The 144,179-nt window shown below is 44.9% G+C and overlaps 1 long non-coding RNA gene across 2 annotated transcripts; it reads right to left on the reverse strand.

The window, feature by feature from the left end:
- Positions 1-32,427: 32,427 nt before the first annotated feature.
- LOC115091264 lies at positions 32,428-107,203 on the reverse strand. 2 transcript variants are annotated; one of them, XR_003856654.1, is made up of 3 exons: positions 107,075-107,203; positions 35,523-35,626; positions 32,428-32,723 (listed from the first exon to the last, which is right to left on the reverse strand). It is a non-coding gene; the product is annotated as an uncharacterized LOC115091264 (long non-coding RNA). The 2 variants fall into 2 exon arrangements; XR_003856653.1 differs by lacking the exon at positions 107,075-107,203 and having other exon boundaries at positions 35,523-36,311.
- Positions 107,204-144,179: the final 36,976 nt, after the last annotated feature.

A 144,179-nucleotide genomic window follows, 5' to 3' on the forward strand; every position in this document is an offset into this window, starting at 1 on the left:
AGGCAGCTCCCCCCTGTCTGCGAAGCCAGCCTCTCACTAGTAATGCAGGGAGGGAGCTGTCTCAGACTTCACCATCCTCCCCCCCCCTCACCCACACACCATTCACTAGCTGGGACATGGGGGAAGTCAGGAGTGAGGGTCAGGCAGCTCCCCCCTGTCTGTGAAGCCAGCCTCTCACTAGTAATGTAGGGAGGGAGCTGTCTCAGACTTCACCATCCTCCCCCCCCCCTCACCCACACACCATTCACTAGCTGGGACATGGGGGAAGTCAGGAGTGAGGGTCAGGCAGCTCCCCCCTGTCTGTGAAGCCAGCCTCTCACTAGTAATGCAGGGAGGGAGCTGTCTCAGACTTCACCATCCTCCACCCCCCCCTCACCCACACACCATTCACTAGCTGGGACATGGGGGAAGTCAGGAGTGAGGGTCAGGCAGCTCCCCCCTGTCTGTGAAGCCAGCCTCTCACTAGTAATGCAGGGAGGGAGCTGTCTCAGACTTCACCATCCTCCCCCCCCCCCCCCTCACCCACACACCATTCACTAGCTGGGACATGGGGGAAGTCAGGAGTGAGGGTCAGGCAGCTCCCCCCTGTCTGCGAAGCCAGCCTCTCACTAGTAATGCAGGGAGGGAGCTGTCTCAGACTTCACCATCCTCCCCCCCCCCCTCACCCACACACCATTCACTAGCTGGGACATGGGGGAAGTCAGGAGTGAGGGTCAGGCAGCTCCCCCCTGTCTGTGAAGCCAGGCTCTCACTAGTAATGCAGGGAGGGAGCTGTCTCAGACTTCACCATCCTCACCCCCCCCCCCTCACCCACACACCATTCACTAGCTGGGACATGGGGGAAGTCAGGAGTGAGGGTCAGGCAGCTCCCCCCTGTCTGTGAAGCCAGCATCTCACTAGTAATGCAGGGAGGGAGCTGTCTCAGACTTCACCATCCTCCACCCCCCCTCACCCACACACCATTCACTAGCTGGGACATGGGGGAAGTCAGGAGTGAGGGTCAGGCAGCTCCCCCCTGTCTGTGAAGCCAGCCTCTCACTAGTAATGCAGGGAGGGAGCTGTCTCAGACTTCACCATCCTCCCCCCCCCCCCCTCACCCACACACCATTCACTAGCTGGGACATGGGGGAAGTCAGGAGTGAGGGTCAGGCAGCTCCCCCCTGTCTGCGAAGCCAGCCTCTCACTAGTAATGCAGGGAGGGAGCTGTCTCAGACTTCACCATCCTCCCCCCCCCCCTCACCCACACACCATTCACTAGCTGGGACATGGGGGAAGTCAGGAGTGAGGGTCAGGCAGCTCCCCCCTGTCTGTGAAGCCAGGCTCTCACTAGTAATGCAGGGAGGGAGCTGTCTCAGACTTCACCATCCTCCCCCCCCCCTCACCCACACACCATTCACTAGCTGGGACATGGGGGAAGTCAGGAGTGAGGGTCAGGCAGCTCCCCCCTGTCTGTGAAGCCAGCCTCTCACTAGTAATGCAGGGAGGGAGCTGTCTCAGACTGGTATCAGGGTTAGGGCACTGTGTGCAGGAAGATCACAACACTCCTGGTATTAATAGGGATAGGGCACTGTAAGAGATGACTGTAGTAGATTGAATAAAGATCTGATGTTTCTGCTCTCCTCACACCAAACAAAAACAACACACAAGCAGAGAAGCCCTTCTTACAAAGCTGAGCTAGTGAGTTAAGTAGGAGGAAAAGTAAACATACTGGTGCCAGTGTGGCTACTTAAAAAATACACTTACCAACAATCAATTACATATATTTGAACTGTGTACAGTTCCAGCCAGGACCACCTTTCTAAAATGCACAGTGATTGGCAAATTCAACATGCACTAGCATTTCAGGTGCCTGCTAACAAAAATAATAAACAAACAAGTTCTAGTCACGTGAGTGCTGATCATTACATTACTTTTTTTGTCAAGCTTCCAACTGTTTCCATTTCACATCCCCCCAACCATATTGGTAACATCAATAGATAAGAGCACAGCCAGCCAATAGGAATACATACATACATATTCATTCCTAAGTGACCTTTACTGACCTGGGAAGTGTGAACACTTTGTTTCATTTTCTGTTGGTGTTCGTTAGTTTCCAGTTCCATTTCCCATCCCCCCAACCATCACCTCAGTGGTAACCTTGGTAATATCAATAGATAAGAGGGCAGCCAGCCAATAGGAACACATATTCATTCCTAACTGACCTTCAGTGACCTGGAAAGTGTTTATTTGTATCATTTTCAGTTAGTGCGCACTAAATCGAGTTAGTGCGCACTAACGGGGAGTTAGTGCGCACTAACTCGAGTTAGTGCGCACTAACACGATTTAACGATTTTTAACGATAAATCGTTAGAATTTCTATTGTATCGTGATCTATAACGATTTAAGACGATATAAACATTATCGGATGATAATTTTAATCGTTGAAAAACGATTCACATCCCTAAGCTTGTAAATGCATGCTTAGCCAGGAATATCCCCTATATCATGTTGCTTCCATATCTGTCTGCACGTAGTACCTACTTGAACCCACTTTCCTGCCACCTCCTGACCCATCACACTGGACAGGTCTTTGGTACAGGTACCACTTCCACCTTGAGCCAGTAAGCAACCTTTTTCAAAAGTGACAGCATTTTTGGTGCTTTACATATAATTCCAGGGAACATACCAGCATTACAGGAATGCTTTGTATACATTTTGTGATGTTTCAGGAGCTGTTCAATGAAGGATCAGGGATCTGCTATGTTAGGTAGAAAGGAAGGTTCACAGAGAATAACCCACATATTATTTCAACTTAAAACATGTACATTTTCCATAGTTGCAGTAACGCAGCATGGTGACCAGTCTGATCAGCCTGGACCAAATGACCCTCAAAGGTCATGGCAGTGCATACAGGTGCTGGCTGATAGTTCTGAGAAGGAACCAGCCCATCATAGAGGAGGAGGAGGTGGACCAGCCAGCCAATCCTCTTTCAGTGACTCCTGTCAAGCAACCACCTCCAGTAATGCCACCGCAACCCATGCAGCCAGCAGCATCAGACATGATGACGTAATACTGCTCCCAGGTCCCATGTCCTCTGAAAGCATTGTTATCAGTAACAGGACTCCACTGCAGAGGGACTCTCAAACTGGGCAAGCCAAGGCATCAGAGCTACCTCCATCCACAAAAACTGGGTAACCAAGGAAGTGTTAGCTTTGTTTTCTTTTATTCACATTGAGCACTATTTGTAAATAAATGCACATTCACCTTTGAAAATGTCTTTGTATCATAGTGTTTCTTTCCTGTATAGCTTGTCATTGACTCATGTGTTGTATCTCCTGCAATTCCTCCTGACTCAACTACTGTTCCTCCTCCTTCTCCTCTTCATCTGGATTTTCTTCCAGTCCCTCTGGAAGAGAAATGCATCTCACAGATTTTAGGTGGTTGTAGAGAAGGCATTCCCCAGATTTGTTCAGATAGCAGAAACATGTTTTTAATAGGCCAAAGATTCTTTTGATGACTGTCCTGGTATGCCGGTGAGCCCTGCTGTAGTAAGCCTCTTCAATTTTCTGTGGGCTAGCCACCAGGTTGAGGAGCCAGGTTTTGAGTGGATATCCTCTGTCACCTGTAAGGAAGAAGGTAGAGAAGAGCAAAATTAGATATGCCTTAGGGTTGGGCAGTGGGACAGTTGACAAAAGAGGGTCAGAGTTGTCCTGCAGGGCAAATGCTGTCACTCCAGCTAGATATAAAGTAGACAATAAGAGTTGGTGTGTGGTAATAGTGATGCTCATTTCTATCTAGAAGCTAGTCCCCAGTGATGTACCCACATCCTGGAAGCAGTCATGAAATCCTGACTGTAAAAGGATGTAGGAATCATGAATAGATCCTGGAAACCTGGGTACAATGTCCAGGATGATGTCTGTGGCTTCACAGACCACCTGCGTATTGAGGAAGTGAAAGCCCTTGCGATTGCGGTAGGTGGACTAGTCTCCCCCTTGTTTGTTTGTTTTTTATTATATTTTAATTGACTTTTCTCAATACTTACAAAGCCATAATACCTTGTACAGAAACAAAAAAACTAACTTAACATTTAATATAATAAATTCCATTCCAGAAACCATTCATTATGTCATAGACCACAAGTGCTTAAAAAGCAGAGGGGTGGAAAAAACAGATAAAGGAGCAATACAACATAAAGCAACATTTTAAGGAAAATGCATAACATGCTATCTACCCACTTTTCTTATTCCTGGGTTATAGGGCTTACTTGTGGAGAAGAGGCTAGGAGCATCCTTTTACGGGAATCTATAAACATTTTAAGTTGTCCAGGAAAAAAATATATATAAACTTCATTGTTTAATTTCAAGATACATTTGCATGGAAGTTTTAATTGAAAAGTAGCTCCTAATGACTGGGCTTCTTGGCGTAAAGATAAGAAGCCTTTCCTCCTCTCCTGAGTGGCCTTAGCTAGGTCTGGAAATATCTGAACAAAATGTCCATGGAAATTGACCTCTGCATTCTGGAAATAACTGCGCATAACTAAGCTGAGGTCTTGCTCGTAGACAAACAAAATTAATAGGGTAGCTCTTTCCACTATCTCAGTTGAAGAAGACTCTAGAAACTCTGTCAAATTTTCTAGGTCCAACTGATGCTATTGTTCCACTCTTCCTCCAGAGTGTCGAAAAGGTATAAAATGAACCCTATTGAAAGATGGAAAATGTTCTAATGGTATCTTTAAAACCTTATTCATATATTTCCTTAGAGTATTCCTAGGCTGTTCACCATTCACTTTGGGAAAATTCAATAGTCTGAGATTCAAACGTCTCAGACGATTTTCCATGACTTCAATTTTCCTGTTCAAAAACAATTGTTCTTGTATTATGGTGGATTAAACTTCCAGCCCTTTTTTAAAACCATCTTCAAGCCCTTGGATCTGGTTTTTGTGATCATCTAATTGGGATTTGCATTCTTGTGTAAAGGTATCCACTTTTTGTGCGGTTGCAGCAATTTGTTGAGAACAATTTTGAACAGCAGACCCTAGGTGTGCCACTAGTTCCCATAACGAGTCCAAAGTCACAACAGTCAGTTTAGGATAAAGATTCTCAGCAGCAATTGGTTGAAACGTACCTACTTGAACTATAGGGACCTTGCTCTTCTGCATCACAGTTGTTTGGCTCACAGGCTCCGTGGTTGTTCCCTCTGCAGCTTTAGCTGAGCACACCGGCTCACAAGTTGCAAACACCGTCTCCGGAGCACACTGTGAGGGAGTCGATGACGCTTTCTGCAGGACGAGGGGGCTGAGAGAAACTTCCCCAGATAAGACGGAGGCTCCTCTTCCGGTCTCACCAGCGGGGATAATCACCACCTCCGATGCTGGGTAGGACGCCGTGTACTGTGGTATGGTGCGCTGCCCCATTGGGATCACAGGTGTTGAGGGATACACCCTGACTTTTCCCTTCCTTTTCAGAGGAATAACGAGAGTCGTAGAGTAGTACAATTTTGAAGAAACTTTCCACGAGCAGAGCAGACACAGCTAGCTTGCCACCATCTTAACTCCTCCCCCTCTCGTCTGCCCCTTGTGCCTTTATTAGGACACAAGTGCAATCAGTAGTCCCCAAAACAGAAGGGAAACATGCTATTTGATAGAAATCATCCATTTTTTGATGTTGTTGCTGTCTTTACTGAGGGAAGAATATATATTGACATGTTTTTCTGAGCAAGGCAACCAGGACCTCTAACTGCTAGCATATGTTCAATATGGTTTCATTAAACTTGAACATGCGCATGACTTGCTCCTCAGACAGATCCAGAAACTGCGTTCTAGTCCTATATACCCTGTGTAAGGGGTACCTCCTCCTCCTCTGCTCTTTCTGCCTTCTCGGCCATATAGATCTGAGTACCCATAGGGCCAAACTCATCTTAAAATGGGTACTCCAGTATGTTTTAGGAAGACACACTGCCACCGCTTTTTATAGCCCTTTACGTCCCTGTATCCCCCAATCTGTTCCTCCAGCCCCCAATATAAACCTGTCCTAGTTATGACCCTGTCTATCCCAGGAATGCTCAGTGCAATATTCCCCCCCCCCAGTCTGTCCCCCTGTATGACCCAGAGTTTCCCAATGTCTCTTAGTGTGTCCTAGTCTGTCCCTCATACACTCCCTCCCACCCTCTGTGTCCACTCACCCAGAAAAGCCAGGCCACCAAACAGCAAATCACTATTCAAAGTCAAAGTTAGCATTTGTATGCATAAATGAGCTGTAGCATATGTGTGTGCATATTTGTGTTTATGTGTACGTCGCTTTTAAAATGCCATTACGTGTTCACAGAAATATGCCCCAGCATGCCTCTTTTTTGCATGTGTAAGAGTGTGAGTACGTGAATATACACGCATATGTAGCCTGCTTTTTAAAATAAAAGCAGCGCAGGGCAGGTAAAGGCCACCTGCGTGTGTATGTGGCTTGTTTTACAAATGCTACCCTTTGAAAATTCACCTGAAAGTATATTTAAATGAGACAGCTTGAAGACTGAAGTGTGGAAAGTGTTTATGACTTCTTTCTCTCAGTGTGAGTTGAAATCACACTTAGAGCTTGCTCAGATTGCTACCTCTATCCATTTCCCGATGCTGGTAAATATCAGGACAGCAACTCTGCACAGCCACAGAGGTAAAGTTGTATATTGTAATCAAACTAATAATTTGTTATGCAATTCAGAACAAAGCCAACCTAAAAAGATATGAAAAAGGAGTTTATGCAACTTTCCTGGGCTCTAGCCCTTGCTTTTATAAATATAGGATTTGAATATGTTTTCATGCAGTAGTAGTGCCACATAAGACTGAGTTTTTAAAAAGATACTGTTCCCAAAATCACAGCCTCATGACTTAAGCGATAACAGTGTTAATTTACAGTAATATTCTTTAAATAAATAAAAGTGTATATAGCCCTTGTACTTCAAGTTTTCATAGTAATTTTCACGAAGCCATCTAGCATCAAAGTGTGTGGATAATTTTGTACCCACATACTATGTCCCTACTTTATCTACAGATGGGGTTGGATGGGGAAACTGCACACATATATTGGAAACTTTGATATATGTGCATAGATTTCTGACTTGATCAATCTTTATCCACAGGAGTGCATACATTTAGAGCAGCTAAATATACAGTAACTGGTTGCTGTACTTTGCTGCTCTGTAGAAGACAATTTTCATCCTCTTTAGTTAGCTGGCTCGATCTCTTTGAAAATTGCCCTCCATCTCTCTACATTGACTACAAGATTTACCTGGAGTTATAATCCCAAGCTCTTAAAATACAACTGAGGGATGATATTGCTGTGGTATTCCGAATACTAATGTCTGTGACACTGCCACATGCATTTTATTTGGATTGGATAGAGTATTCTTTATCCAGTAGGCCTTCCAAATAATACGTATTTAAGTCCCGCACAGAAAATAAACCGAGTTCCTACTGTAGTGCTAAAAGTATCTCTTTCGAATGAGATGCCAGATGGATTTCCTGCACACATTAGCTATTCATGGCCTTCTTTGAAATAGAAGGCATTGCGTTTTTACATTTCCTTGAGTTTTAAAGTGCAGAAGTCTGCACGTCTTCTCTCCGCCCCCAGCAAGAAATTCATTCCATTGTCAAAATAAATCATAGAATAGTCAGTCTGCAATGCTGCAAGGCATGGTTTTTGATAAACAATTGCCAATAAAAGAAACAAATGCTTATTGTTTGTTGCTGTATGTAGTGCTGACCAGTTTACAGACTTCCAGGCACGGTAGGATATAAATGCCAAAAATAAAAACAAGAAAACAAAAATCCCAATGGCACAAATATAACTCCTGTCATCACAGCCAGGTATTTACTGGTATGCAAAGACTGAGCATTCTTACCATTCCCCCCTGTATAGTTTCATTATCTGATCAGCATACTTTGTCTGTTACAACTGCCTAGAGACAGCACTGGAGGCAATACAAGTAAATCCTCTGCTCATATAGCTTGCTGACACCCTACCTGCCTCTGTGTATGCAAACACTTCCAGGATTCCCATGCATTAAGAGTTAGACTCCTTATGGTTAAACACGATAGCTCTAATGCATTTTTTTTTCCAAGCATTTGCAACCTGAGAACTGCATTTCCAGAGATAATTGCCTTCTAGCCTGAAATGGCATGAAGAATCAAGAAGAAATACTCTCTTTGAAGTTTGCAAGCTGCCTTAGCAAAATTATAATTTAAAAACAACATGTCTTCAAAGGAAAAATTAGAAAAGATGGTTTGAATTAAAGATCTCTCTCTTTTTCTTTCCCTCTATTTTCTCTCTCTCTCTCTCGCTCTCTCTTTCCCACACATCTAGGGCTAATTAATCAAAACTTGGGGTCTAGCCTCAAAATCTGCAGATACTCTTAGCTGAGTTGTTTGTACCATAATCAAAGCAAAGTTTATAGGTATAAAACTACCCACAGACTTTATCCTAATGCAGAGAGTTTTAAAATTGCACACTATAGAGGTAAGACAGAAGAGATAATGAGCTCAGTGGCTTCAACCCTCATAAGTCCATCAATATATTACAGATAAAAGAGGCAATCTGCATTATGGATTTTAACACTGAAAATACAAAGGCATTTGCTTTTTGTTTTTTTTCTCACAATCTCTAGTTATGTCATCATTAGCCTGGTTGATTTTTAGTAATGAGTCTTTTACATAAAATGATGATAGCAAATAATTGTTTGATGCTATTGTAACCCCCTTCAGTTTTCAGTGATTGTCCTGAATGCAGGGGTACACAGTTGTCCATGGGACCACTTTCTCCTACTTCTCTGTTTTTCTCATACCAAAAAGTCCACTTGTCTTGAGGTTCTGGTGTTCTTCCTGGTGGGGAGAAGGATTTAACCTCTGGGCTCTAGACCCACAGGGGTTGGCATCAACACAGTCTCTCTGTCTTTTTCCTTCCAAAAAACAGTCTCACAAAAACTCTTTTCCATTTTCAGAAACACTCCTTGCCAAACAGTGAGCTGTATAGCCAGGAACATATCTCTTCCCATAGTATTAGGCTACAGCAGTGGCGTACTGAGGGGGAGAGCAGGGGGAGAGCAGGGGGCAATGTCCCTGGGCGCAGGACCATGGGGGGTGCTGATGGCCAATATAGGGAGACCCAAGCAGCTGTGGTGGATCCCATCCCACTGGTAGCTGAAAAACAAGAAGACAGGCCTTGCGACCACCAGTAGATTTCATCCACCAGCAGTTGAGCAGAGAAGTCTGCCATTCCAATCCTGTGTACCGGCTACTCTTCCCTCTAAGCTGCGCATGTTCATGGCTGCGTACAACTTTTTTCATAGCAGTGCACAGCAGGAAAATCAGCAGAGTGGGTTGGAGCTCATCCCACTACTGCCCAAAGAAAATAAATCACCTCCAAACCACCAGGTGCTCCTTCTTCCTGCATGCACAGCCCCCGGAAGAAAAACATTGCCAGAGTCATGCAGGCAAGAAGGAGGAAGAACATTGGCTCGCATGCATAAGAAGAGCAATATCTGTGGCAAGGCCGCTGTGGATCCTACCTCGCAGCAGCCCAAGAAGATCAGGGCCACCACAGAGCTCATCCCACTGTGATCCATGAAGAGGAGGTTGAGAGGCAAGAGGGAGGCTGAGGCCCTGTACAGTGTGTGTGTATGAGAGTCTGTGTGCGGGAGTGAGAGCCTGTATGTTCAGAGAGACATCATGTGAGAGCCTGTGTGTGTTTGAGAGAGACAGAATGTGAGCGACCCTGCTTTTGTGTGTGAGTGACACAGCATGTGAAAGAGAGCCAATGTGTATGTATGTGAGAGAGAGATGCAGCATTTGAAAGTGAGAGTCGTGTGTGGGTATGAGACAGCATGTGACAGTAAGAGCCTATGTATGTATGTGTAAGAGAGAGAGAGACCGTGTATGAGAGAGAGAGAGAGAGACCACATGTGAGAATGAGAGCCTGAGTATGTGTTTGAGAGAGGAAGGGAAGAAGTGGAGAGAGAAGAAACAGAAAAAAGAGAGACCTTGTAAAAGGAATTGGCAAAAAACCAAGAAAGAAAACATGGAAAAAAAAAGCCTGTGACCAACCGATTAAAAAACTAAGATCAGATAGCAAGGCTAAAAAAAAATGTGAAATTTTAGTGATTCAGTATCAAGTGTGTCCTTGTATTTCCATAATATATGTAATACTTTAAATGAAAAATGGCAGCTCCACTGTGTTCACAAAGGCAAACTTAAATGGCAGGTCCCCCAACATGGATCCCGTGTTTCGCCCGTAGGCTGCATCGGGAGGGACAGAGAAGCAAAGCTTTACAATCTTATTCATTGTTATATAAGATATACAGGGAGATTTGTGACAGACGAGGTTGCGGGAGTCTATAAGAGCATGTATATTTGTGTATGTGACAGTGTATGTGTGAGAGAGAATTGACATGCAAGTATGTGTGAGAGAGAGGATAAAGTTTGTGTGCCCCCTAGCTCCCTAATCCTCATCAATCTCAGCGTGACCCGGAAATCAAGAGTTCCTAGATATGGACAGCAGGAGCTTTTTTTAAATCCACCAATTTGAAGGCTTTAGAATACAGCAAGGCCAGCCCTAGAAGAGCCTCTTTTGCACTTTGCTCAGTACGTCATCATTGAGTCACCTCAGCTTCTTGATCTGGCCAATCTTGTACTTGTTTCTATGTGACTTTAGGAGCCTTCTAGCCTTGTCTTGTTTCTGTGTGGCTTTAGGGGCTTTCTTGTCATGCCTTGTTCCCAGTGTGGCCTGTTTAGGCCTTCTTGTCTTGACCTGTCTTGACCCTGTACATTTGTTTGTTTCCCTAGTTCCTGTCTGGGCTGTCAGGTTGGTCTTATTTGTCTTGCCATCGGTTCCTGTTTGCCTTGAACGGGTAGATGTGAATTGGATATTTACATTTTCAGATAATAGAAGGACTAGGGGGCATTCAATGAAGTTAGCAAGTAGCTCATTTAAGACTAATCGAAGAAAATTCTTTTTCACTCAACGCACAATTAAGCTCTGGAATTTGTTGCCAGAGGATGTGGTTAGTGCAGTTAGTGTAGCTGGGTCCAAAAACGGTATGGATAAGTTCATGGAGGAGAAATCCATTAACAGCTATTAATCAAGTTTACTTAGGGAATAGCCACTGCTATTAATTGCATCAGTAGCATGGGATCTTCTTGGTGTTTGGGTAATTGCCAGGTTCTTGTGGCCTGGTTTGGCCTCTGTTGGAAACAGGATTCTGGGCTTGATGGACCTTTGGTCTGACCCGGCATGGCAATTTCTTAAATTCTTATGTCTGTGTATACCTTGCCCTGTTCATCTGTTCCTGTCCTGTCCTTGTCTGTTTCCCTATGGCCTTCCTGCTTCCTGTGGATCTCTCCATGGCCCTCTTCTCCCTGTCTTTACCCTGTCTTGCACTCCTGTTCCAGTTTAGCCTTTGTTTTACCTTGTTCCTGCCTGTATGTGCATTACCCGTTTTCTGTCTTTCTCTCTGCACTCCTGTTCTGCCTAGTCTTGCATCTGCACCCAGTCTTGTTTTCCCTGTCCTGTTTGGACTTGCCTCCCAGTAACTCCCTCAGACTGAACGACTGTTGCTGACCCAAACTGACTTCTGCCCTTGCTTTGCTGTTCTCCATCTGTCCTGACCTCTGCCCAGACTCTAACCCTGTTTGATCTCTGCCTGCCCTGTCCTGGACAATGATCTTGCTTGAACTCTACATGCCCTGACCATAGCCTGCCATGCATCTGGCCAGAGGAGTTCTGCTGACCACCAGAACCTGTGGGCTCAACTCAAGGGGAAGGTGGCCGGCCAGGCAAAAGACCCTACCCTGCTTTGCCGTAGAGCCTGTGCAACTTCTACTGGGGGAATATCCTCATCCAGCATGCCAGACTATAACCAAACTGGTCTGTCCAGAATGCCCATCCATGTTCATATCTACAGGAGGAAAATAAAAAACGCATCACTACCACAATACCAGTACATTTCTTTTCTCTTCTGGGTAGGATATTATGGAGTACACCCACACACACACACATTGGTTCTTGAAGTTCCCTGGGCTAGGGAACTTGGCCCTCCATAAGAGCTGTGGAAACAAACAGGTTAGACCAATACTTCTCCAATAGCACCTGCACTTCCACAACAAAAACAGGACCTGCAGTGTAGATGACCCTGTGGAGAAATAAAATGGTTAGGAATAGGTAGAATCCTAACCATGGATCACACCTGAAAAAGAATTTAACTATTATACCTTTTGTCAGTTAAAAGAAATACAAGGAATACCATTTTTTGGCCTTTTTTTAAACATTTTATAATTTTTATAGAAGGATTTTTCACTTTATTTTTCCAAACACTTCACTCATCTGCATGGTAGAAACAACAACCCACCGCACATTTTACTTTCAGAAATTAACGCTTACCCAAAGGCTGGTGTTAATTTCGGCTGGCACCAGGAAAGTGTACAGAAAAGCAGTAAAAACTGCTTTTCTGTACAGCCTCCGACTTAATATCATAGCGATGTTAAGTCAGAGGCCCCAAAAGTAAAATAAAAGTAAAAATTTTAAAAAAAATTAAAAATCTGCCCGCGGCCCGCAGGTCACAAGACGGATGCTCAATTTTGCTGGCGTCCGTTTTCCGAACCCGTAGCTGTCAGCGAGTTCGAGAACCGACGCCGGTAAAATTGAGCGTCGGCTGTCAAACCCGCTGACAGCCGCCGCTTCTGTCAAAAAGGAGGTGCTAGGGATGTGCTAGTGTCCCTAGCGCCCCCTTTTACCGCGGGTCCTCATTTGCATGTTATTCCCGCCTGAATCGCGCGCACAGGAGAGTGGCCTCTCAAATTCAAAAAAGCATGAGATGGGCACAGAGGATCCCTAGCAGCAAAAGAGGATTGTAAAGGAACACTGTGGTAACCAGCATGGCATAGCAGTTACACCCCAAAAACAGCAGTCTGCATCAAGCTTTGAAGAGGGCATTGTGGTAACCTGCATGGAGCAGTGGCCACAACCCTAAATAGATTCAGACTTCAGGAAGGTTGGAGTAGCCTGCATGGAGGAATTTAAACCCTAACTCCAAAGAGCATAGGAAGGCCGGTGAGTAGGGACTTTGACAACAGCCTCAATAATTTTGGAGGCTCTGGGGGATTGTTCCAGAGCCTGGTAACAAGACATGGAAAGGTCCCTAGGTATTGAATTAACTATTAGTGTTGTAAGAATGAAAGTTAAAGATGTCAGGGCCTGAACTGGCCTCCCAGCAAATGTAAGAGAGACCAGGCCTGGATTTAAGCATATGCAATGTAGGTAACTGCTCCCGGCACTACGTGTTGCCTCCAATGTCTATTCCTAAATGCAAATCCCTCCTCCTGTGGCACTGGTGCCAGTTGCAGCAAGGATGAAGAAAACTCAGTGCATAGCCTTCAGCAGCCCTCTTACCCTGACAGACCCTGCAGCAGCATCCAACCCTTTGCACAGATTCCCCTGGTAACAGGAAGTCCATGTGGCAGGAGGGGCACGGGGTGCCATGGGGTCCATTAACCCAGAGGATGGCTGAAGACCCCATGCCCGATTTTTCTTCATCTTCTATTGCTGCTGCAGCCCAAGCCATGACTTTGAGGTGAGGAGGGAGGGAGGGAGGAAGAGAAATGCCCTGAGAGGAGGATTTGGGTAGAAGGGATCATACTCTCCCCCCCCCCCCCCCCCCCAGGGAGGAGAGGGAGGAATTCTTCCCTTCCCCCATTACCTGTGGGTTCATGCCCCTTTAATCCACCTTAATAGAGGCCATCACATTTAACAGATTTTGGGCATGCTTGGGGCAGATATGGTGGGCAGTGGAGGGTAATAGGTTGAAAGATCAGGTGAAAGATACATTGGTATACATTTAAGGTATTTAAGGTATTTAAGGGAGGCTGCATGGGAAGGAGACAGTAAGAAGAAGAGACAGTGGGAGCTAGAATTACTTGATCTTCTTGGTGTTTGGGTAATTGCCAGGTTCTTGTGGCCTGGTTTGGCCTCTGTTGGAAACAGGATGCTGGGCTTGATGGACCCTTGGTCTGACCCAGCATGGCATGTTCTTATGTTCTTATGGTGTTGGGTTATATAAGGGAGTTTATCTGAACTAAGTAGACAGGATGGGTCAATTTGGTTTTTACCTACTGTCATCTACTTCATTACAATGCTTCTATGTTTCTATGTTTTCTAATGTAAACAGAAAAATGTAATGTAAAAATGATCATAACTGCAGTGAATTTCTGACCCTCAAAAATAATTCTAGCTCCCACTGTCTCTTCTTCTTACTATCTCCTTCCCATGCAGCCTCCCTTAAATACATCCCTGATAAGATTTCAATCTCCCTTCCTACATACATTGAAATATCCTAGAGATAGACTTCATTAAAGGCTAAAACACAATGTTCAAAGAGATTATGAGTAAATGAGTGTTTACCTGTGGTGAAGGGCCTTTTAACAATTGTCTTTATTTGCTATCATTTATTAGGTTACAATAATTAAAACTATCTCTGTGAGTACTTTTACCCCCAGGGTTTGCACTAATAATCAAAGAAGGGTGTTAGCTTACATTATTGCCACTGGAAAAATCATGCAGAAATGCACCTATTTTCTCTGCAGGTAGATGTCCAATCAGAAACAATGCGCATAAGTTTGAACAATTAAACCTATACACATTGTTCCTCTATCCCCACAGGAAAGCTTCCAGAGTCCACAGGTAAAAGTATGTATTGTTAAACAACAAGCATACATTTACTTGCAGGCAGGTTGAGCAAGATTCAAAATCCCCTACGTCCATAAATACATTTATACCTGTGGAAAGGACTTAGAAAATAGACGGGCAATATTCAAACAAATTCTGAGCCCAATATTGAAACACTATTTAGCTGGATAAGTCACTTACCTAGCTAAGTAGATAGCCGGATATGTTATGGGCAGGCAGTGGGTGGATTGGGACGGCACCACTCATCCGATTCATTTAGCCAGAGAAATAGTGATATTCATACTTATCCAGTTAATTTAATTGGGTAAATTAGACCTGCCATGAAGCAGGTATAACTTAGCCGGGTATAACTTATCTGGCTAAGTAGCACTGAATAGGGGGATATTCAGCAGCATAGCCATGCTTCTTAATATCTCTTAATGTAATGCTTCTTAAGTCTTATCTACCTAACTTACATAAATGGCTACCTTTGAATATTGAGGCCTCTATTTTTCTGGACTATCCAACTATGAAAGAGTGCCTGGGATTTTATTCATGCTTGTAGTCAAAAAGATCTATAATCAAGAACCCAGTGGGCAACAAAGTTACCTGGATAGTTACTGGCACTTATCCAGGTAAAAGTGCAGCTGAATATACTTGGATAAGGTTTCATGGATAAAGATATCCCAGAAACTTTGCTGCTCACCTGCCTTTCAAATATGGATCTGAGCCAGCGTCACCCGATCCCCACTCCCTCCCACCTGTTCAGAACAGGGATTGGTCTGTTCTCCAAAAAACATAATTATTTCTCCCACTGTGCTCAGTTTATCTTTTTATTATCTAAATCACCAATATGAAATTAGAAAAGCTTTTTTCGATGGAGAAAAAGACTTCAGTGACACTGAGTAAAAATTACTCTGCCAGAAATTCTATGACATTTTTAGAAGGCCAAATTTTGGCTCTGTGTCACTGAGGTATTTTCCTCCATTGAAATAAGCTTTTCTAATTTCACACTGGTGATTTACATAAAAAAGATAAATAGAATACAGTGGGAGAAGTAAGTTTTATTCTCCACAGAGTGAAGCGAATAAATGAATATTAAGTACTGGGAGCTGTCAGCTGTACCAGCACTTGATATTGAGCTCGGTGGAGGTCCCCTCCTCTCGCTGGGCTTCAGGGACACTCAGGGTAGGAAGTGAGGATTTGGTGCCCCACTTATTTTAGGTAGGAGACTGGGAGAGAATCAGGACGCTATTGGCCCACTACATTTTTATTACCTTGGGGGTGAGAGGGAGGAAGGGTAAACAGGGTGCTGTTTGGCCTGCCTCTTTTTTCTAATCTTGTGGGTGGGAGGGAAGGGCAATCAGGGTGCTGCTGGCCAGTTAAATTTTTTTTAGCTTCGTTATCTAAGAAACTTTGGGATAGCTATTTGGCCAACAAGAGCTCCCTGGGTAACTTTGTCTCGTGCTGAATATCAGCACAAGCCAAAGTGAAGCCATGCCCCAGGAATACCCTCAGTGCTGCATCTTTTTATTCAGGTAGCACATTGCCTCGATAAAATGCATCCAGGGAATGGGGAGAAATTTTCAAACATCAGGGTTTGTTCAGCTGACTCAAAAAGTTATCTGGAAAAGCCTTTTGATCTCAAAGTGTGGTTTGCCCAGAAGCCCCTATTTTTTATAGTCTGCTTAATGTGCTTAAGGAGAGTTTTTAATTCAGCAGCCTGTGTAGGGCTAAAGTCTGTGGATCTACTGTAAGTGCTTTTCCCTGCTCACCCCCTCCTCGGTTGATTTTCATAAGACAATTTATGCACATAAACTTGGGTTTATTCACATTATTGGGTTTAAAATGTCTCCCATTAAACTTTTAGGAAAAATGTCCAAAATAAAGCATATTTGATATAGGATTCTGCAGCACGTTAGACATGTCACACTCAATACCGGGGCTTAGTCCTCACGAAGTCCAATACCCCTAAAGCATGGATTCTCTGATGGAGGGAGAATAAATCTCCAGGACCCAAAATGTAGGGGCGCCTCTTGCTGTGGGTGCTGTATTGTAACCCCCAAGGGTGGCAAAGTAAAAAGAGAGCTTTAATACTGTCATGATGCCACAGCAAAAAAAATCTCTCTCCCTCACTTTTCCTCCAGTGGCAGTCACACATGAATGAACACTTCTTCTCTGTATTGAGATGTTTGACAATACAATTGGTTTCCCCAGAGATAGGGAAGAGAAGCAAGTGCCATAAGATTTGGTTCCAGAAAACAAAATACAAATCTGAAATACAGTAAATGTTAATTCACAGTCAGGCCGATATAATACAGTGTGCTCCGTTAGCTCCGGTTTGGCGGCACATTTTTGATGCGCTATTTTACCCCTTATACAGTAAGGGGTAATAGCGCATCGAAAGCGCGCAGCCAACCCCCCAAAACTAATAGCGCCCACAACATGCAAATGCATGTTGATGGGCCTATTAGTTATTCCAGTGCGATTCAGAAAGTAAAATGTGCAGCCAAGCCGCACATTTTACTTTCAGAAATTAACGCCTGCCCAAAGGCAGGCACTAATTTCGTCCGGCACCAGGGAAATGTACAGAAAAGCAGAAAAAACTGCTTTTCTGTACACCCTCAGACATAATAAAGCAATATTAAGTCAGAGGCTCCAAAAATAAAAAAAAATTTTAAATTTAAAAAAAATAAATTTTAATTTAAAAAAATGTTTTTAAATGTGCCCACAGCCCGCTGGTCGGAAGACGGACGTTCAATTATGCCGGCGTCTGTTTTCAGAACCCATGGATGTCAGCAGGCTCGAGAACCGACACCAGTAAAATTGAGCGTCGGCTCTCAAACCCGCTGACAGCCGCCGCTCCTGTCAAAAAGGAGGCATTAGGGATGTGCTCATTTGCATGCGGGCCAATACTAAATCCTGTGCACAGGAGAGTGGCCTGTGCGCATGCAGGGAGAGCGGGCGCTCGCCGGCTCTCCCGCACTTTTTTCTGTATTGACCCGAGTGTAATTCCTGGGTGGGACGGATCTTTTAACTGACACCCATGGACACAAAATTTAAAAAGAAGGAGATGGGGAGCCTTTCTGCACACACACTTCTCTCCTTCACTCCATGGACAGCAATGACACTCTGACTTCCAGAGTTCCCTGGGGGTGACACAATAGTTCCAAGGCCCTTTTGCAATAGTCCCAGTACAAGGCCTTGTCCGTCCTTGTAAACAGCTCTAATAACAATCACAATCTTTTATATCCAATGAGCGCACAGAAGTAATGGGGCTTCCAACTACTTTTACTGATAATGGATTAGATGACTGAAAAATATTTACAGCTCAAATTGGAGTTCAAATAAAGTCAATAAATAATAGAACAGCAGAAAGATTCAGAGCTGTAGCCAGGCAATTTGATGCCTATTGTTACGAGCGTGGACCCTTGGATCGATCGGAACCGGATGAAGAGTCGTTGAATGAGATGACAACGAAGGTCCCGATCGGAAGGTGGCAAGGACGGAGTTGAAAGTGGCTGGAGGAAGATCCGGGAAAGCCCTATGCGACCAAGGGCCGTGGCAAGGAAGGATGAAGCGGTGGAGCTGGTACAATGGTGAGGAGATCTTCGCCCTGGAAGCCGAGCCTCCCCCGAGAGGAGCTCGTAGGAGTTCGGCCGCTGGGACTTAGGAGATTCACCCTGGAAGCCGGAGTCCCCCCAGGAGGAGCCCGTAGGGACCCGGCCGCTGGGACTTAGGAGAGCCCGCGGGGGCGGAGTCCGATGGAGTCCGAGGTTGTCGCTCACCAGTCCAGAGTCGTGTACCAGAGTATCGTCGCTTGCCAGTCCGGGATCAGAAGCCAAAGGATCGCTGTAATCCAAGGCTGGGTTCGAGAGCCGGGAGTCGTCGTAAGCCAGTCCGAGGTCCAGAGCCAGAGGGATCACCGTAAGCCGTTCCGGGGTCAGAAGCCAAGAGTCGTCGTAAGCCAGTCCAGAGTCAGAAGCCGAGAATCACCGAAAGCCAGTCCAGGATCAGGAAGCACAGGAAATCAAGAGGATCAGGAACGCAGCAACTGGAGACAGGGTAAACCTGGGAACCTCGTTGCAAGGCAATGTCTTGGCTGAGCTGCAAGGTATAAATACCCTGCAGCATCTGACGTCACCCGGAGGCTTCCCCTGCTTTTTCCTGCGCTGGCCCCTTTAAATTTGGCTCAGAGACGCGCGCGTGCGTCTAGGGGGCGGGGCCAGCCGCCGAGGAACGCCGGCTGCTGCGACGCAGCGAAGAGGGCCTGGCAGGAGCTAGTACAGGCCCGTGTGAGGCGGGGGAACGCCGAGCCTGCTGTGGCTGAGGTCCCCGGAGGTCCGGGGAGCGCGGGCCCAACGCGGGAGCCCGAAGAAGTGAGTAGCGATTCCGGGGCCGACCCGGAATCGCAACACCTATGGCCAAGTGAAAAACTGCGCCCTCACCCATTACACAACACATGACCCCACGAGTTGGGAGACTGTCAAATGTTTGTACAGCAAAGCCCATGGCCAGTGTAAGGGTATTAGGTGCCCTAGGAAAACTTTACAGCCTTGCACCCCCCACCCTATCATACCCTCCTCACACAATTAAAAATTATGCATTTATAATAACAGATTTTACATGAAAAAGAATATTCAAAGCACTATCTTCTGAGGTAAAATATAACTTACAATATGTATATTATTATTTACTTGCACTGCCGAGGTGCCAACCAGAAAACCCTGTAAAAAAGCAAAAAATACTTGCAACCTATACGGTATTAGGTCATCTTGGGCATGGGCATGACCCTCAGAGAGAGCCCCCTACCTATGAAAGTTAATACTATAAAAATTACACCAGGCCTAAAATAGTAATAGTATTAGGAAAACAGAACAATCCAAGCTGCTATAGATCCCTACGTAGAAACTACACACCAATGAAATACTTCACTTCAGTGACACATGCAAAACACAGATAGATCCTCAAATACAGAATAAAGAGACCATAAGGTATAAATAGAAATGTACAGACAAAAACTGAATTGGAAACCACAACAAGCGGTTCTGTATGCACTGCAATAATGTAAAAAACAGAAATATTACCATTCCTAATAAAAAAATATTAGTACAACCATACCAATAAAAAGAATAATTCAAAACCATTAATGAATAGAATAACATTCAATAATTAAAAACTCATCTAAAAATTTTACAAACATCAATAAATTATTTCAAAACAGACACATCAAATAACACCCACAATTAAAATAAGAATTTTTAAAAATTCCCCATTATCCACACCTTGAAACTTTTGATTTACAGATTTTTATGCCCGTCGGTCGCAGACAGCTGCAACCAGTACTGCTCACCTCCTTTGCTTCCCTGACTCCATGGGGTAGATTGGCAGCCTCCGCTAGCTATCGATGACCTGCCTACTGCTCTCAGGCCTCCCTGGTCGGCACAGATGCTGCCGACCGCCATCTTGCCATCGGGTCCCTCTAGGCGCGTGCGCACGCACACGGACCAGTCTTATCCATGTCATGGCGGGAACCTCGGGGGCGTCCCCTCCAGATGATGTCATCCCCCTTGGATATTTAAACCAGCTGGCCCTGCCTAAAGATGATTTGGCAAAGAGTCTCATCCTTACTAATTTTGCCTCGCTTCCTGAGGACCCTGCGTCCCGGTTCCTGTTCTGACGTGGACGTCTCAGGAACCCGCTCCTCGGGGGTCTCTCTCTCGTCCTGGCTATCTGCTCCTCGGAAAGCCTGAAGGCTGGAGCTCTGCCTGCCCATTCCTTGGGGCTTCCCTGGAACCAACACTGCTCTTTCATGAGTACTCCGCCCTGTGGATCACTTTCTGCTCTACCAAGTGCCTCTCTGGTGTACCCCGTGCTACGGACCATTACTATCTCTACAGAGGACTCTTTCAGAGGTACCCACTCTACGGACCCTTACCACTCTATCGAGGACCTCACAGGTGTACCCCAACTTGCGGACCGCTACCAGCCCTACCGAGGACCCTCAGTGGTGTACCCCACTCCGCGGGCCATTGCCATCTCCACCAAGGGCTTCAACTGTGCACTTCACCTTGCGGACCGCTGTCATTTCTACAGAGCACCCCTCCAGCATACTCTGGTCTGCGGGTCATCATCTCTACCAAGGACACTATTTGTGTACTCCGCCCAACGGGCCACTACCATCTCTACCAAGACCTCTTCAGTGTACCCTGCTTCGCAGACCATTACCATCTCTACAGGAGACCTCTTCGGTGTAACTGCTCCATGGATCTCTACCAACACTATGGAGGTATTCCCTCTGGGCACTTCCTATTCCATCGACCCTGTGTCTCTGGGTCTGTGTGACTTCCTCTCTGGCACCCCCTGCTCCATGGGTAGTGCTTCTATCTCTTTAATAAAGACTCTATTTTGCTTCTGTGTCTATCCCCAGCTAAGACCTAGCCTCCCGACAGTGAGGCTCCTGGGGCTCCTCCCTGTGGGTGGTACCACCTCTCAATTTGGCCCAGGTTCCACGTACCAACTGATATTTACAGAATCCTAACAGATTGCCAAATCCATGGACCCAGCACAGGTCTCAGCAATTCAGGCCATCCCTGGCCTGGCCCGGCCCAGCGAATCATGGAGCAACAGAAGATCCTAGAGTCTTTGGCTAATGCCGTCAATCAACTGAATAGCCGGCTGGATTCCATTTCAATGCTTGCCAAGCCTGACCCAGCTACGCAAGCACCGCCCTTCCATCCTCCAGTACCTCTGCTGGCACCTCCTTGTTTTGCAGGTGACCCCTTGTTATGTAGGGGGCCTCTTGAACCAGTGCAACATGCACTTTTCCCTACAACCTGCATATTTCCCGGATGTAGTCTCCAAAACTACATATATCTTATCTCATCTGGACGAAAAAGCATTGGCTTGGGCATCACCCCTTTGGGAATGTACAGATCCCATCCTTAATGATCTACCAGGCTTCCTCACCCTCTTCTGAACTGTGTTTGATGACTCAGGATGAAAGGCCATCTCCAGATCTACACGCTTGCATTTACAGCAAGGTTCCAGATCACTGACTTTATGTCGAGTTTCGGACTCTCTCATCAGAATTACACTGGGATCTGGGCTGTCTGCGAGCCATATTTCTTGAGGGTCTTAGCCCACACATTAAAGACGAGTTGGCAGCACGCAAGGTCCCTGAGGCCTTGGACTCCCTTATTGATCTTGCTAGGTGCATAATTTGTCGTCTATGCAAATGTTACCAGGAGATTAGAGGAACCAAGAGAGTGGCTTCTAGTGCCCCACGGGTTCGCTCAATGTCTTCTACTCAGGGTATCCCTATACCTAACACTGAAGAAGAGGAACCAATGCAAATGGACCGTAGTCATCTATCCGCAAAGGAGAAGCAGCGTCGCCAGAAAGCAGGCCTCTGTATGTATTGTGGCCAATCGAGTCATGCCGTACCCTCCTGCCCTCTCCGTCTGGGAAACTCCCAGGCCTAGGATCTGCTGGAGGACTTCTCCTAGGCCTAACTGCACCTTCTCCTCCACTAACTCTGCCTGTCACCATTAATTTGAATAACCAGGAGTTTCACACCCTGGCATTAGTAGACTCCAGAGCTGGGGGAAACTTTATTCTCCAGCAAATTGTAGAATATTTACGAATTACCACCAATCATATGCCAACCTCATTGTTACTTTCGTGTAATCATGGCGAAACTTTACCTGTGCTGCGACCGTCGCTGCCCAACATCTCCACTATGCACACCTTACCTCTTTGGTGACTCTCTCTTTGCCTGTTGGATGTTTGGCTGCCGCAGCATCATCTTGCCGTTCTCCTCCAGCGTCCCCAGACCGTTTAGACGCTGCACTCCGCCATGTTTCCCAGCAGCTTAAGGGTGCGCACGCAGCCCCAACTCAAGTACCAGCAGTGGCACGAACCTCAGGGGCGTACCTCTGAGGTGACGTCATCCTCACCGGATATTCAAAGTCTCTGAAATCGCTAACGAATCGAGTTAGCAAGGGCTTTCCTCCAGGTATCGGCGGATGGGATTCACTCTCTGCATACCTTGCTACTCTGACTGCTCGGACTTACCAAGGGTATCCACTTCTCGGGGGCCTCGCTTTCTCTTTTGCTTTTCAGATCACAGTCTGGAACCGGTACTCGCTCCTCGAGGGCCCCCGTTCCCGGACTTGCTACTGAATACCACTTCTGCCAGGAAGTCATCGCTGCTTACTACACCAGTGAGTTACCAATTCTTTCTCAGAGCGTTCCCTGGAACCAGGTACTCACTCCTCAAGGGCCTACTTCATACCAGCTCTAAGAGACTATTGTGTGAGTGTTACCATCAAGGTTCTGTTCCTGAACTCTGCATACCCTGCCTACTCACTATTTTCAGTTTCTTTACAGCTCAGTTATCCAGGATCGCTGTTCCAGTATCTGAGGGACTACAGCCCAGCGGGGCACTTCCAGCTCACTACTGTCACCTCTGGTGGTTAAATATACTGTTTAATAAAAGAACTAGTGTGTGTCTGTCTCCATACTCTGAGCCTGACCGGTGGTCCCTCTCGGGATCTTCCCCCAGGGGCGTGGTCATCTGCTACCGGCCCAAGGATCCACCCACAACTACCATGAACACTAACTGATTGCTAACTCCATGGATCCAGCATAACTCAATGCCTTACAAGCCATACCGGGTCTGGCCCAGTGCATTGTGGAGCAGCAAGACACCTTGGAGAAACTTACTTCAGCGTTTCATCAGCTACACACACAGAAGGTTCAAGGCACAGCTTCCAGCCATGAAGGTCCGTTACAGGAGGTAACTCTAAAAACTGATGTACCACTGGTGGCTCCAGTCTGCTTTTCCAGTGAAATCCAGAAGGCCCAGAGTTTCTTAAACCAGTGCTGCATGCATTTTGCCTTACACCCATTTTTATTTCCTACGGCTCTTTCCAAGACTACCTACATCCTTTCATACCTGGATGGTAGGGCCTTGTCTTGGGCATCTACCTTATGGGAGCACAAGGACCCCATTTTCTAGGACATAGAAGGATTTATGGACTTGTTTAAATCCGTATTCAATGACCCTGCTTGAACTGCTGTAGCCGGTTCTGCTTTGGTGGAATTGAAACAAGGCAGCAGATCATTGGCTGAATTTGCCATCGAGTTCAAAACTCTTGCGGCAGAACTCTGCAGGGAACCCAAATGTCTCAAGACTCTCTTTTTCAGAGGCCTGGATATCCGTTTAAAGGACAAGCTGGTTGCTCACGAAACACCTAACTCGCTGGACGAATTAGTAGCCTTGGCAACTCGGATTAATCACCGGCTCCGGGACAAGGTGAAGGAACTCCGGCCTAAGGTGTCACCTGGGTTGAAACAGGCTAGTGCTATATCTACACCTCGGATGGTTCCAGTAATTCTTGCTGTTGATAAAGATGAACCGATGCAACTTGGTCATGGATATTTAACTTCCAAAGAAAGAAGACCGGAAAAAGCACGGCCTTTGCATGTACTGTGGTCAGCCTGGCCATAATGTCTCTACATACTCCATTTGTCTGGAAAACGGACAGGCCTAAGTCCTGCAGGAGGATTGTTTTTAGGGGCCATATGGCGACCTCTCCTCCGTTTTCTCTTCCAGTCTCTTTGACTTACGGACCGGTCTCGGTTCAGACTCCTGCCCCGCTGGACTCAGGGGCAGAAGGCAACTTCATTCTCACACATCTAGTGGAAGACTTGAGGAGTCCCCTCATCAAGCTGAAAGGTCCTCTACTGTGTCATCATTTGAAGTGGGCTATGGACGTTCCCTAACACCGCCACGTCCACTGAAGCTCAGTGACGTCCCAGCAGCTCAATCCACTGCTGCTGATATTCATAACGCTTTTCACGTTTCACTTCTGAAATCACTCATACTCAGCGAATTTTCTTCCAAACCTCAAGATCCACCTGTCATCAATGCAGAAGACGACTTAGAGTTCAAAGTCAAAGAGGTCCTGGATGTTCGTAAAAGAGGCAATACTTTTGAATACCTTCTAAAGTGGGAAGGTTTCAGCCCCGAAGAAAACTCTTGGGAGCCTCAGGCCAATATTCTGGACAAAGAGATGCTTCGTCAGTTCCACCTCGCGCATCCTTCAAAACCCAAGCCTGGTACCCGAAGAGGAAATCGCCCTTTGAAGGGGGGTACTATTGCGATCGTCACTGCCCAACGTCTCCACTACGCCCACCTTACCTCTTTGGCGACTCCCTCTTTGCCTGTTGGAAGTTTGGCTGCCACGGCGTCATCTTGCCATTCACCTCCGGCATCCCAGGACCAGCTAGACGCTGCACTCCGCTATGTTTCCCAGCAGCCTAAGGGCGGGCGCTTGTGCGGCACGGCGCTAACTCAAGTACCAGCAGTGGCACGAACCTCAGGGGTGTCCCCCTGAGGTGACGTTGAGGTACTCGCTCCTCGAGGGCCTACTTCATTCCAGCTCCTGGGCTGCTTCTAAGAGACTATTGTGTGAGTGTTACCATCAAGGTTCTTTTCCTGAACTCTGCATACCCTGCCTACTCACTATATTCAGTTTCTCTACAGCTCAGTTATCCAGGATCGCTGTTCCAGTATCTGAGGGACTACAGCCCGGCGGGGCACTTCCAGCTCACTACTGCCACCTCTGGTGGTTCAATATACTGTTTAATAAAAGAACTAGTGTGTGTCTGTCTCCATACTCTGAGTCTGACCGGTGGTCCCTCTCGGGATCTTCCCCCAGGGGCGTGGTCATCTGCTACCAGCCCAAGGATCCACCCACAACTACCACAAACACTAACAACCTGGTGAAGTTGCCTTTTCCACTATCCCTATTTGACTTCGCACAGGATCTCTACATACAGAATCTCTTTTTTAATTTTGAACAAGGCTATACACCCAGTGGTCCTGGGATTGCCATGGCTGAAAATAATTACCCCACAGTTTGACTGGACTTCCCTCCAACTCTCTCACTGGGGTGACTACTGCCATAAAAAATGTTTGGAGACCATATCCCGATGCCTTGCCTGGCCACACAGCCATCTCTCCCAGGTCTTCCACCACAATATTCCTCCTTCCAGGATGAATTTTCTAAGAAAGCTACAGACGCCTTACCTCCACATTGCTCCTTTGATTGCGCAATTAATGTGTTGCCCAACACTGAGTCTCCTCGAGGAAGAATCTACCCTCTTTCCTTAACCGAAACCAAAGCCATGTCCGAATACGTAAAGGAAAACCTGGCCAAAGGCTTCATTCATCCTTCCAAATCCCCTGCTGGAGCAGGGTTCTTTTTTGCAGGGAAAAAGGATGTTCCCCTCCGGCCATGCATAGATTATTGCGGCTTAAACAAAATTACACAGAAGGATCGCTACCCCCTGCCATTAATATCTGAACTGTTTGAAAGGCTCCAGGAGGTCAAGATATTCACCCAATTGGACCTAAGGGGAGCATATAATTTGATTAGGATACGCCAAGGCGATGAATGGAAAACCGCTTTTAACACCCGTGACAGCCATTTTGAATATCTGGTCATGCCATTTGGTCATACCATTTGGTCATGCCTGTGGTGTTCCAGAATATGATGAATGAAATCAGAGACATGCTCTAAGGTGTGTCATGGTCTATTTGGATGAAATCCTGTTTTTTTCACAAGACCTTCAAAGCCACTGCCGGGATGTCATCAACGTCTTACAATGCTTAAGGGAGAACCAGCTGTATGCCAAGTTGGAAAAATGCTCTTTTCACAAGGAGTTCATCCCCTTTCTGGGCTATGTGGTCTCTAGCCAGGGATTTCAAATGGATCCGCAGAAGACTAAAAGCATCCGAGACTGGCCCCAGCCACTGGGTCTCAAGGCACTCTGAAGATTTCTAGGCTTCACTAATTACTATAGGTCATTCATCAACTACTATTCAACACTAACTGCTCCACTCATGGCCATGACATGAAAGGGAATTGACCCATCCCAATGGTCACCCAAAGCTGTATCTGACTTCCAGAAACTTAAAGCATTCCTGCAGGAGCCATGCCTGCATCATCCGGACCCCCGACCACCCTTCATCATTGAGGTAGAAGCTTCAGACATCGGTATTGGTGCTGTGCTCAACCAGCATTCTATTAACCATATCTTACACCCATGTTCATTCTTTTCCTAACGATTCTCTCCAGCTGAAAGCAGGCCTCTGTATGTATTGTGGCCAATCGAGTCATGCGGTACACTCCTGCCCTCTCCGTCTGGGAAACTCCCAGACTTAGGATCTGCTGGAGGACTTCTCCTAGGCCTAACTGCACCTTCTCCTCCACTAACTCTGCCTGTCACCATTAATTTGAATAACCAGGAGTTTCACACCCTGGCATTAGTAGACTCCAGAGCTGGGGGAAACTTTATTCTCCAGCAACTTGTAGAATATTTACGAATATTTACGAATTACCAAAGAATTGCTGGCAATCAAATTAGCCTTTGAAGTGTGGTGCCCCTGGCTCGAGGGAGCACAGCATCAAATAACAGTGTACAAGGATCACAAGAACCTCGAGTACCTACATCACGCCCAACGCCTAAACCACAGACAGGCCCATTGGTCTCTTTTTTTCACCCAATTTAATTTCCCGTTTCAGTACCAACCAGCTAACAAGAACGTGCAAGCAGTTGCCTTCTCATTTCCTACTGATGATGTCCCAGATGTTCCCTGGCACATCATCGACCCTAGTAAGGTACTTCTCTCCGCTACTCACACAGTGCCATCTGGGAAGACAGTGGTTCCCTGACCTCTTTGTAAGAAGATCCTCTGATGGGTGCATGATTCCCTGCTCTCCGGTCATCCTGGGCAAGCAAGAATGCTCGCTATACTCTAGAGCAGGGGTCAGGAACCTTTTTGGCTGAGAGAGCCATAAACGCCACATATTTTAAAATGTAATTCCATGAGAGCCATACAATATGTTTAAAACTAAATACAAGTAAATGTGTGCATTTTATGTAAGATCACACTTTTAAAGTACAATAGTCTCTGAAAATATTACACCAGGCCTTAAGACACCAATACATCTCCTATTAGGAAAACGGACCAAGTCAAGCTGCTATAGAGTCCTACACAGAAACTACACGCCAGCAGAAAACCTCACCTGAATCACGTGCTGTCCTTCACCTAACACAGAATAAAGAGACCAAAACGCATAACAAGAAGCATGCAGAAAAAACTGAATTGGAAACTGCAACAAGCCAGAGTCTCTGTATGCAGTGTAACAAAGGAAAAAAGAAACATCACCCATCCTTATAAAACAAATCAAGAAATATAAAATCATCAGTAGTAAAACTGTACTAACAAAAAGAACATATTTCGAAACAGCTGATGAGTGGAATATCCAATAATTAAAAACTAGAGATGTGAATCGTGTCCTCGATCGTCTTAACGATTGATTTCGGCTGGGAGGGGGAGGGAATCGTATTGTTGCCGTTTGGGTGTGTAAAGTATCGTGAAAATCGTTAAAATCGTGAGCCGGCACACTAAAACCCCCTAAAACCCACCCCCGACCCTTTAAATTAAATCCCCCACCCTCCCGAACCCCCCCCCCCCAAATGCCTTAAATTACCTGGGGGTCCAGCGGCACACTAAAACACGGCACACTAAAACCCCCTAAAACCCACCCCGACCCTTTAAATTAAATCCCCCCCAATGCCTTAAATTACCTGGGGGGTCCGTAGCGGCGGTCCGTAGCTTAAATTACCTCCGTAGCCTTAAATTACCTCCGTAGTGGCGGTCCGTAGCTAAATCAGGGGAAGGGGGAGAGCAGGAAAACCGGCACACTAAATCGTGTAGTCTTCAGCTGGCGCCATTTTGCAAAATGGCCGCCGCAAAATGGCGGCGGCCATAGACCAAAACGATTCGACGCAGGAGGTCGTTCCGGACCCCCGCTGGACTTTTGGCAAGTCTTGTGGGGGTCAGGAGGCCCCCCCAAGCTGGCCAAAAGTTCCTGGGGGTCCAGCGGGGGTCCGGGTGTGATTTCCTGCCGTGAATCGTTTTCCGTACGGAAAATGGCGCCGGCAGGAGATCGACTGCAGGAGGTCGTTCAGCGGGGGTCCGGAACCCTCGCTGAACGACCTCCTGCAGTCGATCTCCTGCCGGCGCCATTTTCCGTACGGAAAACGATTCGCGGCAGGAGATCGCTCCCGGACCCCCGCTGGACCCCCAGGAACTTTTGGCCAGCTTGGGGGGGCCTCCTGACCCCCACAAGACTTGCCAAAAGTCCAGCGGGGGTCCGGAACGACCTCCTGCATCGAATCGTTTTGGTCTATGGCCGCCGCCATTTTGCGGCGGCCATTTTGCAAAATGGCGCCGGCTGAAGACTACACGATTTAGTGTGCCGGTTTTCCTGCTCTCCCCCTTCCCCCGATTTAGCTACGGACCGCCGCTACGGAGGTAATTTAAGGCTACGGAGGTAATTTAAGCTACGGACCGCCGCTACGGACCCCCAGGTAATTTAAGGCATTTGGGGGGGGGGTTCGGGAGGGTGGGGGATTTAATTTAAAGGGTCGGGGTGGGTTTTAAGGGGTTTTAGTGTGCCGTGTTTTAGTGTGCCGCTGGACCCCCAGGTAATTTAAGGCATTTGGGGGGGGGGGTTCAGGAGGGTGGGGGATTTAATTTAAAGGGTCGGGGATGGGTTTTAGGGTGTTTTAGTGTGCCGGTTTTCCTGCCCTCCCCCTTCCCCCGATTTACGATTTTTTGACGATAAATCGGGGGAATTGGTATTGTATCGTGGCCCTAACGATTTTTGACGATTTAAAATATATCGGACGATATTTTAAATCGTCAAAAAACGATTCACATCCCTATTAAAAACTCATATAAAACATTTCCAGATACCAACAAAATATTTCAAAATAGCAGACACAAAGACCCAGTAATGAAAAATAATAAGGATACAAAAATTTTTTTGCTCTGCATACCTGGGAATGTTTGATATCCAGGTGTCCTCAGATTGTTCTGAATTAGCAGGAGGTGGGGTGGTTTGCTTGGAACTTTCTCCTCTCTCAGTCACATACCAGCGCTCTCTCTCACACTGGCTCTCAATGACACACCTATACACACATGCTCTCAGTACTCACATATACACATGTTTTTTCTCTCTCACTTATATTATATAGGCTCTTAATTACACATTTACACACATGCTGTCTATCTTTTCACACTTACACACACACACAGGCTTTCAATCACATAAATACATGCTGTCTTTTTCTCTCACACACAGACACACATGGTCTCTCTCTCTCATTTAAACACAGGCTCTCAATCACATACTCACATGCTCCATCACCTAAACCAGCTCTCAATCACACACAGACACACATGATCTCTCTCTTACTTATACACACAGGCTCTTAATCATACATACACATGATTTCTCTCACACACAAAGGATCTCAATCATACACACATACTCTTTCACACAAACAGGTTTTCAATCACAAACTTATACATACAGGTTCCCAATGGTAAACTTACATTCATGCTCTCTCTCTCTCACAGGCAGGCTCTCAATCACAGACATACTCTCTTTCACATGTACAGGCTCTCAATCATTCACATACATGCAATCTCTCTCACACACAGACACACAGCCCCCCCCCCCCCCCCGTGGCCCGGAAGAGGAAGTGGAGAGTATCGGGTGCGTGCGCGGCAAGAAGAGGCCACGCTAGTGCGCTCGGCATCGGCCCGAAGAAAAGAAGACTGCAGCGCGGCTCGGAGGAAAATGAAGAGGTTCAACCACGGCCGATGGGACTCCGCCTCTGCGAGGGCTGAAAATGAAGAGGTTAGCGTTGGGAGGAGGCTGCTGCTGCCGCGAGTTCCCGGGGTGGGGGTGGGGGAGAGAGAGAGTGAATGAGCGAGCAAACACACATGCTTGCTCGCTCATTCACTCTCTCTCTCCCTCACCCCGGCAGCAGCAGCCTCCTCCAACGCTAACCTCTTCATTTTCAGCCCTCGCGGAGGCGGAGTCCCATCGGCCGCGGTTGAACCTCTTCATTTTCCTCTGAGCCGCGCTGCAGTCTTCTTTTCTTCGGGCCGATGCCGAGCGCACTAGCGTGGCCTCTTCTTGCCGCGCACGCACCCGATACTCTCTACTTCCTCTTCCGGGCTGCGGGGGCGGGGGGGCAGGAAGAAGAGAGCACACCAGTGCCGCTGACTCCAGCTGTCCTGCCGCGTTCCGCCCGGGCTGACAGCATTTTAAGCTTGGGCGGAGGAGGATCGGGGAGCAGCTGGGTCAGCGGGAAAGTGTGGCGACTGTCTGCGAGCCAGATGCAGCCCTCAAAAGAGCTATATCTGGCTCGCGAGCCATGGTTTCCAGACCCCTGCTCTAGAGGTTCTATTGGTGGCTGACTATGAAACAGGATGCTCAAGCCTATGTGGAATCATGCTCCACTTGCGCTTGTCAAAAGCCGCCGACAGGCCATCCCTGGAGCCTCCTACAACCTCTCCCTGCACCAAGTGAGCTGTGGACACATATATCCATGGACTTTATTGTAGACCTACCTTCTTCCAGTGGCAACAATATCATTTGGGTCACCTTGAACCACTTTTCAAAGATGGCTCACTTCATGGCATTGCCTGGCCTGCCTTCAGCTCCAGAGCTAGCCAAACTATTCATCAGACACATCTTTCATCTTCATGGATGCCAGAGGCACATCCTCTCAGATAGGGGCATCCAATTCACGGCCAAGTTCTGAGATCACTGTGTAAAAAATTTGAAATCGCCCTGGACCATACATCAGCCTATCATCCACAGGCCAATGGACAGACAAAAAGGACAAATCATACCCTGAAGCAGTTCCTTTGAGCATATGTGAATTCCCAGCAGAATGACTGGTCCAATTTATTGCCATGGGCTGAAGTAAGTTTTTGAACAAAAGCCAAAATAAGAAAAAGGTAGGGGGAAAGGGCGGAGGAGGTAGGCGAAGGGAAGAGAAGGTGGGGGTGGGGGTTTGGGAATGGGGAAAGGCAGTGCGGCTTGGCACAGCTCGGTGCATGCAAGGTGCCCAATTGTGCACCCCCTTGCACACGCCGACCCCCGATTTTATACATGTGCATGCCTGCGTGCACATGTTATAAAATCATGTCTCCATGTGTGCGCACCGGATAGCACGCGCACATGGATGCGCTCGTGCTGGTTTGAAAATCTATCCCTAAATATTTAGTTTTGAATATTGACCTCTTTAACTTTAAACTAGATTTCCTGCCTCACAGATTTCTCCTTTTGCTTACCCTCTCTTCAATGGTTCACTTTTACTGGTAAAGCTGTACCACTGGGTTAAAATGCTACTACATTTGACAGGGTTAAGGACTTTCCTTTTCCAAACAATTTCTTTTGCTCTCTGACCAAAAAAAACCAAAAACAACTTTTCTTTCTCACTAGCTGCAGCTACACAGGTATGCTTCTGGTCCTCCCCAAATTTCTCTTCAATCTGGTTCCAAATTTTTCCTTTTCCAAGTGCAGAAGCAATAATGACAAGCACAGCTCAGCTCAACTGCTTGTTTACTTTTCTTTCTGGTCCAAGTGCTTCTTCTGTTTACTTTTCCTTCCTGTAGAAGGTTCTATAGGTCAGCAAGCAATTAATTTAAAAAACACAGGATCTCTTTGTTACAGCTAATCAAGTTCTGCTTCTCTCTCTCCCAGGACCATTCTAAAGAGGCCCAAGGAAATAAATTATTATTTTTTAACAGAAGGTATATTTTATTGGGGTGTAGGTACCAGAATAAACAGACTGGACACTCTGGATGGATGTTCCAACTTAAAATTTTACTGCAGGAAATCTTCAGATGATATTAACTGTCATCATATGCATTCCTTCTTTCACATCCATGTCCAGACTCAGATTTCCAAAACTCCTCTTCACCTATGCAAGTGTTCCTCAGTATATGGGAGTCCCAGGAATATCTCACCCTCGAAGGCATGGGGAAATTCATAGATGTAGCTAGAATTCCTTTCCTGAAAAATACCTGAAGTCCAAATGTTCTCCAGTATTCCAAAGCTCCCAAGTTTCTTGTCTTCCTGGGGCAGAAACTCTGGTGAAAGTCTGCAGATGAAAAAAAAAACAGCTCTTACTCACAGTTCTCCTTTCCAAATGTTCTGGGACCATTAGACTAGCAGGTAAAATCTCTTCTCTTCCCTGCTCTAGGGCAGGAAAGGTGGCAGACAAATCTTCCTCTGAAACCAAAAGGCAAAATTCACAAAAATGGCTTGAAACAGACTCTCAACTCAAAACCAAAAGGAAACACCAGTATCTTATTGAAAATGAAAGAAACTAGCTGGTGCAACAATGAATAGTTGCTAGTATTTAGTTACAAATTATCCTTAACATGAATACATTGTATATAAATGGCTAGCCTTTGTCAGGGTTGCCTCAGTCCGATAGAAGTTTCAGAAGGAATACGTCGTGAGAATACTATGTAAGTAAATGAAAATGTTTGTAATAATGAATCAACACAATGTTACATTGGAATTCACTTAAAGAATTATAATTTCAGGACTATATCACCCTGACGCAGCATTGGCGAAATATTGTCAACGTCGGCGTCTTGAACAGCAGCTGTTATAGCGCTAGCTGCGCATTATATAGAAAAAGCTGACCGTCAAACATTTGTCAGAAGGTTTTCCAAAGCATTGTTGAAAGATTCTACAAAGATATCATCATACAAAGATAAGTGTGAAAATTGGTCTCTATCGGGCAATTATGTTGCTTATATCAAAGAAGCATTTGTGAAATATTAATCTGGTTTTATTTTTGAGCTATGATTAATGTGAGAAATGATATATAGCCATATACAAACAGAAAACACAGAAACCAGTTTTAGAAGTTATTTTTTAATAAAATTTAAAAAATATATTAAAATATTTTTTTTGAATTAACAATAAAAAAAAGAGAGGTTTTTATGACCCATGATTGCAACTACTGGTTTTAAAAAAAATCTGATGGCACAAGTTCAGTCGGTACCAGTGTTGAGGTCTTTTCCTCTCTGATACAAAGTATTCATGTTGAGGATAATTTGTAACTAAATGCTAGCAACTAGTCATTGTTGCACCAGCTGTTGTTTTTTTTTCAATGAAACAGTCTTTCTCCAAAAACACAGCGTCACCACTCCATACGTTGGATGTGAGATGGAACAGCAGATCTTCTCTCTTCCTATCTTGGATAGCCTGTGAGGTAAGACCTAGCTCACTAGGGATAGGGAAACCAAGGGGAACAATAACTTGCTCTTTGACTGTTAAATGTAACACAAAACTCTAATGCAGCCTGCCCTTGAGCAGCCTGGAGCCTACCACTGCAGCACCACAACAGGGGTGCTGGAGCAAGTAGTTTGCTCCACTCATATATTCTCTGTTCCCATCTGTTACTAAGGCCATCTAGAGGGGATCCAAAAGAGTAAATTCTTGTCTTAGCACTTTCAATGCATGTCATGTCTAGTGAGAGTTCACTACCCTTCTGTCATCAGTTCCAATTCTATTTTACTGTTAGGTTATTGCAGTTGTTAGAGCAAGGAATTCAACTAACTGTATACTATACATTCACATTATTTTGAAATAAACTTTGATGTGCTATTCTTGGAACAATCACAGAAGACTTTAGTTTTCAGGGAATACATTTAAAGCACAACAAGTCCTTACTCATTCCCTCTTGTTTTCCAACTGAAGCAATTTGCCTGGGAATACTGCATTGCACTATCCCTGTGTAGCCAAAGTACTGCTCCTTCATCGTCTGATTAGCAAAAAGCATGTAAGAACAGAGTCAAACACTCTTTTTATAGTCATACAGTTATATTGTTCTTCTCTGATGACTTTGAAGGTAAAAGAATGGAACAAATGAATATGCAAGGCCCTACTTTCAAATGACTCTTTGTTTTTGGGCCAGAGATGCAAAAGCTGAGAAATTTGTTTGAAATCCTTGCCTAAAGATTTCAAAGAATTATCTGCAGGTTGTACAAATACAGTACAGTTTCTTTCTTTCAAAATGGATTCTGGAGGAAGCAGCTCATATTGTAAATAAATACAAGTATGAAATCAACATATGATAATCCTATTGTAGGAATTAGGCAATATGTAAATGAATGTAGAGTGCACAAAACCTATACCAGAAAACTTCCACTATTGGGAAGAAAAAGCACTAATGTACAATTTATATTAACAGTCTTGCTTGATTAAAACAATTCTTTATTAATTCATATCAGTCAGTAAAATAAATGAGCAACTCTAAATCTTGAAAAAACATACTTAAAGGAAATATGCAGACCTCAATTGGACTAAAACTGTGAGATAATTTCTGACAAATTTACAACATAATGAGACAGTATGTTAGATCAATGATATCAACAAACAGAACATTTAGGTGTATGATATCTGTGTCATATTACTTTGATCAATGCAGTATATGTACCAGGCAGGAGCGGTAACCCTGACCAATATGACAACATATGAGTAACAAGTCAGTATTTAAGATACATTATAAAACAAAAATGCACCAACTATTACTAATTTATATTTATATAGACAACTACATCTTTGAACAATCTCACTTACGTGTACACATTCATCTCACTCAAACACCTCACACATGCAATACTGAAATCATGGACAAAAGATGTGTAAAATAATTCCTGGATCTGATAAAAGTTCCCTTAACAATTATGGAGTTTCCTGGGTCTGGTATAGAATCCCCAACAAGGCCCTTGTTTCGCTGGAAACGGCTTCCTCAGGGGGAACCCCTGGAACAGGTATAACCATACAGTCTACAAATCAAGTGAAAATTGTAGGGTGAGTAAATTGATAAATGGTTAAAAAACCTATCACAAGAAAATGACTACTAAATGGTGGAACTTACATGAGTGCTGGTTTTTTCTAAATTTGCTTGCAAAACATGAGAGTGATCCATGTTACTGCATGAAATGCATATTTCTCAAATACGAGGTCCATGGAGTTACAAACCTCAAAAAGAAAACAAGAGGTTATTAAATACTGCTATCTTTAACAAATCCCTCTTAAGAATTGTGTTTGCAGATGAGGCTAAAGACAAATCATCGCAAGGGCAAAATCATTGGGAAATGCTCCTAATGTTCAGGTGGGTTCAATAAAAGTAAAAATAACAATAAGAAAAGGGTTCAAGAACAGGGTTCAAAATAAAGTTTAAAATGATAAAGCATGAAAAACCGCCGAGCCAAGCAGACCCTTCTAGCCCAAAGAAAACTCAATGCACTGACCAAGGCAAGCTACTGTCCTAAATAAAAATTCCTGAATTAAATGGAGGGGACAACTTACTTGAATAACGATGTCTCTGGCAGGGTATGAATTACCTGATGGATACTTTTAATTTGTGAGGGTCACTGTGAAACTGTAAACATGGAATTAAACTAGCATTTACTCAAATGCTAGTTTGAACCAAATAATACTGAACCAAATAATATGAACAAATAATATGAACAAAATAATATGAACAAAAAAGTGTTAAGCTGAATGAATGATCAGCCAGATTGCCATGTGTAATAACTGAAGTTAACACACTGAAGTTAACTAACTGACTAACTAAAGTTAGAGGCATTCCAGTGGGAACACTGAGAGGAGAGGATCACCTTGCTGGTGGCTGAAAGGAACCAGTAAGTTTTTGCTTGGGACATTGTCTTTCTTAAAAGTATTGGGGCAGAGTTAACTATTTGGGAATATTATTTAGTGTGTTTGTGTGTTTGTGCTTTTAATAGTCAGTAAGACAGTGAATAAACAAGTTAGATTGTATTTTTAAATAGTCAATAAGGCAGCTAGTAAGCAGTAGGCAGTGTGTTTATTTTTAAAAGTCTGTAAGGCAGCTGAGTAAGCAGAAACTGAGTGTTTGTATTTAAAAAAACAAAAAAAACAAAAAAAAAGTAGTCACAAGCTAGAAATAAGCTAGGAGCAGTGTGTATACCTAAGTAAAAAGGTTGAAAAGTTCAGTCCAGTTACTCACCTTGGAAAGGTGTTGAGGTAGTGTGACTTGGTTTGAATAGTGTACCAACATTTGTTAATCAAGAGAGAGCAGTGAGTCACTCTAGCTGACTAACTGAAGTTAGACTGTATTTCCCAACCCTCCCACCCCCTTGCCCACCCACCCCTAGCTCATCCTTTAATTTATAGGCAGGTGCCACTTTCATAAAACAACAACAACAAAAACTTTATTGAGAATTTGATCAGACCCCTGTAGGCCACTACCAGACACATAGTGAATTCACTAATACATTTAAAGGATGTTAATTAGACACATTCCTACTCCCATAGCAACCTAAAACTTAACTAGGTACTGATTAAAATTGAGATGAAGGCAGCAGTCCAGCAGCAAGAGGGGGGCTTCCCAGTCTTTGTATCGAGTGTCACATGTATGAATTTTTACCCACCGGTGAGAAGTTGTACATGTGCATGCGATGCAAAGAGCTCCTGGCTCTCAGAGAACAAGTCCAATCTCTGGAGGCTAGAGTGGCAGACCTGGAGGAGCTGAGGCAGACAGAGAGGTATATAGATGAGACCTTCAGGGACATAGTAGCCAAGTCCCAACTTCAGGCTGGCAGCCCTGGTGCTGCCTTGGAGGAAGAAGGTCTCATGATTGGAGAGCATTAACCTGGTGTAGCAGGAAAGGATCCTGTAGCAAGGACCAGCTCTCCAGGTGATGCACTATTATCCTTTTGTACTGAGGATATCTCCCCAAGGCCTACTGCCCAGGAGGGAAGGGTTAGGTCGGCCGTCATAGTAGGTGATTCGATTATTAGGAATGTAAACAGCTGGGTGGCTGGTGGGCGTGAGGATCGCCTGGTAACATGCCTACCTGGTGCGAAGGTGGCGGACCTCACGCGTCACCTAGATAGGATTTTAGACAGTGCTGGGTAGGAGCTGGCTGTCGTGGTACATATGGGCACCAACGACATAGGAAAATGTGGGATGGAGGTTCTGGAAGCCAATGTAGACTCTTAGGTAGAAAACTTAAAATCCAGAACTTTCAGGGTAGCATTCTCTGAAATGCTCCCTGTTCCACGCGCAGGTCACCAGAGGCAGGCAGAGCTCCAGAGTCTCAATGTGTGGATGAGACGATGGTGCAAGGAAGAGGGATTCAGTTTTATTAGGAACTGGGGAACCTTTTGGGGAAGGGGGCGTCTCTTCCGAAGGGATGGGCTCCACCTTAACCAGGGTGGAACCAGACTGCTGGCACTAACCTTTAAAAAGGAGATAGAGCAGCTTTTAAACTAGAACAAAGGGGAAAGCCGACAGTTGCTCAGCAGCGCATGGTTCGGAGAGAGGTACCTTCAAAAGATACTAATGATGCATTAGAATTAGGGCATCCTGACAGTGAGGTTCCAATAATAAGAAAAGTAGTCCAAGTGCCTGTAACTAAAAACTCACCTGAGCTAAAAATTCTAACTTATCCCTATCAATTAAAAAGCAGAATGAAAATACAAACAAAAAACAAACTTTGAAATGTTTGTATGCTAATGCCAGAAGTCTAAGAAGTAAGATGGGAGAATTAGAATGTATAGCAGTGAATGATGACATAGACTTAATTGGCATCTCAGAGACATGGTGGAAGGAGGACAAACAATGGGAAAGTGCTATAATGGGGTACAAATTATATCGCAATGACAGAGAGGAGCACCCGGGAGGCGGTGTGGCGCTTTATGTCCGGGATGGCATAGAGTCCAACAGGATAAACATCCTGCATGAGACTAAATGCAAAACTGAATCTTTATGGGTAGAAATCCCTTGTGTGTCGGGGAAGACTATAGTGATAGGGGTATACTACTGTCCACCTGGTCAAGATGGTGAGACTGACAGTGAAATGCTAAAAGAGATTAGGGAAGCTAACCAAATTGGTAGTGCGGTAATAATGGGAGACTTCAATTACCCCAATATTGACTGAGTAAATATTTCATCGGGACACGCTACAGAGATAACGTTCCTGGATGGAATAAATGATAGCTTTATGGAGCAATTGGTTCAGGAACCGACGAGAGAGGGAGCAATTTTAGATCTAAGTCTCAGTGGAGCACAGGACTTGGTGAGAGAGGTAACGGTGGTGGGTCCGCTTGGCAATAGTGATCATAATTTGATCAAATTTGAATTAACGACTGGAAGAGGGACAGTAAGCAAATCAATGGCTCTCGTGCTAAACTTTCAAAAGGGAAACTTTGATAAAATGAGAAAAATAGTTGGAAAAAAACTTAAAGGAGCAGCTACAAAAGTAAAAAGTGTGCAAGAGGCGTGGTCATTGTTAAAAAATACCATCCTAGAAGCACAATCCAGATGTATTCCACACATTAAGAAAGGTGGAAAGCAGGCAAAATGATTACCGGCATGGTTAAAAGGGGAGGTGAAAGAAGCTATTTTAGCCAAAAGATCTTCATTCAAAAATTGGAAGAAGGATCCAACTTGCCAGCATAAACGCTGGCAAGTTAAATGTAAGACATTGATAAGACAAGCTAAGAGAGAATTTGAAAAGAAGTTGGCCACAGAGGCAAAAACTCACAGTAAAAACTTTTTAAATATATCCGAAGCAGAAAGCCTGTGAGGGAGTCAGTTGGACCGTTAGATGATCGAGGGGTTAAAGGGGCACTTAGAGAAGATAAGGCCATCGCGGAAAGATTAAATGATTTCTTTTCTTCGGTCTTTACTGAAGAGGATGTTGGGGAGGTACCCGTACTGGAGAAGATTTTCATGGGTAATGATTCAGATGGACTGAACCAAATCACGGTGAACCTAGAAGACGTGGTAGACTTGATTGATAAACTGAAGAGTAGTAAATATCCTGGACTGGATGGTATACACCACAGAGTTCTGAAGGAACTAAAAAATGAAATTTCAGACCTATTAGCAAAAATTTGTAACCTGTCATTAAAATCATCCATTGTACCTGAAGACTGGAGGATAGCTAATATAACCCCCATATTTAAAAAGGGCTCCAGGGAGATCTGGGAAATTACAGACCAGTTAGCCTGACTTCAGTGCCAGGAAAAATAGTGGAAAGTGTTCTAAACATCAAAATCACAGAATATATACAAAGACATGGTTTAATGGAACAAAGTCAGCATGGCCTTTACCCAAGGCAAGTTTTGCCTCACAAATCTGGTTCACTTTTTTGAAGGAGTTAATAAACATGTGGATAAAGGTGAACCGGTAGATGTAGTGTACTTGGATTTTCAGATGGCATTTGACAAAGTTCCTCATGAGAGGCTTCTAGGAAAAGTAAAAAGTCATGGGATAGGTGGCGATGTCCTTTCGTGGATTACAAACTGGTTAAAAGACAGGAAACAGAGAGTAGGATTAAATGGACAATTTTCTCAGTGGAAGGGAGAGGGCAGTGGAATGCCTCAGGGATCTGTACTGGGACCCTTACTTTTCAATATATTTATAAATGATCTGGAAAGAAATACGACGAGTGAGGTAATCAAATTTGCAGATGATACAAAATTGTTCAGAGTAGTTAAATCACAAGCAGATTGTGATAAATTGCAGGAAGACTTTGTGAGGCTGGAAAATTGGGCATCTAAATGGCAGATGAAATTTAATGTGGACAAGTGCAAGGTGATGCATATAGGGAAAAATAACCCATGCTATAGTTACACAATGTTAGGTTCCATATTAGGTGCTACTACCCAAGAAAGAGATCTAGGCATCATAGTGAATAACACATTGAAATCATCGGTTCAATGTGCTGCGGCAGTCAAAAAAGCAAACAGAATGTTGGGAATTATTAGAAAGGGAATGGTGAATAAAACAGAAAATGTCATAATGCCTCTGATTCGCTCCATGGTGAGACCGCATCTTGAATATTGTGTACAATTCTGGTCGCCGCATCTCAAAAAAGATATAATTGCGATGGAGAAGGTACAGAGAAGGGCTACCAAAATGATAAAGGGAATGGAACAGTTCCCCTATGAGGAAAGACTAAAGAGGTTAGGACTTTTCAGCTTGGAGAAGAGACGGCTGAAGGGGGATATGCTAGAAGTGTGTAAAATCATGAGAGGTCTAGAACGGGTAGATGTGAATCATTTTTTTACTCTTTCGGATAATAGAAAGGCTAGGGGACACTCCATGAAGTTAGCATGTGGCACATTTAAAACTAATCGGAGAAAGTTCTTTTTTACTCAACGCACAATTAAACTCTGGAATTTGTTGCCAGAGGATGTGGTTAGTGCAGTTAGTATAGCTGTGTTTAAAAAAGGATTGGATAAGTTCTTGGAGGAGAAGTCCATTACCTGCTATTAAGTTCACTTAAAGAATAGCCACTGCCATTAGCAATGGTAACATGGAATAGACTTAGTTTTTGGGTACTTGCCAGGTTCTTATGGCCTGGATTGGCCACTGTTGGAAACAGGATGCTGGGCTTGATGGACCCTTGGTCTGACCCGGTATGGCATGTTCTTATGTAAGCTTGAAAAATTGGTAAGATCTATAATAAAACTGCATAGAAATGTGCACATGAGCAAATACAATGTAGCTATGAAGAAATGCAAGAAAAAAATAAAGAAATATACCTGAATGATCAGTACTTGTTTTCTGACTAAAAAATATTTTTTAGGAGAGCTGATGTGGGAGCCAGCTTTGCAAAATGGCACCACCACATCTCTGACTAGCACTGATGTGTCACCTACCAAAAAAACTCATTATGTCTATAAACCAGAGTAGCCTGTGAAAAGACAAATAAATAAATAAAGAAGGGCAAGTAGGAACAGTATGAAATGCATGTTGGAACATCTGAGGAGGACGGATTTGAATTTACTTACCGAGTATATAGCCTTCCTCCTGCTGCTTTTGATCACAGGAACTGCACCAGAGAGCTGCAATAATATATATATGTGCAGAGATAGCTGTACATGCAGCAGTGTGGCCAATCACAAAATGTCATTTTCTGTCCAATAAGGGAGTTAGCTAGCTGTATAGATCAGTGGTTCTCAACCTTTTTTTGTCCGGAATACACCTGACAGATGGTTCTCACATGCGTGACACACTGAACATGTGAATGTCACAGGCTAAATGTAAACATACATTCTGCATCCTCAGGAACTCACTTGACCCCCAACAATAGGTGTAGATCAGAACTAGTGCATTATCCTCATATCCTACAACTCGCCATACAAAAAAATATTCTGGTTCTGATGGCATCTCAGTAAAAGTAAAACAAACTCCCTTTACTACCACGCACAATTATTCTCCTTATGAAAAGACAGTAATTTACCACTAATGCAAGTCCTATTGAGAAAACACAACAAATAAGATTGATGCAAATGCCTATTTGCTAGTAAAATACCTCACCTTGGTCACACAACCAGAACTGACCTTCACCAAGTACAGAAGAACCACAAATTATAAATATAGAGACAGAAACTGGAATGGAAAACCAAAAAAGCCGCTCTGCATACAGTGCAAACCTGGAGAAATGGAAAGAGAAATATAGCACCTAACATAGTCCCAGGATCTGCAATAATGCACACAAACTAACCTGCACAAAGTTACACCTGTATTATGGAACACACTCAAAGAGTAATAACCCCACCTATGAAAAGGCAACACTACAAATATTTAACCAGGCCCTAAACACTAACACACCTCCTATTAGGAAAACAGAATAAGCCAAGCTGCTATAGATCCCCACTCAGAAATAATTGTAAAGCTAAATGTTACAAAACAGCTGCTGAACAGAATAACATCCAACAATTAGACACTCATAAAAATTATTAAAAATTGTCCAAATATCAATAAAATATTTCAAAACAGCAGACACATCTCATAATAATAATTAAAATGGCAGTCAATCAAGAAAAATAAACTTAAAAAGTCACCTTTATTTACCCTCTCCAGCAACTCCCCTACTCCTTTCCCTTGCAAGCCAAAAACACACACCAGAAGCAGCAGTAGCTGCTGAAGCTCTGTCCTCATGGTCCTCTTCATTAGGGCCCACAACCAGTCACTCACACACAGTCTCTGTCTCACACATACCAGTAACCTTCCTAACCAGTCTCTCTTCCTCACACACAGCAGTCAACTCCCTGACCAATCTGTATCTCTCACACAGACACCAGTCACCTCTCTGACCAGTCTCTCACACACACACCAGTCATCTTCCTGACCAGTTTCTCTATCTCACAGAAACACATCACCTCCCTGAATAGTCTCTCTCTCTCTCTCTCTCACAAACACATCACCTCTGACCAGTCTCTCTCTCTCTCTCTCTCTCAATCGCACACATGCTCTCTCACTTACATACAAACTCTCAATCACAGACAAAAGCTCTCTCTCTCCCATTCTAACACACACATAAGCTCTCACTCACGTACTCAGGCACCCATTCTATCACACATACACAAAGCTGCCACACACACACAAAGCTGCCACTCATACACCCAGGCACCCATTCAACCACAAACACACACACAAAGCTGCCACTCACGCACCCAGGCACCCATTCTCTCACACATACACAAAGCTGCTACTCATGCACCCAGACACACATTCTACCACACACACACACACACACAAAACCTGCCACTAACACACGTACACACAAGCTGCTTACTCACACACATACATAAGCTGCCACTCACATACACACACAAGCAACTTTCCTCTCACAGAGCCTCTTCTCATTGTTCAGCCACCACCAGCCTGGCCTCTGATGGTGGCACTCAGCATCACTCTGCTCTTCAGCCACTGCAGGCCTGACCTCCAGCGGTGGCATGCAGCGTTCCTCTGCAACCAACTGCACCGGCCCATGAGGGGTTGACAGATCCCCCCAATAGGCCAATCTGCTCCTGGGGAGAAGAAAAGCACAACCAGAGCACTTGGGACACTGAGAGCTGCGACACACCTGCTGGTGCTTGGCGACACACTGGTTGAGAATCACTGTTCTAAGATATACCTGAGTGGTGCTTAAGCTTCGGAGAGTTAGCTGATTTCTGTTATCTTGACTGTGGTAGTTATTTATGTATTTATTTTATTGCTAGCATTTATTTCACACCTTTTTGAACTATTGTTCACTCAAAGTGGGATACAGTGGTTTAAGACCATTTGGGTGCTACAGATTGGGTAATAAAGTGAGGTGAAGGGTAAAAAGGGGGGGGGGGGGGACTGAGAATACAGCATAGGTAAATATTGAGGAAAAGTGATAAAAACATAGAACATTAGTATGTAGGTGGAGATTCTGTAAAATGCAAACTTAGGGTGAGAGTTGAGGTAGAGTAACATAGGTCAACAGGTACAATTATGAATTAAGAACATAAAAACATAAGAAATTGCCATGTTGGATCAGACCAAGGTTCCATCAAGTCCAGCATCCTGTTTCTAACAGAGGCCAAACCAGGCCACAAGAAACTGGCAAGTACCAAAACACCAAGAAGATCCCATGCTACTGATGCAATTAATAGCAGTGGCTATTCCCTAAGTCAACTTGATTAATAGCAGTTAATGGACTTCTCCTCCAAGAACTTATCCAAGCCTTTTTTTAACCCAGCTACACTAACTGCACTAACCACATCCTCTGGCAACAAATTCCAGAGCTTAATTGTGCATTGAGTGAAAAAGAATTTTCTCCGATTAGTCTTAAATGTGCTACTTGCTAACTTCATGGAGTGCCCCCTAGTCCATCTATTATCCGAAAATGTAAATAACCGATTCGCATCTACTCGTTCAAGACCTCTCATGATCTTAAAGACCTCAATTATATCCACCCTCAGCCGTCTCTTCTCCAAGCTGAGAATAAAGTATGTATAGTAAGATAAGTAAATATTGGGATACACTGATACATATATGCAACATTGGAAATGGGACTGGCACATAAGAGGGTCGGAGTTTTTGTATTCTCCCTGGGATTATTGATCTGACTCTTTAGGCCTGGTAGAAGATCTAAGGCTTTGCAAGCTTCCTGAAATGTATATAATCTTTTACTTGATGAATGTGTCCTAGGAGGGATTTCCAGATGGTGGAAGCTGCTCCCAAGAAAGCATGTTGCCAGGTGTCACTTTTTTTTATTTCTTTCACTGAAAGCATGGTGGAGGTTTATTGATTGCAGTAAAAAAAAGTCTATGTCATCATTTAGACATTGTACCTCCATCTGAGATTTTGTTTCTGTGCAATAAGTGTTATATCTATCTCCTTTATTACCGTCCTAACATTTAACTGCTATTTGCCGGTTATTGAAGCACTATTTAGGGACTATTTATTTATTTAAAGTCTCTTCTATACCGTTGTTAAGCTAGATGCCGTCACAACGGTTCACAATAAGGCACATAAATTAATGTTGCTGAATGTATTAAATTATGACAACTTAAACAGGTGCCATCAAGGTACGGTAACATAGTTTCATAATAAATACTAATTGTTGGGTATGATAAAACTTGTCCATTTTTATCTTTATCAGCTATAAAATAAATTAATTGTTATATCTCATCCTTTGGTGGTGAAAAGGAAATATAAAATAAAATACACACATAGGGCCAGATTTTCAAAGGGGTACGTGCGAAAACCTGGCCCAAACACCCCCTGCACGCGCTGAGCCTATGTTGCATAGGCTTCCGGTGCACGCAAAGCCCCGGGATGCGCTTAAGTCCTGGGGCTTTCCAGGGGGGCGTGTCGGGGGCGTGTCACGATCCACACGTCATCAGGGGGCGTGTCGGAGGTGTGACGCGGCCGGCGTGTCATCCGGGGGCGGTGCCACGGGCGTGGTTTCGGCCCGGGGGCATTCTGGGGGCATGGCCGCAGCCTCCAGACCAGCCCCCGGACCGGAACATGGCGCGCAGCAGCCAGCCCGGCATGCGCAAAGTTACGCCTGCCTTGAGCAGGCGTAATTTTCGCGACACAGGTAGGGGGGGTTTAGATAGGGTCGGGGAGGGGATGGGTTAGGTAGGGCAAAGGAGGGGAAGGTGGGGGGAGGCAGAGGAAAGTTCCCTCTAAGGCAGCTCCGATTTCGGAGCGGCCTCGGACGGAACGGAGGCAGGTTGCACAGCTCGGCGCATGCAGGCTGCCAATTTTGGGCAGCCTTGCACGCGCCGACCCCAGATTTTAATGGATATGCGCGGCTACGCGCGTATCTATTGAAATCCCGCATACTCTTGTTCGCGCCTGGTGCGCGAACAAAAGTACGCGTGTGTGCAAGTTTATGAAATCTACCCCATGAGTAAGATGATATCTGTGGGTGTCCTACTGACCGCGTCCTATACTTCCCTAGATTCAACTCTCCATTCTCTTTGTGTTATGCTTGCTTAAATAGCGAGGTTTTTAAACTTTTTCTGAATGTTTTGATGTCTCTTTGCAATTTGGTTTCTAAGCGCATGGTGTTCTATAGTATGGGTCTTGCTAAGGATAGTGCCCATTCTCTCACCTGGGTTAGTCTTGCTGTTTTGACTGAGGGAATAGTCAGGATTAGAAGGGCAGTGGGTGTGAGCTCTTTGTGCTACAATTTAGTTGACACAACCTTAAGATCGAACCCACAAGGCCTACGGCAGGCAGCTGGTGGACACACCCTGCAGCGGGCAGTTTAGAACTTCACCTTTTCTAGACACCTCCCCCACAGGCTCTGGCAGCTCACTAGGGCAATGTAGATAACTAAAGTCCAAAAGCACACCATAGTTAGGCAGGCAGCAGACTAACAGAGACAGGCCAAGGTTGGCACAGGCAGCTAGCAAGAGTGGTTAGGTTCAGGCAATGGGTCACTTCCAGGCAAGGAGTCAGATCCAGAGAATCAGGCCAAGGATAGAAGAAGACACCCTGAAGATATTGGACAAGATGGATAAGTTAAGGTGAGGCTGGACAAGATGGGCTGGACGAGGAAAGCTGAAGGAGACAAGGCTGGAAGGCAAGGCAGAATGCAGCACAGGAACATAGGAATCAGGAACACTAGGCAACATGCACTGCAAGGCAGAAGACCAGTTGCTGAGGTGAGGAAGAGCAGAGTGGCTGACCCTTAAATAAGGCACCGTTTGAGGTCATCACTAGGCACCATGAAGCGGCTTTCCCGCCGTGGGGCCTTTAAGGTGTGCATGGTTGTGCACACATGTGCCTAAGGCTGGAGTGGAGAGGAGGAGAGCAACGTCCTGGCAGCATTCCTACTGTGCAGCACTCTTTAGCGGTGTGAGGGGTCTCAGCGTGCAAGAAGTAAGTGTTGCTGGTTGCAGAGCCTGCCCGTGGCCAGTCATACGTTACACTGAGCTTAATAATATCATCTTGTTGGATGACTTCCGTCTTCATATGGATGAAAACCCTCTGCCATCAGATAGTGAGGATCTATAACAGCAATGTCCATTCTGGGTTGGGAGCAATGGGTGCATGCTTCATTCCATTGTGGTAGATATAAGTTGGGCCTAATTTTTCTTAATGAGAAGCTAGTTCCATTGCCTCCTAATATTAGAGTGGCTGAAGTTCCATGGAGTGATCACCATCAATTAGATTAGCAATAAGGGGACATTTTGGCCAGCTGAGTAATACCATTTATTCTGTCCATCAACTTAAATGTAACAATATTGATTTGGACAGGTTGCAATTTTGTTGTTTACCCTTAATGGATACTATCACAACTAAAAATGCTCAAGAAGCTGTTAAATGTTGGAATGATTCGTTGCAGCCTGCTCTGGAATAATTTCTTTTAAGAATTAATAAGGTTAAGAGAATCAATAGAACTCCCTGGTTTTCTCATGAAATCAGAATTGCAAAAACCTATTTGTGCTGCTTTGAGAGGCAGTGGTGTAAAAATAATTCAGATAATTCACTGGTACAGTATATTTGTACACTGAAAGCATATAAAGAGAAAATAAATGCAAAAAAGACATCTGTTTATAAATCAATCCAAAAAAACTGGCAATAGTTCCTGCGAATTGTTTCACGTTGTTTCATGTTTAAACACTTTGGCAGAGAAATCTGAAATAACGTGCCAACTACACCCAGAGCAAAATGCAAATTTTTTTCAGAAGAAAACTGGTGATTTATGTTCAATAGTTACTGGTGTCTCCTTCAATTTGTTGAGTGATCTCCATATACCAGAATCCAGATGAGAGCAATTTGAATTGGTGTCTCAGAAGGAAGTGATTATTATTATCAAAGGTATGAATCCTGCATATTTATTTATTTAATTAGTTAGTTACAAGTTCTTATATTTTGCATTTAAGGCATAGCCATGCTAGGCAGTTTACAATAAAATATGCACAATAAAATACAAAATATATATAAACAAAACATAAAACAATCACACAGAAATACAATACAAAAAAACATAAACATTCTTAAAACTAAAAGCTAACAATCTGTAAAAAGTTACAACAGAGCAGTAAGTCAAATAAAAGCCGCTGGAAGTAATATGCTTTTAACTGTTTCTGAAAACATTTGTAGTCAGAAATCCCCTAAAGCTCCATTGACAACTCATTCCACAAGGTGGGGCTCATGTTGGAAAACGCCCTCATATGAACAGATTGAAATCGCAAAACATTAGGATCACATTCTTAGGAGAGGCAACTTCCAACAGGCCTTTATCTACAGACCTTAAGATCCAAGAAGGAGCATATTGAATACTAATTTGTCTAACTAAGGTTGGACATTCTCATAAAGAGCATTGTGTACTAGTGTCACAAACATAAACATAATCCTCGGAGAGACAAGAAGCCAGTGAAGCTGTTGAAGCACCAGGGTAACATGATCTCTTACAGAGCAATAAACTATTAACTGTGCTGCTGCATTTGCATATTGCACTTTGAATTTGTGTGATACAGGAATTATGAAAGTTTTAGCGGTAGGTATATGTGGTTCTTTGTCTCAATTAGTGAATGCTTCTTTAACAGAGAACATAAGAACATAAGTTATGCCATACTGGGTCAGACCAAGGGTCCATCAAGCCCAATATCCTGTTTCCAACAGTGGCCAATCACAAGTACCTGGCAAGTACCCAAATGTTAAATAAGTCTCAAGCTACTATTGCTTATTAATTAATAGAGGTTTATGGATTTTTCCTATAGAAATTTATTCAAACCTTTTTTAAACCCAGTTATACTAACTTCCATAACCACATCCTCTGGCAATGAATTCCAAAGCTTAACTATGCGCTGAGTGAAAAAGAATTTTCTTCAATTTGTTTTAAATGAGCTACTTGCTAACTTCATGGAGTGCCCCTAGTCCTTCTATTATCTGAGAGAGTAAATAACCAATTTACAATAGCTGTTCAAATCCTTTCATGATTTTGTAGACCTGTATTATATTACCCCTCAGTCATCTCTTCTCCAAACTGAACAGCCATAACGTCCTTAGTCTTTCGTCATAGGGTAGCCATTCCATGCCACTTATCATTTGGTTACCCTTCTCTGTACCTTCTCCAGTGCAACTATATATATCTTTTTTTTAGATGCGGCGACCAGAATTGCACACAGTATTCAAGACGCGGTCTCACCATGGAGCGATATGGAGGCATTACATAGAAACATAGAAATGACAGCAGAAAAAGACCAATCAGCCCATCCAGTCTGCCCAGCAAGCTCCCACACTTATTTTCCCATACTTATCTATTTCACAGACCATCAAGTTCAGGGCCCTTGTTGGTAACTGATTCAAATTTCCTGACACCCCCTGCCATTGATGCAGAGAGTAATGTTGAAATTGCATCAAAGGTGAGCATAAGGCTTAATGGTTCAGGGTAGTAACCGCCGCATCAAGCAAGTTACCACAATGCTTGTTTACCCAGACTGCACTTGTTGAATGTTGTCTGAATGTAAATCCTCTTTTCCACATTTTTCCCTGCAGTTGAAGCAGAGATCAATGCTCTATATGCATTCAAGTGAAGTATCAGGCTTAATTGGTTTAGGGTAGTAACTGCTACAATAAGCAAGCTACCTCCACACTTATTTGTTTACCCAGACTGTGTAGTTCAGTCCTTGTTGGTTGTTGTCTGAATACAAATCCTCTTTTCCACATTTCCCCTTGCTGTTGAAGCAGAGAGCAATGTTGGAGTTGCATTAACTGTGTGAAGGCTTATTGAGTAAGGGTAGTAATCACCAGGTAGTAGCCAATATTCCAGCAAGCCACCCCCATGGCTCTTCTCTTTATTCCCATCCTCTAGCCTTTATGGATCCACAGTGTTTATCCCATGCCCCTTTGAAATCCTTCACAGTTTTTGTCTTCACTACCCTCCAGAAGGGCATTCCAGGCATCCACTACCCTCTGTATGAAGAAATACTTCCTGACATTGGTTCTGAGTCTTCCTCCCTGGAGTTTCAAATCGTGACCCCTAGTTCTACTGATTTTTTTCCAGCGGAAAAGGTTTGTTGTTGACCATGGATCATTAAAACCTTTCAAGTATCTGAAAGTCTGTATCATATCACCCCTGCTCCTCCTCTCCTCCAGGGTATACATATTTAGGTTCTTCAATCTCTCCTCATAAGTCATTTTATGAAGACTATCCACCTTTTTTGCTGCCCTTCTCTGGACCATCTCCATCCTGTCTCTGTCTCCTTTGAGATATGGTCTCCAGAACTGAACACAGTATTCCAGGTGAGGCCTCACCAAGGCCCTGTACAAGGGGATAATCACTTCCTTTCTCTTACTAGATATTCCTCTCTCTATGCAGCATTCTTCTGGCTTTTGCTATCACCTTGTCGCATTGTTTCGCAGACTTCATATCATTAGACACTATCACCCCTAGGTCTCTCTCCTGCTCCGTGCACATCAGCCTTTCCCCCACCCCCACCCATCGAATACAGTTCATTCGGATTTCCACTCCCCATATGCATGACTTTGCACTTCTTGGCACTTCTTGGCATTGAATCTCAGCTGCCATATCTTCGACCACTCTTCCAGTTTCCTTAAATCCCATCTCATTCTCTCCACTCCTTCCGGCGTTGCAGATTTTAGTGTCGTCCGCAAAAAGACAAATCTTACCTTCTATCCCTTCCGCAATGTCGCTCACAAAGATATTGAACAGGACCGGTCCCAACACCGATCCTTGCGGTACACCACTTAAAACCACTCTCTCTTCAGAGAAAGTTCCATTTACCATCACACATTGTCTTCTGTCCATCAACCAGTTTGCAATTAGGGATGTGAATCGTTTTTTCAACGATTAAAATTATCGTCCGATAATGTTTATATCGTCTTAAATCGTTATAGAACACGATACAATAGAAATTCTAACGATTTATAGTTAAAAATCGTTAAATCATGTTAGTGCGCACTAAATCGAGTTAGTGCGCACTAACTCCCCGTTAGTGCGCACTAACTCGATTTAGTGCGCACTAACTGAAAATGATACAAATAAACACTTTCCAGGTCACTGAAGGTCAGTTAGGAATGAATATGTGTTCCTATTGGCTGGCTGCCCTCTTATCTATTGATGTTACCAAGGTTACCACTGAGGTGATGGTTGGGGGGATGGGAAATGGAACTGGAAACTAACGAACACCAACAGAAAATGAAACAAAGTGTTCACACTTCCCAGGTCAGTAAAGGTCACTTAGGAATGAATATGTATGTATGTATTCCTATTGGCTGGCTGTGCTCTTATCTATTGATGTTACCAAGGCTAATACTGAGGTAATGGTTGGGGGGATGTGAAATGGAAACAGTTGGAAGCTTGACAAAAAAAGTAATGTAATGATCAGCACTCACGTGACTAGAACTTGTTTGTTTATTATTTTTGTTAGCAGGCACCTGAAATGCTAGTGCATGTTGAATTTGCCAATCACTGTGCATTTTAGAAAGGTGGTCCTGGCTGGAACTGTACACAGTTCAAATATATGTAATTGATTGTTGGTAAGTGTATTTTTTAAGTAGCCACACTGGCACTAGTATGTTTACTTTTCCTCCTACTTAACTCACTAGCTCAGCTTTGTAAGAAGGGCTTCTCTGCTTGTGTGTTGTTTTTGTTTGGTGTGAGGAGAGCAGAAACATCAGATCTTTATTCAATCTACTACAGTCATCTCTTACAGTGCCCTATCCCTATTAATACCAGGAATGTTGTGATCTTCCTGCACACAGTGCCCTAACCCTGATACCAGTCTGAGACAGCTCCCTCCCTGCATTACTAGTGAGAGGCTGGCTTCACAGACAGGGGGGAGCTGCCTGACCCTCACTCCTGACTTCCCCCATGTCCCAGCTAGTGAATGGTGTGTGGGGTGAGGGGGGGGGGAGGATGGTGAAGTCTGAGACAGCTCCCTCCCTGCATTACTAGTGAGAGGCTGGCTTCACAGACAGGGGGGAGCTGCCTGACCCTCACTCCTGACTTCCCCCATGTCCCAGCTAGTGAATGGTGTGTGGGTGAGGGGGGGGGGAGGATGGTGAAGTCTGAGACAGCTCCCTCCCTGCATTACTAGTGAGAGGCTGGCTTCACAGACAGGGGGGAGCTGCCTGACCCTCACTCCTCCGGGGTATTGTGATCTTCCTGCACACAGTGCCCTATCCCTGATACCAGGGGTGTTGTGATCTTCCTGCATGCAGTGCCCTATCCCTATTAATACCAGGAGTGTTGTGATCTTCCTGCATGCAGTGCCCTATCCCTATTAATACCAGGAGTGTTGTGATCTTCCTGCATGCAGTGCCCTATCCCTGATACCGGGATGTGTGCAAGAAGATCACAACACCCCCGGTATCAGGAATAGGGCACTGTGTGCAGGAAGATCACAACACCCCCAGTATCAGGAATAGGGCACTGTGTGCAGGAAGATCACAACACCCCTGGTATTAGGGATAGGGCACTGTGTGCAGGAAGATCACAACACTCCTGGTATTAATAGGGATAGGGCACTGTGTGCAGGAAGATCACAATACCCCTGGTATCAGGGTTAGGGCACAAGTTCTAGTCACATTGACTGATCACATTACTTGTTTTGTCAAGCTACCAACTGTTTCCATTTCCCATCCCCCATATACTGTCAGTAGGAAACTTGGTAACATGAATAAATAAGAGGGCAGCCAATAGGAATACATATTCATTCCTAAACTGACCTTAACTGACCTGAAAAGTGTCAAATTGTATCATTTTCAGTTAGTGCGCACTAACTCCCAGTTAGTGCGCACTAATCGGAAAAAACGATTTTTAACGATTTTTTAACTAAAAAATCGTGCCTAAGACGATTTTCTTGCCCTGCCACACGATTTCTATCGTTAAGACGATATGGAAAACGATTCACATCCCTATTTGCAATCCAGGTCACCAACTCGGCACTCACTCCTAAGCTTCTCGTTTTATTCACCAGTCTCCTGTGCAGAACCGTATCAAAAGCTTTGCTGAAATCTAAGTAGGTGACATCGAGCGCTCTTCCTTGATCCAATTCCTTGGTTACCCAATCAAAAAAGTCAATCAGATTTGTCTGACAGGATCTTCCCCTGGTGAATCCATGCTGCCTCTGGTCCAGCAATTCTCCGGACTGTAGATAGTTCACTATTCTCTCTTTCAACAGTGACTCCATTACTTTTCCCACCACCGAAGTGAGGCTAACCGGTTTGTAATTACCAGCCTCCTCTCTGTTCCCACTCTTGTGAAGCGGGACCACCACCGCTTTTCTCCAATCACTCGGCACCACTCCCGTTTCTAGGGATCTATTGAACAGATCATACAGCGGACCCGCCAGCACATCTCTGAGCTCCTTCAGTATCCTTGGATGAATCCCATCAGGTCCCATGGCTTTGTCCACTTCAGATCCTTTAGCTCTTCCCATACATTTTCTACTGTAAAATGGTTTTCGTCTATTCTACTTCCTTCCAGTTTCTTGTTGTGTAAAGATGGTCCTTCTCCAGGGTCCTCTTTAGTGAACACAGAACTGAAGTATTTGTTTAATATTTCTGCCATTTCTTCGTCTCTCTCCACCATTATATATTATCCACCATTATATATTATCTACCAGTATAATTAGCAAAAATATAGTATATCTCCTAAGCTTATTATTATTGATATGTTGCTGGATTTTTGCTAATAATGGCTTCCCGTAATGTGGACTGAATTGTTGATATTATATCTGTTTTTTTTCCTTTTATATCTTACGGATGTAAGGATGCCAGTGGCCAGTGGTAGGTGTCCACCTTCACGGAGCGGAAGGATGAAGGGCAGCCATCTCCCAATTAAAAAAAAAAAAAGAAAAAAACAGGGATGGGTTCATGGGCTATAGGTATTACCAATTATTAGGCTTTTCAATATTTGATGATAGTTAATGTGACTTTCAAGGCATACTTCACTTTCAATGCATATCCAGCATAGCTCCCTGCTTCAACGACAGGGGAGAAGAAAAACTAATACTTCACACATATCCAGCATTGCCCTCTGCTTCATGGCAGAGAGCTATGCTGCCGCTTACCCAACTAATCAAACTTAATATTTCACTTGGAAGCAGCTCCATCACTGCTCTCTACATTAATAGTGGGGGTGAAAGGGAATTAGAACATAAGGTTACTAAGAGCCAAGAGAAACAGATAAGTATGAGAAAAAATAAGTGTGAAGCTTGCTGGGCAGACTGGATGGACCGACTGGTCTTCTTCTGCCGTCATTTCTATGTTTCTATGCCTAATGTATTATTGCAATGTAATTCACAATATTCTTATTTTCTTATTTCATTGGAAAAATGTGTTAAGAAATTTAATAAACTATAAATTTTAAAAAAATACTCAAGGTTTTTATGGTCTGTATACACCGTGATCTGATGCTGGGCTCCCTCTAGCCAGGGACGCCACACCTCGAAAGCCAGCTTGATAGCCAGTAACTCTTTATCTCCAATGGCGTAGTTATGCTCCGCAGGAGAGAAGCATATGGAGAAAAAGGAGCAAGGATGCAGAGTATGAGTAGTTGAGTACTAGCTAAGGACCGCCCCTACTCCTATGTCTGAGGCATTGACCTCGACTATGAATGGGCATCTTGGATCCGGATGGTGGAGACACGGCTCACGGAGAAAGGTGGTCTTGAGGAACTGGAAGGCGGTCATGGCTTCGGGTGACCAATGAGAAGGATTAGCCCCCTTGCGGGTCATAGCCATAAGGGGTGCGGTCAGAGTGGAGTAATGGTGGATGAAAGAGTGGTAGTAATTGGCAAAGCCAAGGAATCTCTGTAAGGAGTGAAGGCCCTTAGGCTGCCACCAATCTCTGATGCTTTTCAACTTTTGAGGATCCATTCTGAATCCTTGACGAGAGACTATATATTCAAGGAAGGGAATGGGCTCATGCTCAAAAGAACACTTCTTGAGTTTGGCATAGAGTTGGTTGTCTTGAAGGCACTGAAGGACACGAGAGATATCGTGACAGTGGCTCTAAAGGTCCTTGGAGAACACCAGAATGTCGTCAAGATATACCACAACACATTGATATAACATATCCCTGAAGACCTCATTCATTAAATTTTGGAACACAGCTGGGGCATTGCAAAGGCCAAATGGCATCACAAGGTATTCGAAGTGGCCATCTCGAGTATTAAAAGCTGTCTTCCATTCATCTCCCTTGCGAATATTAACCAAATTGTAGGCTCTCCTGAGGTCCAATTTGGAGAAAATTTTCGCCTCCTGGAGCCGGTCAAAAAGTTCAGAGATTAAAGGTAGAGGATCGCGATCTTTCAGGGTAATCTCATTCAAACCCCAGTAATTGATGCAAGGGCGGAGTGCTCCATCTTTTTTCCCCACAAAGAAAAAACCCGCAACAGAGGGAGATTTGGAGGGTTGAATGAACCCCTTGGCCAGGTTCTCGCAGATATATTCAGACATGGCCTGAGTTTTGGTGAGTGAAAATGGGTAAATCCTTCACCGAGAAGGCTCCGTGTTGGGCAGCAAGTTAATAGCGCAATCATAAGTTCGGTGCGGAAGCAGAGTGTTCGCAGCATTTTTGGAGAACACATCTGCGTAGGCAGAGTATTGAGAGGGAAGGCCAGGAGGCAATATCGAAGTACTCAGGCAGGGTAGAGGCGAGACGGGCTCTAGGCAATTGGCATGGCAAAAGGATCCCCAACAAGAAAGTTGTAAGGTAGCCCAATTGAACTGGGGAGTATGTTGTTGTAGCCATGGCAGGCCTAGAACCACCAGATTTATGGCCTTGTCCAATATGTGGAAGAAGATGGAATTCACGTGCAGGGAACTAGTGCGGAGAAGAATAGGAGCTGTGGCGTGAGTAACTTGACCAGACAATGGCTCTCCAAGAATGGATGAGAGAAGAGGAACTGGGGAGCAGATGGTGGGAATCTGGAGGTGCTCTGTCAATTGTTTTAGGATAAAATTTCCACCAGCATCAGAGCCCACAAGAGCCAGGGTGTGAAACTCTTGGTTATCCAACTTGATGGATACAGGCAAGGTCAATGGAGGAGAAAGCGAAGACAAGCCTAGGAGCAGTCCTCCTGCTGAACCTAGGCCTGGGAGTTTCCCGGACAGATGGGGCATGTGGCTAAGGCATGTCCGGACTTGCCACAGTATAAGCAGAGACCAGATTGTTTGTGGCGACATCGCTCGTTGGGCGAAAGCTTGCTTTGGCCCATTTGCATGGGTTCTTCCTCAGGTTTGTTTTGTGCTGAGCCAACTTGGGGGAGGAAGAGTGTCAACAATGGGACAAGCTGGGTGTAGATCCTCTGGAGGACCGGGTTTCTCGTGAATGTTCCTGGAAGCGTCGGTTGATTAACCCTGCTAGGTCGATTAAGGAGTCCAAAGATGCAGGTAATTCTCAAGCCGCCAGCTCATCTTTGGTTTGAGAGCTCAATCCTTCAAGAAAAATGGAGTGAAGACAATCAAGGTCCCAATGGAGTTCATACGCCAGTGTCCGGAATTCTATAATGTAATCTGCCAAGCACCTGGTGCCCTGATGGAGATGAAGAAGCGTGGATTCGGATGCAGATTTTCTGCCAGGGTCATCAAAGATGGAGCAAAATAGGGCAAGAAACCTGGGCAAATCTCATAGGACTGGATCGGCACGCTTCCATAGGGGAGAGGCCCAGGCCAAGGCCTTACCATCCAGAAGAGAGAGGATGTAAGTGGTCTTGGTAATTACGTCTGGAAAATAAGCTGGTTGCAGGCAAAAATGCATGTTACATTGGTTCAGAAAACCTCTGCACATTTAGGGGTTCCCAGAGAATCGTGGAAGTGCTGGCAGTGAAACAGTCGGTCGAGGAACCGGCATGGAAGTAGAAGCATTGAGCTTTGGAGATGTTGTGGTCACTGTGGCATCCAAGCGGAGACTCAGATTATCTATAGCTGCTGCTAGTGCTTCCAAGGTTTTTTGTTGCTCGATGATGTTTTGTGCTAGGCCAGGAATGGCCTGTAAAGCTGAGAGCTCTGCCGGGTCCATGGACTTGGAAAATCTGTTAAGATTTGTGTGTTTCGTGGACCCTTGGCCCCACAGGTCCTCACTGTTGGGAGGTGAGGTCAGCTGCAGCAGGGACATGACTATAGTACAGTGGAGAGAGAACACCCTGCTTCACTACCACATGATCACAGTACTGGGCTGGACTGAAGATACGAAGTATCAGAGAAGGAACCTTCAATGCAGAGATGTGCTGGGCAGGTCTCGAGAAGTGGGGAGTGTGGAGACAGGAACACTGAAGGAATAATGCAGAAACTGTCCCGAGGGGTGGGATAGCGTAGCAACAGAGTCACTGGTGTGATGACGTAGGGCTGCCCCGAAGAGCAGGGAAGCACAGAGTCAAGACTCTGATGTAGTGGCGTAAGCTGCCATGAGGAGCGGGGAAGCATAGAGTAATACCACAGGTGTAAAGACGTAGAGACTACCCCAAGGAGCGAGGAAGCGTCTAGCCAAAGTCTCAGATGATGTGGCATAGAAGCTGCCCCGAGGAGCGGGGAAGCATAGAAATGAAGCCTCTGATAGGCAATGCCGAGGCTACCCCGAGGAGCAGGGAAGTGAGCCGGTATGATCTCTGGGGAGGAGCGCAGGGGCTACCCAGAGAAGCAGGGAAGCCTGGAGACCAAGTTTCCCGAAAGAAACATAGAAACATAGAAATGATGGATGAAGAAGACCTAATGGCCCATCCAGTCTGCCAGCAAGCTTTCATACTTATTTTTCTCATACTTATCTGTTACTCTCACCGCTGAGGTCAGGACCCTTATTGGTAATTTTTTGGTTCTAATTTCCTTCCACCCCCACCAATTGATGTAAGGAGCAGTGCTGGAGCTGCATCAATGTGAAGTATCAAACCTAACTGGTTAGGGGTAGTAGCCGCCACAATAAGCAAGCTACTGCCAGGCTTGTTTGCCCAGACTGTGCAATTTAGTCCTTGTTGGCTGAATATAAATCCTCTTTTCTTCATACCCCCTTGCTGTTGAAGCAGTGAGCTGCAATGTATATGTATTCAAAGTGAAGTATCAGGCTTGATTGGTTTGGGGTAGTTACCGCCGTAACAAGCAAGCTACTCCCACGCTTATTTGTTTTTCCAGCCTGTGTAATTTAGTCCTTTTTGGTTGTTTGAATATAAATCCTCTTTTTTCATTCCCCCTGCCATTGAAGCAGAGAGCTGCTTGGATATGCATTGAAAGTGAAGTTGCAGGCTAATTTGGTTTGGGGTAGTAACCACCGTAACAAGCAAGCTACCCCCGCTTAATTGTGTTGGAAACCTGAGTGCAGGAGTTAGCAATCTGTTATAGACTGACTGCTTGAGTAGCAATCTGTATGGAGAAGATGCTTGAAGGGAGGAGCAATCAGATAGGAGGAACAATCTGTAGAGAAAGCTCTGTGTAGCGGGCTCCTGAAGAGGGAGGAGTCAGCAATCTTGTAGTGTCTCAGGTATCGTATTACAAAGGTGTAGCAATCTGTAATGAATCTGATATAGTTGTGGTGGATCCCTGGGCCAATGGCAGATGACCACGCTCTCGGGAGGATACCCCAAGAGGGACCACTGGCTAGGCTGGAGTATGGAGACAGACAAACATTAGTTCTTTTATTAGACAGGTTATTAGAAACCACCAGAGGTGGCAGTAGTGAGCTGATATGTCCGGCAGGGCTGTAGACCCTCAGGTACTGGAACAACGATCCCAGGATGGCTGAGCTGTTGAGAAACTGTAGAAAGTGAGTAGGCAGAGTTCACGAATAGAACTAGATGACAAAACTCACGTAAGGTCTCAAGTAAGCTCAGAAGCTGGAAAGGATTAGGCCCTCGAGGAGCGAGTACCTGGTTCCAGGGAAAGCTCTGAAAGAGTGATGGTAACTCACATTTGTTTGTAGCAGTGATAACTTCCAGGCAGTAGAGAATCTTCAGCGTGTTCAGGAACATGGGCCCTCGAGGAGCGAGTACCGGTTCCTATCTGTAATCTGAAAATAGAGAAAAGAGCGAGGCCCCCGAGGAGCGGGTACCTCTGGTAAGTCCGAGGAGGCAGAGTAGCTTGGGAGTGTAGCCAAAGCAATCCCCTTGTTAACTTGGTTTGTTAGCATTTTCAAAGACCTTTAAATATTGGAAGCAGATGACATCATCTCAGGGGAACGCCCCTGAGGTTCGCGCCCTTGCTGGTACAAGAGTCAGGAAACGCGTGCGCGCGCCCTAGGCATCAGGACAAGGTGGCGGAGTTGCAGCGATGAGCCGATCCGGGTACACTGGAGGGAGACGGTATGGAGACAACGTGGTAGCCAGCCATCCATCAGACCCGGAGGGAGTCGCCACAGAGGTAAAGAGGGCGGAATGAGGGCGTCGAGCAGCAACAGACGCATCAATTTATGAATGCAGATCCTTTTTCCCACATTTCCTCTTGACGCTGAAGCATAGAGCAATGTTGGATTCGCATTAATCATGTGTATGTTTATTGAATAAGGGTAGTAGCCGTCATTCCTGTAAGCCACCCCCATGCCTCTTCTCTTCATTTCATTCACATCCTCAAGACTTTATGGATCCACAGTGTTTATCCCACGCCCTTTTGAAATCCTTCACAGTTTTGGTCCTCACCACTTCTTCCGGAAGGGCGTTCTAGGCATCTAGAATCTTCTCCATGAAGAAATACTTCCTGACACTGGTTCAGATGCTTTCAAGTATCTGAAAGGTTGTATCATATCACCCCTATTCCTCCTTTCCTCCAGGGTATACATATTTAGATTCTTCAATCTTACCTCATAAATCATTCGATGAAGACCCTCCTCCTTTTTAGTCGCCCTTCTCTGGACCGCCTCCATCCTGTCTCTGTCCCTTCTGAGATACAATCTCCAGAACTGAACACAGTACTCCAGGTGAGGCCTCACCAAGGACCTGTACAAGGGGATAATCACTTCCCTTTTCTTACTCGTTATTCCTCTCTTTATGCAGCCTATCATTCTTCTGGCTTTAGCTATTGCCTTGTCGCATTGTTTCACTGACTTCAGATCATTAGATACTATCACTCCAAGGTCTTTCTCCTGCTCCGTGCACATCAGCCCTTCACCCCCATCAAATACATTTCTTTCAGATTTCCACACCCCATATGCATGACTCTGCACTTCTTGGCATTGAATCTCAGCTGCCATATCTTCGACCAGTCTTCCAGCTTCCTTAAATCTCTTCTCATTCTCTCCACTCCTTCCGATTTGTCCATTCTATTGCAGATCTTAGTATTAGAGATGTGAATCGAAACCGGAATCGGTTCCGATTCTGGGTTCGGGGACTATCAGAAAATGTTTTGCGTGTGGTCCGATCGTTTTGTTGTTTTTTTTTTTATCGGCTGCACCCGAGCCGATAAACAAAAAACCCACCCGACCCTTTAAAACACATCCTTTAGCTTCCCCCCCCCCCCAAACTTTTTTAAAGTACCTGGTGGTCCAGTAGGGGTCCCGGGAGCGATCTCCCGCTCTTGGGCCATTGGGTGCCACTAATTAAAATGGCGCCGATGGCCCTTTGCCCTTACCATGTGACAGGGGCTATCGTGCCATTGGCTGGCCCCGTCACATGGTAGGAGCAATGGATGGCCGGCGCCATCTTTAAAAATGGCACGGACCATCCATTGCTCCTAACATGTGACAGGGGCCGGCCAATGTCACCGATAGCCCCTGTCACATGGTAAGGGCAAAGGGCCATCGGCGCCATTTTGATTAGTGGCAGCCAACGGCCCGAGAGTGGGAGATTGCTCCCGGGACTCCCACTGGACCACCAGGTACTTTTAAAAGGTTTGGGGGGGTTGGGAGGGTGGGGGATGCTAAAGGATGTGTTTTAAAGGGTCGGGTGGGTTTAGGGGTTGTTTTTGTGTGCCATTTTTCCTACCCTCCCCCAAAATGATAAGCGAACCCCACAAAACAATTTTGTGGGGTTTTCCTATCGGTTTCGGGGAGCCCCGATTTCTGATGATGTTTGAAATATCATACGATATTTTCAATCGTCAGAAAAATGATTCACATCCCTACTTAATATCATCTGCAAATAGACAAACCTTACCTTCTATCCCCGTCCGCGATGTCGCTCACAAAGATATTGAACAGGACCGGTCCCAACACTGACCCTTGCGGCACTCCGCTCATCACCACCGCTCCGTCTTCCGAGTAGTTCCATTTACCATCACACATTGTCTTCTGTCCTTCACCAGTTTGCTATCCATGCCACCACCTTGGCACTCACTCCCAAGCTTCTCATTTTATTTACAAGCCTCCTGTGTAGGGACCATATCAAAAGCTTTGCTAAAATCCAAGTAGATGAATTCAAGTGCTCTTCCTTGATCCAATCCTTAGTCACCCAATCAAAAAAGGTCTATCAGATTTGTCTGACAGACCTTCCCTTGGTGAAACCATGCTGCCTCTGGTCCAGCAATTCTGCTGCTTGTAGATATTTCACTATTCTTTCCTTCAGCAGCGACTCTAATACTTTTCCCACCACCGAGGTGAGGCCTAACCGGCCTGTAGTTACCAGCCTCCTCTCTGCTCCACTCTTGTGAAGAGGGACGACCATCGCTCTTCTCCAATCACTCGGCACCACTCCCGTTTCCAGGGGTCTATTGAACAGGTCACTCAGTGGACCCGCCAGCACATCTCTGAGCTCCCTCGTATCCTGGGATGAACCTCATCAGGCCCCATGGCTTTGTCCACTTTCAGTTTTCCTAGCTCTTCCCATACATTCTCTTCTGTAAACGGAGTTTCATCCATTCCACTCCCCTCCAGTTTTCTTGTTAATTAGCGACGGTCCTTCTCTGGGGTCTTCTTTAGTGAACAACCAAACTGAGTATTTGTTTAATATTTCTGCCATTTCTTTATCTGCCTCCACCCCGTTGATCCTTTTCACCTTTCAATTTCACTATACCACTTTGGACATTTCTCCTTTCACTGATGTATCTGAAAAAAGTTTTGTCACCCCTCGCTTTTACCTCTTTGGCAATCCTTTCTTCTGCTTGACTTTTCGCTTTCTTGATTACTTTCTTTGTCTCCTTCAGTTTATCAGATATTCTTCCTTGTGATCCTCCCTTTGGGATCTTTTATATTTCTTAAATGCTGTTCTTTTATCTTTTATTTTAATCAGCCACCTCCTTTGTGAACCAGATAGGTTTCATTCTTTTTTTGCTTATCTTTACTTTCTTACATATATATTAGTCGCTTTAGTTATTGCTCCTTTTAGTTTGGCCCACTGTTGTTCCACATCTCTTGTTTTCTCCCATCCTTCTAGTTCTTCCTCCAGGTACTTCCCCATTTCAACAAAGTCTGTGTTTTTGAAACACAAAACCCTGGTCTTTGTGTGACTTCTCTGTATTAGTGATATGAAACCATACTGTTTGATGATCACTGGTGCTGAGGTGAGACATTAGAGACATTATCTCCATTAGTGAGCACTAAATCGAATGTAGCTCCCTCCCTCGTAGGCTCCATTACCATTTGTTTGAACAGAGCCACTTGCAGGGCATTCACTATTTCTCTACTACTGTAAGATTCCACAGAAGGGATTCTCCAGCCTACATCCTGTAGATTAAAATCTCCAACAATCACCCCTTTGCCCTTCTTACTCATCTTTTGGATGTCTTCAATCAGATCTCTGTCTAGTACTTCTATTTGATTTGGAGGCCTGTAAATCACGCCAATAAAAATGGATGCCCCATTATCTTTTTTTAGGATGGTCCATAAAGCTTCTTCTTTGCCCCATTTTCCCTGCAGCTTGGATGCTTGGATATTGTTTTTGACATAAAGAGCCACTCCACCCCCTTTTCTGTCATCTCTGTCCTTCCTTAATAAGTTATATCCCGGTATGGTAGTATCCCAATCATGTGAATCCGTGAACCACGTCTCCGTGACAGCAACAATGTCCAAGTCCATCTCCACCATTAGGGCTTGCAGGTCTGGGATTTTATTGCCCAAACTACGAGCATTTGTGCACATAGCTTTCCAGCTATTCTGGTACAGGTTAATGCTTTTCTTGGACTCTTTATGTGACTTATTTAGCTGACTTTTGTTATCTACTTTGCCCTTTTTTATTGCATTTGTATTTGTATTTGGGGGGTGAAATTCTAGTGTCCTACTGTCATTGACTGTTTGAATCGCATTTCTACTGACACTGTCACTGACTATTTGAATAGCATTTCTGCTGGCTAGTGATCCTGGGAGGCGTTTAACTGTAGTGTTTCCCTCGCTGAGAGTTTCCAGATTAGTGCCTCTGATGACAGAATCACCCAGCATAGTGAGCTTTTTCTTTTGGTTACTGGTTGTATTATGGAGTTTCTGAATGCATTGAGTTTCTTTTTTCTTTTCAGATAATACTTCAATCTCTTTCTCAAGAACTTCTTCGATATTTAATACAGAGAAGGCATTTTGTGCTTGTGTCACTTGATACTGTGTGTCTCCGCATCACAGGTCTAATTCTACCAGAGCCCACTGTAATCTTGTTTTTTTTTTTTAGTTTCTTAATGCCCTGTGTGAGTGGGGGGGTAGACTTGTGGGCTGCACAGCTGTCAATAACGAGTGTCTGTGGGTAACAGGTCTTGAAGCGCAAGCAGGCCCCTGAGGAGCGGGTATCAGAGCCAGAGTCCAAATCAGCAGATACAGATCCAAGGCCGGAACCATGGGTCCGGACAGACAGGAACAAGAACCAGAGAGGTGAAGGAACTCGTTGCCAAGTCAGTTTGCATAGGCCCAAGGAGGTGCTTAAATATTCCAAGGTAATGATGTCATCAGTCGAGGACGGCTCAGGGGTTCCTGCCATTGGCCCTTTAAGTAGAGAACAGATGGCATGCATGCGTGCCTAGGGAGGCCCGAAGTCAGAACATGGGTCAGCAGCATCTTAGCCACCATGCGGAGCAAAGAAGACCAGGAACAGCGCGGCAACAATGGCTGGCCAGAGCCGTGAGTTCCCCTGGAGCGAAGGGCCAAGCATGGTAAGATGTAAGCTGGGTCGGCCTCGGATGCCCACGGCCAATGGTCATAACAATATTGGGGTAATTGAAATCTGACCCAAAACGCCACAGAGCAAAAGTGCTGCACTTCAATAATATCCAGACAAAAAAGTGCAGAAAAGATTTAGTCCAAACCACAAGGTAGTTCAAAAGCTCTACAGAGCAAAATAACTTTTATTCATTTTTAAACGGCAACTCCACTGACTTAAAATCGCACCAATTTAGAACGCGTCCCCCGACACGGTCCCGTGTTTCGCCTAGGGCTGCATCGGGAGGGAGCAACAGTTTTTTCACAAGACACTGTAAATAAACATATATTGGTTAGGACATAGAACTGCAAAATGCCGACATAGGTAATCTAGTACAATTTCATCACATACCTGAATGCAAGACAGTTTCAAAATTGGCAGGGAGCGCGTCCATCTTGAATGCAGACAGGCATTTAAACCTACCGGAGTTGGCGCGAAACTCAGGTTGACAGGTCACATGGTCATACGGGGCCAATCACAGCGGCCCCCGTTCCTGAGGCGCAACTAGCAGTGCAACTAGTGTGGGGTCACCAAAATGACTTGCTGCTTGCACTGCTAGTTGCGCCTCAGGAACGGGGGCCGCTGTGATTGGCCCCGTATGACCATGTGACCTGTCAACCTGAGTTTAGCGCCAACTCCGGTAGGTTTAAATGCCTGTCTGCATTCAAGATGGACGCGCTCCCTGCCAATTTTGAAACTGTCTTGCATTCAGGTATGTGATGAAATTGTACTAGATTACCTATGTCGGCATTTTGCAGTTCTATGTCCTAACCAATATATGTTTATTTACAGTGTCTTGTGAAAAAACTGTTGCTCCCTCCCGATGCAGCCCTAGGCGAAACACGGGACCGTGTCGGGGGACACGTTCTAAATTGGTGCGATTTTAAGTCAGTGGAGTTGCCGTTTAAAAATGAATAAAAGTTATTTTGCTCTGTAGAGCTTTTGAACTACCTTGTGGTTTGGACTAAATCTTTTCTGCACTTTTTTGTCTGGTAATTGAAATCTCCCATTATTACTGCTGTTGCGCCCGTCGGTCGCAGGTGGCTGCGACCTTTGCTGCTCACCTCAATTTGCCCAGTAGCTCCGATTCTGGCTAAGATGGCCGCCTCTGCCTCTGCACGCCGATCTCCCTGGCATTCCCGGGATGGCATGGGTGATCCCGGTGGCCATCTTGAAACTGGTGTGACCTAGGGCACGAGTGCGCGCCTGCCTCCTTCTTGTGCACGTCATGGCGAGAATCTCGGGGGCGTCCCCTCTGCATGACGTCACTGCCTATGTGTATTTAAGCCTACTGGACTTTCCTACCTACGAGTTAGCAAGAATTAATCTTGCTCAATTCCTTCCTCTGAGACACTTTGCCTCGCTGTTCCTGAATTCCAGACTGAGTGACTCAGGTACCAGCTCCTCGGGGGCCTTGCTGAACTCAGGGCTATCCGCTCCTTGAAGAGCCTTATCTACCTGTCTCACCTTCTCCAGCTAAGTGAGTTCTCTCACTGCTTCTGCGAACGACCCTTCACTGTTCCTGCTCTAGTCTCCGCTGCTGCTACAACTATGGTAATTCTCTACTCACGGAGTGAGTACAAGACCTGCTCTACGTTACTGCTTCCGTCTTGCTGTGTAGATCCTCAGGTTACCCCGCTCTGCGGACCACTACCGGATCCAGTTGCCAACATCGGCCTACCCTGCACTGCGGCCTAGGGATGTGCAGAGCAAAATTTTATGTTCATATTTTTTATGTCCGAAAGGGGGTCCCACTTGTGGCCAATATGGACATAAAAAAAATCCAATGAGTTGGGTATATGTACATATGTGCAAAAAAAAAATTTAAACCCCCTCACCCTCCTTAATCCCCCCCCCCAGACTTACCACAACTCCCTGGTGATCGAGCGAGGAGTGAGGACGTCATTTCTGCAATCCTTGGCGAGAAGCATGTGACGTCGGTGGCACGTCGAGTGACGCGGCGTCACGTGATTCCCGGCTCGTTCGCGCCGGACGGCTCGTTCGGCCCAAAAAGAACTTTTGGCCAGCTTGGGGGGGGCCTCCTGACCCCCCCAAGCTGGCCAAAAGTTCTTTTTGGGCCGAACGAGCCGTCCGGCGCGAACGAGCCGGGAATCACGTGGCGCCGCGTCACTCAGACGCGACGTCACGTGATTCCCGGCGAGTTCGCGCCGGACGGCTCGTTCGGCCCAAAAAGAACTTTTGGCCAGCTTGGGGGGGCCTCCTGACCCCCTCAAGCTGGCCAAAAGTTCTTTTTGGGCCGAACGAGCCGTCCGGCGCGAACGAGCCGGGAATCACGTGACGCCGGCGTCACTCGACGTGCCGCCGACGTCACATGCTTCTCGCCAAGGATTGCAGAAATGGCGTCCTCACTCCTCGCTCCATCACCAGGGAGTTGTGGTAAGTCGGGGGGGGGGATTAAGGAGGGTGAGGGGGTTTATATTTTTATTTTGGCTCAACAATCGCGATTTCCCACATATCGAACATATCTATGTTCGATATGTGGGAAATCCGATCGTTTATGTCGAATCAATTTTTTAAGTAAAAAAAAAATATGAGTTGCGTTTTACTAATGCGGTCAATCCGAATGCACACCCCTACTGCGGCCACTACCGGAGCTACCTCGCACAAAGCCTATCAAGAAGCAAATATTCCCCGGGTTACCCCGCTCTGTGGACCACTACCGGAGAATCCATCTCAGGTCTTCCTACTCCAGGACTGAGTTTGCAAACCCGTTCCTCGGGTTTCTCTTTGCTATATAATAAATATTCTCTGACTCCTGTGCCATCACTGCTGAGACCCTGCCTGTCGTGGAGAGTCCCCACAGGGCTCCTCCCTGTGGGTGGAGTCAGCTCTCTCCACGACCCAAGGGCCCACAAACCAAGTTCAAACATAACAACTGCATTGCTAAATTGGTTGGCTTCCCTGATTTATCTTAGCATTTCATCATCTGTCTGATCATTTTGGTGAGGTGAATGGTAGTATACTCCTATCACAATAACCTTACCCAACACACATGGGATTTCTACCCATATAGATTCTACTGAGCATTTAGTCTCTTGTATGATCTTTATCCTGTTGGACTCTATATCCTCCCGGACATAAAGTGCTACACCTCTACCAAGTTGATCCTCCCTATCATTGCGATATAATTTGTACCAATATAGCACTGTCCCATTGGTTATCCTCCTTCCACCAATCATGTCTAACTCATCATTCACTGCTATACATTCTAACTCTCCTATCTTACTTCTTAGACTTCTAGTAATGGCATACAGACATTTCAAAGTTTGGTTTTTTTTGTTTGTATGAACAACCTGATTTTCTGTTGATATGGATAATTTGGAATTCTTTAGCTCAGGTGATTCTTTACTTATAGGCACATGGACTACTTTTGCTTTTATTGGAACCTCTCTGTTGGGATGCCCTAACTCTCCTATTTCATTAGTATCCTTCAAAAATACATTCCTCCGAAGGATGGACTGCTGAGTGATTGTCAGTTTTCCCCTTTGTTCTAGTTTAAATACTGCTCTATCTGCTTTTTAAAAGTTAGCACCAGCAGCCTGGTTCCACTCTGGTTAAGGTGGAAAAGTCTCCCCCTTCCCCAAAAGATTGTCCAGTTGCTTACAAAACTGAATCCCTCTTCCCTGCACCATCACTCATCCATGCATTGAGACTCCGGAGCTTTGTCTGCCTCTGGGGACCTGCACATGGAACAGGGAGCACACATTTACATTTACATTTATTGCATTTATAAACCACCTAACACTAAAAAGGCCTAGGTGGTGAACATAAAAACACATACAATTTAAATCAAGAATATTAGAAAACAACATACATTTAAAATCAAAATAATAATGTGTTGCATAAAAACAAAATAAATAAAAAAAATAAAAACAGTAACTTGAAAACTAATGGGCCAGATTTTAAAAGCTCTATGTGCGTAAATCCAATGGATTTACGTGCGTAGAGTGGGTTACATGCGCCATGCCTATTTTATAAAGGCCCGGGATGCATCTAAGTCCCGGGGCTTTAAAAAAGGGGCGGTCCGGGGTCGAGGCGGGGCCAGAGGCCTCCAGCAAAGCAGCCATTTGCCGCTGTTCCAGGGAATCACATGTTGGCAGGCTGCCGGCGCGCACAACTTACACCTGCCCAGAGGCAGGCGCAAAAGGTAAGATGGAGGTCGGGGGGGGGGGTAGAATAGGGCTAGGGGGTGGAAAGGTTAGGGGAAAGGGTGGGAAGAATAGGGGGAGGGAATGGGGGAAGGCTGTGGGCGTCAGCACGCACAAGATGCACTAGTGTTCACCCCCTTGCATGCACCGACCCCCGATTTTATAAAATGCGCGCGCTTGCAAACGCATGTTATAAAATCAAGCACACGTACACCCGCGCGTATGTTTTAAAATTTACCCCAATATGAATAATAATCAAATAGGTAACATGGTAGGGTAAAATTAACCATAAGCCGGATTTCAGCTTTCTATCTAAAATCCTACATTTGGCTTCCAGAGCCTCCCGCCCACATTTTCCTATGTTGTTGGTGCCTACATGAACTATGACAGCTGGCTCCTCCCCAGCACTGTCTATAATCCTACTAGGAGACACATGAGGTCCACCACCTTCGCAACAGATGGGCAAGTTTCCAGGCAATCCTCATGTCCACCAGCCACCCAGCTATCTACATTTCTAATAATCAAATCATCAACCATGATAGCCAACCTAACCCTTCCCTCCTGGGCAGTAGCCCTGGTAAACTTTCCTCGGTGCAAAAGGACAATGCGTCGCCTGGAGAGCAGGTCCTTGCTACAGGATTACTTCCTGCTATATCAGGATGATGCTTTCCAACCGGGAGACCTTTCTGATCCAAGGCAACAATGGGGTAGGCAGAATGGATTTGGGACTTGGCTACTATGTCCATGAAGGTCGCATCAATGTACCTCTCTGTGTCTGCCTCAGCTCCTCCAGATATGCCTTTCTAGCCTCCAGAGATCAAACTCATTCTCTGAGAGCCAGGAACTCTTTGAATGGGGTGCACACATACAAGCTCTCACCAACGGGTAAAATCATATATTTGACACTCAATGCAAAAGACTGGAAAGCCCCCCTCATCCTGCTGGACTGCTGCCTTCACCTTAATTTTGTTGAGTTCCTAGTTAACTTGCCAGTATAAACACTGGCAAGTTAGATGCAAAGCATTGATAAGGAAGGCAGAAAATTTGAAAGGAAGTTTGTCGTGGAGACAAAAACTCATAATAAAACCTTTTTCCAATACATTTGAAGTACAAGGCTTGCAAAGAAGTCAATTGGACCATTAAATGATCAACCTTGGAAATGGGAACAACAAGTGAGGGGATCAAATTTGTTGATGACACAAAATTATTCAAAGTTGTTAAATCATAAGAGGATTGTGAGAAATTGCAAGAGGACATTACAAAACTGGAGAATTAGAATTAGAAAAGGTACAGAGAAGGGCAACCTAAATAATAAAGGGGATGGAATGATTCTCTAATGAGGAAAGGTTAAAGAGGTTAGGACTCTTTAGCCTGGAGAAGAGACAACTGAGGGGAGATATGATCGAGGTCTATAAAATGAGTGGAGAGGAATGAGTAAATGTTAATCAGTTGTTTAATCTTTCAGAGTACAAAAACTAGGGAACACACAATCAAGTTACTAGGCTCTACATTTAAAACCAATAAGAAAAAATATTTTTCACTCAATGCATAATTAAGTTCTGGAATTCGATTGCCAGATGATGTGCTGAAAGCTACAGTAACCCCCGAAAATCAACCCCTGCGCACACCGAGCCTATTTTGCTTAGGCTCAGCGGTGCCCACAAGCCCCGGGATGCGTGTATGTCCCGGGGCTTTCAAAAATGGGCAAGCCAGGGGCGGGGCCTGGTGTGTGGCGGCAGTTTGGGGGTGGGCCGGGGGCGTGACAGCGATTCGGGGGTGGTCCGGGGCGGTCCCAAATCCTCCGGCACAGCGGCCTGTGCCGGGGATGGCGCTCCGGCAGCCGGCTGGCGCATGCAAGTTACGCCTGCTCAGGCAGGCCTAACTTCAGAAACAAAGGTGGGGGGGAGGAATCGAAAAAAAAGTTCCCTCCAAGGCCACTCCGATTTCAGAACGGCCTTGGAGGGAACAGGGAAAGCCATCAGGGCTCCCCTTGTGCTCGGCGCGCACAAGGTGCACAAGTGTGCAACCCTTGCACGTGCCGACCCCAGATTTTATAACATGTGTGCGGCAGCACGCGCATGTTATAAAATTGGGTGTACATTTGTGCGCGCCAGGTAGCGCGCACAAATGTACCCCGTGGGCGTAACATTTAAAATCGGCCCCTTAGTGTAGCAGCAAAAATTTGGACAAGCTCCTGGAGGAAAAGTACTTAAACCATTATTAAGGTGGAGCTGCAGAAATCCACTTCTTATCCCTGGGATAAGCAGCTTGGAATTTTATCTACCCCTGGGAATCCTTCCAGGTACTTATTTATTTATTTATTTATTTTAAACTTTTCTATACCGACATTCATGTGCAAAAGAACATATCAGATCGGTTTACAGCGAACGAGAAACAGCATTAAACGGCTGCATTACATTGAACAAGGGATAATTAAACTGGTATCAAAGGGTTGCAAATGAGAAATAAGCATACTTAAAAGATATAAAACATACTTAAAGGGTATAAAACATACTTTAAGTGTACAGATAACTATAAATTTAAATTTAAATAACAAATACTTGTGACCTGAATTGGCCACTGTTGAAAACAGGATACCGGGCTTGATGGACCTTTGGTCTGTGGGCTTATCCCCACTATAACCAATACTCAAGACCACAAATAGATCAATATATTGAAGCTTTACTGAAATATTCATTTGAATAGTACAGAGAGTATCAGGAAGGAGACAGCAAGTAGCTATGAAAGTGTGAGACAGCTTGCCTTTGAGATCTCCTTCCTTGAACAATTGCCAAACCTTATGTTATGTACTTTTACTTTTACTATTAATTTAATGCTTTCAGACCATTTTTGGCCCTTCCATCAAGCATCATCTAACCTCTTGTAATTTTTCAGTAACTAAGCTATAAAAAACGGCCTTCAAGTCACTTCCTCCTTTCCCAACATGTGTTTCCCTTTCTCAAGGCCACAAACTTGCCAGCTCTGTGAAACTTCTGCTTGTACCTTGGCACCTGGAGTAACTGCTTCATGTTATCTGCTGTTTGAAGAGCTGTTGGTTCCTTTCCCTCATGCATGGCTGCAGCTCTCCCTCACCCACACAGATTTCCACACACTGGGCTTCTGGACATAGGTTCATTTTGCCTGAACTTAGATCTTGGTCACTGGGCAGAATTATACAGGTCTGATCCAGTATAGCAAAACGTATGTACTTATGTACATAAGTGTACTTATTCTAGATGTTGTGTCCAGGTTTCTGCGATTCACTCACAATGCCTACATCCTCTCACAGTCAGGAATTCATGACCACTTCCAGGAAGGTCATAGATTTGGGGTGGTGGCATTGGTGAACTGGTGGTGTGTGTCAGTGAGCCATCGCTACACTTCCAGTTCTATGGCTAAATTCCACCCTTTGTCTTCTCCCACCTAACATTATCACTTCACACCCCCACCCCGCCTGCTGTTCCCTTTCAGCACCGGAATGCATGCATTTTCCAATTTTTACATATTAATTTCAGCAAGAAATCTTATCTTCAGAGCAGTAGCAAGTACAATATATTAAAAAACTGCAGGGGCGAGGAATAATGATGAACAAAAGTAAGGCCAGGGGCTGGCATGGAGGTTCAGTAGCAGTGCAGTTCAAGGGCTTGAAGAGGGACCTGGGTCTGATTCCAAGTTTTAGTTTTCCGCTCTGTGGGTCAGCCAGCAAAAGGGATACTCTGGAGATAGTTATCACAGTCTCTGGGAGGAGGGATTCATAGGAATTGGGCAATGGTGACACCTAGTGGTCAAATTTAGGGCCCAGGATTGCAGAGCCATAAATCCATCTGAGGATTGTCATTGCCATGACTGAACTAAAATAAGCTGGGAGGAGATATAAAATAGGGGGGGGGGGGGGGGGGAAATATCCCTGAGTATTTGTGAATGAAGGCTCATGAAGCCAGAACCCGCTCTGGTTCTAATTGCGCTAGAAGCCCAAACGTGCAGGGAAAAACATCTGGGTCACAAAAAAAAGAAAACAATAAATTTCATCCAGAATCAAGTTAGTCTACTTTCCGGGGTACCTGTGTTCTCCAACCATGCCTAGACATGGGTCCAAAAAATTCCTTATTCCAGTATTTATGTCCCCTCGACATATCTTCAAAATTTCATGTGGATAGGACATCAAACAGGTGGGGCACACACACACACACACACACACCCCAATATCATAATCATTTTTAAGACCAGACAAAAAATTTCAAAACTAAGGAGGAACATTTTGAACTATATTATAAAAGAGATGGACAACCAGTGAAGCTCTCTGATCTTTGGTTTGATACAGCCCCTTGTTTTGGAATGGATCGGGAGACAACAAGGAACAGTGGTGGATATAATGAAGAAGAGAAGTTTGCAACTTGGGAAGCCATAGAAAAGAGCTGCAGTGACTGAGACCTGAAGAAATAAAAACATAAACAAAGATCCTTAAAGAAGCAGTGGCTAGAAAGTATTTAATACTGCAATATTGTACACAAGCTGAAAGGCAGGTGTTCAACATGAAGAGGACAGTTCTCAATCAAGGGTGTCACCGAAACAAAGGCCAGTGGAGGAAAGGCTGAGCTCTGAGTCAGGAAGAGAGATGGAGGATACAGAACTGAGAATGAGGAGACATTGCTTTGCCTAGAAGGAGCTCTTTTTCTTGGAGACATTTAGCTGCAGGAAACTGAGAAGAAAACATGAGCCAACTTGCTCAGAGCACTAGATAGGTTATGAAATGAAGATTTATTTGTTGAATCAAGAGGTATGTACCTCTGAGTGTCATTAAAATAAAATGGAAGCTGAGACTGAAGGAAGATATAAGTTGTCCAAGAGAAAGGAGGTAGTTAAAAAAGCAGTAGGCCAAGGAAAGCGCCCTGGAGGCTAAAACTGTTAAAATAACTAATTATAATAACTAATAACTTCTAATCTGATTATTTTTCTAGGTAACATATTACAATAAAGGATTACTTTTTAGAAAAGTAATTTGAGCTGCAAGTAATATGATTATTTTCAAAAAGCAAATGTAATATAGATTTCTTTTAGTTACCTTTCTTCATTTTTACTTAGACATTAACTCAACATCTTCCTTGCTCTCCTGTACTCAGTAAGGGAGTTCAGTAGGTCTGGCTGCCAAAATGATTGTCCTTGTCCACGCAGTCCTTCCAAAATAGAGCCTAGTGTCTCTCTGCCTGGGCCATAAGCAAACCAGCTTCTCTCCTGCTCCCAGAAAAGAGTCACCCCAGGGGTACAATACAGAGGAGGGTACAATTAGCAATGAAGACTGCACTAGTGATATAAAATAATTTTGTTTCCACTTGAAAACAGTACAATCCAGTAAAAAAAAGGGTTTCACATATTTTAAAAAATGCAGTTTAGAGTTCCTGCATATCACTGAAAATGTATGTAAACACCCTTTATCTGACTTTTTAAGATGGCCCTTTATCTGAATAGAACAATATAAGTTTAATTCATAAGCCTCGTTCTATGCATACTTGAGAATTCTCTGGAAACAACAGAAATCTCCTGGTGCAGGGTCAGTTGAATTGGCCACACAGGCTGAAAGATGGAGGAGGTCTGAGTTGGGCTGCATGGCCAGAAGATGCAGGTGTTGAGCACTGGACCCCACAAGTTGCATCTGTAGTAGGTAGTTGAACAGGTGGGAGAATAAGAAGCTGAGGGAAGAATGCTGGGGTGGGGCATGAAGAGGAAGAGGGTTCTGGTTGGAGTTTGGAATGGATAAGGGAAGAGAGTATTGAGGAGAGAGTAGTGGGGTTGGAGGTAAAGGGGAGAATGCTGAGGTGGTAGGTAAAAAGGGAGAGCTCTAGTGTGGAGGGTAAAAGGGGAGATTATTAGAGGAAGGGGGAGAATGCTGAGGATGGGGAGAATGAAGAAGGGAAAGAGTCCTGGGGTCAGAGGTGAAGGAGAAGAGTGCTGGGATGGGGTTTGAAGAGGAGCAGAGGGAAAGGGGGAGAGTGCCGAGGTTGGGAGAGAATAGAAAAAAGAAGGGATTACAGGGCTTAGATATAGGTTGGAAATGAATGGGGTCAGGTTAGGGAGGGAAGAGAAAGAGGGAGAGAGAGAGAGAGAGAGAACACATGTGTGGGTGTCTCTCTCTCTCTCTCTCTCTCTCTCTCTCTCTCTCTCTCTATATATATATATATATATATATATATATATATATATATATATATATATATATATATATATGAAAGAAGAGAGATAAATTCTGCACATTCTTCTTTCTTTCCATGATCCCACCATGCCCATCTCAGAGTGAGCAGAATTCAAAATTTCCCAGGTATACTTACACTATATGATACAGAAGATACCATCACAATGTGACCCAAAACTGGACCAGAAGGGGACAAACATACTGAGTAAGTCACACTGTGATGCCAGTATGAAGTAAGGGCCAAAAACATTTGTCCATATGTAGCAAGCAAGCTTCTATAAACCAAGGTCCTGCTCATGTGTTGAATCCTTAGAATGAGAACTGAGCTGCGTCTGGATCTGAGTGATGTGTTTTGATCTGTCAAAAAGGGGTTTCAACCCTGCAGAGACTGCAAGTTGCCACAGCCAAGGTGAAAAAAAAAAAATCTCAAAAACCCCTGTGCCAGGAGCCATGAAGAGAGGAGTGCATGTGGCAGCCTGCAATCAGTTCTTCTTCTGAAGAGCTAATTATCAAGTGGGAGAGACATAGACCTGCACTCTGAGGAAATAGAAAGACAGCTGCTCTTTTTTCATAGCTGAGCTACATGTAATGTCACAACAAGGGACAGAGGAGCCAGGAGCTGAGAGACTGAGACTTCCTTTCCAGCAGAAACACATGGCTGGATCACCCTCCCAAGAGACTGAGTTAAGTAATCTAAACTTTGCACAGAGAGTATCTTAGCAGAGGAGGGAGAATTGTATTTCCTTGCCTTTTGTCACAAATTCAGTATCTCATCTTGTCAAAGTCAAGCATAAATCCTTGCCACAACCACGGGCAGGGAAAGAGAAGCTGGTGGTCTTTCTGTACGAGATTGAAACCAGGCCTGTTTTCTGTTTAGTACCAAGTTAACCATTTGGGGAAGTTCCTCAGGAGAAAGAGACCTTGCACACACTGCAGTGCTCATCTGTTTGGTTGTCATCTAGTCAGCTCCACCATCACGAGGGACTTCTTCATTTTCTTGATTGTTTGGTTTTTTTACACACAATTTTGAGTTTGCAACAGGGTGCACCCTTTACAAATTAGTGACATTGGGGTGGATCTGTTTCCTCCTCCCCCTTTTTTAGTACTCAAGGGTAAAGACAATTTATGAAAGTTGTGTCCTTCACTGTTTTCCACCCCAACCTTTCTCTATTAGAGGCCTTATTTTTTTTCTATCCATATGAGTATGTTGGTTGCCCTGGCTAACAGGCCATAGTGTTATGTTTGCATTGTTGATTTAAAAAAAGAAAACTGCAAGTTTATATTATACTTCACTACTGTACTTTTCCAATTTAATGTTCTGGTTGGATTTACTTTTTACTTACATTATACTAGTAAAAAGGTTAATTACTGTTTTATTCTGGTGTGATGAGTTTATCTAGTCTGTAGTGCCACAAGTGAGAGATTCTTTGGGAAAAGTGCTCAGAATTGCGATATCAGGGTGACCGGGAGCCTATCTCATCCCCCACTCAGGCTACAAATCCTAAGATAAATCATATAATTTCTCCAGTTTACTCCCCACTCCAAGCATATGGGTAATTCATAGTCTGTAGAACTCTGTACCAAGGTGGAGGCCATACTTGCTTAAATTACCAATCACATAATTTACAAAATCTTTTTAATCACTTATGCATCTCAACACCATAGAAATCGATGGAATAAAAGAAAATAAAAAGAAAATAGATATCTCTATTTAATGCTGTATAAATTTATAATGGGCCTGATTTTCAAAACATTTGCATGCTTAAAACTGGGTTTTACACATGTAAATTCACTTTACCCATATAAGTGGGCTTTTGAAAATTGCTACAATATATGCCATTGAATTATCCATAGATTTTACATGCATTTAGTTCACTTAATGAGGGTCAATGGCTTTTGAAAATTGCTATGACAGTATATTACATTCAAAGGTCTTATATGCGTAAGACCTTTGAAAATTCATTTAAAAATTTCTACTGAAATTACAGGATACCCTCTATATTACTTTGGGATTGCCTAACAAATGTAGGATACAGAATAAGATAAATAGTGCTTCATTTCTGTAGCTTGCTTTGGCTTCCTCCCTTGCTCAGGCTCACTTCTGAGCAGACACTACATGAAGAATGATCATCCCCTCCACAAACATCATGTCTCTATATTCCATAGCACTAAAACTTCATTCTCCTTTACACCCTTCCTAGAACAGCATGCACTGACATTTCTATACAGCACAGTCGTGAACAACCTAACATAGTAAGGGCAGGATGGGGAACAGAGACATTCAGAGTCATACATGTATAGATGGGAAATTAATTATCGTTAACTAATCCAGGTATGAAGGAAATTATATCCCACCACTTGCACTTCCTATACTGATAGAACTTCCTTTCAATCAATAATATCTGATGACTAACTAATAGATGGGCATTTGTTTTGTTTTGTTTCATTACTTTCCACACATTCAATTTTTATGCATATAAAATCATCTTTACACATTTAAAATGGATATTATGCATGTACGCAAATGCATATGAAACCACACAAAACAAAATAAAATTTAAAAACACACACAAAAAAAACCAGGAAAAACAAAATGAAACAAATACAATTTCTACACTGACATTTTCAGAAGCTGCGCTGGACCTTGCCTGGAGAGGGTAAGTACAAACCATGTTCCTGGCAGATTTTTACGATTTGGGGGGTTAAGAGGAGGGTCTTGGGGATATGGGGGAGTGGCAGGGATCTAAAGTAAATTCCAGAGGAAGGGGAAAGAGGGCTTGGCCTCCATAAAACATTATAATCTGAGGAAGGGGTTTGTGGGGGTAGGGGGTAGAGGGTAGAGGGTAGAGAGACAGGGCAAGCAGTGATCCTAGGATACTTTTAGAAATTAGGAGATGTAGGGTGGGGGATGAAAGGCTCGATAGGGCATCTGTACTATTTGGTGGGGTGGCGGGGAGAGAGGAAATCAGATCATAGGCTCTCCTTTTTTTTTCTTCAAAGGTGTTACTTACTTAGATATCTTTTGAAGATATCTGGATAAGTAGTAAGTTATCTGGCCACATAAAGCCAGATAAGTTTAGATGTGCTCAGAAGCAGGTCTAAAGTTGTCTGGGTTAACTTAAACAAGAATATATGCAAAATTCGGCTGAATTAGCTGGTTAACTCAATCGCTCCCTGGAATGCCCCTATTGTGCCCATCGGTCGCAGGTGGCTGCGACCTTTGCTGCTCACCTCATTTTGCCCTGTAGCTCCAATTCTGGCAAAGATGGCCACCATTGCCTCTGCACACCGACCTCCCTGGCGTTCCCGGGACGGCGTGGGGGATCCTGGTCACCATCTTAAATCTGGTGTAACCTAGGGCACGCGCGCGCCCACCTGCCTCCATCCTATCCACGTCATGGCGGGAACCTCGGGGGCTTCCCCTTCGCATGACGTCACTGTCTATGTGTACTTAAGCTTACCAGACCTTCCTACCAATGAGTTAGCAAGGATTCCATCTTGCTCAATTCCTTTCTCAGAAACGCTTCACCTCGCTGTTCCTGCATTCCAGACCGAGTGACTCAGGTCCCTGCTCCTCGGGGGTCTTGCTGCACTCAGGGCTATCCACTCCTCGGAGAGCCTTCTCTGCGAGTCTCACCTTCACCAGCTTAGTGAATACCTCTTGCTATTCCTACAGATGACCCTTCAGTGTTCCTGCTCCTGGTCTCCACTGCTGCTACAACAGTATCTCTACTACAATACCACAGAGTGAGTACAAGATCTGATCTTCAACTCTGCTTCTCTCTTGCTGTGCAGATCCTTGGGTTACCCCGCTCTGCGGACCACTACCAGATCCATGCTGTCTTGTGCCTGCTGCCAACATCTATCTCTGGCCTACCCCGTGCTGTGGACCACTATCGGAGCTACCACGCACAAGAATTACCAAGAAGCAAGTATTTCCCGGGTTACCTTGTTCTGCGGACCACTACCGGAGAATCCATCTCAGGTCTTCGTATTCAAGGACTGAGTTTACAAACCTGCTCCTCGGGTTTCTCTTTGCCGTATAATAAATATATCTCTGACTCCTGTGTCCATCACTGCTGAGACCCCGCCTGTCGTGGAGAGTCCCCACAGGACTCCTCCCTGTGGGTGGAGTCAGCTCTCTCCACGACCCAAGGGCCCACAAGCCAAGTTCAAGTATAACAGCCCCTGGAACACCCATATTTTAACCAGCTAAATTGTAACCAGATAAGTGGCTGTATATTCCTATTTTGCCATTTAAACAGATTACTTTTGATTATGGACCTCCTTATGCTCAGGGATTGGGCTATACATAAGCAATCACAGGGTTATCCACATAGCCTGTCTATGGTAAAGGTTCATGCATTACTAGCTCTTCCTCACTTCTTCCAGCTCACCTACTCAAATTAATACTGGGACCCAGAGTGGGGTTTCTCACAATACCAGTAAGTTTCATCTTTCTTTTACTTTTATGTATACTTTGCATTTTACATAATTTAAATAGTTTAAGGAGAAATTTTCAAAGGCTTACTCATGCAAAAAAGTCCATTTATGTGTGAATGTGGCCTGATCTCATGTAATGCATATTTTATAAAGGGGACACATATGCTTATATAGGTGCCTTCATGCATAAAAGTACATATGCAAAATAGGGGCATGTTAAAAGGGCCATGTTAAGAGCGTATCAGGATGGGGGTTTCCACATACGCATGTAATGAGATATTTTAAAAGCAACATACGCGCGAACATCATCCAACTTACACGTTTCATTTACTACTCTCCCTCAATATGCAGGTGGGCTGTGATGCCAAGGGCATCATCCTGGATATTGGGCCCAGATTTCTGAGATCCACTCATAATGCTTACACCCTCTTGCAATCAAGAATTCATGACTGCTTCCAGGAAGACCATAACACTGAGGGCTGGCTTCTATGTAGGAAATTGGAATGCACTTATCACTACCACCATACACCAAGTAACCTCTTCTTATCTCCCTCATATCTAGGTGGACTGACAGATTTGGCCCAGGAGGAATTCTCTAATCCTGCCCTGTCAACTCCCTGCTGCCCAACCCAAAGACATATCTAACTACTCCTCTCTGTCTTCTCTCCTACAGGTAATAGAGGATATCCACTCAAAACCTGGCTCATTTTCCTGCTGGCTAACTCTCAGACTGCTGCAGAGGCTCTCTACAACAGGGCCTATTGGCAGACCAGGGCAGTCATCGAAAGAACCTTCTACCTACTCAAAACACAGTTCTGTTGCCTGAACAGATATGGAGAATTGCTTCTTTACAACCCTCTTAAGGTCTGTGAGATCATTCTAGCTTGCTGTAAGCTTCATTACCTGGCTAGATACAGAGACCTGCCTCCTCAAAGAGACTATAAGATCATCGAGATGAAGAGGGGAAAGAGGAAAAAGAGCTGAGTCAGAAGAAAATGCAGGAGATACATTGCCAGTTTCAATGGCAGGCTATGGAGGAAACGGGCACTCTGATACATTTTCAAAGGTGAACGTGCATTTATTAACATGGTGTTTTCAATGTGATGACTAATATAATGCATCTATTTAGTGCATGCTTGGCCGACCACCTTTTCGGGGTAGTAGAATCTCTGGTGCATATGATTGTCCAATTCTGGCGCTTCTGCCAGCAGTGTCCTGTCACAGCTCACGTTGCTCTCAGAGGGTACAGGATCTGGGGGCAGAGGCACATCAATGGAGCTGTTGGATGGACTTGCAGGGCTCAGAGTTATCTGAGATGGGTCAGCAGCTGTGGTGGGCCTTTAGTCCTCAGCCACTTGTTCCCTCGGAGAGATGGGAACATCTCTCTGTGGTAGTGGTGCTGATGATGTTGCAGTCTGCAGGGTTGGAGGTGGTGGTGGCATGAAAGGAAGAGGTGGTAATATGATGGGCAGTTGTGGAGGAATAGGTAGAGCTGGTAACACTTCAGGTGGAGCTCTGGCCTGGGCAAGAGTTGTCTAATCTGGTGGTGCTACAAAGGCTGGTAGTGACTGTATTCAGTGGGGCATCACATAGTATGGAGCGGGTAGGGCCGCAGTATCTCCCACAACACTGCCGTCTGGGCCTCCATAGCATTACAAGTGTTCTGTAGCTACTTCATCTCCTCTCTTGCAACTTCCCAGAGGCCCTGCATCTCATCGCTGAGTCCTGCAATCTCCTCTACCACTCGGGAATTTATGTCTATGATGCACCTTCTCTTCTTGAGCACCTCCTCTGCTAAGCTACCCTCCTTCTGGCCACCTACAAGCTGCCCAAGATCAGGTGTGAGGGAAAGAGTAGCATCCAGCTGGTTCTTCCCTTCTTCCTCCTCCTCTTCCAGCATCACAGGCTATTGCTTCTCCTTTGCGATTCCCTCTTCTGCCTCAGTGGTCCTCCTCTGGGCTAGCAAGCAACACCTGTGAGCACTGCCTTGCCCTTCAGAGGCCACTTGGTTCTGGACCATCAGAGTCCTAGCTAGGCTGCTCCCCTGCAAAATGTAAATCTGTAAATACTTTCAGTGCACATGCTATGTAGGTATTTCTCTTCACACTCACTTAATCTTCCTTTCTGCCTAACAGAACAGTTCCAAGATCCCTAATATAGCACCTCCTGCTACACCACAAATTATATAGAAAGCATTCCCTGGAAATATTTGTTATGTACCAGCATGCAAAGCCAAAGAGAGGACTCACCACATGATTCTTGAAAAGGATTGCTTACTGGCTCCAGATGTTAAGTACAGCAAGATCCAGTCCTTGAATTTAGTCAAAGCATTTAGGGACCAGTAGTTTGGACTTCCATAATGCTATCCCTTAGAAAAGCTAGACTACATCCAAGGATATTGAGGGAACTTAGAGAACTCCTGGTGGTCAGCTAGTTAACCTTTTCTTTGCTTCATTAGAGTTGGGAGTAGTTCCAGAGGACTGGAGAGGGGCAGTTGTGGTTCCTATTCATAAAAGTGGAAGTAAGGAGGAGGCTGGGAAAAGGCCGGTTAGTGTCAGCCCTGTGACACTATGGATTGCATGAGCAATGGATTGCATGCATAATCCAAGGCAGCATGCTTTTACTATAGGTAAATCTTATCAGATGAATCTGATCAATTTTTTTGATTGGGTGACCAGAGAGTTGGATGAAGGGAGAACGCTAGATATAGTGTACTTGGATATCAATAAGGCCTTTGACTTGTTTAATTTTTTATGTTATTTTAAATTATATATGTATTCATTGTTAGCTACCTTGAGCTATTGTAGAGAGTGGGATATAAACTTTTAAAATAAATAAATGGTTAAAGCTATGCTTCTAATGACTTGTTCTGTAACCTCATTAGGACTGAATATTGAGAGCTTATATTTGTAACAGAGGTTTATAATCTGGATTTTTCCTGATTTATGCAAGGTTACTGAGAGTAAGCACAAAGCTTGTCTAGCATTGTGTAAGTGGATATTTTCTCTGGGGGGGCAGAATTCTTCCTCAAATTTCAATTGAAATGAATTAAATAACAGCGTGTACATGTTGTTACATAAGAACATAAGATATGCCATACTTGGTCAGACCAAGGGTCCATCAAGCCCAGTATCCTGTTTCCAACAAGAAACAAGTCCAAGTCACAAGTAACTGGTAAGAACCCAAACATTAGATAGATCACAAGCTACTATTGCTTATTAATTACCATCATAACAGCTTATGGATTTATCCTCTAGGAACTTATCCAAACCTTTTTTAAACCTAGTTACACTAACTGCTGTAATCAAATCCTCTGGCAATGAATTCCAGATTTTAACTATGCGCTGAGTGAAAAAGAATTTTCTTCAATTTGTTTTAAATGAGCTACTTGCTAACTTCATGGAGTGCCCCCTGGTCCTTCTATTATCTGAGAGAGTAAATAACCAATTTACATTAACTTGTTCAAGTCCTTTCATGTTTTTGTAGACTTCTATAATACCCCCCTCAGTCATCTCTTCTCCAAACTGAACAGCCCTAACTTCTTTAGCCTTTCCTCATACGGCAGCCGTTCCATGCCCCTTATCATTTTGGTCACCCTTCTCTGTACTTTCTCCAGTGCAGCAATATCCTTTTTGAGATGTGGTGACCAGAACTACACAGAGTATTCAAGGTGCGGTCTCACCATGGAGCGATACAGAGGCATTATGACATCCTCCATTTTATTTTTCCATTCCCTTCTTAATAATTCCTAACATTCCGTTTGCTTTTTTGATTGCCACAGTATACTGGGCCAATGATTTCAATGTATTATCCACTATGACGCCTAGATCTCTTTCCTGGGTGGTAACTCCTAAGATAGAACCTAACATTGTGTAACTAGAGCAAGGGTTATTTTTCCCTATATGCATCACTTTGCTCTTGTCCATGTTAAATTTCATCTGTCATTTGGTCTCGCAAGATCCTCCTGCAATTCATCACAATCCGCTTGAGATTTAACTACTCTGCATAATTTTATGTCATCCGCAAATTTGATCACCTCACTCGTTGTACCCCTTACCAGATCATTTATAAATATATTAAAAAGCACCGGTTCAAGTACACATCCCTGAGGCACTCCACTGTTTACCTTTTTCCACTGTGAAAACTGACCATTTAATCCTACTCTCTGTTTCCTGTCTTTTAATCAACATGCAATCCACAAAAGGACATCACCTCCTATCCCAGGACTTTTTAGTTTTCATAGTGTTGTGCGTCCCGGTCGCACTAAGGCCGTGCCCGGGCCTGCTCACCTTGTTCCCAGTTCCACAGGTCCCAGGCTTTCCTCCCTCGCTGCCGCAGACAGTTGTCTGCGCCCCCGGCTCAGGGCAGCGGCATCCCTGGCTGCCTCCAGCGCTTCGGCGTCCCAAGCCTCACTCCTCGCCCCAGGCAGGGGCTCGGCGTCCTCCGCTGCCTCGACTCCGCCCCTAGGCGCGCACGGATTGCCTGGCCCTTTAAAGGGCCAAGGGCGGGAAACTCCTCCGCAGCGCGTCCCAATGACGTTACCTAGTCTCAGTATTTAAACGAGGCTCTGCACTTCAGTCACTCGCCTTGGCAATCAGGTCATCACCCCTGTGTGAGCTAGTTTGCCGTCCTCGTTCCTGTGCTTGCTCCAGTGTTCCAGTGTTCCTTGTTCAGTTCCTGTTCCAGTGTTCCTGCCTTGCTCCTGTGTTCCTGTGGTTCTTCCTGTGTTCCAGCATCTGTTCCTGAGTTCCTGCATTCCTGAGTCCTGTTCCTCGTCTTGCTACCCAGGTAGTACCTTCTCGGACTGATACCCGGTACTGACCTCGGCTTGTCTTGACCACGCTTGAACTGACACTTGCTTTGGCTGACCATTCTCAGATGGATACCCTGGCTCTGACCCTTGTGCTCCATTCAGACACTCTCTTTGCTCCTCTTGAGATCACCAAGTCTGCCTGCCTCGATGCCACCTGCAGCCTCCTTCAAGCTGGACCACTATGCATTGGTTCAGTTGATCTGAATCATCACCCTCACCGTGTTTACTGAAGAGGATGTTAAGGAGGTACCCGTACTGGAGAAGGTTTTCATGGGTAATGATTCAGTTGGACTGAACCAAATCACGGTGAACCTAGAAGATGTGGTAGGCCTGACTGACAAACTGAAGAGTAGTAAATCACCTGAAGCGGATGGTATATACCTCAGAGTTCTGAAGGAACTCAAAAATGAAATTTCAGACCTATTAGTAAAAATTTGTAACCTATCATTAAAATCATCCATTGTACCTGAAGACTGGAGGATAGCTAATGTAACCCCAATATTTAAAAAGGGCTCCAGGGGCGAGCTGGGAAACTACAGACCGGTTAGTCTGACTTCAGTGTTCTAAACATCAAAATCACAGAACATATAGAAAGACATGGTTTAATAAACAAACGCAGCATGGCTTTACCCAAGGCAAGTCTTGCCTCAGAAATCTGCTTCACTTTTTTGAAGGAGTTAATAAACATGTGGATAAAGGTGAACCGGTAGATATAGTGTACTCATGAGAGGCTTCTAGGAAAAGTAAAACATCATGGGATTGGTGGCGATGTCCTTTCGTGGATTACAAACTGGCTAAAAGACAGGAAACAGAGAGTAGGATTAAATGGACAATTTTCTCAGTGTTAAGGACTGGGCAGTGGAGTGCCTCAGGGATCTGTACTGGGACCCTTACTTTTCAATATATTTATAAATGATCTGGAAAGAAACACGACGCGTGAGGTAATCAAATTTGCAGATGATACAAAATTGTTCAGAGTAGTTAAATCACAAGCAGATTGTGATAAATTGCAGGAAGACTTTGTGAGACTGGAAAATTCGGCATCAAAATGGCAGATGAAATTTAATGTGGATATGTGCAAGGTAATGCATATAAGGAAAAATAACCCATGCTATAGTTACACAATGTTAGGTTCCATATTAGGTGCTACTACCCAAGAAAGAGATCTAGGCGTCATAGTGGATAACACATTGAAATCGTTGGTTCAGTGTGCTGCGGCAGTCAAAAAAGCAAACAGAATGTTGGGAATTATTAGAAAGGGAATGGTGAATAAAACGGAAAATGTCATAATGCCTCTGTATCGCTCCATGGTGAAACCACACCTTGAATACTGTGTACAATTCTGGTCGGCACATCTCAAAAAAGATATAATTGCGATGGAGAAGGTACAGAGAAGGGGAATGGAACAGCTCCCCTATGAGGAAAGACTAAAGAGGTTAGCTTGGAGAAGAGACGGCTGAGGGGGGATATGATAGAGGTGTTTAAAATCATGAGAGGTCTAGTGCGGGTAGATGTGAATCGGTTATTTACTCTTTCAGATAATAGAAAGACTAGGGGGCACTCCATGAAGTTAGCATGTGGCACATTTAAAACTAATCAGAGAAAGTTCTTTTTCACTCAATGCACAATTAAACTCTGGAATTTGTTGCCAGAGGATGTGGTTAGTGCAGTTAGTATAGATGTGTTTTAAAAAGGAGGCATTATGACGTTTTCCATTTTATTCACTATTCCCTTTCTAATAATTCCCAGCATTCTGTTTGCTTTTTTTGACTGCTGGATAAGTTCTTGGAAGAGAAGTCCATTACCTGATATTAATTTAGTTGACTTAGAAAATAGCCACTGCTATTACTAGCAACAGTAACATGGGATAGACTTAGTTTTTGGGTACTTGCCAGGTTCTTATGGCCTGGATTGGCCACTGCTGGAAACAGGATGTTGGGCTTGATGGACCCTTGGTCTGATCCAGTATGGCATGTTCTTATGTTCTTATGATCTTAAAACCTTCTCCGGAATGGGTATCTCTCCAATATCCTCTTCAGTAAACACTGAAGCAAAGAAATCATTTAATCTTTCTGCGATGGCCTGATCTAATCTAAGTGCCCCTTTAACCCCTTGATCATCCAACAGGCCAACTGACTCCCTTGCAGGCTTTCTGCTTCGGATATATGTAAAAAAGCTTTTATTGTGAGTTTTTGCCTTTATGGCCAACTTCTTTTCAAATGTTATCTTAGTCTGTCTTATCAATGTCTTACATTTAACTTCCAATGTTTATGCTTTATTTTATTTTCTTCTGATGGATCTTTCTTCCAAATTTTGAAAGAAGATCTTTTGGCTAAAATAGCCTCTTTCTCCTCACCTATTAACCATGCCGGTAATCCTTTTACCTTCTTTCCACCTTTCTTAATGCATGGAATACATCTGGTCTGTGCTTCTAGGATGGTATTTTTTAAACAATGTCCATGCCTGTTGCACACTTTTTACCTTTGTAGCTGCTCCTTTCAGTTTTTTTCTAACTATTTTTCTCATTTTGTCAAAGTTTCCCTTTTGAAAGTTTAGCTGAGGATTTGCTTACTGTCCCCCTTCCAGTCATTAATTAAAATTTAATCATATTATGATCACTATAGCCAAGCAGCCCTACCACCGTTACCTCTCTCACCAAATCCTGCACTCCACTGAGAATTAGATCTAAAATTGTTCTCTCACTCGTCGTTTCCTGAACCAATTGCTCCATAAAACTGTCTTTTATTCCATCCAGGAACTTTATCTCTCTAGCGTGCCCTGATGTTTCACTTACCCAGTCAATATTGGGGTAATTAAAATCTCCGATTATTACTGCACTACCAGTTTGGTTAGCTTCCCTAATTTCTTTTAGCATTTCACTGTCTGTCTCACCATTTTGGCCAGGTGTATGGAAGTATACTTCTATCACTATTCTCTTTCCTAACACACCAGGAATTTCTACCCATAAAGATTTGATTGTACATTTAGTCCCATGCAAGATCTTTATCCTGTTGGACTCGATGCCATCCCTGACATAAAGCACCGTCCCGCCACCAAGATGCTCCTCTCTGTCATTGTGAAATAATTTGTACCCCGGAATAGCACTATCTCATTGGTTATCAATTAAATCTATGTCATCATTCACTGCTATACATTCTAATTCTGCCATCTTACTTTTTAGATTTCTGGCATTAGCATACAAACATTTCAAAGTTTTTTGTTTGTATTTTCATTCTGCTTTTTAATTGATAGGGATAAATTAGAATTGTTTAGCTCAGGTTAGTTTTTAGTTACAGGCACTTGGACTACTTTTCTTATTATTGGAACCTCACTGTTGGGATGCAGTAATTCTAATGCATCATTAGTATCCTTTGAATAAACCTTCTTCCGAACCCTGCACTGCTGAGCGACTGTCAGCTTTCCCCTTTATTCTAGTTTAAAGCTTCCCTATCTCCTTTTTAAAGGTTAGTGCCAGCAGCCTGGTTCCACCCTGGAACCGAGTTCCATATTTATTAAAATATATGAGTCACTTAACATAGTCAAGACCTAATTGACATACAAAATAAAACATTCATAGAATATATGGTACAAAACGTTCCCTAGTACAGAAGACATTAATTGCTAGACATAATAAACAAACACATCAAATAAGAAGAAAAACATAAATATTAAGCAGACCTGCAACCAGTTAGAAGGTATCTTGAAAGTGGGATTTGTTAGTAGTAGTTTCTAGATGACGGGGGTAATACATAATAGGGTATGCTTAGGGACTAATTGTGGATTACATTCCTAGTTTTCATGTAATCTGCCTGAAGTCTGTGATGCTATTTCCTTTGTTTTCTACATTGTATCTGTGCTCCCTCTCCTCTTATTATAGACTGACGTTTTTAGACATGTTTGGTCAGCTTTATATTAACAGTTGTTTCTTCTGTTTGTTTATAAAATGTTTAATTATTTTATCTTTGTCAAGTGGATTTCTTGGCAATTATTTGTAAATGATCTAAATAGTAAATGAAATAAAAAATAAATGTTGATAGCTATTCTATGAATGGATCTCCACAAAACAAACACACATTGTTCTAACTTTAAATCTGAGATCCAACAAGTCATTTTGTTTATAAAGCTCTTTTTTTTTCTATTCTTCACTTGCCACTGTTCCATGTCTGTCACTCTGTGATGCCAGCTTTGCTGTGAGGATAACACTGTACAGTAACAGTACTCCGACTATAGGGGACTATAGGGGACACAAGGGCAAACACATCAATGCAATTTTTCTCTCTTTCATACAGCTTCACTTGTATTATTGTTATTATTCTTAATCCATTTTATATGATGATTATGATAATGTTTGCAGTGTCATACAAGTCATTAAATTTATTTATTTGAAATATGTTTATATCAATGATAGGCTCAAAATGAGGAACAATCTGCATCAGAAACAATCTTCAGCAGTCAAGTAAAAATAGATACAGCATCAATAAACATTAAAATAAAGATCTTACCTCATTTGGAGTGCAGGAAGATCAAATAAATAAAAACAACATCTACCCACAACATACTGAATTAAAAATGAACATAATATGAAAAATAAAAAGCTGAATATAAACAAAAAACTGTAAACAGAGCATAAACAGTCTCCTATGTCAGTCATAACACTTATCAAAATCTCCAAGAGACTGGAGTTAGAAAACAAAGGCTGCAGGCATCAGAAGAAAAGCTTCAAAAAGCAACCATAGGAGATCACATGATGCGGTGAGCCCGAACAGACACACGCTGTCTGGGCTCCGGGGGCTGAATCCCTAAAAGCAGACAAACCAAGGTGACAAATCCTTTCGAAACCGCTCCAACGGCTCTGGTGAGGAACGGAAAACCTCTGGGTCAGGAACGCGAGGGTTTCAGAGGGCTGGTGATGACGGCAAAGCCTCCCGGAGAGAAAAACTAAAACAGAGCGGCACTGAATCCAAGATGGCGGACGGAAGGAGGATATCCGACGGCCCGGGCCTGGATGATGGCGCAGTAGCGCGGCTGACCACGGCGGTGGTCGCCACGCTTGAACACAAGTTTGAAGGCATTAATGAACACTTTACAGCTGTAAAAGACACCTTAGGAGATATTGGGCGGTGCATAGAAATTGCTGAGGGGAGAATTTCTGTCGTGGAGGAGGATCAGCAGGCCCTTTCCCTAAAGGTAACTGCTTTAGAGACTTCCATTAAGCAGGCTGAGGAGAAAATTGAAGACCTCGAAAACAGGGCGAGGCGTAACAACTTAAAATTTATGGGCCTCCCCGAAGAGATACAGGATGGGGACTTGCAGGCTACTTTGGAGGGCTGGATACCCGAGGCCTTGCAATTGCCCGAGTTAACTGGTAAAATACAAATCGAACGCGCACACCGCCTAGGTCCTAAGAGGGACTCAGATCGCCGACCCAGATTGGTGATAGCCCGCTTCCTCAACTGGGCGCAAAGAGCAACTATTCTCACTGCATTTCGGAAACAACGGGAGGTACATTACAAAGATCATAAGGTGATCATGTTCCAAGATTATTCTGCTGCGGTAGCAGCCCGGCGGCGTCTGTTTACGCCATATTGCACGGACCTGTACAATAGGAATCTCCGGTTTGCTCTACAATACCCCGCGACTTTGAAGATATGGAGAGATGGTGCGACGCATGTTTTTGACCAGCCGGATAAAGTTGCGACCTGGATAAAGGATACCCTCGGCTCCAAGTGATTGAGATTGAATCGGTTTTCGCTACTGGGTTTGCTTGTGTAATAACCAGCCACAAACCCCTGAATTCAAGGCTGTAAGCGAAGCCGTATCCACTGGAATGGGATACAGGACTGCCTCTCGGGATACATTACCTTTTCTAGACAATAGTTTGCCATATCCCATACCCACGGAGCATGGAAAACAAAAACAAAAACAAAAAAAAAAAGAAAAACAAAAAACGAAAAAAAGGATAACAAACAAACAAAAAAGCGAACAAACTATATATCTTTATCAAAATATAACCAACAAGCTAGATGATACGCACTGTAGTTGCTGATACGGTCACTAACAGTTTATATAGTGCATATGACGATTTACATTTGTTATGAATGGAGGTTGTTCCCCAAATAGGGGATGTTGCAGAGGGAGTCAGCGCCCGAGCGCATTGAACACTGATCTCTTGCCCAATGGAGTTGGGCGTACAGATTCGTCTGTTTAGTTATGTTGGGAGGGGGGGACAGGGGGGAGGGGTGGGAGGGGGGAGGCGACAGAGTCCAGGGAGGGAGGCACGAAGGGCTGTTTTGGTGGTTCAGTGCTCAGTACAGCACGGGATCCAGGCTGGGAGACTCTGGGGCTGGTACCCAGCGAACGTATTAGAAAGATTTGTTACTGCTCTGACTACCGGATGACCACTATACGTTATATCTCTTGGAATGTAGGTGGCATAGGCACACCGATTAAACGACAAAAAATATTGAGCGCCTTGCAGCGTCAGAAAGTGGGGGTAGCTGGTATACAGGAGACACATTTGTCCTTGGCAGAGGCTCAAAAGTTAAAAAGGTTGTGGGTGGGGCAGTGTTACGCGGCCCCGGCAGCAGGACATAAAGCCGGAGTAGCAATCTTAATTCATAAGTCTCTAAAATTTGAACTATCACATCAACTAGCCGATGGGGAGGGTAGATATCTCATTTTAATTGGAAAGGTGCAAGGCCAGGACGTGACTACATGTAACATCTATGCCCCAAACTCCTATACACATGCTTTTTTCCAGGGACTTGTACAAAAATTATTACCAATTGCAAAGGGCCCTATGGTTGTGATGGGGGATTTCAATTGTGTACATGAGCCAAATTTAGACAGATCACATCCCACTCAACCTAATCTGGATTTAGCGGGTAAGGGAGTCGCGTTTCTCTGTATGGAGCTCCGGCTCTTAGATGTATGGAGGGTTCTTCATCCGACTGAAAGAGATTACACCCATGTTTCAAGGGCTCACTCTACTATGTCTAGAATTGACTATGTCTTGGTTTCCGAATCATTGTTTACCAGGGTACATCAAGCAAAAATTGGGCCGATAGAGATATCGGATCACGCGATGATCTGGATTGCACTAAGCCAGGGACAAGAGTTCACACAGGCAAGGTTATGGCGGTTTCCTAGTCATATGGCAGGGGACAGAAAATTCCAGGCCTTTCTGCAGGACAAGTGGCGAGAATATGCAAGTCATAATGAGGCACATAAAAGTAATCCTAGTTTGTTCTGGGAAGCCAGTAAGGCTGTAATGAGAGGGGAAATTACATCCTATATGATTGCATTAGCTAAGGCTAGGACGAAACAGATATTAGATCTTGAAAGAAAGCTGCAAGAGGCGAAGCTCCGGTTTGCTCGCTTGCAGACGCCAGCAGCTCGACTAGAATACACTGATACTCTGCAGGCCTTGAATGCCTTGCTTCATGAGAGAGCCCAACACATGCTTAGGAAAAGCGCCCATACACTGTTTCGATTTGGGAACAAAGCGGGGCGCTTACTTGCGAATATGGTAAAGGTGGCCCGGGGAAAAACTGTTATAGATAAGCTAAAGGACGGAATGGGTAAACCCCTACAAACTGGAAAAGATGTGTGTGCTGAATTTCGGAACTTCTATGAGCGGTTATACACAGAAGACCGTATGGGTGGGCGGCAACAGGAGGATGATTTCTTTAAAGGGCTTGAGATACCGCAGATCACGGAGGCTCAACTTGCCTCTCTGAATAAACCCATTGAGCAAGTGGAACTCGTGCAGGTTATTAGGACTAGCCAGTGTCACAAGGCTCCGGGACCCGACGGGTTCAGTGCTGAATATTATAAGGGTTTGTGTCATCAGGTGACTGGGGATTTACTTGCTTATTATCAGGAGGCCCAAAGGCGGGGGGTGTTCCCGGAGGGAGTTACAAGGGCTTATATAACTGTATTGGAGAAACCGGGAAAAGACCTCTCCTATCCTGCCTCTTACAGACCGATTTCTCTACTAAATTTTGAGGCAAAACTATTCGCTAAAATACTAGCGGACAGGTTAAGTAATGTATTCCCTTCGATTATCACCCAGAACCAAGTGGGGTTTGTCAAAGGACGGTCCATTAGTACAAACTTAGCTAAATTGATGATAGCCATGAAGGAGTGTCGAACACGGGAGACAGAGTCGATGATAGTCGGCTTTGACTCTGAAAAAGCGTTCGACCGAGTGTCTTGGGAATATCTGTTTTCAGTGTTGCAGCGCTATGGCTTTCATGGGGCCATAACTCAAAATATAGCATTATTGTATAAGAGACCGCAATCGGCGATTTTGGCCAACGGGCAAATATCCGAAGACTTTGATATACTCCGTGGAACGAGGCAGGGATGCCCTCTATCGCCCCTACTTTATATCCTGTCTATAGACCCACTCCTTCGCAAAATAGAGACAGACCCTCTGATTCAGGGATTTACTTGGAGGGGCCAGGAGTTTAAGGTATCTGCTTTCGCGGATGACGTTTTGGTATTTCTTACCGAACCACAAAGATCATTAGAGCGAGTCCTTCACCACCAAACTCTATTTGGGTCTTTCGCTGGGTTAAAAATCAATATCGACAAGTCTGAAGCAATGGATATTGGAGGGGATGCGCAAGGTCACTGGGTAGGGGTTTTCCCACTCCGGTGGGTAAACACAGAAATGAAATATTTGGGGATCCAATTACCAAAGGATGTGAATAAGGTACATGATGTCAATGTAAATCCATTGCTTAAGAATATGGAGCGTAAATTGAAGACTTGGGCTGGCTTGCCACTCTCCTTGACCGGCAAAGTTTTCCTTTTAAAGATGATGGAGCTGCCTCGTTGGCTCTATATCATGCAACATATTCCGTTGTGGCTCACCAAGAAGGAACTAAATCGGATTAATAGTCTGGTAAGGAAGTATCTCTGGGGGGGCAAGATAGCACGGATACCCCTGCAGACATTACAATTGTCTAAATCCCAAGGGGGCTTGGGATGCCCCAATTGGAGACATTATAATCTGGCATGTATGCTACGCCATAATCAAGATTGGATAGATGAGACGGGAAAATTCACACTGTTAGAGTTTTTAAAAACTGGGCTTCGCCCATATAGACCTGCAAATATTATGCAGATTCCATATTCGAAACCCAGCCGTTTGTAGACAACATTTATTGTTTACATCTGGGCGGAAGGCTTGGGGCTTCTTGTGTCATCACTTGCTCAGATTGGGGACATGTCTCACTCCATTCCTTACTCTGGGGGGAAATCCACAATTTGAGGGGGGTCTAGATAACCCGGTCTTTCAGAGATGGAGAGCGCTGGGCCTGCAGAGTGTATACCAATTCTATGATGTATCTACGGGAGTACTTAGAAGTTTTGGTGATTTGCAGGCCCTGTACAAATTAGAGACTCATGATTATTTCGCTTACTTACAAACACGGCATTTCCTGGTACGAACTTTTGGTTCCCAACCATTGGAACCGACTTGGGAAGGTTTGAGGGATTTTTTTAGCCCAAGCAGTAAACGAGGTAACTCATGCTCCGGGTTCTCCAGAGTGTTGAAGGAGAGGCCAGATCGCTCCGCTCTATTGGCTATACAAAATAAATGGGTCATACAGGCCGATATGTATTTGGCCCGGGAGGACATCCTTAAGTGTTAGATAGTTGTTATACTCTGTCTGAAAATGTGGGGATCCGGGAGACGGGGTTTAAGATATTACATTGTATGTATTTGCCTAGAACCAGGCTGCATGCGGCAAAACTATGTGACTCTGATATGTGCTTGAAATGTCTGAAAGAGAAAGGGTCGTATTTCCACAGCCTCTGGGAATGTGAACAGCTGGTCTATTTTTGGGAGGAAGTCTTAGGGGACCTAAGTCGGATTCTGTCGGTACGCATAGTCCGAGACCCCAAACTATGCCTAATGAGACTTCTACCTCCACCACTGTAGAACTTGGGGTCCCATGACCAAGTGTTCCTGGGTAAAGCGTTACTTGTTGCCTTGCAGACGATCATGGTGGAGTGGATTACAAAAGACAAACCATGCAAGGGGCAGTGGCACTCTCGGCTCACGACTTTATTGCAACATGAATATCTAACAGTTAGAATGCAAGCTCAGACCCAACGCTCTCTTTGTTATTCTATTTGGGATAAGATCTGGAAGACCCTACCGTGTTCCAAGAGGGACCTTATTTCCGGTTACATGGCATGGGATTATAAAACAAGATAAGGCCGATGCCTCTTAGCCCTGGCAAGGGGAAAGATGGACTCTGATTGATGCGGGAGGGGGGAGGGGGAGTAAGGGATCAGGGTGGGGGAGTTCTATGTTTTTTCTTGTGATTGTTCGAAGTTTGGCATGTTGTCGTTGCTGTTACAGAAACTCTAAAAAACTCAATAAAGAAATGTTAAAAAAAAAAAAAAGCAACCATAAACCAGCGATTGAAAGCTAAGAAAAGGGGAAAAACTGTGAGCTGAACGAGAACTAAGCTGTCCCCAGTTACTCAAGAGGAATACCTGAAGGGTACGGTTTTCTCTGTAATGCATAAGTCTAGCAGATGTTGTAATGAACTTTGAGTAGTAAAGGAAATAGTCCATTTCTGCAGGTACAGATGCAAATCCTGATGAGCAATTCAAAATAACAGCAGTCTGACCACTCAGCCGATGGGGTGTAAAACTGGTTTGACTTTATTTACAAGGTAGTAGATAAATAATGAATTCCAGCACTTCTCAGTTTCAGTGTTGAATAGTTGAAGTATGATATAAGAATTCCATAGGGAATTTCCTTGGGTATTTCTTTTTATTATTAAATTTAATGGTAGAGCTAGGTGAGACTGTACAGACAATGCAGAGCAGGGTTTCCAATCAAATTCTCAGAGAGGAAAACTTCCTGACACAGGGACAGAAAACAAGGATTTGAGTTCTGATTTATGAAAGGATTTTCTTATAGTCACAAAATGAAAAAAATGTTTGATCCAACTGGCCCTTGAGAAAACAGACAGAAGACTAGAGCGAGATCTGCCCAGGTGACAGAGAGGGGTGCAATGATCAACTAGAGCTAGATGTGAGGGAAGGGAAAGGACAGCTCTTACGTTATTAAAGACTGCTGCATTGCAGTTGAAATGGTTTTCTATTTTTCCAATGATGGCAGCTGTTGTCCTTTGGTAAATCACTGAAAACTAATGTGGTTTTGTATGGGCTATCTGAGGTATTTTCCTTTTCTTTTATTATGCAGTCTTATCTGTAGGGAAGACAGGAAAGATGTTTTCTATTAAAATTTTAATATTTCTAAAAAATTATAAACAATTTTTAAAACAATTATTAATCTACTTTCACTGATTTTCATCTGTTTAGGCCTGGATTTTCTAAGGTCACAGACCTTAGAAAATCCAGTGGTAACGGGGGGCAGGGGGCGGACCTGCGAAAGCAGGCAGCGATCACACCTCTGAGATGCTATCGCTGCCAGCTTTCGCACCCAATAGTGCCATCGTAAAGGTGGTGCTTTTGGGCGCGAAACTGGCAGCGAAAAGGGTTCTTACTTTTTTGCTGTCCGCGATGTCTTTGTGGCGTCCGCCCCGGTGCCACCCCGACTCCTCCTGTTTCCGGTCTTGACGCCGCCCCCATTTAGTGATCGCACGCATCTATTACTTGTGACAGCCTAAAAAACAAAAGTAGTAATAATTGGATTGAATTGCTTTTATCTTTTTTATGGAATTCAAATGTATTTTGATTTCTAGAGCATAGTGAGAACCATCCAAATGGACACTTGAAATGTGCTGAATTTTTCAACCAAAGAAAGAAATTCCAGTAATTAATCCCCTACTTACTCTGTAAGGGTAAGAACTGCCACTCTTTTCAGTTATGGGAATGAGAGAATTAAAGAGAGGGAGACTATATTCCAAGGAATATGTAGCCCTTCAGGGAATGGGTGGGGGCTAGGATAAGAATAGGAAAGTTTTAAAAAAATGATAAAGAAGTAGATGGTATTAATGCAGAACAGTCATGGAAATGAAAGTGACTAGCGCGCTGAGTGAAAGAGTTACCCAGTATCCACCAGTAGAACATTATAAGGGCCCTCACACAAGGGTTCAGACAAGGGGAAGGAAGGGAAGGGACAGTGGGTATACTATCTTCAAAAGTGAGATGCAACAATACATTATTTATCATTTTTATTATTGTTGTTTATTTATTTAGTTAATTTAAATAGAAGATAATGAAAATTACATTGAGTCCTCTAATCTAGCCTTGCCAAAGGGTCCGAGAGCTGGGCACTGAGCAAAGTGATCTAGCATTAGAGATGTGCATTCATTTTAAAAGAATTGAACAATTTCAACGAAACTGTCTAATTCGTCATGGTTCTGGAGCACCGAAATACAAAAGGAATTTTCCCGAAATTTCGGAAAAATGTGTATTTTGTGTTAGTACGCACTAACATGTCGTTAGTGCGTACTAAGTCCCATTAGTGTGCACTAAGTTATAGGCTTACGGGGGTTATGGGTGTGGTCGGGCCTTGCGCACACTGCACGCATTTTAGAAAGGGCCCAGCTGTGCATGTAACCCTCATTACGCACACAAGAGCGGCCGAAGAAAAGGGGTAGTCCGTGGGCAGGGAGGGGCAGGGCTTGAGGCGCACTAACTCCGAAATGAGAGAAACGAAAAAAAAAAAAAAAAAAAAAAGAACTGCTGGAAAAATGAAAAATTTCCCATGGGGGACCCAAACCAAAGCATGAACGATAAAATAAAACGAAGCACATGTCTATCTAGCAGAGCTGGCAGTGGATGTGGTTCGCTGCCTGGCTGATTTCCTTCCCTGCTGTAGCACAAACATCCTTGGCTGTTAATAATCAGAATGTCTGGTTAACCAACAAGACAAAAAATGCTCCCCCCAACACATTTTTGTTCTTTGGCGTCTTGGCTTCTCATGTGCTTGGCAATTAGTTTTGATTTTCCACAATGACAGATTTTTTTTTAATTAGCATACTGGATTTCTCTGCTTTTTTGCAGTACATTAGTTCTGTACCCTCTGTTGTCTGGCAGTACTGCCAAGATCGCCTTCAGTTTTAATTAACTAATTTATGTAGCTGGCTTTGCCTTTGCTACAAATAGTATTCCCTATTTTTCAGCTTTTATGGTGTGATCGCACCCCCTCCAGTATACCCTAGTCCTATTTTCCAGAGGTTCAATATCTTCAGCTATCCATCCCCTCTTGCCCTCCTCCCACTTAGGAGAGCCAGAATTGGTTGCTCATTCCCTTTATAAACAGCCATTTTGTGACTAAAGTTGTGGCTAGAGTCAGTGCAGAGCAGACACCAGAGATTTTTGTCCCTTCCTGGTGAGGCTTCCCTGCCTCACCAGTTTCCCTTTTTTGGAGGAGTGTTCACTAGGGATGTGCAGACCAAAAGTTTAAGTTCATAAGTCCATAAGTCGAAAGGGGGTCCCATTTGCGGTCAATATGGACATATGGAGAATTCCATAAGTTGAGTCTATGTCCATATGTGCAAATAAAATTTAAACCCCTCACCCGCCTTAATCCCCCCCCCCCCCAAGACTTACCAAAACTCCCTGGTGGTCCAGCGGGGTCAGGACGCCATTCCTGACCTCCTTTGCAAGGAGCACGTGACGTCGGCGTCACGTCGGAGTGACGCGGCGTCACGTGATTCCCCTCGGGTTCGCTCCCGGACCCCTCGTTGGGCTCAAAAGGAACTTTTGGCCAGCTTGGGGGGGCCTCCTGAACGCGTGGAGAATCACGTGACGTCGGCGCCACGTCAGAGTGACGTGGCGTCACGTGATTCCCCTCGGGTTCGCTCCCGGACCCCTCGTTGGGCTCAAAAGGAACTTTTGGCCAGCTTGGGGGGGCCTCCTTGGGGGGGCCTCCTGACCCCCCCAAGCTGGCCAAAAGTGCCTTTTGAGCCCAACGAGGGGTCCGGGAGCGAACCCGAGGGGAATCACGTGACGCCACGTCACTCTGACGTGGCGCCAACGTCACGTGATTCCCCACGCGTTCGCTCCCGGACCCTCACGGAACTTTTGGCCAGCTTTGGTAAGTCTTGGGGGGGGATTAAGGAGGGTGAGGGGTTTAAATTTTTATTTAGATCAACAATCGCGATTTCCAACGTATTCAACATAGCTATGTTGAATAAGTTGGAAATCCGATCGTTAAGCCTCATCTTTTTTTAAGTTAAAAAACAAAAATAAGTTGCGTTTTCCATTTAAGTTCAAAACGAATGCACACCCCTAGTGTTCACTGTGCACAATCTGCCAGTGGATTCTAGGTATTTAAGTTACAGTCAGGATATCTTTATGGCCTGTAACCTTTTGGAACTTGCATTCCATGACTGAAGACCAGTGAGCCCATTCACTCCCTGACTGAGGCAAGCACCTGTGACAGACTTGGCTGTGTGAGGTGTGTGAAGGCTGCAGGAACTCTACCACAGAAGGGGCTATATTTCACTCTGTTTCTTTGATGAAGGTCATCCTCACTGGCTGGATTCAGAGTTTAGGGGCTGAAGACCAGTGAGCATTCTCTCTATGAATATGGCAAGCACCCGTGACAGCAGAAGTCCAGTCTAGGAAGGTTTTGTAGAAGAAAGTATATCTCTTTTGTTGTGAGAGCGCTTTTTGGCCACCCCTCCTCACTGGGAACTTGGCTGTATCAGCAGGTTCCCACCCTCAGGCTTTTCAACTCGAGAATTCACCTTTCTGAAGAATGAACAGAATCAAGTAAGAACTTGGAGACCCCATCCAGATCTCCAACAAGCATGGGACCAGGATACAGGGCTGGATGTTCAGGAAGATGCTGGACTATCAAGCAGGAGTTTGCTATGCTAGAAAGGAACCCCTGACCTAGGAATCCTGGCTAAGTTGCTGGGAGACCTTTGAGTGCACAATTTACACCAGCATGGGAAGCTCAACCAGTTTGCTGAAATAAAAGGACACCTACCGATACTGAAACACTCTGTAAAGAAATCAACTTTAACTACACAAATATGTAAACATAGACTTTAATTTTGCCTTTAAACAATCAGTAAATTAGTATTTAACACCCAGTTCCTGGTCCTGCCTATTCTTTCATAGCATCTTCCTCCTAGGGATGCCCCAGCTTAAAACACACAAAGGATCACACACCATAACCCCCTCCCAGGGATCAAGAGTCAAGCTTGGAAAGAGTCACCAGCTGGAGTAGCTCTGAAGACTATAAAGTAGATGTGTGCCCCAAGGGAAGCACCACTCCTGAAAAAGGGGTTACATGGAGTTTTATATTTTTGGGGTCCTCCCCTTGCTTTTTGCAGTATTCTTTTTGGGATGGTCTCAAGGGTATAAATTGCCCCTGGAACATTTGCAAAGGGTGTTTCTGCTCCCTGGTGAATTGATAACAGGACTCTTTCTTCTGCTTCAGAGGATTGACCAAGGAGTCTGGTGAGCCTCCAAGTTTGCCAAGCAAGGAGTTTGAAGGAGTTTGCAGGTTTGGGATATTTTTGGAGTGAAGAGGAATTTTTGCTATTGAGACCCAGTGATCCAGTTATTGACAGACAGACAAACCTCTGTTCTTGATATTCTTGAATGGGCTAGGTTCCTGGTTTTCACCTTTGTGCCCAGTTAACAGCAAAGGGTGAAAATCTATGGATTTTTCCATTCTACACTTGATTGGATGCTGGTTGCTGTTGAAAAGAACTAGCCTACCCTCCAGGGGGGAAGGGATTTTAGAAAAGGACACTGGTTCAGTGAGAAAAAGGAGAAATAACAAAGGTTGCACCAAGGACAAAGAAACTACAGCTTCTGTTGTCATGATTTTCATTTTGCTATTCAATATTTTCTCTATCTTATCCTGGATCATTCTTTTTAAGTTAAAGTAAACATTTTTCAATTGAACACCACAATTGAACTCCATACTTTATTTACTGATGCCTTTTGTCCTTTGAGAAGACCAGCATTGTGAGTATATACTGATCAGTTCTAGAGAGTGGGGTGAGAATTAATGCCAGAGAGTGTGGTACCCACTATGCCACCAGGGACCCAGGTGGTTGAACCTTTCCCTGTCGGATAGGGGTAGGCAAGGAAAAAAATGTATTTTCATTTTTCATTTCATTTTTGGGAGGTTTTTTCCCCATGAATTTTGGTTCGTGGATTGATTTGTTTAAATTTGTGTAAAAAAAACCCGAATCAAACATTTTTAAAAAATAACCTAAAAAGACCCCAAAAAAAGAAAACAGGGCCTCCCATTGCCTCCCGTCCTGTTCTCACCACCCATCCCTCCCACCCGGAAAAATGCCAGGGCCAGGATCCACCCTGTTCCCTACTTACCCAATCCATTGGGGATGCACTGGACAGGCCTAGGTCCAGGCCAAAACCTCAGCCTTGCATAGACCAAGGACGTGGTAGGTCACCACGTCCTGACGCATAGGCCTAGGATGGAGACCAGGTCCAGGCCTGACACCATAGCCTGGCCCAGAGGCTGGGTCCTGACTGGGACCTTGGCCTCGGGTCCTTAGCCTGGACCCAGGCCTGACAATGGGGCCTGGCCCAAAGCTGGGTCTCAACGCCTGGGCTTTGGCCTAGGCCAGAGCAAGGGCCCAGGCCCAACACCGCGGCCTAGCTTGGAGTCCGGGTCCTGTCACCAGGGCCTCGGCCTAGGCTGGATCCCGGGCCCTGGTCTGATGTTGTGGCCCAGCCTAGAGACTGGGTCCCGACACTGGAACCTCAGCCCAGATCCATGCCCGATGCCAAGGCCTTGTCTGGACGTCAGGTCCTGACACATGGGTCTTGGCCTAGCATCAGAGTCAGACCCAAGCCTGCAGCCCAAGCCTCACAGCTACGTCAACACTGTCCTCTTCTTTCTTCTCTACACTGACACCTTACACTGGGGTCATGTGGATGGCACCATTTTGATGTAGAGCAATGCCATACTATGCCGTACATCAAAATGATGCCATCCACCCACCAGTCCTCCTGGAGCTAGTCTCCAAACACAAGTATTAGAATGAGGGGGATTACCCTGGTTGGTCCTCCTGCCAACTGGCATGTCTTGTCTCATGTCTTTTTGTGTGAAAAGGGTAGGGTTGGGTCAACACACCTTGTGGGAAAGTCAGCCTTTTCTTTAGATACTTTGCTTATGCTTGTTGGACTCAGCCTACTAAGGAGTGTTTTCTTGTTTTTTTGGATGTTTTGTAAGACAAACCTGGATTTTGTGGCATGGCTCATCCTGTTCCAGGAATCAAAGATGGTATACTGGCAAGAAGAAGTTCAAGGGTATCTCACTGGTTCATGGAGGTTACTCATGGATACGAGGGCCCAGAAGACCAGTCCTGGATGTGGAAGATTCAACCATGAACATTTCCTATATGTCTGTCATTGTCCACCATCATAGAGTCTGAGGTGTACAGCTATAAGTTACCTCTCATATGGTGTCTATTCATCTGCCATGCAGGCCTGGTTTGTTTGTGTGTGTCTTTTGATCCAGCTTTTCCAGAGAGGTCTGCGATTAAAGGCAATGGAAAGGTATTCCCTGAGCTGTGTCATTCACTTTGCTTGGGTTACAAATTTTAGATTGCTGTCACAGTTTGACTTTTCATTCTTAGCACTTGCTCTTTCTTTAAACATCTTTCTTTGACATTTACAATGACAAATTGTTTGTGTATGGTATAAACTATGCACAAAGGCATAAATAAATCAGGAAAATTTCATCTCTCAAGACATGCTAGAGCAGGGGTGGGCACGTCCGGTCCTCGAGGGCTGCAAACCAGTCGGGTTTTCAGGATACCCCTAATGAATATGCATGAAATAGATTTGCATACAACTGAGGCAGTGTGTATGCAGGTCTCTCTCATGCATATTCATTAAGGATATCCTGAAAACCCGACTGGTTTGCAGCCCTCGAGGACCGGAATTGCTCACCCCTGGGCTAGAGTGATACCAAAATGCCTGTCAGTACTTCCTAAACAGTTTTCCAGACAATATGCAGTGTATTGATTGGGAGGATTTTATTGAGGCCAATATTCAGTCGTTGAATAGCTCAGCTGGTTAGCCAGATAGACATATCCGGCTAACTAGCAAGGTATATTCAGTGGTGAAGTCACGATGTTGAATATACCAGCTATCTTAAAGTTAGCCACATTTGTTTATGCGACTAACTTTAGGACAGCCATAGGGCACTACCAGAGTTAGATGCATAAGTTAAGTGGCTAACTACAAATATTAGAGTTAGCCGCATAACTTATGCGGCTAACTTCGCTCCTCCCCAAGACACCTCCTGCCTGCCCCCGGAACACTCAGTTATGTGGCTAGAATTTAGCTGTATAAGGCTTTTAATATTGCTGGTTATCTATTTAGATGGATAACTTTTCAGTTATCTGTCTAAATGGCTTTTGAATATCGACCTCCATGAGTTTGATTATTGCTTTTAATATTTTTTTGTTTTTACTTTTCTCTTATATATTAAGAATTTTATTTTTGTAAATTGCACTTTTTATAGTATGAGCCCTCTGCACCAAAACTCACACACAAAATATTTTTAGCATGCACATGGGAAAACTGATGTGCATGCTAAAAGCCCACGTAAAGTGGAATGCACTAAACTTTTGGGGGCATCTTTAGAAGGAATGCAAAGAAAGACTTGCACATTAACACAAAAAGTAGATCATACATGGTCATATCAAAGTAAACTGCCCTAAAGTGAAAAGGCTGGTTAGATCATCTCCCCAACCCTCCAAAGCAAGGTTGAATCCTTCCAAAAATGCTGGATCCCTCTGCCCTGCTCAAGTCCTGAACCCCCACTTCAAGCCCCAGATTCTTCCCCCTTTATACCCTCACCCAAGTTAAATCCAACCCCCAATCAATCCCCAACCCTTACCCCCTATAAAGCCAGACTTTATTCCCAGGATTAAGCCCCCAACCCCACCCTCTGCTTAAGACAGACTGCCTTTCAAGGAAGAACCATCCCTCGATTGACCCAGACCCCATCCCAGATCCACTATCAGTGCAGAAGGCCAGGACCTCCCCCCATTAGCTAGTGGTGATGAATCATTAGGTTTCATTTGGCAGCTGCAGCAGTACTGGGAGAAGGGCCTTCCTGCTGGTGAAGATCGGGAACCTCTGGAATGGTAAGCATGTAATCAAGAGGAGTGGGAGAAAGACTGGAAGGAAAATCAGTCTCAGAGGATGCTCTTCCTTGGGGTAGGGTCCAGGTCAGTCTTGGCAGTGGGGTAGTTTTTCCTTGAGAGCAAGGTCCATGTCAGGCTCGAGTCAGGAGGCTGGGGTGGGCACAGCTGGATCAGGGGTGAGATCTGACAGGGTGGGAGGCATTGATTGGGTTGGGGGGATTGAGACTGAAAGATGGTGTTTTAGGCTTGAAGGATTATGTAGGGCTTGATTGGTGGAGGGATTGCCATTCCATTTGGGGGGATTCTGGTCTTAAGGGTCTGAACTTGCTCGGGAGAGTTAGAGAGGAATAAAAAAACCCAACCTAACTGTACCTTTCATTTTGGAACAGTTTTTAGCATAGGACATTTCAAAACTCTATGTGCAAACTAAAAATTTAATATCTGCTCCCAGGCAGGTGTAACTTCAGGACCTTAGCAAGGATGCAGAAATAGAGCATGAAGGACAGCATACTACACTATCTCACACATACCTGCTAAAGCCTTATTTGTTTACCACCGGGTTAGCATGCACACCAGGCCATTACATGTTCTTTTTCTAGCATGCTAACTAGCCTTAGCATGTGTGCTAAGCATTACAGTACACAGAACTCCATGCACTGTTTACACACATATGTGCATCTTTTGCCATTATATATTTTGTGATCATTTTTTCATCAACCTGATTTGACACTTTGTATATTTCTATTGTCACTTATTAAACTTAAATTATATTTATTTCCTAAGAGCAAGGACCTCCTTTGATCTCATTTTTTCCTGGTTACTATCTGTTAGGGGTGTGCATTCGGATTGACCTCATTAGTAAAACGCAACTCATATTTTTTTTTTACTTAAAAAATTGATTCGACATAAACGATCGGATTTCCCACATATCGAACATAGATATGTTCGATATGTGGGAAATCGCGATTGTTGAGCCAAAATAAAAATTTAAACCCCCTCACCCTCCTTAATCCCCCCCCCCAGACTTACCACAACTCCCTGGTGATCGAGCGAGGAGTGAGGACGCCATTTCTGCAATCCTTGGCGAGAAGCATGTGACGTCGGCGGCACGTCGAGTGACGCCGGCGTCACGTGATTCCCTGCTCGTTCGCGCCGGACGGCTCGTTCGCGCCGGACGGCTCGTTCGGCCCAAAAAGAACTTTTGGCCAGCTTGAGGGGGTCAGGAGGCCCCCCCAAGCTGGCCAAAAGTTCTTTTTGGGCCGAACGAGCCGTCCGGCGCGAACTTGCCGGGAATCACGTGCCGTCGGCGTCACGTGATTCCCGGCTCGTTCGCGCCGGACGGCTCGTTCGGCCCAAAAAGAACTTTTGGCCAGCTTGGGGGGGTCAGGAGGCCCCCCCAAGCTGGCCAAAAGTTCTTTTTGGGCCGAACGAGCCGTCCGGCGCGAACGAGCCGGGAATCACGTGACGCCGCGTCTGAGTGACGCGGCGCCACGTGATTCCCGGCAAGTTCACGCCGGACAGCTCGTTCGGCCCAAAAAGAACTTTTGGCCAGCTTGAGGGGGTCAGGAGGCCCCCCCAAGCTTGCCAAAAGTTCTTTTTGGGCCGAACGAGCCGTCCGGCGTGAACTCGCCGGGAATCACGTGACGCCGCGTCACTCGACGTGCCACCGACATCACATGCTTCTCGCCAAGGATTGCAGAAATGACGTCCTCACTCCTCGCTCGATCACCAGGGAGTTGTGGTAAGTCTGGGGGGGGGATTAAGGAGGGTGAGGGGGTTTAAATTTTTTTTTTGCACATATGTACATATACCCAACTCATTGGATTTTTTTTATGTCCATATTGGCCGCAAGTGGGACCCCCTTTCGGACATAAAAAATATGAACATAAAATTTTGCTCTGCACATCCCTACTATCTGTGCAGATTTTTTTTTTTATGATGGCAAGCTCCAAACATTTCAACCTTGATCTCTTTGTTATTTCTTAATACAGTCATATATTTGCTGGTTGATCCCTTCAGACTTTTTTGTATCCTTAGTTCCTACATCTGTGCTGCTTTTTACTGAAGTGTTCTTACGTCATCATACAGAAGAAGAATTACAATCATGTTGAATAATTCTTGTTGAAGCATTCACTTTCTCCCATGACATACTCTTCCTCACTTTGATTAATTAGTGTATTCTAGACCATTCTCTCTTTCAATTTCTGACCACAGTCATTCTAGCAGATAAGAGTAATTTTCCCACATAATGGAGTATTTTCCTTGCCCACATAGTGCATTTTCATTTGGTTTAGGTGTGACCTACTGTTTATTTTATATTGTGAATCTTTACATATTGAGATAAACCATCACTTAGGCCTGGATTTTCTAAGGTCACAGACTTTAGAAAATCTGGAGGTAACAGGGGGCGGGCCTGCGAAAGCCAGCAGCCATCGCACCACTGCGGTGCGCTGGCTGCCAGCTTTCGCACCGAATAACTACACCATAAAAGGTGTAGTTATTCGGCGCGAAACTGGCGGCGATAAGGGTCCTTACCTTTCGCTGTCAGCGATGTCTCCGCAGAGTCGGCCCTGGTGCCACCTCGACTCCTCCTCTTCCGGGGCCGGCTCTGCCCCGACTCCACCCCCATTTAGTGATCGCATGCGAAAAGGGACTTTTGAAAATGACCCCCTAAGTGTGTGTATGATCTTCCACTCGGAACTATCTAGGCGTGTGTGGTGATGTATATGTGGTGCAGTTTTATGGCTCTACTCTTACAAAATCCTATTGAATATTTTGGCAAGTAGTCCTTTATATATTCAATTTTTAAAGAGGCAAGTTTTGTTTAGCATGTGAGGAACCCTCAGTGTGTGCATTACAAGTTCTGTTTTCATGGCAAAGTATCTGAGCTGGGGCATAGCTAAAAAAAACCCCAAAAACAGAGCAGTTCTACTCCTGCTGCAGGCTCTGAATATAATGCTCTTCTCTCTTTGATGCTTATTTACTAAAATGTTTTAAAATTCATGCTAATGCTGGTTGTTGCAACTTTAATATGCTGTTCAGTAAAAGACACAAAGTTTTAAATGAATAGCACATAAAAAGTGAGTCTTACTGTGGTTGGCAATGCATGTGCATTATTGGCGACAGTAACACCAACCTAACGCCCCAGTGCAGCAGATGGATCTTCTGAAGCCTGATCTTTCCTCTTCACCCCATCCCCCAGCTGAAGACTCCCACAGGTTCCGAGTCCTGATGCCCTCCTCCCCCAGTCCCTGCTAGGCTCCTCACACCACCCCACCTATTGCATTTGATGCTGCAGAAAGTGTGTTGCGGTTGAAGCAATCCCCTCTCCTGCCTGCCCACCTTGCTTCGATGCTGAAAATGGCACTGGCTGAATTGATGCTCTCCTTTGCCTTGTGCATGAAGCCCTGGCAAATGTTTATAGCAATAAATAACAAAGAGGATATTACTCCAGATTTCCTCTGGGAGACAGGGAACACATTTATGCAAGGAAAACTGCTGAAGATTTCAACAACAAAAAAAAAAAAAGAAAGAACTCAAGAGCTAGATAAACTATATACTGTACATAACTAAACTTCAACAAAAAAACTAACTGGGGTTAAAGTTTGCAGTACATGAGACTAATCGGAGTCTGGTGCAAAATAGGTAATTATGGCTACAATAAAAGTAGCAAAAAACTGAACACCTTTATAACCTCAAACTAGGGCACATAAAATGATGGGAGGGTTTTCCCTATTTAATAAGAGTGCATCTCCCAAATTTATTTAGTGGGTGCCAATTAATGGGTCAAGTAGATGGTGAAGTGAAGCTGGATGGAGACAGACAGGGTAGCTTACACTTCTCTAGAATGGTCAGGGAGAACAACCATCTTCCTGCCCTCCATGGACTCTGGCACCTAAAGCTACTCCATAGTGATGGCCCCAATAAGATATTAAACAGGGTCACACCACTCTTAACTTTATTTCTGGCTTTAATCCAGCCACTTTGTACAGAAATAGAATTGGATAGGCATATAAATAGTATACTGAATACTCAGAATTCATGGGCTACAATCAGAGCAAATCTTCCCCAAGGTATGCCATATGGTAAGCCACAGTATTAGTGTACCAGACTTTCAGCCTTCACTTGAACATCAACAAGATTTCCCAACTCCAAATTCCAAAACATTTCCCAGGTATATAACGATTACATTCCACACAGTACAGTTCTCTCATTTTCACCACTGAACACACTTCCTTCTCTGCATTTCAAACTACCCCCAAACGCAAGGGACAGGTACTCCACCCCCCCCCCCTCCCCGATTCCTGTTCATTTTAAACACCAGACTTAAACCTCTGTGGGGAAATGAGCTTCACCCCCTTAGGATTTCCACACGACTCCCTCTTACTCAGTCTTATTTCTCCAGACACGTGCATGCTCTGGGTCTTTCACGAGGCACTCCTCACCTCAGAACAACCCCTTTTCTCCTTCCTCTAGGCTATTTCCCTCAAGGGGAGGAATTGCCTCTTCTCCTCCTAGATTTTCCTCAGGGGGAGGAAACTCTTCTTCCACTCCACAGGCTGGTCCCTCTCACAATAACTCCAACTCAGGAAAGGACAAACTCCCAGCAAACCTTCCCAAATGTATACCTCCTGCTAAACCTTCTTCCACCAATCATGTAAACCCCCGTTCTTAAGGGGACCAACACACCACCCCTCAAACCCAAACAGTATTAATGCATCACATTTACACAGTTCTCACAAAATGCCATCCAGTGGTACCTCAGCATTATTACCAGGGCAACATTTAAGGCCTGATTTTCAAAAGTATTTACACGCTTAAAATTGGGTCATACACATGTTAATGCAGTTTACCCATGTAAGCAGGCTTTTGAAAATTGCTACAATATATGCCATTGAATTGTTCATAGGATTTACCTGTGTTAAGTGCATTTTATTCGAGTAAATGGCTTTTGAAAAATCGCTACGATAGTATGTTACATTTACATGCGTAATTCCTTCGGAAATTCATCTCACAGTATGTGAGATAAAACATTAAACAATAAACTCTCTGGGTCTTCCCAACCCAAATTGTCTTGTGCTACTAAAGTAGAAAATGATACACTTTAAGGGAGGGATGCCCCTACATCTTATACAACTCACTAAAGAATAACCTAGAATATGGAGAAAAAGCAAGAAAGCCCCTCACTTGGCAGCTTAAAAAGAAAGAAAACTGAAGAACCAAGCAGGAAGTCTGAAATAGAGAAGAAAAATGTAGAGCTCAGAACTCTTTAGAAAATACTAGATGAAACTATATGATTCAGAGAATTTAAAAAAAAGTCAGAAAGAATTACTCATCTACATTAAAGAATCCAAATTGCAAAAAATCACAGAGGAAGTCAAACACAATTAACAAAGGAATTACACAAAGGTGGAAATCCTGTTGGCAACTCTCAGGAAGATGGCAGGTGAAGATGAGGTCCCATTCAAATTCTATCAAGCCATGGCAGAACATATAGCAAGCACCACTACTAGTTTTTTTGCCAGGAAAATTGTATAACGCTAATAACTCACTCAGCCACAGAGAAGAGACAAACTATAGGCAGAACTCTGGTCTCCCGCTATTTTGCAAACATGGGAAGGGACAAAAATTGAACTCTTCCTGTGGAGCTTCCTGTTCTCCTCCTCCTCTGCTGCCATCCAGTACAAACTATAAGACTGCAAGCCCCAGCAGCAGAGGAGGACATACCCTCAGGCATCACACTGCCATCGTCCTCCTGCTACTCCTAATCACATGATACTGGAGGGTGCAGGAGAAAGAGTGAGGGCATGGAGAGGCTGGGATAAAGGAAAGTGATTGAAGGTGATGGGAGAGAGTGAGAGGAAGAGAATGAAGGGATCGGAGGGGGTGTAAGGAGAGAGAGGGGGATTGAAGGTGGGTAGAATGGGGGACTGGGAGAGAATTCAAGCTTATTTACCTACAAATGCACTAACTTTGCAGCTCCTCATTAACTGTCTTCTTTTCTCTCTCCCTTGTGAACTCCATTCATTGGACAAATTCTTCTTATCTGTGCCCTTCTTCTTCATTACCAATTCCTGACTCCATGCTTTGCACCTGGCTGCCTGAAATAGACTTTCTGAGTTGGTGCCCAGTGCTCCTTCTCTGGCCATATGCAAATCTAGTTTAAACAATCACCATTTTTGAGGCTAGTTTCAAATTCTCGCCAGTTCTCTACAATAAATATACTTTCCATATGTTTCTTATGTGAATCTGCACAGCATTGCATGCCAGCAGTGCTTTAAAAAAAGGAGTAATAGTAGTATAAAAGGAGATCACACTCTATAACAAGGCATACAGGCTTTGGTGGTTAGTATTTCTCATCTCATCAACAAATATGCTGAGCCCCCTTAGTTTGATAGACATATCTTCTCTAAAACTTCTCATACTCAATTTCTTAACTGTCTCCCTACCCAGTCCTTCCTTGTTGCTCGGGACGTGGACCCTTGGCCTGGCGAAGGATTGGTAGGGCTCTCTGAGGGTTCCCAGAGGGCGCCTGCCACCAGGAGGTGGAGCACATGAGGAGACAGAGGCTAGCTGGAGCTTCGCCAATAACAGTCCGGGCTCTGTGGGTTCAGCCCTTGGATTCCCGGACTGCCTTGGCTTAGGTGGGCCTCGGAGGGTCTCCCGGAGAGGTAGCGGGGAGGTGTGCCCCCCAAGAGCAAAGTTGTGTGGCTAGTGGAGAACAGATAAGCTAGACCGGAATTGAGTGTACCGGAGACCACTGCAACGGAACAGGAGCTGAAGGTCCTCCGGTCAGGATAGCCAGCGCCTAGCAGTCTAGCTTGGAGAAGGCCACAAGTGACGTCAGGACAGGCAGGCCTGGTGGTCACAGGAGAAGCAAAAAGAGTTTCTGAGTAGAGTGCAAGGGTCAAAGCCAGGGTATCTGTCCGAGGGTGGTCAGCTAAAACAAGGGTCAGTTCCAGGTATCAGGCCGAGTGTGGTCAGTAGCAAGCAGGGGTCAGTTCCAGGTATCAGTCCGAGTGTGGTCATAGCAAGCAGAGGTCAGTTCCAGGTATCAGTCCGAGCATGGTCAGTATCAAGCTGAGATCAGATCCAGGCAGTGGTCAAAGGCAAGTTGAGGTCAGTACCGAGTATCAGTCCGAGAAGGTACAATCTGGATGCTGGAGAACATAAATGCTAGAACACAGGAAGGACCACGGGAACACAGGAACGCAGGAGCACTGGAAGACACAGGAACACAGGAACGCAGGAACACTGGACCAAGCACAGGATCAAGGAATGCAGGAACACTGGAACAAGCACAGGATCAAGGAAGCAGAAACACAGGACGGCAACTAGCCCCGTCGGGGGAGCTCCGCTGTGAGACCTGTGATGATGGAGGTGTGCAGGGAAGACGCAGAGGATGCCGTGAGCTGGCTGAAGTAGTGAGAGAGGAGGGCCCGGTGCTCGTGGAGGGAAGTGCGAGGTGAGCAGGCCCGGTCGCGGCACCAGCGCGGCTTGGACGCACAACAGTACTCCCCCTCCCCCTTCTAGGCCTCCCCCTTACCGGCTTAGACTTCTCAGGGTGCTGTTGATGGAAGACTCGGAGGAGAGTTTTGTCCAGGATGTGGTGGGAGGGCTCCCACGAGTTTTCCTCTGGTCTGAAGCCCTCCCACGCCAGGAGGTACTCCCAACATCCTCTTCGGCGATGAACGTCCAGGACCTCCCGGACCTGGAGGGTGGCCTCAGGCTCAGCTGAGAGCTGAGTGGGTGGTGGCGGTCTCTGAGATGGCCAGGATAAGACAAGGGGCTTGAGCAGGGATACATGGAATGTACTGTGAATTCCAAGGCTTGCTGGTAGCTTCAGCTGGTACGTTACAGCCCCCACTCGGAGTAAGATGGCAAATAGTCCCACATACTTCAGGACCAATCGTTGAGAGGGCAGCTGGAGGTGGATGTGCCGCATGCTAAGCCAAACCTTCTGTCCCAGAAAAAATTTTGGGGCGGCCCTACAGTGGGTGTCCATCACCCATTTGGCACAATTGGCCGCTTAACAGAGGCGTTCTTTCACCTGGTCCCATAGCCAGCGGATGGTCTGGGCCATGGACTGCACTGCAGGAGATGGCACGCTGAGTGGGACTGGAATAGGCAGACGGGGCTGCTGACCAAAAACTACCGCAAACGAAGAGGTCCTAGTGGCGGATGCGACGTGGTTGTTATGTGACAAAAACTCTGTCCATGGGAGAAGATCGACCCAATTGTCTTGTTGGTCGTTAACGTAGGACCGGAGGAAGGCCTTCAGGGAGCGATTGGTTCTCTCAGCCTGGCCGTTAGCTTGAGGATGGTAGGCAGAGGTCAAGTTCAAAGTAATATTGAATTTTCTGCAGAGGGATCTCTAGTACTTTGCCACGAACTGAGACGATCTCTTGCGGCAATCCGTGGAGACAGAAGACATGATTCAGGAAGAGCCATGCAAGTTCAGGAGCCGAGGGTAGGCCGGGTAAAGGCACAAATTGGGCCATTTTGGAAAAGTGGTCTATTATGCCCCAGATTATGGTATGCCCCTTGGAGGGGGGCAACTCCACAATGAAGTCTGTAGAAAGACTAGTCCAGGGTTCTGTGGATGCTGGAAGGGGCTCAAGAAGCCCCCACGGGCGTCCAGTAGGCAGTTTTTGTTGAGCACAGACAGGACAAGAGTCTACTAAGTTTCGGGAGTCCTTTGTCATAGTAGCCCACCAGTAGTGTCTGTGGAGCATCTCGAGGGTTTGGGCCAAGCCTGGATGGCCAGCAAGACGGGAGTCATGGGCCCAGCGAAGCACTCGCTCTCGGGGGCAGCGAGGCACTATCGTCTTTCCAGCAGGCACGGTGGTAGTAACTGCGCTGGAGATGCAAGCAGGATTGATGATATGGGCTGGAGTTTCGGGGGTATCTTCCGGCTCTACAGAGTGAGAGAGTGCGTTGGCGTGAAAATTCTTCTCAGCCGTGTGGTAGCGTAGTTCAAAGTTGAACCGTGCAAAGAAGAGGGTCCAGCGGGCCTGTCTTGTGTTCAGTAGTTGAGCCTCTTTCAGATGTTCTAAATTCTTATGATCAGTGTAGATGGTGAACTTGTTCTGGGCTCCCTTGAGCCAGGGATGCCTCTCCTGGAGAGCCAACTTCACGGCCAGGAGTTCACGATCACCAATTGTGTAGTTGCGTTCTGCAGGTGAAAACTAGTGGGAATAGAATGAACACGGAACAAGGGCTTCCTTGGTGGAGTATTGACTGATGACCGCCCCGGCGCCAATGGCAGATGTGTCAACATCGACAATGAAGGGACAGTTCAGGTCTGTATGGCGGAGACATGGGCTGGTACGGAAGGCCTCCTTAAGTGCCTGGAATGTGGGCTGGGCTTTGAGACTCCACTCCCGGAGGTCACATCCCTTCTTAGTCATTGCAGTGAGTGGAGCTGCCAGCATGGAGTAGTCTGCGATAAAGTGACGGTAGTAGTTCATGAATCCTAAGAACATTTGTAGGGCCTGCAGACCAACTGGCTGGGGCCAGTCACGAATATCTTGGAGCTTGTCCAGGTCCATATTGAATCCTTGGCTGGAAATGAGGTAATCCAGGAATGGGAGACTAGACTGTTCAAAAAGGCATTTTTCAAGTTTAGCGTAGAGATGGTAGTCCCTAAGTCGTTGAAGAACGATTTGGACATGAGAGCGATAGGATTCCAGGTCTTTAGAAAATATCACAATGTCATCCAAATAGATTACGACGAAGGAGTATAGGAGGTCTCAGAAGATCTCATTCATCGTCCTCTGGAAGATGGCAGGGGCGTTGCATAGCCCAAAGAGCATTACTACATAATTTTAGTGTCCATCCCATGTATTAAATACGGTTTTCCATATATCCTCAGGTTGAATGCGGACCAAATTATAGGCCCCACGTAGGTCCAACTTGGTAAAGATTCGAGCCCCCTGGAGCCGATCAAACAGCTCACTGATGAGTGGCAGTGGGTACCGGTCTTATCGGGTAATGGCATTCAGGCCTCTGTAGTCAATACATGGCCTTAAGGTACCGTCTTTCTTTTTCACAAAAAAGAACCCAGCGCCCGCCGGGGATGTAGAGGTTCTAATAAAACCTTTGGCTAGGTTTTCCTTAATATAGGCAGACATAGCCTGAGTCTCTGGAAGTGAGAGCGGGTAAGTTCTGCCCTTGGGAGGAGTGCTGCTGGGTAGTAGTTCGATTGGGCAGTTGAACATCCGGAGTGGAGGTAAGATATCAGCTTGCATAGGGTGTAGGTAGCCCAAGAAGGGGCGTGGATGTTAGAACCGGAACGGATGGGGACACCCGTCATAGACAATGGGTCTGGCACCAGGGACCCCACTGGGTAAGCTGGAGTGACTCCCAATCAAAGTGTGGGGAGTGCAATTGTAGCTATGGTAGACCGAGGACAATGGAGTTTACTGACCGCTTGAGGATTAGAAGGGTTATCTCTTCTTCATGGAGAGTCCCTAGGGTCAGTCGGATGGCTAGGGTGTGATGAGTGATGCAATCAGGTAAAGGTTCTCCATGGATGGAGGCAATTCGCAAAGGCACCTCAAGAGGTTGTGTAGGAATTTGGAGTAGAATAACAAGTTCCTCGAGAATGAAATTCCCACCAGCCCCAGTATCCACGAGGGTGGTGGTGAAGAAGGAATTGCCTCCCTAAGGAGGGAGACAGGCAGCAAAAGTTGAGGGCCGGTAACTGTAGTGCCCAAGCTCAGGACCCAGTCGGGCTTAGGCTTTGGAGTTTCCCAGACGCACCGGACAGGTCTGGATAAGGTGGCCAGGACCCCCAGTGTAGATGCAGAGATCGGATTTCCATCTTCAGAGGCGTTCCTCAGGAGTAAGACGACCGCGGTTGATTTCCATCAGTTCTTCTTTTGGCGGGGTAGCCGCCGATGATGCCCGTGATCTGGGGCTAACGGACAGAGGTGGTTCCAGGGCTGGTTGTCGGCTGGTTTTTTCCTTCCTGGTGCCGTTCCTGGAGATGGTGGTCAATCCGCCCAACTAAAGAGATGAGGTCCTCCAGTAAGGTTGGAATCTCTCAGGCTGTCAACTCGTATTTCAAAGCGGGTGACAAGCCCTCGAGATAGAGTGCCCACAGGCAGTCATCCTGCCATCCCAATTCCATAGCCAGGGTTCGGAACTCCACGGTGTTTTCTGAGAGGGAATGGGACCACTGGTGGAGGTGGAGAAGATGGTGGCCAGCGACCGCCTGTCGGCCTGGGTCATCGAAGGTGCATCGGAACGTGGAAATGAATTGAGGGAGCTGCTGGAGTATGGAGTCAGATCGCTCCCAGAGCAGGGAGGTCCATGCCAGAGCTTTCCCTTATAAAACGAGATAAGATAAAAGTAATCTTTGTCACTTCATCTTGGAATAAAGGCTGTAATGCAAACTGCATGTAGCATTGGTTGATAAAACCCCAGCAGAGATGAGAATCTCCATTGAAATGGGGAGGAGCTGGAAGGGCCAGCAGTGCCCGTGAGGGTGATGAGGCAGAGGAAGTCGTGTTAGCTAGAGTACCTGGGTAGGCCAAGGCAGACTCTTTGAGTTGTGATCGGAGTCTCTCTACCGAGGTGTCCAATGCCTCGAGGAATTGCTGCTGCTCCCGGACAAAATGTAGCCAGGCATGCAATAGCCTGTAAGGCGGAGGACTCCACCGAGTCCATGGCCTTGGCAATCTGTTGCGCTGGAGGTGGACCCTTGGCCTGGCACAGGATTGGTATGTTTTTTTGAGGGTTCCCAGAGGGCGCCTGCCTCCAGGAGGCGGAGCACACGAGGAGACAGAGGCTAGCTGGAGCTTCGCCAATAACAGTCCGGGGGCTTCATGGGTTGAGCCCTTGAATTCCCAGATCGCCTAGGCTTAGGTGGGCCTCGGAGGTTCTCTCGGAGAGGTAGCGAAGAGGTGTGCCCACCAAGAGCAAAGGTGCGTGGCTAGTGGAGAACAGATAAGCTAGACAGGAACTGAGTGTACCGGAGACCACTGGAACGTAACAGGAGCTGAAGGTCCTCTGGTCAGGATAGGCAACACCTAGCGGTCTAGCTTGGAGAAGGCAGCGAGTGACATCAGAACAGGCAGGCCTGCTGGTCACAGGAGAAGCAGAGAGTTTCCGAGTAGAGCGCAAGGGTCAAAGCCAGGGTATCAGTCCGAGGATGGTCAGCCAAAGCAAGGGTCAGTTCCAGGAATCAGTCCGAGCATGGTCAGTAGCAAGCAGGGGTCAGTTCTAGGTATCAGTCCGAGCGTGGTCAGTATCGAGCAGAGGTCAGTTCCAGGTGACAGTCCAAGCGTGGTTAGTAGCGAGCAGAGGTAAGTTCCAGGTATCAGTCTGAGCGTGGTCAGTTTCAAGCTGAGGTCAGATCCAGGCAGTGGTCCAAACATGGTCAAAGGCAAACTGAGGTCAGTACCGAGTATCAGTCCGAGAAGGTACAACCTGGGTGGCGGAACGTAGACGCTAGAACACAGGAAGGACCACAGGAACGCAGGAGCACTGGAACAAGCACAGGAACAAGGAACGCAGGAACACTGGAATAAGCACAGGAACAAGGAACGCAGGAACACTGGAACAAGCACAGGAACAAGGAATGCAGGAACACTGGAACAAGCACAGGATCAAGGAACGCTAGAACCTTAGAACAAGCACAGGAATAAGGAATGCAGGAACATAGAACAAGCATAGGATCAAGGAAGCAGGAACAAAGGACGGCAACTAGCTTCACGATATGTGACGGCCTGTTTGCCAAGGTGAGGAACTGTGGGAAGGCCCTCGCCTTTTAAGTGGTGATCATGTGACATCACGGGAGGCGTCCGGCCCGAGGTTCCCGCCCTGGGCCCTTTAAAGGAGGAAGCGCGGATCGTGCGCACCTAGGGGCGGGGCCAAGGATGCCGAGGACGCGGAGCCCGGACGGGAGCTCTGCTGAAAGGCCTGCAACAATGGAGGTGTGCAGGGAAGGTGCAGAGGATGCCGTGAGCTGGTTGCAGTAGCTAGAGAGGAGTGCCCGGAGCTCGTGGAGGGAAGCACGAGGTGAGCAGGCCCGGTCGCGGCAGCAGCGTGGCCGGGACACGCAACAAATATATTCCTTAACCAGTAAAATACAAATTAAAAGACTAAATAAGTAAAATGAATATTCCAGAATATCCAAACATGAATGTAACTATCTCAGAGAGATTACAAAATAGCTGCTATATTACAGTACTTTCTATATTTTTTAATAAAATAAAGATTTATGGAGAAGTTAAACTATTTCTTGATTTTCCATTCTGTACTTTATAAATCTTATGCATATCTGACAATTGAACCTGACAAAATGTTATGAACTGCTGCCCGCGGGTTCCCCCACGAGCAGACTCACTCACCATGCTGGCTTTCTTCATCTGACGTGGCAGGACGCCGCTGTCGGGCCTCCATCGCGGCTGGAGCCTCGGTCTTGCCTGCCCCTTGCGGCCCGGAGGCCGCCCTGGATCGTTATCTTCACCGTGGCCGGTGCCGCAGACTTTCTGCCTCTCTCCGCAGGGCTGAGACCGCCCCCGACGCTACTTCCATCTTCACGGCGCTAGGCCGCAAGCCCCGGTTCCATCCGGCGGCTGGAGCCGCCCCTGGGGCTCCCCGCAGCGGCTGGAGCAGCTGCCAATGTCAGGGCCTGCTCCTCAGGCCCTGCCTGCATCTCTACGCGATGACGCTGTGCAGGCCTCTGTCCACGGTCCTGCACAGCCTTGCTTCTGCTGCTCCTTAGGCGCCGGCCTGCGCCTCTCTGCCAGATTTAAAGGGCCAGACACAGGAAGTATGCTGGCCCCACCTTTAAGTGGACTTCCTGCTTGAGCCCTATAAAGGGGCTGTCTTCTCAGTCTGTCATTGCCTTGCATAGGAGTGTCATCCCCTCTGGAGGCTCCTGCCTGCCAGAGTCTTGTAAGGTCTTCTGTTCTTCGTGGAGCTCCTCGTCTCATCTTCCTTCTACCAAGTCTTCATGTCTTGCCTGAGGTCCCGGCGTCTTGTCTTGATCTTCCACCTCCTGATGTGCCTGCCTTCCAGGATGTTCTTCCCTGCGTCTTCGTCTGGTGCTCCTGAGCCTTTTGATCCTTTAGGCCTGTTCTCTCGGATGATGTGTGCCCGAGAATGGGGTGGCCTGCAGGTGGGATTGTTCCTGTGCTCCTAAGCCTCTGTTCCCGCCAGCCATAGAGGGAGCTTCGGGTGACATCGCTTCTGTCATTGGAGTTCCTCTTTGACTGGATCTTCCCCGCGCTTGTCCCGCTCTCCTCGTGGTCCGTGACCAGCCTCCAAAGGCTGTTTGGGCGCGTAGTGGGACAGGGTGGTCCGCGACTCAGTCCCACGGGTAGCCTGAGTAGGGCGCCCTGAGAGACAGTGGAAATGTCCTTCCTCCCAGCTGTTGTCAAGTACCAAGTGTTTTTGTCAGTGATGCCGTTGCATCAACCAAGTGTCTTCATCAGTGATGCCGTCGCATCAACTAAGTGTTTTGTCTGCGATGCCGTCGCATCGACCATAGTCCTGTCTACGTGTCAAGGCCTCCATCTGCCCTCAAACTCAGGCCGGCCTGCTGCACCTTGCCGATTCAAGCGGCAGGTCCGAAAGGGCTCGGAACTGTCAGAGGACCGTTCCCCTACCAACATCATCTGTTGTTGGATCTGGGAGCTTGCAGGCCCGGCAGAGGGTTAGACAGTCTGCGATCGTGGGACACGCCGTCAAGCCCTGAAGTTCTGGGCTCAGTCCGAGGCCCAAGGGCACACTAAACCACCAAAGTGTAACACAAACTTGCATTTTTCCCCATATATCTGAAGTCGCAAGATCTGGAAACTATCCAGAGCTTGGGGGTTTTTTTTCCCTTTGCATTCATCCATTCCATAACTATTATTTTCTTCATTTGGATTTCCAGAGAGCTAAACTGGGGAGGGGAGGGGGTAGTCAATCTACATAAGCATAATAAGGATACTTTTCAAAGCCATTTCTATGGATAAAACAGTGCTTTAACCTTGAAAATAGCAGAGTTGCTTACCTGTAACAGGTGTTCTCACAGGACAGCAGGATGTTCATCCTCACATATGGGTGACATCATCAGGATGGAGCCCAATCACCGAACACTTTTATCAAAGTTTCCAGAACTTTGATTGGCACCTACTGGGCATGCCCAGTATAGCACCAACCCTGCATCCAGCAGGGGTCCCCCTTCAGTCTCATCTTATAGTAAAATGTACATGCGAAAATAAAATAAGAAAACGTAAACAAACCCAAGTCCGTGGGGTGGCAGGCAGGTTTCGTGAGGACCCAAATCCTGCTGTACTGTGAGAACATCTGTTACAGCTAAGCAACTCTGCTTTCTCACAGGTCAAGCAGGATAGAAGTCCTCACATATGGGTGAGTACCGAGCTGAGGATGCCCGAGGAATGCACCAAATGTACCCAAAGACGTGCAACAGGCACAAGAACTGGGGTGGAATTTGGTAGAGGGCATCCTGAACCCTAACGGGTTGGCGGAAGGATGTTGGTACCTCAGTTCGCAAACAAGTTGCGAAGCACAGACTGGCCGAAGATTGAATCTTGTCTGCCAGCCTTGTCTAAACAATAATGGGCTGCGAATGTGTGGCGAGAACTCCAGGTAGCAGCCTTACAGATGTCAGGAAGCAGCACCGAGCATAGGTGCGCTACTGATGTTGCCATGGCCCTGATAGAGTGTGCTTTAACATGGTCTTGAAGCGGAATACCTGCCTGTTGGTAATAAAAGGAAATACAGTCCACTAACCAGGAGAGAGTCTGCTTACCCACATATATCCAATTTAATGGGATCAAAGGAAACAAACAATTGAGTGGATTTCCTGAGGGTAACTGTACGGGCTGGATAAAATGCTAGAGCACGTTTACTTTCAAGGGTATGCAGAGCCCATTCTCTTGGGTTTGAGTGGGGCCTAGGAAAGAAGGTGGGTAGTATAATGGATTGATTGATATGAAACTCTGATACTACCTTAGGCAAAAATTTAGGGTGAGTGCGGAGTACTACCTTATCATGCAGATGTTTAGTGTAAAGCGGGTAGGTGACTAAGGCCTGTAACTCACTAACTCTGCGAGCAGATGTGATTGCCAAAAGAAAAATCACCATCCAGGTGAGATGGCAGAGATCACAGGATTGGAGAAGCTCAAACGGAGGTTTCATGAGCTGCCCCAAGACCAAGTTGACGTCCCAGGAAGGGGCCAGAGGGCACAGTGGAGGTTTAAGGTGGAGCAAGCCCTTCAAAAAGCGAGTTACAAGGAGTTGTTCTGAAATAGGTACATCCCCGACACCTTTATGAAAGGTGGCTACCGCACTGACATTTACCCTGATGGAAGAAGTTTGGAGACCTGACTCTGACAGTGTTAAGACTGTCGCTGCCCGACGTCTCCACTCCACCCTCCTTACCTCTTTGGCGACTCCTCCTGCGGTTGACGGACGTTTGGCTGCCACGGCGTCTGCCTGCCGTCCTCTCCGTCGTCCACGGACCGGCTTGGGCATTGCCTCCCGCCTTGCTGTTCAGCTGCCTTAGGGTGCGCATGGCAAAACAGGTGGATAAAGCTCTGGTAAAAGCCAGAAAGATGCTTGACTGCATAGGGAGAGCAGTGGTCAGCAGAAAAAGGGAGTTGATAATGCCCCTGTATAGTTACCCAGATGAGACCTCACTTGGAATACTGTGTAGAATTCTGGAGACCGCACCTTCAAAAGGATATAAACAGGATGGAGTCAGTCCAGAGGGTGGCTACTAAAATGGTCAGTGGTCTTCATTCTAAAGCATATGCGGACAGACTTAAAGCTCTAAACATGTATACCCTAGAGGAAAGGTGAGATAGGGAAGATATGATAGAGACATTCCAATATCTCAAAGGTTTTCATGCATAAGAAGTGAGCCTTTTCAATGGAAAGGAGGCTCTAGAATGAGGGTTCATGAGATAAGGGTGAAAGGGGATAGACTCAGGAGTAATCTTACGATATATTTCTTTACAAAGAGGGTGGTGGATGCATGGAACAGCCTCCCAGTGGAGGCGGTGGAGTGAAAAACAGTATCTGAATTCAAGAAAGCATGGGATAAATACAGGGGATCTCTAAGGAAGTGATGAGAATTATAATGCTAAATTAATTGGACAGATGGGCAGACTGGATGGGCCATACTGGGGTTTTCTTGCTGACATGTTTCTGTTTCTAATCCTTTTTCTTTGGTATCTAAAGAGAATGTTTCCCTTTTACTCTTGGAACCCTCTATCTTAGCCCTAAGCTTTGTACTTCCACGTCAATAGTGTTCTTACTTGCTTTACAACCTACTAGATTACGTCCTCTGGTACCTCTTATCCTACATTTTACCCTTTCCTAGCCTGAGATACCTCTTCCGATTGCCTTACCATTGATCCTTAGCCCTTGGCCTTCCTGATCCTTAGATCTTCCTGAAAGAGGATTATTGGGGCAGGGGGAGATAAAGGAGAAAGAATAGGGGAAGGAAGAGAGAGCAAAGGAACAAGAGCCTACAAGAAGGAAGAAGGGAGGAGGGCAGAGGGGAGAAGAGAAGATATACCTTTGAGAGGGCAAGAGTGAGGTAAAAAGAACTCAAAATGAAATTTAAGACCTATTAGTAAAAATGTGTAATCTATCATTAAAATCATCCATTGTAACTGAAGACTGGAGGCGGCCAATGTAACCCCGATAGTTAGAAAGGGCTCCAGGGGAGATCCGGAAGACTATACCAGTAAGCTTGACTTCAGTGCCAGGAAAAATCTTGGAAACTGTTGAAAAGAATAAAATCACAGAATCTCTAGATAGACATGGTTTAATGGGACACAGCCAGCATGGATTTACACAAGGGAAGTCTTAACTCAGAAATCTTCTACATTTTTATGAAGGGGTGAATAAACATTTGGACAAAGGAGAACCGGTAGATGGTGATGTATTTAGATTTTCAGAAGGCGTTCGATAAAGTCCCTCATGAGAAGCTTCTAAGTAAACTAAAAAGTAATGGGATAGAAGGTGATATCCTTTTGTGGATTGCAAACTGCTTAAAAGGAGTAGGATTAAATGGTCAGTTTTCAGAGTGGAAAAGGTAAACAGTGGAATGCCACAGGTATCTGTAATAGGTGCTTTTTAATAAATTTCTAAATGATCTGGAAAGGACATGATGAGTGATGTGCTTAAATTTGCAGATGACAATCTCAAGCAGATTGAGATAAATTGCAGGAGGACCGTGTGAGACTGGAAAATTGGGCATCCAAATAGATAAAATTTAATGTGGACAACTGCAAGGTGATGCATAGAGGGGAAAATAACCCTTGCTGTGGTTATACAATGTAAGGTTCCACATTAGGAGTTACCACCCAGGAAAGAGATCTAAACATCATAGTGGATAATACATAGAAATTGTCGGTTCAGTGTGCTGTGGCAATCAAAAAAGCAAACAGAATGTTAGGAATTATTAGGAAGGGAATGTTGAATAAAATGTTGGGTGTCATAATGCTTCTATATCGCTCCATGGTGAGGCTGCACCTTGAATACTGTGTGCATTTCTGGTTGATGCATCTCAAAAAAGATATAGTTGCATGGGAGAAAGTATAGAGAAGGGGACCAAAATGATAAAAGGGATGGAATGGCTGCCCTAAATGGAAAGGCTAAAGAGGTTATTAGAGATGTGAATAGTGTCCTCGATCGTCTTAACGATCGATTTCAGCTGGGAGGGGGAGGGAATCGTATTGTTGCCGTTTGGGTGTGTAAAGTATCGTGAAAATCGTTAAAATCGTGAGCCGGCACACTAAAACCCCCTAAAACCCACCCCCGACCCTTTAAATTAAATCCCCCACCCTCCCGAACCCGCCCCCCAATGCCTTAAATTACCTGGGGGTCCAGCGGCACACTAAAACACGGCACACTAAAACCCCCTAAAACCCACCCCGACCCTTTAAATTAAATCCCCCACCCTCCCGAACCCCCCCCCAAATGCCTTAAATTACCTGGGGGTCCGTAGCGGCGGTCAGTAGCTTAAATTACCTCCGTAGCCTTAAATTACCTCCGTAGCGGCGGTCTGTAGCTAAATCGGGAGAAGGGGGAGAACAGGAAAACCGGCACACTAAATCGTGTAGTCTTCAGCCGGCGCCATTTTGCAAAATGGCCGCCGGAAAATGGCGGCGGCCATAGACCAAAACGATTCGATGCAGGAGGTCGTTCCGGACCCCCGCTGGACTTTTGGCAAGTCTTGTGGCCAAAAGTTCCTGGGGGTCCAGCGAGGGTCCGGGAGCGATCTCCTGCCGCAAATCGTTTTCCGTACGGAAAATGGCGCCGGCAGGAGATCGACTGCAGGAGGTCATTCAGCGAGGGTTCCGGACCCCCGCTGAACGACCTCCTGCAGTCGATCTCCTGCCGGCGCCATTGTCCGTATGGAAAACGATTCGCGGCAGGAGATCGCTCCCGCCCCCCCTCGTGCGCCGGCGGCCTATTTTGCATAGGCCGCCGGCGCGCGTAAAGCCCCGGGCTTCCGATCGGGGGCGTGTCGGAGGGTGTGTCGGGATGATGCGGCGTTTAGGGGTGGGGCGCGGCGTTTCGGGGGCGGCGACATGGGCGTGGTTTCGGCCCGGGGGCGTTCCGGGGGCATGGCCGCGGCCTCCGATACAGCCCCCGGGACCGGACCACGGAGCGGGGCAGCCGGCCGACGCGCTCAAAGTTAAAAAAAAAAGAAATGTGGTCAGAGATTTTGAATCCTATCTTTTTCACATATTCACTTAACATAGGTGTTTTCAACCATTTTCTTTTTATAAAGAGGTAAATGAGCTGAAGTTTTGAGACAGAAAGGGCACACTTTAAAAAAAAAGGTTGAAAATCCCTGCAGTAAACTATTAATTGCAACTGGTATTTCTTGTTTTAGATCCTGTGTGGAGGAATATTGCTTTGGGCTGGTGCCAAATCCATGTTGTTCTGGTAGTGGGTTTGGGAGCAGCAGACTGAAACAGAGACATTTGCTGCAAACCCTGCTGCTGACACCATTGGGATGAGCTGGAAGGCAAAGCTCCAAGTCTGAGATTTGAAAAAACACACCTTTCCCCAACATGAACACGTACACGCCCTCCTCAAATATGTGACTGCAAATACCAGTAAGGGAATTACACAGAGGTATGCATTTCTACTCAAAGCTAATTGACTGCTGTTCCTTACATCTTCTCTCCCTTTGTTTATCACAGACTCCTAGTCTTTCAGTTCCTTTGACTGGGAGTACAGTGTATTGCTTTCAGAACCTGCATACAGTTTGAATACAATAGCTTACTCAGCAGATGTTGCTGTGTGTGCATATCTGTAGATTGTTTTTCCTGACATAAAGCATTGGATGCATAAGAAAATATGAACATAAGGCTTGCCATACTGGTTCAGACTGAGGGTCCATCAAGCCCAGCATCCTGTGTCCAACAGTGGCCAACCCACGTCACAAGTACCTGGCAAGTACCCAAACATTAAATAGATCTCAAGCTACTATTGCTAATTAATTAATAGCAGTTTATGGATATTTCCTCTAGGAACTTAACTCCTAGGAACAAATCCTTTTTAAAACCAGTTACACTAGCTGCCAAAACCACATCCTCTGGCAATGAAGTCCAGAGCTTAACTATGCGCTGAGTGAAAAAGAATTGACTTTTATTTGTTTTAAATGAGCTACTTGCTAACTTCATGGAGTGCCCCCTAGTCCTTCTATTATCTGAGAGAGTAAATAACTGATTTACATTAATATATTCAAGTCCTTTCATGATTTTGTAGACTTCTATCTTATCCCCCCTCAGTCGTCTCTTCTGCAAACTGAACAGCCCTAACTTCTTTAGCCTTTTCTCATAGGGGACCTGTTCCATCCCCTTTATCATTTTGGTTGCCCTTCTCCGCAATTTCTTCAGTGCAGCTATATCTTTTTTGAGATGCAGCAATCAGAATTGCACACAGTATTCAAGGTGCGGTCTTACCATGGAGCGATACACAGGCAAGTGCATGTGGGATCTTGAAAAAAAAAAGAAAAACTACAGCTGTTCACAGAAACCATAACTTTTATAAGCAAATATTTCCCAGTATTGGATAGAAAAGTGCATACACCTATATTGTATATAGTCACATATAAGTAAAAGGTTGAATTAGCACAGATTTGATCCTAATGCTCACAAGTTCTAGATTTGTGGTAATTCAGCCTTTTTAGTGTATGTACAGTATTGGTTAGCACTGAATAAGAGTGAAAGTGTACAGCAGGGTCAGGGAGCCACTCTCACTGTGAAAGGATCTCTAACCACTTCAATCAGAGCTGCAGCCTGACTCCCTGAACTAGATGGCCACAGGAGGATCAGCAAATATTTTGAAAATGCAGAACAAATTGCTTGCCAGACTTAAACAACCATTTAATTCTACAATAGTAATTAAAAATATTTGGTTTTTTTCTGTATAATACAATTAGCTTGCACAGTGTTGGACTAGATGATTATAACATCACGTCCCCACACAGCCTGTAATATAATGGCCTGATATCTCAAAGATCTTTCCCGTGGTCAAGGCTGTAAGAAGGTGAGATAGGCGAGGGGCTGGGGCAGCAAGCTCAGGAGGCATCAAGACACCTTTTGGTGGAGAGGGACACCAACGCTCCATGCTACAGCAGCATGGGAGCTTATTAAACTCCTTAAATCACCACTAGTGTGTCGGTCACGTCAACAGAGAAGGGCCCCCGTCAGCTGGCCATGTCATTGGCAGGGGACTCCCCGTCAATGGTCTGGCAATGGGTCTGCCTGTGGTAATATTTATTTGTGTAGAGTACTAACAATATTCTCAGAGCTGTATAATACATACACATCCAAATGAATCCTTTTTGCAAACAGCATGCAATCTAATTGAAAACTGAGACATAAAGTGACTTACCAAAGGGCACAATCAGTGTCTGTGGTAAAAGCAGAATCTGCACTTAGGTTTCCTGATTCCTGACCCCAGTACTTTAACTACCAGGGTTTCTTTCCTCGTCCTATGACAAAGCAATCCCTAAATTTGAGCACAAGCAATAAGCTGCTCAGATCACACTAGGACTGTTGTATAGCAGAATCAAAGTTAATAGCTTCGTACTGTATACAATATAAAACTGCCAGCCTTCAACTATTAGCGAAAAATTCATTAATATGAAGTAGAGAGATGTTCACACTTGTAAAAGCTATTCTCTTCATGATGAGTGATCCTCTTTCTCCCCCATCCCCCATCCTATTCATTACACTGTTCAGTGATCTGCGCATGGAATTTCTCCCAGAGAGCATCAGACCCTCCTGGTATGCGGCACATATCACTTTCTAGGGCTATGCTGTTTATTCCATTGGAGTCAACTATGGCATTTGGCAGGCTCTCTATCTCCCATGAGAATTTGCTCCAGAATTCAAGCTACAATGACCCTCTCATTTCCTGTGGTACTGGCAGTGATCCTTAACACCTCTTCTCCAGCTAGGGCGAGCTTTGGGGGAAACAAGCAGAGCAATTTGGGGCAGCAGCACAACAGAAGACCCCTTTGGCAAAACTGAATTGTCATCAGGGCAGAGGTTCAGCAGTGTCTGGCACTGAATGAGCCCACGCCTTCATTTCTGCCCTAATCCCTGGTGTGTCTAACGCTGACCCTGCCTCCGCCAGTACCCTCATTTTGTCCTGAGATTTTTGATGATCGTTATACCCCTTCTCGGACTTTCTCTCTCTTTATTTACATGCTAGGAATGTGTTGGAATACAGGATCGAAGAAAACAGTAGTCTCTTGTTGAGATGTGTTTTGCATGAAGCGAGGATATACACAGGATGCTGAACACAGAGAACCTTTATTATATTTATACCATGCTGCAGCATCCCAGCTGTTGAAGGTGCTGCTGAAATAGAGGCTGTAAGTGAAACTGCAAGCAATCCATTTCTCTGATACCTTCTGGTACGGCAAACCTGAAAGCCAATAGACTCCACTCCTTTCTCCCCCGCAGCTAACATAAATCCTTCAGATACTGGGGCTACATTCTGATGCACGCTGGCCGATTCAGGCCAGACTGTGTTGCAGCAATGCAGCCAGCATCTGGAGATGGAACTGTGTCTCTAGTGGCTGGGTGACAACTTCTCATTCACTGACCTCCTGATTTGGTTCAGTGTAACAAATGCCACCTCAGTGCACTGTGCTCCAGGAATAGTGAGGTTTGCTGAGAAATCACTGTTTGACCTCTGTGAAAGGCGGTGCTCTTGGAAAACAACACCTCATTTGGTCAATGTGTCATTGCAGCATCATATCAGTTGGTGTCTGAAATTAATAGGGCATCTAGATTCATTTATTTGGTTTTTTTTTTCTGGGGAGGGCAGAGGGATTTTTGCAAGTACAGTAAAAACTAGAAGTCCTAGTGGAAACACAGATGCTTACATAGCTGGATCTGTTTGGCAGAGACTGGATACTCAGGCAATAGCCATGCTGGGATTGGTAGTTATTTAGAATGTGTAAAGCTTTTTGGTTACACATGGGAAGGGAGAGGTGCATGGAGAGAACTAAGTGAGAATTTAGTATGCTCATCTGTCCAAGATGATAGAGTACAAAGGAGAGAAAATGAAAACTGTCCTGGATAAGAAGCAATATCTTACAAGCAGTCATGCTCTGTGGTTAGCAACTGGGATAGATCGATCCTTACAACATGGACAACTGGTCTTTTTCTTCCATCATCTATTGTGATACTCACTTAGGCACACACCTTCTCTCCAGATCTGTGCCCTTCACCTCCACCACCATCTCTTCCCGACTTCTCGCTTTCCACCTTGCTGTGGCCAATGCCTGGAAAAGATTTCCTGAGTCGGTGAGTCAAGCTTCTTCTCTGGCCGTGTTCAAATCCAGTTTAAAAATGCACCTTTTTGAGGCTGTTATAAATTCTAATCATTTTTTCACAATAAATGCACTCCCATAGACTCTTTTGTTATGTAAGTTTTTCTTGACCAAACTATAATCTCCATGGAGTAGGGACTGCCTTAATTATATCTGTTCAGTACCTCATATGTCTAGTAGTGCTTTAGAAATCATAAATAGTAGTAGTAATTTGCAGGTGTCAGGTCAGGGAGAGCAAGGACAGAGTCCAGAGAAGGCCAGGAGTCTTAGTAAACAGCGGTTAGAAATGGAAACCCACCATGCAAGGCATCCAGTTAGTGTCTTAGACTGATGCCGCAGCAATTCCTACAAGTTGAACCTAAAGGTGCAGGCTATGACTGGGACTTCATGGTCCAAGGAACACCTGAGATCATAGGCAGATCGAGGCTTGAGGCCTACTCATAGATGAGGAATCTGACATGGATCAACCAGGGCTAGTCAAGTAGCATTTCCACTAACAACACCTCAGGAAACTGGACCAGCATAGGTGTATCAAGTGAGGACTTCATATTCAGCCATCAGTTTGGGAACATACCCTTTGCTGGTCCAGTTGGGAGTTTCCAGGGGCATGTACTTGTGACTTGGATTGGCCACTGTTGGAAACAGGATGCTGGGCTTGATGGACCCTTGGTTTGACCCAGTATGGCATATCTTATGGTCTTATGACAGCTGCCATCAAGACTACTAGATGATTATTACCGAGATGTTCTCTGAGATCAGCTAATCTTGTGGCTGAACCTAAAGGTCTGTGCTATGATCTCAAAGGGTTGTCAGTTTGAGACCTTTTATTCCTGACAGAATAGCCTCCCCTTTGGATAGCACCTCCCAATGGGATTATCTGGGCTTTCCATGTAGAAGTGAGCTAGAAGTCTGTCCACCTGTATATGCTCTGCTGGTTCCCTGCTACAGGTCTCTGGACTACAGCCTAAGGGTAGAGTCCTTTGCATTTGGGTATCCTAGGGCGGGGATATGATGATGGGTAGGGACTCCAATGTTCCCTTGAGGGGGCACATCTGAAAAGCCTGCTTTCTTGCCAGGCTTTATGTGAGGTACCCAGTCTGTCTCCCAGGGGTAGGGAGGGAAAGCAGGGATAAAATGTTAGAAAATGAGCCAAAAAGAAACCTCTGTAATATACTGTTAAGATTTATACCTCAAGGTTCATTTATTATACTAGGAAAACAAAAAATGTATATATTTTTTAAAGTCTGGCAATAAAAATATTGCTCAACAAATATTTTCCTTTTAAACAATACTTCCAGAAAAAAACTTTTATACATTCTTACATATACCTAAACAGCTATTAGAAATTTCAACCAATTTAAAACTTTTTTTAATGCAAAATATCTATACCATCTTTTCAGCGCCCGCTTTCTTAACACACGTATGCCCCCCTTGTGGGCGCCATACGTGTGTTAAGAAAGCGGGCGCTGAAAAGTCAGTGCCCACTTTCTGCGAACATTATTGCATCAGCCCCTTTATTAGCTTGTGTTATTTTTCTGGATACTAGACTGGCCATATCTAATATATGTGACCTGGGGATTGTGCACACTTAACTCTTGCCCCAGTGCAGTGGTCTCTGGGCAACTGGTCTTATGCAACAAGTGTCAGTCTTTCCTTCAGGATTGCATACTCCCTAATTATACCAAATCAATAAGAGAGACTAGCTCCCTGGCACTGAAAATCTTCTTTAGGCTAATTAAATTGGTTTATTGGCTAAGCAAAATAAAAGACTAAGCAAAATTTTTCTATTTTGAATATTATTTTAAGAGGGACAGCACACATTCACTTTCACAGATTTCCATCTTTCCCTCTAATAAGGACAGGTAAATAACACCATGGTCCTGTTTAAGACTTTACCATTAACTGACCTGTCCCCTTACCAAGGCACAAAGAACTAGGATTAACTTCCCATCAAAAAAATACCTCATATGTCGCTCTCAATTTCCTAAGGCACACACCAGCACTTATATTACACTATTCTCTTTAGCGGTTCCCGTTTAAATTGGTGGCTGAATAGTCCGAGTTCTTTTTTTTTCTCATGTAGTATGGCAGGGCCAGAACAGCACTTCTGCTTTAGTCCAGCCACATCCATCTTCTCCAAAACTCTTTTCCCCCAGACATCAAACATCACAAAAGTAGTGCCACTTCTAAAAGTTTTCCATAGACCTTATTCCTGAAGTAAATGCTTTCCCCATTCCATAGCACAAATGTCAGCCACTTCTAATCAATCTTTAACAAAGTGGCTATGGTATCTCAAAAATCTCCAGCGGCTGGTAACCTTACTCCCCTGGTATTTCTATGCTGGGCATTTCACTCCCATTAATTCACAAGGCTATCCCGTCAGGTTACTGTGATTGACAGGGATTATTTCTCCCTCTGTTCAGAGTGCTGGGGTGGGGACTAAAACAATTGACTGCAAGCAGAATAATGAGCTGCAAAAGAAAAAATCAAATAGACTGTGTTTTTCTTCCATTTGGGTGGGTTCGCCCCATGCCCCCAAGAGATGAGAAAGTGGTCCTGATGGACAAGGGTTACATAAGAAAGCACATTAATAAAAAAGTATGTTAATAAAGAAGTTTAAAAAAAAAAAAAAGCCTAGTAGAAGGTGTGACATTCTAGATTGGGCTGGGCTAAGGGGGATGGACCCCTCACATCTACATTTAGGAAGCAGGTGGGAGGCTTCCTATATGTGCAAGAGTGAGTGTGTGTGAGTGAATGTGGATGTGAGTGGATGTGGATATGGATGTGAGTGACTGGGTAGAATGTATGAGCCACCCCTTCCTCTCTATTTCTCCCCTTTACCCTTCCCTACTATCTTATCTCATCTTCCTACCCCTTTCCTTCTTTTCCCTCCCCACTTTCACCTCTACTTCCCTACAGTCTTCTTTCACTTTCCTCAGTTCCTCTCCTCTTTCATTACCTTCAATCCCTGCTTGCACTGAAACATCATCTACAAAGGACCACATTACAATGGACCTTTACTGATGATGTCAGCATGGATGGCCTTGGAGTTGCAGTGTCAGCATTTCAAAGAGCTCCATAGAGATACCACAAAACAAACAAAAGTGTTGGCAAACTGGTCAGCCTTAAAATTTACCAATGCAGAATAGGTCAAATAAAAGAACCCTGAGGGCTATAAGTTTCTCTCTTCTGCTCTAGATAACTTAATTTCAACCTACATGCATTTCCTTTAACAAATGTGCCAAATTTGCCCTTATTTGTGCCCTCACAAATCTCTTTCATGTAACCCTCTCTGATGGTAGAACCCGGATAACAGTTGCAGGGGCCATATTTCACATTTCTATTAAAGGTGGAACACTGTAATTACGCTATAAGATGTATTTACCAGGGTTTCTTGCATGGGGGAAAGTTTCCTTTCAAGGCCCTTTGTATTACTTTAGTTTTAAGCCCCAGTTTTAAGTACTTGTTCACAACAGTGATGATCACTAGGGGTGTGCATTTGCTTCCTACGTATTTGTAATCCACAACGTATAGGGCCATATTCGTTGTATTCATGGGGAAGCGAAACGTATCACGATTCCCCACGAATACGAATCTTCGCCAAATTATTCAGCCGTCTAAAGGAGCCAATTTAAACAAACTCCCCACCCTCCTGACCCCACCAAGACTTACCAAAACTCCCTGGTGGTCCAGCAGGGGGTCCGGGAGCCATCTCCTGCAATCACACCCTCGGCTGCCGGTATTCAAAATGGTGCCGATAGCCTTTAACCTACTATGTCACAAGTGCTACTGGTGCCATTGTTCAGCCCCTGTCACATGGTAGGAGCAATGGATGGGTGGTGTGAGTGCAGGTGATGGCTCCCGGACCCCCCGCTGGACTACCAGGGAGTTTTGGTATGTCTCGGGGAGGTCAGGAGGGTGGGGGTTGTACTTAATTCAATTTTAGCCGGGAAACGAATAAGAATTAACACATGTACATATCGAGGGCCCCCCTTGCTGAATACAACGTATCTGCCCCCCGACGAATACGAATCCCAAATGCAACGTATGGGGTCCCTCTGCACATCCCTAGTGATCACTAGGGGTGTGCATTCGTTTGCAACGTATTGGCAATCCGCAACATATATGCCATATTCGTTGTATTCGCGGGGGTCACAAAACATATGGTGAACCCCACGAATACAATGTATCACTAAAGAATAAACCTCCACCCTCCTGACCCCCCCAAGACTTGCCAAAAGTCCCTGGTGGTCCAGCGGGGGTCCTGGAGCGATCTCCTGCACTCGGGCCGTCGGCTGCCAGATTTCAAAATGGCACCGATAGCCTTTGCCCTTACTATGTCACAGGGGCCGACCAATGGCACCGGTAGCCCCTGTGACATAGTAAGGGCAAAGGCTATCGGTGCCATTTTGAATACTGGCAGCCGACGGCCCGAGTGCAGGAGATCGCTCCAGGACCCCCGCTGGATCACCAGGGACTTTTGGCAAGTCTTGGGGAGGTCAGGAGGGGGTCCTGGAGCGATCTCCTTCAATCGGGCCGTCGACTGCCAGTATTCAAAATGGCACCAATAGCCTTTGCCCTTACTATGTCACAGGGGCTACGGTGCCATTGGTCGGCCCCTGTCACATGGTAGGAGCCCAAGATGGCGCCGGCCGTCCATTGCTCCTACCATGTGACAAGGGCCGACCAATGGCACCGGTAGCCCCTGTGACATAGTAAGGGCAAAGGCTATTGGGGCTATTTTGAATACTGGCAGCCAACGGCCCAATTGAAGGAGATCGCTCCAGGACCCCCTCCTGACCTTCCCAAGACTTGCCAAAAGTCCTTGGTGATCCAGCGGGGGACCTGGAGCGATCTCCTGCACTCGGGCCGTCGGCTGCCAGGATTCAAAATGATTTAAGTCAGGGGAGGAAGAGGACCTCCTGGGGAAGGCTTCTGATGATTCCACAACTTTTTCCTCTGCTTTTGGCCTGTTGCTGCACAGTGCTTATTGGGCCAGGAAGGCTGTGGGGCGGCTCCAGGACCCCTGCTGGACCACCAGGGACTTTTGGCAAGTCTTGGGGGGGTCAGGAAGGTGAGGAGTTGTGGTAAATTAAATTTAAAGGGTTGGGATGGGGTTTTTTGGGAAACGAATACATATGTAACTAATGAACGGATCAAGGTCCCCCGAGAATGGATGCGATGGATTTAGGTCCCGACGAATCCGAATACTGAATGGGATGAATCCGTCCCTGCTGCACATCCCTAATGATCACGGCATAGATAATCAACAAAGTCACTGTTGCGCTTGGAGGTGGACCCTTGTCCTGGAGCAGTGTAGAACGGCTCCCTGGTAGGGACCAGGAAGCACCTGCCCCAGGGGGCGGAGCACTGGAGGAGACAGAGTTTAGGATGAGCTTCACCACTGGAAGCCCGCGGTGCCCCCGGGTGGAGGATCCGGACATGAGCAGCAAGGGAGCGAGGTCGGTCACTAGGCTGTAGGTCTGGAGAACCAAGGAAGGCCAGTACAGCATAGGCGATGACAAGGCAAGGGACAACGCCAGAATCAGGAGACAAGGTCAATGGCAGCTGGGGTCAGAATCTGAAGATCAGTCTGAGGAGTAGTCAATGAAGCAGGGGTCAGGTCCCAGAAGTCAGACGAGGTCACAAGGCAGGCAGAGGTCAGGATCCAGGCAGCGAGCAGAATGGTCAAGGAACAAGCCGAGGTCAGTACCAGAGAGACAGTCCGAGGGTACTACCTGGGGAGACAGGACAGACAGACGCTGGAACAGAAGAATGCTGGAACAGAAGAATGCTGGACAAAGCTGGAATAGTAGGACGATGGAACAGTAGGATGCTGGAACAAGACTGGAACAAGACTGTGAACGTGGAGGCAAACTAGTACACTTACAGTGCTGACCCGATTGCCAAGGCAAGGAAGTGCAGGCAGGGACTTCCTTATATCGTATGTTCAACCAGGGCGCGCTACGGAGCTAGGACCCGCCCCTTGCCCTACAAGAGGCTGGGTGGTCCACGTGCGTGCGTAGGGACATGGCCAATGCTACTGAGGATGCCGAACTCCGGCGTGAGGCCCGGTGCACAGTGGAAGGCCCAGTGACCGCCGCCGCAGGATGCTGAGGCCTGGAGGTGCTCGTGGCTGCCACTGGGGAGGCCGACCCGTGACCTGCAGAGGAGCTAGTGAGGTGAGCAGGCCTGTGTGCGAGCTGGGCGCGGACGGGGCGCACAACAGTCAACACTCAATAAAACACATGAGAGTTTTTGGTGGTTTCCAATGTTTCTCATTACTGATAAGGTGCAGTGATGATGAAATATACAGCTGTGTACTTCATTTTTAAGAAGGTACAAATGTTTTTAGTAAGTTTGTGACTTATTTCAGTCTTTCTAAACATCACATTCCTTACTCTCTATGTCTCCCCTTGCGTTCTTCCCAGAAGGGCTATCTTCAGCTTCCACTCCCATATGTAATCCGTCTTGATATCACTAGAGATTCTTCTTTTAATTATCAGGTGCCAGCCCTCTGGAATGCTCTCCACACAGACATTCGCACTGAAGTAAATTTTTTGAAATTTGGGAAGGCAGTTAAAACCTGATTCTTTACTCAAGCCTATAGCTGTTAACTATTATTGTATAGCTTTTTTTCACTCTATGATACAGCCTTGTTTTTTCTTAGAATGCTGTGAATTGTTACTGTATCATGTAGCCTTCCTCCCTTTATATCGCAGCTCTGTTCCACAGTGGAACGTATATATTCCGCCCTACATTGCAACATGTTTATTGTATTCAAGCTTGTGTACAAACCACTTGGGTAACATGTTTTAAATGCGGGATATTAAATTTTAATAAATAAAATAAAATAAAGCCAATTAATTCAGTTCTTTAAATTAATGACTCCTCATGGTCTTTCTCATATTCAAGATGTCAGATCAATTTAATGTACTTCTTAAATTGATTTATATCTTCCCTCCCATTGGCTATAGGACAAGTAAATGGCCTCCCTCCCAATGTAGTGGAGTATCAAGGATGAAATTTTACAGTCATTTTTATCTCCTACCTCCTACTTGTACCTTTCTCCTTCAAATTCCTCAGTTTTCTCACTGTACCTGAAAAGCACACATCCTCCTCCTTTCTCCCTATCTCAGTATCATAATAATACCAGTAGCTCTTCTCTTCAGCTTTTGTAGATGTGCGTGGGCCCAGTTGGGGTTCACTCCGACTGCTATTTCCCTTCTCTCCTTCTTTGTCTCCTTAAGATGGCTGGAAGTAATCCTCTCCTTGGATCTTGGTGATCAGGTCCATGTTGCGGGAAGTGAACCTCTATTTATTTATTTAATTTATTTAAAATCTTTTCTATACCGTCGTTTAGTAATGCACCATCACAACGGTTTACAGAAAGGCACGTAAATTTATAGTACAGTATACAGAGAGGTTTACAGAGAGGCACCAGTTTATAGTATAGTAAAAATTAGATTAGCTTAATTGAGTCCCAAGTTCCTGGGCACTCCAATTTAAATAATATAATTTAAAGAGTTAAAGGTAGAATGGGAGGGTGGAAAGAAACTCTCATTCAAATAATATGCTGCATGGAGATTGAAGTTAACCAATAGAAAAATTAGAGAACAGCACAGGACATGCTGTTTCTGCAAAAAAAAAAAAAAAAAAGGGCATCCACAAGACAAAATGGTGTACTGGCTCTAAGTGCTAGAAGGGCATACCATTTACCAGCTTCCACATGGGGGAGCTGTAAACTCAATATTATCCCTAGGTCTCTCCCCACACCAATTGGTATATTCTTTTACCTGACTCTTAGTAGCAGAGATGGATTTAGGAGTTTGCTACCCTAGGCACTGTTGTGCCCCCCCCCCCCCCCCAGGTAAGGTCAGCCAACAGTGAACAGGAAGTGTAAGTCAGAGTCCCACAGTCTGCTGTGGCAGCTCAGGCCTAAATCCTGTGGCAAACACCGTAAAAATTTGAAGCATATTCGCAAACATTTCTATCTTTCATATTATAAATATTAAATAATTTTCCAACCTTGCTTGTGTCTTTATATCTTTTTTTATTGGATGAGGAAAAAGGATCTTAAGTATTAGTACAGGGATGAGATCTCAGGGATGTGCAAAAGAGAAGCAGAGGCTGAGAGGATGGGGAGAAGAAAGGAGGAGGACTAGGGCTGGGGTGAAGAGAAGGTAAAAGACTGGGCATAGGAGGAAGGTGTATGATAAGAAAAGAAGGATGGGAGGAGGAGAGGTAGAAAGGACTGGGGATGGGGAATGTGAGAGATGGGGAAGGTAGAGGAAAGGTGAAAATCAGGAATCTGGTAATGGATGGAAAGAGAAAGAATTGAGAAAGGGGAAAGGGAGTAAGACACATTGGGGGGCAGGTTCCAGGATCTGGAGAGAAGGGAAAGGAAAGAAAGGAGGATCCAGGATTTGGGGGATAGAATCTGAGATCAAGGTAGAGAGAACATGAATTGCAGTAGGTGGGAGAGGGAAGGCACAGAGGGAGGTATTCCTACTGTGCTCTGCTCCCCTTACAACCCCTCTCTAATCTCTCAATCTGGCACACACACACACCAGCACCAATCCCTTCTCTCTCATACACACACACTGCCTCCTTCCCCCCCCCCCAAACACTGCCTCCTTCCCCTCCCCCCCCCCAATCCCTCAGCCTCTCTTCTCACCCCTAATGATGCCCATTCTGCTCCTCCTAATCTTTCCATAATGATCCCCCTTTACTCTCTGTGCACCAGGTTCACCTCCCTCCTCCCATTTTGTTCCCTGCATGCTGCCTGGGAAGGGAGGGGCTGGATCAGGAAGCAGAGAGCTGTTCTCTGCAGAGTGAGATTCAGCACAGCTGGCAGGCAATAATTCTTCACCCAGCTTGCTGCCCCCCTTCCCTCCTGAGTTTTGCTGACCTAGGCACAAGCTTAGTGTGCTTATTGACAAATACAGGCTTGTCTAGTAGGGGACTAACAGGATCCCTCATTCAAACTACAAAAGTCTGATTATCCCCCACCCCAGGTATCTAACTCCACACAAGATTTTGTGCGGCTAGGAAGAGCCATACCAAAGTTATAAGGGGGGGGCAGGGGACCCCCAAATATATATATACACACAAATATACAAACCACAACATTCACACATTCAGTATGATCTCATAAGCCTTTCAGTTCTATTAAACAGAGAATTAAATCTATTGGGAGAATGATCACAGCATCAAAGGAAAAGAAATCCCATAGTAACGGTCAGTTTTGGTAAAACAGAAGGGAAGCCCCCACCACCTCACATGGTGCAGACCAGCAATTCCTTAACTGCCAGTGAGGCTGATGCTCTGTTTCAAACCCTGCTTCCTGGCATTTTTTTCCCCTGTGGGGAAACTTCCTAACTGGACAACAGCTGTTAGCGTTTCCTTAATCAATGATTTCCTGTATCAATGTGGCCGCAACATTTTGTAAGGTGGGACTTCCTTTTTAACCAAAAGGGGCAGAAAGTGAACTTGGCCCATACTGTGGTGGAACTTTTTATTTTTTTTTGATACTATATATAGTTTTTCTTCCAGTGTTACTCTCTAATTTAAAAGTACATATTTTTAATGTCTAATCTAAGAAAAGACTATGGTATAAAACTAGAGAATTAATCTGATTTCTTTTTAGATTTTATGGCAAAATTAGACAGTAATATATCTAACTCTTACTGTTTCTGCATGGTGATAAAAAATATGACCATTAATGGTTAAAATATGTTTTGTTTTCAGATCCCTGCAACTTCTTGTGTTTACCGACCTGTAAACATTTGATAATGCCTAGTTCCCTGCTTTGACCACAGACCCTAACAAATACCAGGGCAGCTTTCAAATGCTCAGTGTCAACCAATGGCAGAGCAGCTTTCAAGATGCTTAGCGACATCACAATGTTTTCTAACCTTATTGAGATTAGAAAGGAACTGAATTGAACTGGGTTGTTTCCTGATAAGAAAGAAAAAGGATGAAGGGATTCTAAGTGTCAGTGTCAAAAAAGTTATTGTTGCGATGGAGATGGTATAGAGAAGGGTGACCCAAAGGATAAAGGGAATGAAACAGCTCCCCTATGAGGAAAGGCTAAAGAGGTTAGGGCTGTTCAACCTGGAGAAGAGACGGCTGAGGGGGGATATGATAGAGGTCTTGAATGAGTAGATGTAACTCAGTTATTTACACTTTCGAATAATAGAAGGATTAGGGGGCATTCCATGAAGTTAGCAAGTAGCACATTTAAGACTAATCGGAGAAAATTCTTTTACTCAACGCACAATTAAGCTCTGGAATTTGTTGCCAGAGGATGTGGTTAGTGCAGTTAGTATAGCTGTGTTTAAAAAAAGGTTTGGATACATTTTTGGAGGAGAAGTCCATTAACTGATATTAATCAAGCTGAGTTAGGGAACAGCCACTGCTATTACTGGTATCAGTAGCCTGGGATAGTGTTTACTGTTTAGGATCTTGCCAGGTACTTGTAACCTGGTTGGCTGCTGTTGGAAACAGGATGCTGGGCTTCATGGACCCTTGGTCTGACCCAATATGGCAAATTCTGAATCCTACCTGCAGAGATGCTAACAAAGGGCAGGTTGGTTGTAGGAAGATATTAAATAGTATTGCAGAGAGCACTGAACCTATGATACCTAGGTTTTCAAAACTGTAGGGAAAAATAACTGAGAACCCACCCACACCTGTTCTACCCTGTCAAATAAAAAAGAAAAAGACTAGAACCATTGTATAACATGAGGGCCAGCTCCTACTATCTACAGCCTTCATTTATTTAATTAAAACATTTTTATGCTGCATGTATCCACAGTTTAAAGCAGCTTACATAACTAAAACATTCATAAAAGATGATTACAAACAAAATTATAACAAAAATAGTAAATTAATGCACAATTCATGTAACCTTCTCTGCCAAGTAGCTATCCAGAAAAGCAGTTGCCTAGATAGATTTAATAAAGATCACACACAGTGTTTAGGCAAAAGCCAACTGAAATACAAAAGCTTTAAGTAAAATCTTATACATCTTTGTACATGCTGACAATAGAGATTCTCGGGCAAAGACTTCCACACAACCAGGACTGCCATAGAGAAAGTTCCCATGCATCTCATGGGTGGGATTATAAATATGAAGCATTGCATTCATCCATGGGAATTCAGTCTCCCCCTAGCATTTTTGTATATCATCATTGCCACTTTATAATTTATGCACCATTCAACTGGAAGCCAATGTAGGTCATCTAATACTGATGAAATTTGTGACTTCAAGCTCTCACCAAAAAACAAATGAGCAGCTGCATTTTGCAAAAGTTGCAAAGCTCTTAGTGAATTTGCTGGCATCCCTAAGAAGATCGAGTTACAATACTCTAGACTGTAAAGAACCAAGGATTGAAGAACTGATCAGAATTCTGCAGGGCCCAATAATGGTTTTAGTCTGCGCAAAAGTCTTAGCCTAATGGACCCAGCTTTTACAACAGCTCTGATATGTTCGTGCACAGTCAAGTTACCATCCAGAACTATTCCCAAGCTCTTCACCTATGAAGCAATTGGTATCGTACCATAAAACAATCACCTTGGTGTTACTCGGACTAAGACTGAGACTATTGTGCATATGTCATCGCTTCACAAAAGAAAGGCAAATTGAAAGCATGTTGAATGTGGTAGACCATGAGGTTTGAACTGGAATAAAATATTGTATGCATCAGCATACAAACAGTATCTTGAACAAAGTCCTGTTAGAAGCCAATGGATGGGGGCCATGTAGATATTAAATAATGTAGCCAAGAGTGCAGATTCTTCGGATAATCCAGTTTTTAATACATTCCTGTCAGACGTGTACACACCAGTCCTAACCTGCTAAGATCATCCAGCAAGATAACACTGGAACCAGTCAAGGACTGTACCCAAGACCCTGCAGTCACTCAGTGAATCAAAATCTGGTGGTCAAGAATGTCAAAGGCTGTGGAAATGTTGAGTAGGACTAGCATAAAACTCTGACCATTATCAAAGCCTCTCCTGACTATATCAAAGCTTGAGAAGAGCAGAGTTTCCATGCTTAAGGTCTTGTGAAATCCAGATTGATATGGTCTAAAACCTTATGCTCTTGAATGAAACAATCCAATCATTTCAAGACAGCTGATCCAATGATTTTTTAAAGAATATAAGAAGTTATTATGGGAAGACAGAGACAGACAGACAGGCATGATGATTTTATAAGGCAAGTTTCCATCTTGGAAATAAGAACCAAGAAACGGCAAAGTCTTGCCAGTCTGTTTTCTTTTCCTGTTGCAATACTGAATAATCTAGTTCCAGTTTTACCCTCACTTCCACACAACTATGGAGTCTCTGTGCTTATCCCATGCTTTCTTGGACTGCCATGTTTTGCTTCTGCCAGCTGCATTATGAGACTGTAATAGCATGGGGTGCAACCTTGGGCTTCTGTGTGCATGAAACAGCCTGGACTCCAGAACAAAAATACATAGCTTACTTCAGTTGCTTAAACAACAAAGTCAGGTATACTCACATACACGGGATCTTAGTATTTTACTCATTCATGGTCAAGGTTAACCCCATGAGACAGGAACTGGGAGGTCTTGGACTCTCCTCGATGGGATCCAGGAGGGAGTAGGGACGCTTGGCCCTATGGATCCAAGCTGAGGGAAGGGGTATGTTAGGCAGCACCTCTAGTGTTCCCATATTTACTGGTGCAGGACCAAGCTAGACACCTGGTCTACCTTAAATTTCCTAAGGAGAGTATGCTCTATGGGTGAGATCTTGTGGGGCAGGTGGGATTCAGAGGGCAAAACCAGAGACTGGGGAAAAAGAGCTGGGATCCATGTGGGGAGAACCAGAACAGGCCAGGTCTCTGGGAGGAAGGCAGCTCCTGTATGCAATACTATCCAAACCCTGAGCTGAGTCGAAGCAACACACTATAAGTAAAGAGAGTGCCCTGTCTGAGGAGAAGACAGTCTACTATTGTGCATGTGTGAAGTTGTGAATAAAGAACCTGTTTTAAGAAAGGCTGGAGTCAGTCTAGTTTGTCTCCAGGCCTGTGGGAATCACCACTCATTCCCACAGGAAGCAGTAGTGAAAGCTGTCAGAGCTTCAGCCATAGTTACTGTCCATTCACATATCTTTCACGAGCATTCATAAATCAATTACCTAAAAAAATACAAATACCAAAACTAAATCTTTCATTCAATCACCTCTGTATTGGTAAAAAAAAAAAAAAAAGGTCTGGGCAATGCTAGCTTTGAATATTTTAGAGAAGCTCTCTTAAAAAAAAGGTTTTGATGCTTGTTATTTGGCAAAACCCATATAATTCTTTTGATGCCAAGTCAGTCTGTGGGCTATATTATTACATTATTTTTTTATTTACTTATTTAACAACTCTTATAGTCTGCTATCTCCACAAATTGATCAATGCGGATCACAGCCAGCAGACACAACAATAAGACATTTAAACATCCAAAAATGAAACATCACATTGGTCTTGCGAGGCATTTTTGAGTACATTTTTTTCACCTCACATGCTTTTGCTAACCTGTGCTGTCACCCTTCAGGCTTTTCAACCACTAACCTTGCTCTTTCAGTGCTCAGGTGTACGACAAGACTATCAAAGAGACGTTCTGCACTGGGCAAAAATCAAAGCCAGACCTTGTGGCTCTGAATTAGTGGAACTTCTTTCCTACCGTGATGCCAGAACGCACTGCAACCAATGGCGGCACAAAAGACGTTTCCTTTTCTGTGTGTTTATTAGTCTGGGGGCCCAACCAATGATTGTGGCTTTGAGAAACAGTTTCTTCCTGCTTAATTGCACCAGAGAAATTGCTGAGTTTGGCATTATTCTTGAGTTTTGGCCAATATTTTTATTTACAACAAAAAACAGAGCTTGCAGCCCCTTCTTTATGTAACAATAAAACTGCCTCCAAAGCAAGGTTGAATGAGCTGGAGGATTTCAATTAACCTGCTTGACTGAGGCCAACCAAGCAGGATACAGCTGCAGGGGGAAGTGACCCATCAAGAATGTGTCAAAACAGGATTTTAAGGTCAGCAGGGAATGTAGAAGAGGTGTAAGAAATATAACTAAAGACTGAACTCAGCTGCGGCTTATTGAAAAGCCAGTTAAAGCCTGGCATCATGGATGAGGGAAGTGGGGGAACTTTGGGTAGCATGAGTTTTTTTACACTGCAGCTTTAATCACTGTAGACTTTAAAATGCTAGACACACACTGTTGTTAAATTTGATTGCTGAAATACCACTGGTCTTCTCCATCTCACGTTCCCAGTTCTAAGCCCTACTTCTGTCACTGACACCTATTGTGACCTTGGACAAGTCACTTTATCACCTACTGCGGCCTTAGGTAGCCACTTCAATTAAAAGTTTGTCAGTACAATGTATTGCTTGTCAGGTACCCAGGTCACAGCAGCTTCCTCACATTTTACCTGATAGTGGAAAATTGTGGCAAACTGACTCCTGCTCTCACTACCACTGCTCAGTTCACTGCCCACTGGTAGTTTCACCAGCACTCACCCACAGCTCATGTGTTTCTTTCAGGGCTAGTGCAAGGGTATTAGTTACCCTAGGTGATCCATCAATTTTGTATACACACACACACACACATACACACAAACACCAAAAAAAGGAAAAACCTTATCTATCATTGACATGTCTTTGCAGGGAAGGATTTAGATTTTTGTCACCATTAGGCTCTGTTGGTGGTATCGCCTGCACCCACCCTCTAGGGAGGACATTACCAATCAGTTGCCATCCGCCCCCATGTCTGGTTATGTCTCTCATAATTATATCTTGGATTTCTGGTCTGGTATTAATGTCTTTTGTCAACCAATCAGCTCTTGAACTAGTTTCTAAGTAATGTGACAACAACACCGCCAACCAGTATCAGACACACACATACTGGTCAATTTTAAAAGCTCTACGTGCGCCAAAGCCGGAAGATACGTGCATGACTCAACCTGGTACACGCCGTGGGGATTTTAAAACCTGCTGTGGATACAACCAGGCCAGGATTCACCATTACGTGCACAAGCGCGCGCTGGGGGTCACCTACCATGTAACATTACTTCTGCTATGGATGGCATGCCATGTAAGTCATGTAACAAAAAAAACAAGGATAGTCAGGGGGTTTTAGAGCTCAGGACTAATAGGGTAAAAGGGAGGCAAGTTAGCTAGGAGGTTTAGGGAGTCCTCTCCTTTATTTGGGCAAACTGGGAGCAAACTGGGAAAAACACCTATTGTGTCGCCACGCATGCCTACTAAAATTCCCCCACATATGTGCTCGAGATGGCATTCACGCGCACATGCATGCATCAATATAAAATCATGCATGCATGTATGCACGAACAGAAGAGTTTATAACACGCATGCATATACACGCGTATGTGATAACATTGGCGTTTCCATGTGCATGCGCTGGCAAATGTTTGCAAATGTGCGGGTCCTAAATTTTACTTTCAGACACAAATACCCACACACACTCTTTCAGACTTTGTGTCCAAGAGAGGGTGTGTGTGTGGACATCTCTCGCTTTCTGACACAAAGACACACACACACACTCTCTCTCACTCTGTGTATGGGTGTGTCATAGAGAAAGTGTGTGTTTGGGTGTCTTTCTGTGTCATAGATAAAGACACATACACTCTCTCTCTCTCACACATTGACACACATTCCGTCATTGTGCTGCTGCTCATATGCTCACACAGTGAGCACCCCTACTCCTGTACATGATTATCTAAAATGTTTCTGCTTCCCCAGCCTGCAGCAGCCCTCTCTCTCTCCCTTTCCATTTCCAACCCTTTTGGCGCCCCCACTCCAGGAGACTCAATGGTTCCACAGCCAGTTGACCCTTTCAGGAGGAACATCCAGCCTACCGAAGCCTCCCCAACTCTGCACAGGCTCACCTCATCCCTTTTTCTGACTGTAACTTGCATCCACCCCCCCTCTCTCTGCCACCATTCCAGTGTATTCTTGTTGGCTGAGTGCCGCAGAGTCTGCTGCTTTTTGATTCCCCACTGCCTATCTACTCAAAGGAAGGTAGGGTAGGGGAGACCAAATTAATCTATGCTGTTTTTCCAGGGCTTAACAAGAAAAATGAAGCCTTGGCTGAGACTGGAGAGAGCCACAGGACCCAAAGTAGCAGATCTCCAAATATTCTGCTTTCTCATGTGGATCCAGTATAGTCAGGGCTGAAGCAAGGGTTTTAAGTGTCATAGATAAAGCTTACAGCCTTGCACCCCCAGCCCCTCGCTCCTCACACATCATTAAAAAACATATGCATTTATAATAGTTTTTACATTTAAAAAAGTCATTCAAAGTACAGTGTTATGAAGTAAAAGTATCACTAACAGCATGTACATTATATTTATATGCAGTGCTGTGGTGCCAACTAGAAAACCCTGTAAAATAAAAAATAAAGAGACACTTGAATCCCATATTGTATTAAGCCTACTGTAACACATGTTGGGTGTGGGTTCAGCTCTCAGAAAGCCTTGGGAAAATTTGAATTACAATTAAGATATAGTAAAACTCAAATACCCAAACAGCAATAACAGCCAGTGCTCAAACTGTTACAATTCTACCTATGAAAAGGCAACACTACAAATACTACACCAGGCCCTAAAACACCAATTTGGAAACCAGAACAAGCTAAGCTGCTATAGATCCCTACACAGAAGCTACATGCTAGCAGAACATCTCACCTTTGTCACACATGCAGAGCATAGATTGACTCTCACCAAATACAGAATAAAGGGCCTGATTTATTAAGGCTTTTCTCCCATTCTGTATCTATGGGAAAAATGCTTGGCAAATGAGGTCCAAAGAGACCATAAAGTATAAATAGAAATGTGCAGACAAAAACTGAATTGGAAACCGCAACAACAATGGAAAAAGGGAAACATTACCATTCCTCATAAAATATCAAGCAATTAAATCAAGAAATATTTCAGCAATAATAAAGCCATACAAATAAAAAGGAGAAATATTACAAAACTGCTGAACATCCACTAGTTAAACTCATAAAACTTTATAAAATTTCCCAAAAAACAGTTAAATATTTTAAAATAGACACATCAGATAACACCCAATAATTAAAAGCAATAAGAATTTTAAAATCCCCCACTTTCTATAACTTCCAGTCACCCTGAGATTGTTCTGCATTAGTGGGGGTGAGGGAGTGCACAAACTTTATCTTCCCTCACACACACAAACTAGACAAAAACTGAAATGGAAACCCCCAAGAAGCCAGACTCTGTGTGTAGAATTGGAAAAACAGAAGCACTACTCCTAAGAAAACAAATAAAATCAAGAAACATAAAGCATCAATTATAATAGTAAAACCATACTAATAAAATAATATTTTAAAACTACTGACAAATAGAATAACTTCTATTAATTAAAATCATAATCATCTTTTTAAAATTTCCCAAGGGCCAATAAAATATTTCAAAACAGCACATATTTCAAATAACACTCAATAATTAAAACTAATAAGGATTTTAAAAAAAAGCCCCTGAGATAGTCAAGGATTAGAGGGTTGTGGGGGGGGGGGGGGCACACAAACTTTATTCTTTCTTTCTCACACATACTCGCATATCCATTCTCTCTCCCACACACATACATTTATTTTATTTATTTATTTAGGCATTTTATATACCACACACATACATGCTCTTATACACACC

This window comes from Rhinatrema bivittatum, chromosome 1 (assembly GCF_901001135.1).
Source record: "Rhinatrema bivittatum chromosome 1, aRhiBiv1.1, whole genome shotgun sequence".
NCBI lineage: Eukaryota > Metazoa > Chordata > Amphibia > Gymnophiona > Rhinatrematidae > Rhinatrema > Rhinatrema bivittatum.